Genomic DNA, 125974 nt, shown 5'->3' on the forward strand with positions numbered 1-125974 from the left:
CAGAGAGAAGTGGTCACGTAGTCTTTTTGCCATGTGCCCAACCTTTTTGTGCGTGTGTCTGCCCATTCTGGAGCGAATGTGAGTTGTCTAAGAGCCAAGCTACAAGTGACATCTTACACAGGTTGGACGCTTGTCAGCTTCCCTCAAGTTTTGAAGGGAAATGTAGGCGTCCTGTTTTTACAAATTGGCTCTCCATTACAGCTGCAAGACCAGGATGCCTACAGTTCCCATCAAAACTTGAGGGAAGCTGACAGGTGTCCAGCCTGTGTCAGGCATCACTTGTAGCTTGGCTCTCAGTTACAGGACTGCTTCACCACGTGCGGAATGCACCTAGATTCACTCAGCTTGTACATCCACCAAGAGCATTTGTGTGTGTGTATGTGTGTGTGTGTCCTTAGTTTATTGACCCCTTTGGAGTCCACTGAGAAAGATGTAGTGGAGATTGGATGGTGCATTTGATTAACTCCTTTCCAAAGCTTCAACTTCCCCTTTGCCTAACGGCATAAGCCTGCTTTGTCAGCATCCCCTCATTCAAAAAGAATAGCTGAACTTGCGGGCAAGGCCAGCATCTTCTGCTCTTTCCAGATTCTCAGCCGTGAGAGTTCAGGGTGTGTGCGCCAGGAAGTATTGGGGGGGTCCTTTGATTTGACGTTGCAAATAAGCATCTGCCTGCCTTTAACGATGTATGGTAAATGTATATAAGCAGACTAGCTTACCATTATAAGGTCAAGTGTAGCATTACGTTGGTGTAATCTTAGCAGCCGCTCTGTTCTCCTGATGTCTCCATAATAAAGTTGTCACGGACTTTCTCTGTTGTGGAGTATTTGTGTTCAGAAACGTCACCTTACATATAAATGTGTACATATGACATACAAAAAAAAAAGAGGTGACCACCCTCAAGTGTACAACCTGTTTCATCCACTCCAAAGCTCCAAACTCTCACAGTAGTAGAAAAGCCTCTAGGGAAAAGGCTTTGCTTTTGTATGTCAAAGTCCAGGGCCCCTTGAGCCATAGCATCAGTTTAGCTCCCCCCCTAAAGTGCATTAACTCTTGCACTGAATGAGGTCAGGACAGGAAGAGCATTCCCCCCCCCCACATACTTCTGAAAAGCCAGGCCACACGAAACACATTGCAGGAGGATAATGCAGAGGGGGTGCAATTTCAACCCAGTGACCTGCTTTCTCTTTGTGAAGCACAGCCAGAAAAAACAGAACAGTCACACATGACTGGAGGGGACAAGCTCTGCACTGCATTTGGGGAAGGTTCCACCATAACAAGATCTGTCTTAAAACGGCACTTTGATTTCTCCCTGGATTCAGTTTTAGAACAGTTTAAACATGGGCAAAATAATGGCTTTCTTCGCTACTTCCACGGAGTACATTAGAAGAGCCCAGCAGGACCAACTCAAAGCCCCCCCCCTCTGATCCAGCAATCCTCTCCGAGCTGCATTTAGCAAGATGCCTCCACGAAGCATGCAAACAGAGCGTGAAGGACAGCCCAGTCTCCTTGTTGGTACCCCCAACAAATGGCACAACAGAGGTACGCTGCTTCTGAACATGGAAGTTCCATTTAGTTATCAGGGCAGAGCTACCCACCTGTGTTGTCCAGAACTATTAATTTAAAACACAGGAGCAGCCTGGCCTGGCAAAGAGCGTCTATGCGCAACTTTGCAGGGAAGGGCCCATGTAAAACATGCGAGCAAAATGCTTGCAACAAGTTCTATATGCCATAGCTATTCTAACATTTGTATCTTGTATTATTTATAATGTGTAGCAGTTGAGAAGCTTCTCTTCAACTCAGAGCACTTTCAGTGCTTTGCCACTATAAGGCAGGCTTTTCCCCAGCCGAGAATGTCCCCCTTTTGGGAGCGCAAATGAGGGAGGGCCTGGCCCAGGACTTCAAGCTGGCCTGGTTTGCAGAGGCCTCCTCGCCTGCAGAGCTAATTCAGGAGTAGGGTGACTCATTTACAGTTACTCAGTACTTAAAAACTTGGCCTCAAGGCCAAAAACACATCCAGGGTATAGCTCATGACAGACAAGGTTCAGTGCAAACCTCCGTAACAGAAAGAGCATTGACAGTATTTTTTAAAAGCCTTAAAATTACGGATGTTGAGAAATTTCTTGAAATTTTGTCTCTGAAGATCAAAAAGAGTCCAGTAGCACCTTTAAGACAAACCAATTTTATTGTAGCATGAGCTTTCGAGAATCAAGTTCTCTTCGTCAGATGCCTGATACAGAGACTGTCTCTGAAGAAAATCCTTAAAACTACTGCATGTTTATACAACTGCAAAAATGCTCTCCGAGCGCTTAAAATGCGTCTTATCTTCATAGTCTTATAACAGTCCTGTGAGGTAGGACTGTGCGGTGCTGAAGAGCAGGCCTGAGGGGAATTGGTGCCTTAAGAATCTATCTGATTCATTCCTCTCCCACTTCCTCCTCATGGTTCCCCCATCCCTGTATTTATCTCCACAACCCGGTGAGGCTGGGTAACTGGCCCAAGGTCAGCCCATGAGCTCCAGGCCCTGAACAGTTCCTAGCTCCAGGTCCACCACACCACCTCAGCTTTTCAGGCTCTGAAGTGGTCTCTCTGCAATTCACAATTATGCCCTGGGACATATTTAGCACTCGCCCCTCTCTCAGAGAAGCCTGCATTTTGTGAGGTCTGCTTTGGGGGGGCGGGGGGAGGAGAATCCCTGAAACCTGGATCTGGATTTCCCAGATTTTTTTTTAGTGTACGCCCCTATTCACAAAGCCTGTGAAAGCAAATCCCAGGTTTTGGCAGTCTGGGAACCTCTGGTCTAGACCATAAAGGGGGAGGGGCAGAGGCGGCTGAGCCTGGGATCTGCCAGCTGGAGCGAGAGTGCAAACGTTGCCTTTGAATACTCTCGAGAAAAGCAGAAATGAGGAGGATGCTGATGCTCTAGGAACACTGATACATAAAGCAAAACATTTATTTTGGCAGGTTTAATTCTTTTATACAAAATATTTTACAATTTAAAAACATTTTCCCCAACAACAAAAAAATCATATACATATATTTGTAAGAGCCAATTACACAGAAGTGAGCGATCATATGCACAGAGAAACCCAATCCCCCCTTTTTTCCCATTTACAAGAACAAAATGGCGAAAGGATCATTAACTAAGGGGTGCTTTTGGCTCCCGCTCAATTAGTTTCACAGACCATGAGGGAGACTGCAGTGGGAACTGGGCAGGGCATGATCCCGGAAGTGGAGCACCTCCTCCTCTCCTTGGCCTATTGGCACGGAGAAGAAACAGTCGCTGACAACTGCTCCAGTTGGCGTGGTGGTGCAGCAGCTCCGAAGGCGTCCCGGTGAAAACGGCTTCTTTCCCAAGCCCAGGCCGCCCTTCTTCCCGTCTCAGGCCCTGCCCCGTGCTGAGCCTGCAATTTAAGGCTAATCACACTGGCCTTGGCATGAGGATTTCCAAGACCACGGTAATGCTTTGCAGTTGATGGAAGTGCTTCTGAGGTGTCCAAAGCACTCAAAACACAATTATCTACCTATCATAGTTTACTTCCATTGGCTGCTTTAAAAAATCAGCAAAAAAGAGCAAAATCAGAGACCAAAATACCAGCCAAAATGAGATGAAAGTGGGCCTGTCAAAAGGAGAGTTAAACAATGGAGCAGACGCAAACAGAAAGCTGTTGCTTTCCGAAGCCCCCATCCCTGTGTTTAAAGAAAAAAAACCCATATGCGTGTGTTTAAAGAGCCAATGACATGGAGGAAGACAATTGTATGCAAAGAGGAAAACAAATCCCATTTGACTTTACAAGAACAAAGTGGCTGAAGGATAATTAACCAGAAAAACACAGGCTTTACCTCCGCACAAATATAATAAACCAAATTTGTATGCATCTTTTATATAAGACATCTAATTGTAATGGAAGGATTATGAACAGAATGGGCAACCAGAGTTCAAATGTGGTAGGGCTGCCTGCTCCTCCGATGGAGGATCCCCCACTCCCACCCTCTGCCCCCCCCAACTACTCACTTGGCTGGTGGAGGGGAAAACAGGCCTCCCAGGCGTGCTGCTGAGCGTTTGGGGCCCAAATTGTCTCGGTGCAAAGCACAGGAGCATTCCTGGGGAGGCCTGCACGATGACATCACTCCTAGAAGTGATGTCATCATGCTTTGCCATGAGGCAATCAATGAGGTAAGTGCCAGGTCCCCCCAACTCCTGCCGGGAGGGTAAGGGGACCTGGCGACCCTAGACATGAGCTGCAGAAGAGGAATCTTTGAGGTGTGCTGGAAGTTTAAAGGAACTGGGAAAAGAGCTACCAGGGGAAAGCCTAAAACCAAACAAGCTCAGAGGACGGGCCTTGCTGCGGACCGCGGGGTCTGCCTCCCCCTGGATATGGAAGCCTTTGCCATCTATCTGCATCTGCCCTACCCACCTGCAGAGTGAGGGGACAAAATATCCCAACCAAGATACTTTCCTCCACAGCTCACACTAATGAAGACCACTACATGTCTGCATGCTTTACCGTCATCAAGTGTCATCCAGCATATTCCACATACAAATAACATCTTAAGAAGTAGGGGTGCTCAAACACCCACTAGGCTCAACCAAATGCTCCGCTTGGGCATTGTGAGGCGGCCCCTTGATGGGCTGACCAAGCAACCCTTCACACGGTAGAAGAGCGCCGAGCAGAACCATCAGCAGTCTCTCTCCCTCCCCAAGAGACCCATGATGCCTGTTTGTAGAAAAACACCCCTCCTTTCTCAAAAGGATTTGCTCCACGTGGCTTGGGGCCTTGCCATCGACAAGATGGTCTAGTAAGCATGTCCCCCATACAGCATCTCCCTGCATCAGGATTACTGCCTGTGACCCCCGGGGAGTGGTGCCACCCACTGCGCAGACCCATGGATGGCTTACCAGGCAACGGGAGGCACCGGGGGACCACCCGAGCCACTGCACAGCTGTGGAAGTGCTCAAGGCTGACAACAGCAGAGCAAGGAAGACCCAAACCTGGACAACTGGCCCCTCCAGCCACAAGACCCCCAGCAGAACCTGCTCATGACAAAGCATCCCTTCTGAACACAAGAGAAGCCACAACTGCACACACTGCCTGGCCAGAATTACATACGGTTTAGCCTGCAACAGACCAGTTTGGGGCACCTTTTAAGATGCTGCTATTTGTATGTGGGATATGCTAAACATGATGACTTTTCAAATTAATGGGTCTAATCCTTCCACAGCAACAGTGTATCTGGTATTATTCTTAAATAAAAAGGGGATATACATACATATTTTGGTTAAATATTTGCAGAGATGTTTCAATATCTGTGTTTGTGATATTGCTTCTTTGTTCTGGCCTTGATTCCTCTGTATTTTTTAATCTTTTTGTTTCTACTGAAGATTATTAAGACATAACCATTGCTCTGCATGTCAGCAGTGCTTTGGTTAACCCACACCCGGCCCTTTCCTCTCTTCCCTCCTCCAAATACATCCCTGTTCTCATGGGTAGACAAAGGAAGTTGATCCTTCCCCTTTACCATTATTGAGATTATGCTACACTGGTGCTTACTTTTATCACCATGTGTTGTACCTTTAAAGTTAGCAGCACTTTTGAAGGCAGAAGTCCAGAATTCCACATCATGATTCATCCCTTTGAAAAAGAACCCTTAAATAGTTTTAGCACACAGACCAAGATCGCTTCCCCAGTGCCTAGAGGATTTCCCCCCCATTTGGAGACCACTGCAAGCACAGAGCTACGGGAGCAGCTTTGCCTTCTGAAAGGTGTGTGCGGTGGCCATTGGTGTCAACAATGTGACCGCCATAAACCTTTCTGATGAGGGAATTTGCGTCCCCAGAAGAGTGCAAGCCCAGGGGAGGCCCACAAGGTCAGTTCATTGGCCTTGCTGGACATGACGCAGTGGGTCCATCACAAAACGAGAGGAAGCTGGCCTTGTGCTGAAACAGTAGCTCGGGGATGGGGATGGCTACCCGACTGATGTGTGTGTTTCTGGGGGGAGGAGGGGAGAGAAAGATCATTGCTAGTAAGGGCCCATCCTGCACTCACAGGGGAGCCCATCCCAGAGTCATTGCTGGAGGCCAAAAGCCTTCAGCAGAGTCGGGAGGTCTCGTGCGTCTGCCGCTGCATAGAGGTCACTCTGGCCCAGCATGGATAGGGCCATGCGGAGGGTGCTCCAGATATTGTCTGACATGGCGCCCTGCTGCCCTCGTGGCCCCCGGCTCTTCTGCTGCATATGCAAGGCTTCCAGGAAATGCTCTACAGCTTCTCTGTGGAGACAGAAAGTAAGATGATTGGTGGTAGGGTGGAGTCTAAGGCAGGGAGGGGGCAGACACACAGACTGCCACAAAGTTAGGCTCAGACAGGTGAAGGCAACAGTCACAAGGATTCCATCCTCACTCAGTATCATCTGTTGTGCTCCAGGCCTCTGCAACTCCAACACAAACACACCTGAAGCTCCAGAACTATTCTGGGATAATATGGTGGCAATGGAGGGAAGCCACAGAGGCTGGACAGGGAGTCCAGCGTGGCCCTTGCAGGTCTTCATGGGAGCACAGCCAATGGAAGATGCCCCTGAGCAGTATGGAGCTTTGGGAGGAAAGGAGGGACAGAGAGGGAATGTGTGAGCAGCAAGCTAGGCTCTTAGAAACACATACCCAACCCAGTCTGCCTGGCTCCCAGACACTTTTCAACTCATTTCTCAGGTCTGCATGTGTACAAGAGGCTCTTTACTTGACCCATGTCTTTCCCCCAAACTCTTCCCAAGTGGAACTCAACAGATAGTAAATGCAAGCATTTTCACAAACAGGCAACAGACCTAAGCCAGCTCCTATGATGCGTGGCAACTCCTCTTCTGACCACCAACATAAAAGCAAACATCATGCCTCTTTGTTAAGGGCCAAGCCGAAAACCAATATGAACAAAAGAAAACTCACAGTACTTCCACCCACAACACATACTTTGTGAGAAGGGGACCAAATGCTTGGAGAGGGCAGCCTAGCTTAATTCTTGACAACTAGGGGTGTGTACCCCAAAAAGATTCAGGTTTCCCACTTCTGGTTTACCGAAGTGGGGAAAAGATCAGGAAAAAACCATTTGGGCATTTAAACTGCTTCGGAAAGCTTCAGGTAGAGCTGCCGCAGCACTTTTCTTGCTGTTTGCAAAGTGCTGCAGCTGCTGCTGCTCTACCCAAAGCTTTCTGCGTTCTGAAGTGCTTCGGAAAGCTTTGCTTCAGTATTTCCGAATTGGTTCAGCAGTGCTGGGGCCAATTTGGAAATACTGAACTATTCCGAATTGGACACGATTTGGGCTAAAAACCCGAATCAGAAACCTGAAGCTCGCACCCCTCTTGCCAACTCTTCAGCCCCCTCACTCACCTGTGAGCTCCCAGGTTGATGCAGCTGATGCCCAGGTTGTAACGGGAACGGATGTAACCTGGCTGTAGCTCCAGGGCCTGCCTGTAAGCTGCAACGGCTTCTTCACTCCGGTTCCCATTGGCCAATGTAGCCCCCAGCTTGTTCCACAACAGGTGATCCTAGAAAGAGAGTCGAGGGCAGACGTCACAAGCGAGCTTGTTTCCTCCCCCACACGGACACACCACAGGGGCCGGAAGGCATGATTCTCTCCCGTACTGAGACGGCTAGTCTTTCAGCCACAGTGCTGCCTTCCCTGGCCAGCAGTGGCATACTTGGGTCTTGGTCGAAGGCCTCTCAAATCGGCTACCTTGTGCTTTCAAATGGAGATGACAAGGACTGAACCTGAGGCTTTCAGCATGCAAAGCAGATATTCTACTGCTCAGCCATGCGGGGGCCCCTCCCAACTGAACCACATAATCCTTCTAGACTTTTGATCCATTTCCTCTAGATTGATATATCCAATTTTCAATCCAATCAAACCTGAGGCTAATTAAACCTGGAGACTGGAGACATGAACAGACAAGACAGATCTTTCTATGAACCTGAAAAACATCCCAGGTCTGCAGAAAAATCTGAAATCTAAAAAAATTACATTGGGGGATTTAAAAATACCCAAATGAAAAAAAGGAAAGCCTGTAGCTTTAAGAACTATGCCCTCAGTGGCCATTGCTATGCAACAGCAACAGTTTTGCCAGCGTTCCTGCCTTTGTTTCTGTCAGTAAAAGGCAGGTGGAGGGGGCAGGCCCCCTTCGAGGGCTGTCTTGGCCTGTGAGGGAGAACTCACAGGGGCCAGCCCTGACACCAACCTCTGGCAACTGGATTCCACGCAACTTTCATGACTCACCCAGGACTGGCTGATTGCTCTATTCAACAGCAGCCACCCCACAAAAGCCATTATGGTGCAGTGCCAGACTAGGACCCGCCAATTCTGCCATGGAACCTGTGACCTTCGGCCAGACACACGTTCTTATCCTAATTGACTTCATGGGCAGGGATGGACTGGCCAGGAAGAGCACCAGGATGCCTCTCAGTTGCCTAATGGCCTGCCTACCCCCACATGGTCCAGGCCAACACTGTAACCAAAGGGGTGAGCCCAGCCCACCCGACTCCGGTGCAAGGGGCAGGACGCGGCATTTAGCCCATCCAGGGTGGAGAAGGCAGCACCCAGCCCACCTGAGCCCCGCGTGAGTTGAGATGAGGTGAGGCAGGTGGTAGCCAGCCTGTGCAAGGCAGGCAGCAGTTGGCTCGGCCTGCCTCAGGTGACGCAGGCAGCAGCAGGTGGGCAGACCGCCGCTCTCTTTCTATCCCCCCTGGGGCGATGGGGGCTCTCAGGCAAGGGGAAGGGGCCCCTTTCCAGGGCCTTTCACTGCAAGTCCGCCCTGCTCACAGGGATAAAATGGAGGAGAATCGTGCCAACTGTTTCAGGTCCCCATTGTGGGGAAAGGTGGGCGATAAACGCAGTAAATAATAAATATAGCTAAAGGTGGGGAAGCAGGTAAAAGGTAGGTCGGGGGGTAGGAGAGAAGGAAGCAAGGAAAGGTAAGGACATGTGGGTTGCCAGGAGAGAAAGAGGAAACGGTGTGAGGAAAAGGATACAGGAAAAATGTGGTGCCCCTTGCAAGTCCTGGCCGGCTCTCCCTGTGCAACTGGGCCACAGTTTTTCTGGTTAGAGTCTACCAGGGGGATGAAAGAAGGGAAAGCTGAAGACAGGATTGGGAAGAGACATAAAGGCAGACTGGCTGGGGGGGGGGGGGGAGGAGAGAAGACAGCAGGAAAAGGGGACAGGCTACGGGGGCTCTCGGGAAAGAGGGGACCAGTGGGGGGGACAGGTTTTTGCAGGTCCCCCACTTATTTTTTAGTACTGACGGGAACAGCATAATGCTGCCAACAGTATGAGCTATGAGCTAGAAAGTCTTCAATTCAAATCTCTGTTTTGAGCACAAACTGTAGCTTAAGGTGAAACGCTCTCTTAGGACTTCCCCTCCGCCACCACATCGGAATCACCATGCTGTCCTCCTTGTAGGACTGCTGTAAAAATGACTGAGCTTATATAAAGCTAGTAGCAAAGCCCACTGTGAGGAAAAATACAATAGGCTCTAAAAAGGGGAGGGTGGGCAGGTGGGCATTGCCTCCTCCTCCACGCCTGATCCCAGCCGGGAGAAAAGAGGTTAGACACTGCCACCTGCGCGGCTCCTGATCCCGGCCAGGTGAAGGGGGGCAGGCACTGCCTCCTGCTCTGCGCCTGATTCTGGAAGGTTGAAGGGGAAGCGGGCGTTGACGCCTGCTCTGCTTCTGATCCTGGCCTGGGCTTCTCGCCGTAGCGTGCTCTTGGAGGGATGGGCTGCCTCATCTGGGCTTCCCTCCACGGCAGCGCCCTCTGGAGGCACACCAGGGGAGGAAGTGAGTTGTCTGGCACACAGTTTGCCTTTTATATAGTAGGATTTACTCTCAGAAAGCACTACGTAAACGTAGGGTTAGGCTCTTGAGTCTAAGGCCCATGGAGCCGACCTTGTGTCTAGCCTGCAACTAGGGCTCATACTACCCTACGTCCCTCCATACAAATGTAACCTTGCTTGCCTGCTGCTTTAAATTTAAAAAATCCTCTGGTAGTTTAAGTGGAAAAAAAGAAGGGAGTTTTGAACACAGTCGTGAGAATAATAAAATATGCTGAGTAGTTCCAAAGTCAGGGAGAAGTGAGAAGTAAACTCTTTGTCATGTTATGTTATTTATGATCCACCTTTCTCACGGAGACTCAAGACGAAGTGAACATCAACATGATCAATGGCTAAGACATTCAAATAGACAATATAATACAGTATAGACTGCAGAAACTGAAAACAGATAATTTAATTATGGATACAATGCTGAAACAAACATAAGTGAACTGACATGATGTATTAACTGACATGGGAACTATTCAGTAGGAACATACTTAAAGAAACAGATAATATGCAGTAGCATAGGCTACACTCTCTATCCCTTTATTCAAAGCATCTCTCTGAACCATGTTCTTACAGCACAACTTATCTGTGTGAAAAGGCCCTCCTGAATAATTCAGTTTTGAACAGTTTGCGGGAAGCTGGCAGAGTGGGAACTTTCCAAACTTCTTCAGGCCGGCCATTCCACAAGGTGGGGGCCACCACGGAGAATGTGCGAGTGCACAGGCAGCTGCTGATTTTGCCCTTTTTCAGTGTGTATGAAGGTCTTTGTATGTGATAGCCAGCATCCTGAATTGAGCCCAGTAACTGCTGGTTACTGGCCAACAGAGTAACTGCAGAATGGAAATAATATGCATGCTCCATCTAGCTCCTGGCAATAATTGAGGTGCAGCTTCCGGCACCAACTGAAGTTTCCAAGTTGACTTTGAGGGGAGACCTATGTAGAGTGCATTGTAGTAGTCAAGCCTTGATGTCACCATACCATGAATCCAGGTGGCCAGGTCAGACACATCAAGGTAGGGTGCCATCTTCATGGATAGACAGTTTGTAGAAGGCATTATTTGCAACGGCTTTAACTTGCTTCTGTAGAAGCAGTGCTGGATCCAGTATAAACTTTTTTCTGGAGAAAGAGGTGGGGGAACTCTCACCAGGGGCAACTCCCGGCAGGAGGTGGCCCCCCCGTCACTACATGTGCATGTGTGCTGCCAGGACATCATTACGCATGATGCGGCCGCCCCTCCGGGAGAAAGAATGGGAAAGGAAGGGAATGAAAGAAAGTCATGGAAAGAATGAGAAAAGAAGGAAAAGAAAGAAGGAAAGACATGGAAGGAAGGAAGGAAGGAAGGAAGGAAGGAAGGAAGGAAGGAAGGAAGGAAGGAAGGAAGGAAGGAAGGAAGGAAGGAAGGAAGACATGGAAAGAGAAAGGAAGAGAGGAAGGAAGGAAGGCTTCAGCTGGGGGGGAATTCCCCTCCTCTCAGCTGAAGTTTAAAGCACGTTTGGGGCTTCCCCGTCCAGCTGAAAAGCAGGGATTAAAGAGCTCCTTTCCCACGGCTGGCCAAGCAGAAAGGAGCTCTTTTAACCCCCGCTTTTCAGCTGGTGAGGGAGACTTCCAGAGCGTTCCGGCACATTCCGGCAGAAAAAAAAGCCTGCTCTTAACAGAGTCTCCAAGGGTCAGCTGAGTCCCATCGAAAGTGGGGACATTTCATCCCAAGAGCTCTGCCTTCTCAAGAAGGCTCTCCTCAGTCTTGTCTAGGTTCAGTTTCAGTTTGTTTCCTTTCAGACAACCTGCCACAGCAACATCTCCACCCGCCCTGAACTTAGCCCCCTCGCCCCCAGGACTGATGCCAGTCCTGTGACAAGAATAGCCTTAAGCAGCCACCCCAACACTGCTCGGGAAAACCGGCCTCACGCCCCCAACTCACCTGCCAGCGTTGCAAAGGGAGCAGCTGACCACAGGGGGTGAGAATCAGGTGGCCAAACCGGGGGGGGGGGTCCCCAAGCCACAGTGACAGGCTGCACACAGGGCAGCCAGCAGGAGGGCTGGGCCTGTAGGGGCGTGGCCCAGCCCCCTTGCAGGAAACATCAGAGAGCTGAGCAAGCCCAGGAGCCTCCAGCGATGGAAACAGGTGGGGGAGAGGGTGGGCTTCTCCCAAGGGTGGGCATAGGGGGCTGGGGCTGAGGGATAAAAGGCGGGCTCCAAGGATGGATCCGGGAGGAGGGCAGAGGTGCTGCAGCCCCAGAGAGAGGGGGAAAGAAAAAGAGAAGCCGCCTTCCGGGGGGGGGGGGGAGACAGAGGCATGGAGCGACGAAGCCCCATTCTGCAAACCTCACTCTGAGGCTGGAGGAGCCGGATGATGGACAGTCCAGGGTCTGACCTGGAGGCCCTGAGGCACCGTAACAGCCAAGAGCCCCTAAAGCATCAGCAGAGGATTTGGCTAGAGAGACAGAGTCCTCTTACACGAGAACGGTCAAGTGTAGGGAGACGCAATACTAGCTGGGAAGGGTAGCTTAAAAAGACCATTTCCCCTCTCTATGGAGCCCGCATAGATCTCTCCTCAGAGGGTTTGTTAATTTCCTCTTTGCCTCCCCAAAGGCTCTGTCCATTTCACCTCCTCTTCCCAGAGGCAAAGAGGAAATTAAACTCCTGCCAACTGCCTTTCTTACTGCTCCATAGCCTGCCTTCCTTGGAACTCCTTCCAGAGAAAATCCTCCGTCTCCTCCACAAAAACGCTTGAGCCATCTAGCCTGCCTCTCGGACTTCACCCCGCTGTACAGAAACCTCTTCCTCCTAGGGTTGCCAACCCCATGTTGGGAAATTCCTGGAAATCTGGGAGTGAAGCCTGGGAAGGCATAGCTGGGGAGGGGGCTCACTGGGATGCAATGCCGCAGAGCCCACCCTCTGGAGCTGCCATTTTCTCCAGGTGAACTGGTATCTGTTGTCCAGAGATCAGTTGTAATGCTGGGAGCTCCCTAAGGCCCTTGTGGAGGTGGGCCATCCTGCTTCCCAGTACAGAGCACTGTTACCAGAACAGGACCCAACGTCGGGGGGGAAACCAGGGCATAAATAATCTAATAAATATTTTTAAGAGGCTTATTCCTACACAAACATTTTAATCCTGCTCTTCTTCTAAGGAGATCAGAACAATGTATGTAATTCTCCCCTAAGCATTTTATCCTCATAACAACTCTGAGAAGCTGAAAGTGTGTATTACTACTGCTGCTGCTGATGATGATTTGACATCTAGCCCACCCTCCCACAACCAGGCTCAGGGTACGTTACAGCAATATAGAGAGAGAGGATAAAAGCATTTAAAATACAATAAAATCAGAGTTATCAACAAGCACAGATTCCAGATCCCAAGATGGAAACCTACTTCATTCTTCCCTACCAACCATACACAGGAGAGAAAGGGGGGGGGGGTGTAAGTTGGCATCGTCATACTGTGACCACATGTGGGGGGATAGCTATATAGCCTCCCCACCCCCACCGGGAGACTGGTAGGGAGGCTTATTTGATGGATTTAGGACTGGCCTCAACCATATGCCTAGCGGAACATCTCTGTCTTGCAGGTCCACTGAAAAGATACAAGGTCTTGGCAGGCCGAGGTATCCTCCGACAGAGAGTTCCACCAGGTTGGGGCCAGGACCGAAAAAGCCCCGGCCCTGGTCAAAGCCAGCTGGGCCTCCCTGGGCCCAGGGACCGCCAGTAGGTGTTTACTTGCCTATCTGAGTACTATCTGGGGTACATATGGTGAGAGGCGGTCCCTCCTGAAACTGGCCCTCAGAGCAGAATGAGAATTTGAATGAGGGTCTCCCTAGCCTAGAACAGAAACCGCTACACCACACTGGCTTTCCAAGGGGAAAAAAGCCAGTACACCTCAGGGTAACGGGTTCTGCCCCAGCCCTTCCAGCTGACATTCTAGTTTTCCCTAAGGAGGGATTTGGGTGGCTGTTGCCAAAAGGAGCAAGCCCACTTGCCACTGAGATGGTAAAGGCCCCATCAGGCCCATCTGTGAGAACTAGGCCCTGCATCACAGACCCCGCCTCCTCCCTCTGCCCTCCCTCCTGGCCTGCGCCTTCCTTACGTTTGGGCGGGCACTCAGTGCAGCAGTGAAGCAATCCACAGCCTTCTCGTACTCGCCACTCAGGTTGAAGAGGACTCCCAGGCCGCACTGCACGTCCGGGTCCACGGTTGAGGGGTTGCTCTGCACAGCTGCCAAGAACAACTCCTTCACTTCAACAAAGAGTGAGCTAAAGGAGGGCGGGGAGCAAAGAAATGCCTGGAGTGGCACCATCATAGACAAGTCCGTATCTCCCCGCCCCCCCCCCACACTGCCCCTAGGTTGCCAACTCTGACCAGGGAAATTTCTGGAGATTAGGAGGGTGGTGCCTGGAGAGGGTGGACTTTAAGGGCGTGAAAAAGCTCAGCGAGGGTATGTCATCCTTAGACTTCCATTTCTCCTCGTCTCTATGGTATGCCAGAGAGTCCACCCTCTGAAGCTGTCACTTCCTCTAGGAGAACTGATCTCTGTAGTCTGGAGATCAGTTGAAATTCTAGGAGAAGTCCAGGCCCCATTCTGAGTTTGGCAACCCTCTGCCACTCCTTTGGCTTTCCCCAGACTTACTCGGTTAACAGGGAACCCAGGATACGTCTGGAGGGCCCAAGTCCCGGGCTAGGGCTGTCTCCTGCGGGCTCCTTCCCTACCAGATGAGCATAGGCCGGTTTGTGGTGCAGCCAGTCCCGCAGAGTTTCACAGGCCTGCTTCTGCAGTGATTCATTGGTGAAGCTGACTGCTAGAGCCATGAGCGCCGTGAGGTTCGTAGGGTTCAGCTCTAGACACCTGCCAGGCAAACACAGAAACCAGAGAAACATTTTGGCACACGAGCACCACAGCAATCCTTCCACAGCGGAGGACATCCTTATCCTTAGTCAGCCTGGAACGTTCACACTAGCAATGAGAAGCAGCGGCTCCCTCGTGCGGCCTGGGAAGGTCGGGTGTCCTCTCACGGGCATGGAATTTTCAATGACTATTTACTTAGCACCACCAGCATCCATGAAGCTTCCTAGATTAACATAAGCAATAACAACCCGTGCATACCCAGAAGTGCTTAGATTCTGGCAGTGTGGGGGAACAAAAAAAGGATGTGGGGGACAAAGAAGGAAGGGTATCAAAGGATGTATGTGAGCAAACCCCTTAGACCTCATCCTCATGTCCTCTAAAGCCTCCCTTGGGGTGGAAATTAGACTGGAAGTTCCACCAGCCAGGGATATACCCTTTTCATGTTACTCTATCAAATGCAGTGCATGTTGATGGCACTAGAACAAAATAAATATAGTTCTACTACTGTAGTGAACTGAGAGGGTTTAAAGACAATAAAAAGGGGGAAAACAACAACCCTGAAGACTAAGAGTAACCAAGGAGGTTGGAACAGAAAAAAATACTGTAGAAAATAAAAAAATATGCATTAAAAACACTGGCATAAAGTTTAATTAGAAATACATAAATTAGATTAAAATGTCATGTTTCTATGTATACATACTAAAACCTTGTATATAAGTTTTTTAAAAATCACTAATATATAGGCGTATTAGGATGACAACTTGCCATATTTACAGAACCAATAAAACCAAAAACCAGATGTGTTTTGGTCCAAAGGCCTTCCTCAGTGTTATAAAATTGTCATAGACAGCACCTGATCAATAAAATACATGAATTAAACATACATAACCTAGCACACAATTAATCTGGAATGGGGGGCGGGGGGGGGAGAGAAAATGGGGACAAAATGTGTAAAGGTTAATATCTGGAAAATAAGTAGAAAACTAGTATCAAATGAATTTATTTTAGTGAAATACTCATGCTGAGGTGAAACTAAAAATAACATGGAGTGAATTCTTCAGAATTCGGCCCCAGAACAGCATAAAATAAAGTCAGGGCATCATATTATATTAGGGGTTGTAATTCCTTTGTCCATAAATCTTAAAAAAGGACAAATACAGCCAAATTTATTGCAATTGAAAAAAATATTTTGAAAAAGAAATATGCCAAATAAAAATAAAAACAAGGAAATTTACCTTGTAGACCTTTACACACTTTGTCCCTCTTTCCCCCCCCCCCCTCGCCTCACATTCCGGATTCATTGTGTGCTTGGTCATGTATGTTTAATTCATGTATTTTATTGTATTGTCGAAGGCTTTCACGGCCGGAGAACGATGGTTGTTGTGGGTTTTCCGGGCTGTATTGCCGTGGTCTTGGCATTGTAGTTCCTGACGTTTCGCCAGCAGCTGTGGCTGGCATCTTCAGAGGTGTAGCACCAAAAGACAGAGATCTCTCAGTGTCACAGTGTGGAAAAGATCTTTTCCACACTGTGACACTGAGAGATCTCTGTCTTTTGGTGCTACACCTCTGAAGATGCCAGCCACAGCTGCTGGCGAAACGTCAGGAACTACAATGCCAAGACCACGGCAATACAGCCCGGAAAACCCACAACAACCATGTATTTTATTGATGGGGTTGTTGCCAAGTAGGCCCCCTCTCCTGCTTTAAGGCCTGCCATGGACTGTGTTAAAGTTTCCTGCGTTGCTGTTTTACTGCTGCACCAAAGATTGCCCTGCACATGTGTGTTCTGGTACATGTGTCAGTTTCCTGCCTGCGTGTTAACTACCTTGCTGCTGCAATAGACTGTGTAGTTCACTGACTCCATGCCTGGTTAACTGCACAAAGGACTCTTTTCCTGGGCAGCCCTGCCCTGACCTGTATCTGGATTTCCCAGTGTATGTTTGGACTTTATTACAAGTGTGCCCCGTGCCTGCATTGCCATCTGCCACGGACCGTGCCTGTTCCCTGCTTTGGACTGTGTTTTGTGTGCTGTTTCCCCTGCCTCCATGGAAGCCTGCCTCATATGGGCCCAAGCCGCTGCTAGCAGCCGGGCGCCTGCCGGGGAAACCTCCAGCGAGCCTGGCTAGGCGCTCCCTGGTCAGTTCCCGCCTGGAGTCTGCCGCGGGCCGGTCGCCGAGCTTGCCCTCGCTACCGGGCAGCCTGCTACCCAGCCCCAGCTATGCCCAGCCGGCATCCATGTTCTTAGGCAGCCAGAAGACCAAGAGGAAAAGACTGCTTTGGGAAGCCATTTCGGCGAAGCGGGCACACCACGTCCGCAGCGAGAGTACCTCGCCCCGCTCTGCATATCTTAGGAGCCGCCCCGGAGAAGGAACTAAGTGCCGACCATCCCAAGCACTTAGAGAATGCATCTCAAAGAAACCTCCGCATTCCAGAGCTGATGACATCAGGACAAGCCCTGTCCGCTGGAACATCCATTCAGCCCACTTGGATTTCCCCCTCCCTCTTTTGTCCCCTCTTCCTGAGGTGTCACTTATCGCAACCAGATTACCAAAGTGGCCCATCTAAGCTATTCAGTAACCCATTAGAACCTTTGTTTTAAACTGTGAGAACCACCAAGTACAGCATCAGCCACAGGGTACGTTTTGGGGTATTTAAGCTGGTCTCTCAGACCACTCGGTGCTCGTGCCATCCTATCCAGAACCCCTCGCTGTCCGTCTGTGGTCCCAGTGCTGGCATTGGGCCACCCCCCTCGCTGTTGTGTCTCTGCTTCGCCTCAGGATAAGTGAGTATTCCCCACCATCGTTGGGAACCAGCTAATGCGAACGTCTCTGTATTTCCTACTCTGTATTTCTTAGATCTTGTGTGTTCTTTGTTTGCTTGTGCAAGTTTAGGCTTACGCCACACTAAATACACGTGTTTGGAACTTATTTGTCGTCTGCCTCTTTTTCACTAGAGTGTCTGGAATCGGGACCTCCGTAGACATAGGTTAAGATCCGCGCTAATTTTAAGTTACAGACTGCTATAGCTAATTCCCCATTATAATAAAGAGCAGTTCTGGTAACAGGGTGCTATGACAGTCTTATACCACCTTTGGGCTGAAACATTTGTGGGGTTTGGTTTTATTGATTCTGTACATGTGGCAATGATTTGTACTATATACCTGTATATTAGCAATTTTATTTTATTTATATACATGATTTTAGTACGTATATGTAGTACCATACAATGTTTTTAATCTAATTTATGTATTTCTAATTAAACTTTAAACTGATGTTTTTAATTCAGCTTTTTCATTATTTTCTAGTTTTCCTGTTATTTCAGCCTCCTTGATTACCCCTGGGAGGGTTTAAGCCAAAAGCATAAAGGAAAGGAGGATTTGAAGGATTTTGACTTGTCTCAGGGGCCACACAGAGGCAGACCTCAGACTGTGTTTGTACAAAAGCGGGAACAAGTGCTGTTCGGAAGTCAAAGAGAGGCCCTAGATCAAGGCTGCCCCGCCCCGGCAGGCTACTCACCGTCTGAGAGCGCTGATCGCTGCAAGTTCTTGCTCGTTCTCCGCTTGCGTTGTTCCCAGGTACTGCCAGGCCTAATACAAAGATAATGGAGGCAGAGATAGGTGGATGGCACTAAATCTGCATAGAACTTGACAAACACAGTGGGCAGATTTTTGTAAACATTTTTACACACACATACACTATCCCTCATTTTAGCAATCTAAGGGAGGACGATGTATCACACCACTTCATTTGTACGTCTTTCCCACAGTGTGAAAGATCAGCTGCATGCCCTGGACAAACGAAGATGGAGAGGTCCATAAGTCTGCCTCCTAGAGAACACTTGGTAGGGTTGCCAGCCTCCAGGTGGTGGCTGGAGATCTCCCGGAATTACAATTGATCTCCAGGTGACAGAGATCAGTTCCCCTGGAGAAAATGGCTGCTTTGGAGGGTAGACTCTATGGCATTATACTATTCTGAGGCCTTTCTCCTCCACAAACCCCGCCCTCTCCAGGCTCCACCCCCCAAATCTTCAGGAATTTCCCAACCTGGACTTGGCAACCCTAGTTCTTGGTGATCTCAGATGGGAGGGGGCCTGACTGGAGGGCTTTATAGAGCCAGAATATGAAAAACAGACTATGCACTTGTAGAAGCTTCCAGAAGATGTACAGGGCAGCCAGATTCTGGATCTAAGGCTCGTTATTTGGAGCTTTTATAGGAACTGGCTCTTCATGATCAAACAGCTTGCAAAGAGAAAACCTAGCAGGGTTTCGGTTTGGAAAGGCCCCAGCTCTCTGCCAGCCATCCTTCACGTCGTACACAGTCAGAGCTGGAACCTTGCCCACAGCGCAACAAAGTGATCCACTAATCTATTTATCTAAATTATATGCCTTCCTTTTGCCTGAGCTTCTCAGAACTTAAGGCAGGTAACAGCAAACACTAAAATGCAGGCTAAAAACACCTGATGTCTCCACCAACAAGGGTTCCCCCTCTGCTCAGGCTCCCCCAGGATCTCTACAGAAAAACAGTTTTGCACCCTGCTTAAAGACCAGAGGCGTAGGAGCACCCTTAGCCTATTTCAGAGCAGAGGGCAGCCACTGAAAACGCCTGGGGCCTGGACTGTTCCTCCACACGCTGTAGTGGAATTGCGGAAGATATCTGTATTTCGAGGAGTTAGTGGTTCCACAGTTCTTCCATCTTGACTGAAGAGCCATTTTTGGCCTGCACGTGCCTTCTATTACATATGAGTCTGCCCTGCTAAACTATACTGGATGGAAGATGATGGTCTGACCAGCATCTGAAGGCAGAAGTGAATATGATTTGCTTACAAAGGCTCATGGATCCTTCTAGGTTCAAAAACACCCTGGGGGATTTTAGATCAAAATATCCAAGCTCTATTGAGGCTACGGCGGGAGCTTGGATTGTGAAGCTCCTTGAAGCTCGACTGCTCCTTGCCGACTCTCTGACTCTTGGGACAGAAACCAGCCCCGTAGTTTACCACAGAGCTGGGTGACCTAAAGAGAGCTGGAAGAAGCTTAGAAAGATGTTGGCAGAAAATGTGCACTGAAGCTGATAGAAGTGTCCTACAAAGAAGCCCTTTGGAAAATCTATGAAGTGGTAATGAGAGCAAGAAAGAGAAGTTATTTCTCGGCAACCATTACATCAGCTAGTTCACAACCATCCCAATTGTTCAAGATATCTCAACATTTTCTAAATGTTAAATCCAAACCTTTACAGTGTCAAGAACAGACCATCAGCTGTGAGGCCTTTGCAAAGTTTTTTTGCCAATCAAATAACATGAATACGCTCTGATCTGGAGGCCGACTATAACACAGACGAAGTGGAAAACAAGGTTGCATTTACCTGTAACTGTTGTTCATCGAGGGGTTGTCTGCAAAGGCACACATTAGGGGAAGGGGGCTATGCGTGTGCAGGCTAACGACAGTGAAGATTTCCAAAGCTTTCTAGAAGACTAGACGTGCCCCTTACTCCTTTGGGCATCTCCTCCCCCAAAACCATCACATGGTCAGAAGGAGGGGTGCTATTCCCTCAGTCCTCTCCCCATGATGCCCCCAGAAGCTCAGGTTCCAGAGAGTTCACAGCGGGGCAGGAGGGAGGGGTGCGTGCCTGCACAGGAGACCACTCGATGATCGACAGTTACAGGTATTTTCATCTTCGTGGCTTCTGTGCAGCCCCACATTGGGAGAGCAGCAAGCTCACTTATGAAGGAGGTGGGTGTGAAGCCCTCAAAGAGACCACGGAGGCCAACCTTCCCACCAGATGCTTAGCATCTCACTGACATTCACCCAGAGGTGCTTCTAAAGAAGCTGGGAGCTCTCTACAAATGTCCCTGCCGAAATACAAGCAGGAAGGCAACAAGGAAAAAAACAGCATTCCGGTGGGGAGAGACGTGCTAGGTAAAGAGCACTGAACAGTCTCAGGGGGAATACTAACTGAATAGTTCAATTAACGGGAGGACAGGCGACCACCCCCGAGAGAAGAGGTGGGGAAGACTCTGGGTCTGTTGAGCCCATAAAGCAACTCAGATGTGAAAAAGAATTGTAGGAAAACTGCGCAGTGGCCTGCGCCTCGGAACCAAGGACAGCCCGGGAGGAGGAGGGATTCCTCGAGTCAAGCAGGCACGTTTCCAGAGGCCTTGGGGAAAAGCCTCTCAGCCTCGGGTCCCAGGCCTCCCTTAAGTTAGAATCCCACACCGCCAACGGAGTGGAGGGGCCTGTTCAGGCTGGCAGGCAGCCAAAGCCTTTAGAAAAAAGCATCCCAGTCTCGGAACCCCAAGAGGTTGTTATTCAGGCTGCAACACAGCCAAATCCTTTAGGGGCGGGGGGGAAGCCTCTCAGCCTCCAACCCAAGAGAGCTGTTAAGCTACACCTCTAAGTGTTTCCCCTCCGAGCTGACAAAGCCAAGGAGGGAGGGGTCTTTATCCCAGCAGGCAAAGCCTCTGGGAAAGAGCTTTGGAACGCAGGGCTCTGTCAGGCCACATTTCCAGATTTCTTCCCTCAGAACTGAGAGGGCAGCTGCCTTTCACCAGGCTGGTAGGAAGCCACAGACCTGGAGAAGAGCTGTTGTGGGAGGCTCTGACAGGCCACACTTCTGGCCTGGGCCCTTGGTGCTCAAGGGGGCCAGGGAGCGGGCAGGTGCCTTTAATCACGCTGGCATTTTCCACCATCTTGGCCTCTCTTCAGCCATAATGACAAAGGGAAAGACAGAAATTTTCCTTCTTTAAATGTAGTTTTATTGTTCACTAAAATAGCTATTGAAGATTAAAGAGTCCAGGAGCACCTTCAAGACTAACCAACTTTTATTGCAGAATAAGCTTTCAAGAACCATAGTTCTCTTTGTCAGATGCATCTGATGAAGAGAGCTGTGGTTGTCGAAAGCTTATGCTATAATAAAGTTGGTTAGTCTTAAAGGTGCTACTGTTCTCTTTACTATTTTGCTACTACAGACTAACACGGCTAACTCCTCTGGATCTACTGAAGATTAAATAGCAGTAATTCTCCTCCACCTCAAGGATGAGGTGAGGGAAAAGCAGAGAACAGCAACAGAGATCCTCTCTCTACTGCAGCAAAAAGAGAACTGAGGGAATAACGCCCTTCCTCCTGGTCATGTAATGTTTTTGGCGGGAAAGCATCAAGGCGAGGAAAGGAGCTCCTAGTCTTCCAGAGAGTCCTGGAAATCTTCTCCGTGGCTGACCTGCACGTACGGAGTCCCAGTATGGGACTGCACAGAAGTCACAAAGATGAAGGAACACTTAATACATCGTCTAGTTCACATATGGACCACTTTGTACCAGTTATAGGGAAGGATCTGTGAAGGCCACAACTTGTGCACTAGATCATTGCCCATCTTGGCTGCTAAAATCAAATCAGGACCACATAAATGAGCCCCTGAGGTCTATCATAAATCAGTCATTAACTCAGGGCACCTTCCCTTGGCCACTCAAGCAGGTGGTTATCCATCACTTAATTTTTAAAAAATCTCCAGACAAAAATGACATGGCCAATTGCTGACCAGTCTTTAATCTGCCCTTTCTGGGCAAAGTGATTGAGAGAGCAGCAGCTGACCAACTCCAGGTCTTCTTAGAAAACTCTAGTGCTTTGGACCCGTTTCAGTCTGGATTCAGGCCAAACTACAGGGCAGAGATGGCTCTAGCTGCTTTAGCAGATGACCACCAACTAAATATAGACAAAGGCCATGCTTTGTTATTGCTCATCCTGGTTCTATGTGCAGCCTTTGATACAGCAGGCCATGCCATCTTGTTGAGACATTTGGAGGCAGAAGAGGGTATCAAAGGATGTGCCTTGTACTGCTTTACATTGTTTCTCATGGAACAGATGCAAAGGGTCACTGTCAGAGACCAGCTATCTCCAGGGTGGGAAATCTTGTGGGTTTCTGCAGGGTTCAATCTTACCCCCCCCCCATTTTATTCAATCGGTATATAAAACGTTTTGGAGAACTCATTTGTAGCTACAGAATTGGATGCCACCAATATATGGATGACACCCAACTCAGGATGCAGTAGAAATCTTGTGTCACTGCCTAACAGCTGCTGCAAAATAGCTGAAAGCAAACTAATTGAAACTGAACCAGACACAACAGAAGTGATGCTCATTGGGAAGGCAGAGATCTTGAAGGACACTATACTCCCGACTTTCGATGGAGTTCATCTAACTCTTGCAGATTCAGTTAAGAACCCTGGGGTTATACTGGATCCAGTGCTACTGCTAGACAAGCAAGTTAAGGCAGCTGTGAAATATGCTTTCTACAACCTCAGTCTAGCCTGAAAGATGGCCCCTTTTTCGACACAGCTGATCTTGCCCCCTGGATCTATACTGTAGTAACATAGAGGCTTGACTACTATAATGCACTTTATATAGGTCTCCCCTCTAACTCAGAGACTAACTTGTGCAGAATGTTGCTGCTCAGTTATTATTGGGAGCTAAGAGAAGAATGAATATTACTCCTATTCTGCAGTGACTCCACTTGCTACCTATCAGTTAACAAACTCAACTCAAGTTATTGGTTACCACATACAAAGTTTTTCAAGGCCTTGCTCTGGCGTATCTACAAGACTGCCTCTCTCCCTATGTTCTACCACAGGAGCTTTGCTCATCTGAACAGGGCCTTCTGCAGATGCCACCTTGCACACAGGTAAAATCAACAGCTGCCCGTACACGTGCATTCTCTCCGGTGGTCCCCACTTAATGGAATGGCCTACCTGAAAAGGCCAGGAAAACTCCCACTCTCCTAGCTTTCTCCAAATAATGCAAATCTGAATTATTCAAGATGGCTTTTTACTCAGACAGGAGGGCTGTATTGTAAGGAAGTGGTCTCAGAGAGATGCATCAGTAAAGAGACGGGGAACATAGACTGTATTACTATGTGCTACTATGTACTATCTGTTACTTGAGGTATGATCCTACTGGGTAGTTCTAAATTGCTTGTACTCTATTTCAGCACTTCCTTGGCCCTGTATTGGATTTCTGCTGGTTTTAAATCTTTGCAAATTTGCATTTATATATCCTATTTTTTTAAAATATCTTTGAATTTGACTGTACGGGCTCACATTGTGTAATCCGCCTTGAGTCTCTGTAAGAAAGGCAGACTTTAAATAAAGTAAATAAATAAATAAGAACAATCCTGCTAAAGGCAGCAGCCCTTCCAGCAAGCATCAACTCTGTCTTGGTGGTAGAGAGTGCCGTCAAGTCATAGCTGACTTATGGTGACCCTCGGTGGGGTTCTCATGGCAAGAGACTAACAAAGGTGGTTTGCCACTGCCTGCCTCTGCAACGCTGGTCTTTGTTGGAGGTCTCCCATCCGATTACTAACCAAGGCCGACCCTGCTTAGCTTCTGAGATCTGACGAGATCAGGCTCACCTGGGATAGCCAAGTCAGGGCCCAACTCTGTCTTACCTAGAATGAACTTCAGTTTGTTCTCTCTCAGCCACTTGACCACTGCATTCAGACTCCAGGAGAGAGACTGCAGCAGCTGATGGCTTATTTAGATTAACCCATAGCTGGCTGTCATCAGCGTATTGATGTCCATCTCCTCCAAACTCTGCCAACCTGACATATTCCTGCTCAATGGAAGACATAGGGGGGGGGGCAGAGGAAAAGCAGGGACCCGCCTCCCCTCCTTCACTCACCTCCATGTGGTCAGGATTCTGTTGCACAGCAGCCTCGAAGAACTGCACGGCATTGGGAAGGTCCCCTTGCTCCAGGCATTTCAGCCCTTCTTCAAAGGCACGCGGGTGGTCCCGAACAGGGTTGTCCTCCTCAAACTGATACCCCTACAAGGGAAGGCGAGCAACAGCTTGGGATTTTTCTAAACATACTAGTGGACACCACTATTGTCAGAAGAGACCCCCGAACAATAGCAGTTCCTATTTTTTTTCAAGGGCTAAAGGAAGGACATGGAACACTTATCAGTTTTATTTCTCTCTTCCCCTCAAGGAACTCAGGAAGGCAAACGTTGGTTGACTCATTTCTTCTCAGAAACTCAGAGCTCCCTGACAATGTGGGTTCTGACCAAGAAGGGCTGAACTTCATGAGGTTAAAGTGCCACTTTATTTCAGCTGCAGATTGATGAAACACACCCAAATACACTGGAAACCAAGCCTCAGAATACAGTATCAAATGCAGAGCGTTGTGTGAATGCAGTCCTTCGTCTGCAGCAACATTTGTATTATATCACACAATACAAGAGATAAAGCATCAGGAGCATTTCTACATTGGTTTCTGAATGTGTGGGTGTGTTTGATTATAAATATTGTACAACTGACCACCGAGGAAGGTCTGAGGGCCGAAACACGTATGGTCTGCCTTTGTGGTGGTCATTGGACCACCGTACATGGAGAACGTTTTAGCCATTCTTAGCGTATGCATGTAGCCTGCCATTCAGGCCTCGTGTTTTAAACTTGTTTTTAACCTATATTTTGTGCACATTCATAATAAATACTTTTTTGGAATATATTTTACATTTTAGGTTGTAACTTGACCCCTCTATCTTTCCCCCGCCAGAAGGGCTGATGCCAAAGCAAACTTCTCCACCCTTAAGGTATCATGGAGCAGTTTGTGGAGCAGATTCTTAGAGCGATTTATAAACAGTTAGGCTGAGAGAAGCTTGGCTAAGACTTCAAGGCTCAGGGGGATTTCAACACAATTTTCTTGAACCCAAACTCTACCCTCTATAGCAAGGGCCCCTCCCAAAGCAGTAGGCAGAAAAGAAGGGATGGAGGAATTCCCTTTGAACAGCATCATGTTGCTCCATGTCTATGGCAAGGCCTGCAAACTGGTGGTGGCGTGGAATCCAGGGCCGATTCCAGACGGCCCTCCGCATCCCGAAACGTCGCGCGTCGTTGTGCGGAAAACGTGAAATATCGCGTTTTCTCGTGCGAGAAAACGCGATATTTTGTGTTTTCCGCACGACGACGCGCGACATTTCGGCCGTCTGGAATTGGCCCAGGAGAGAATCTTTATTATCAGTAGAAGAAATGCAGAAAAACTTTGCGGGGAAACCTCAGAAGCCCAGGAGGAGCTCAGACCCCTCAAACACACAGGAAAACCCACTACCGTGATACTGAAAGTGTGGCACCCATCCCTTGAGCCACAGAGAATGTGGAGTACCAGAGGGCAGCATGCAGACCAGGAAAGGGAACTGACCAGAACTCAGCACCCCTTAGGGTCCTTGTGACCTGGATCACGCTAAGCACTTGGCTGAGCTTGGCACCAAGTGAGACACAAGGTTCTCCTTACTGCCAACCTTCTGGAGCCGCCAAACAGGAGAATGTACTCCCTTTTCTCTCCTTATGGCCTCCAATTGGCCTGGAAAAGGGAAGCAACCAGTCACTGATAATTGCAGAAAACCTGGTAACCTCTTTTACCTACTGGCACTTTCTTCTGCTCAGTGAAGGAAAGAAAAGTACGGGAGGCACAGGAAGCAAGAGCCACGAGAGGGGGGCTTCTTCCTCCCATTGCTTGGTGCTTCCATCTCCCTCCATTCTGCAATTCCTTCCAGGCACTCTCTTGTCATATTTTATTTACAGACCACCTGTAAGTTCTGGGTACCAAATAATTATTGTTTCCGAGAGGCAATTCCTCGCCTACTTGCTAGGCCTGCAAGATGCAAAAGGAAATGGCAGGAAAGAGGGAGGAAGAAGAGACCCTTTCGTCCCAGGCATGGCATTCATCCCCAGAGCACTGCTACCTTGTCGTAAGTGGAGCTGGAGAGATCCTCATAATCGGTCAGCCAAGGATGGGCTTCTGCATCCCGTTTGGCCATCTCCTCCCACTCAGCCTGCAGCTTGTCCCAGAAATCCACATCCGACTGAAAGAAAACAAAAAGGTGGCTCAAGAAAGGCCCTCCTAAAGACACACATCAGAAATCTCCCTGTGAGGAAGGAGGGAGGGGCAAACCGCTCTGGCCTCCACCCGAGAGAAGGGCCTCAAGCCACCCAGGTCCTTCAGCTCAGGGCCTCTGGGCTTCTGCTCAGCCATTCCTCCCCAGCCTCTCCCTTTCCATTCTTTCTGCATGCTGCTCTCTGCTTTAGGGCTCTGCTGCGATCAGGGCATCAGAGGATTCTTTGGGTGCCTGCCTCAGTTGTCCTGGTAGGGCAGGGAAAGAGACGGGACACCTTTCGCCACTTCTGCAACAGGGCTGTCATTTCCCCCGATTCCTGCCAGCTCTGCCCTATTCCACTTTTCTCTCCCATCACAGGGCCTGATCCTGCCTTGGAAGGTGAAGGATGTGCCCACTTGGGAAGGCTTTCATGGCCCAGCAGCCAGTTTGGTGTACTGGTTAAGAGCGCGGGACTGTAATCTGGAGAACCGAGTTTGATGCCCCACTCCTCCGCTTGAAGCCAGCTGGGTGACCTTGGGTCAGTCACAGCTTCTAGGAGCTCTCTCAGCCCACCCACCTCACAGGGTGATTATTGTTGCGGGGATAATAACATACTCTGTAAACCGCTCTGAGTGGGCATTAAGCTGTCCTGAAGGGCGGTATATAAATCTAATGTTATTATAATTATAATTATGATCACCTCCACAGCTGTCTTGGCTTGCTCAAACTCAGCATCCAGACCCGACATGTCCCCACCATGCGTGAACTGATCCACCCAGGCTTCAGAAGTGTTCTGCAAAGAAAACGTAACAGAAAGAGATCAGAAGGATGAATAATAGACTATGTTCTGAAAGCAAAAGGCACCTTCTGTGCTGACTGCAGGAAGGGCTATATCAGTGCTTAGTTCTCATGGCCCCTTCTTGCATGCCCAGGGTAAGACCTGTGGAAAATTGCCACCTTGGGAACAGGTAGCAATTTTCCACAGGCCAGTTTGGCTAGGGACCTTACGGTGTTTTGCCATCTTCTGGGCATGGAGCAGGGATCACTGGGGAGGAAGTATTCGTGAATTTCCTGCATTGTGCAGGGGGTTGGACTAGATGACCCTGGAGGTGCCTTCCAATCCTATGATTCTATGACTCTTGGTGAGCAAGGCGCAGATCAATCGGACAGACTGCTATTGGGAAGTTTGTGCCATGGCAGGGTCTGCTCTGCTCCTAGGTGCTGTTCTGCACATGTTCCTGGTTCTGGACCCCAGCATAGTGCCCCCCCTCCCCTCAACTTGGGACTGCCAAGCAACTGACTCATTGGCTCCACAAACCGAGCTGCAAGGGAGCAGCCCAGGGATCCTACCTGCTGCTGTATAAACTCAGCTGCCCACTGCTCTGCCTGATCCTGGTCTCTGGGGGAAATGGTCACTTGATTTGCCTCGATGGATACCCTCCCATCTCCAATCTGGCGAACAAACTTTAGGAACTGCATGGAGAAAGGAGAGACGGGGAGAGGCGTTCAGCAGATGTGATGCTCTCACTGCTCTCTGGACAAGCTGGGAGGCAAGACTAGGAAATGCCAACCAGGAGGAGAGACAGTCATTCAGCTGGGAGCAGGGTTGGGGGGGGTGCTTATTTTTTTTTTAAATTATATGGTCATCAGCAAGAGTTTGGGGAAGTCTGGTAGGCAAAAAAGGTCAGGGTGGAGGGAGTGGACTCCAAAATGACCTGCCAGTGAGTCTTCTCATCACAGATACCTTTCCCTGAGCCCCTCTAGGGTTGGCTGCTAAGTGTCAAGAGGGACAGAACTGGTCCAGAGGTCTCCAGTTTCTATTCCCTAGCATGATACCCATCCTTTCATGAAAGGGTTGGTTGGATCCAACCAGGTTTTCTACTTGTGTAAAAGATAGGAAGAGATCCCCTTGACCACCTGTGACAGGGATTATCGGACCAGCATGAATAAAAGCCATGTGGGGTCCGGCTAAAGTCAGGAAGAAAACTGGGCAAGACTAAGTGAAAAAGGTAGCTGGATTCAACCCGGCGTGTGTCTGCCCATCTCAGATTCACTGTTAGAAGCCAGAAGCTCACAAGTGGATGGGGGGCTTCCGATGTACAGATGGCCAGATTTCTATCACGCACTTTCATCCTCCGAGCACATGGTAGCAGTAAATTTATGAACACAGTGAGAGATAAGTGGGGTTGAGAGTGACTGGTTCGAAGCCAGGCCTTCCTGTTCCAAGCCCGCCACTTCTCTCCTGCACCCCCACTGTGTTTCTAACAATCTAGCACCCATATGGAAGTAAAAGTGGACCTTCAGTCGAAGTTCTCAGTACACGCTGGGCAGCTTTACTCGCCATCTGTCACCATCTGGTGTTCCTGGCATCCCTTACAGGATACCACTTTGTGTAACTGCATGACACTGTGAAGCCCTTACACTGTAAAGTTACCATATCATTCTTTTTCCTACACAAGAATGCCGTGTGCTCTTGTGGAAAAAGAAACATGTTACATCTTCGGGCAGGGGGGTGGGAGGGAAACCTTGAAAATGATGGTGACAGAAAAATGTGTGGTAAAATCAGCACCTAAAAATGGAGACAGCACAGGAGTGAATTTTCCCACATAAAGTGAGAAAAATAACATTTGTTTCCCCCACTCAGCACATCAGCTTAACAAATATGCCAACTTCCCTGTGAAAACGAGGGCAAGCGCTTCTCTCTGTGGCTTTTTTTTTTACCTCAGAGTTATTTAGTTTGGGGTCATCCACTTTTGCTAAGAAATCGTTGGCTGTTTTCTTAAGGTCATCTTCAGGCTGGTATTCCTCATACCTACAATCAGAAAGCACAAATTTGGTTCAGAAACAAGACGGAAAGATCCTATGTTTCTATTAAAGAAAAAAAACATTCTAAGGCTTTATTAGGAACAGCACAGTTGACTGGCCAAATACTTGCCCGACAGCAGCCTGTGGCAGACTTGTCAGCATAGCAAAGTATCTCCTACCGGATATTACAAGAGGGGGACAAAATGGTATCTAAAATGTATAAAATTTTGTTAAAGTGGTTTACTGAGGATGAAACAGTTAAAGGGCAAATGGTAAAGTGGGCTATAAATTGTAATAGAGACATCACAATGGATGCATGGGAGTACTTGTGGAAAAATACATTAAAAATATCAACATGTACTAATATAAAGGAGAATGTATATAAAATGATATATAGATGGTATTTAACACCTAAGAAATTAGCTTATGGGAATAGTCAAATGTCAGACAAATGTTGGAAATGTAAAAAACAAGAAGGTTCGTTTTATCATATGTGGTGGACTTGTGAACTGGCTAAACAATTCTGGGGGAATACTGTTGAGGTTATGTCAGAAATATTGCAGAAAAAAGTGAACAAAAACCCAGAGTTGTTGTTGCTAAGCATAAGTTTAGAAGAGTTTGCTATCCAAGATAGAACACTAATGTTTTACATGACAACGGTGGCAAGGATGGTATATGCACAATTATGGAAGACTCAAGAAATACCGACAATAGAAAATTGGATCCAAAAATTGTTGTATATGGCTGAGATGGACAAGCTGACAAAGAAAATGAGAGAACAAGAGTCTGAAGAATTCTTTATTAACTGGGGGAAATTTAAATTGTATTTGGAAAAGAAGTGGGATGTCAAAGGGAAATTATGTATTTTGGAGAATTTTTAAAGAGGGGGTAAAGTGATCTTTATGGAGGGAATATATATTTGTGAGTTTAAGATAAGAGAATGGTATTAAGAAATAACATTTTATTTTAAATAATATAACAATATATAGTAGATATAATTAGATAAGGGGTTGGAAAACTGTTGGAAGTCTACAAAGAAAAAGGGGGAGGAGTGGATGGGGGAAACTAGGATATGGGGGATAATAGATTATGTATGAACGTATTAACTCACCCAATAAAAATTTATTTAAAAAAAAAAGCAAAGTATCTCCTACCGGCCAGCATCTCACAACATATTTTTCTTAGGAGTTGCTGGGAATTTGCTTTTCACAGTTCTAATTTTATGTTTTAAAAGATAGGATCCACTTGGATTTTTAAAAATAAGAACTGTTCTGTAAGCTGCTGTATTTCTAACATTCTTATTCAGAGCCCCCTATCAATTTTTTCAGGCTCAAAGTACTTTTAAGCCCCCTGCCTAGCCCCAATGTGCTAGACGGTCGGCCTTTTCCTCGGCCTTCAGGCACAAAGGAAAACACAATTTTTTTCAACCAGGTTTTCCCCTTGATTGTTTACTCTGCCCCACATTTCCCACAAAGTCTTTGTTAAAAGGAGGGAGGGGTGTATGCCACAAAGTATCTATTACATACTTTACTGGATCCATACAGGAATACCAAATTCAAGTCCAGCAGCACCTTAAAGACAAACAAAATCTCTAGAGTGTAAGCTTTCAAAAGTCAAGCTGCCTTCATTAGATACCATGAAGGAAGCTTGACTCTCGAAAGCTTATACCCTCGTTTTTAAGGTGCCACTGGACTCGAATCTTGCTCTTCTACTGCAGACCAACATGACTACCCACCTGAAACGATCATATACAGGAATACGTGGACCGTACCTTCTCAACTAGAGATGATACACTGTACCCACAGTTTCTTGTTCAGTAATTAATGGGATGAGAGGAGAATCCTTGAAAGTACAACGCTGAGTCAGAAGCCTGAACATTTCTGTTGAATTGCGCATGAACAAATCCAACTGAGAACTCAAGAATAACTAAACATAGCTCTGGCCAAACACTGCCTTTGGCTTTAGAAAAGATTATGCTCCAGCACGCGCATATACAAGTGCCCCACATGCTTTGGCCTCTGATGACCTGAAGCAGGGCTTATTTTCTGGGGAAAGAGGTGGTGGAACTCAGTGGGTTGCTCGCGGAGAAAATGGTCACATGGCTGGTGGCCCCGCCCCCTAATCTCCAGACAGAGGGGAGCTGAGATTGCCCTCTGTGCCGCCGATCTCAACTCCCCTCTGTCTGGAGATCAGGGGGCGGGGCCACCGGCCATGTGACCATTTTCAAGAGGTTCCGGAACTCCGTTCCCCCACGTTCCCCCTGAAAAAAAGCCCTGACCTAAAGTATCACCTTCCACAAAAAGAACAGGAAGAACGAGCCACACCGAATTCAAGCTGCAAGGCAAGTCTCTGGGATGGGTACGGCTACTCCAGGCCAGAAGCATTAAGGGGACCCATTCTCTTCACTGCTCCCCTTCTAAGGGCCTTTCCCTCCAATCATTTTAAGTTAGACTGGTGAATCTGGCCAGGGTAAGAGACGGAATGGCTAGATAGGAGCTTGTGAGAAGAAAGAGGCCCCCCACAACACCAGAAGCCACGGGCACAGCCAGGACCATCCAGAACATCCCAAAAGCAGGAATAATCAAGCAATTAATTTCATTATATCCTTCCTTCTGGGATTTATGCATTCCAGATACGCTTTGCTTGATAATATTCGCCTTTTGGATGTTCTGGATGGTGCTGGCTGTGCCCTAAAAACGAACCTAAAAAAATTACAATTACATATAGACTAATAAAACAACCAAAAATAAAAACAACTAATCAACATACGAAAACAATCATAATACAGAAATAAAAACAACAAAAATAATCCAGACTAAAAGGTTTCCGATTTTTCTCCAAAAAAAATCATATCATGTCAAACCTACACTTTCTCTAAGTAATGATTAACAGCTTTCCTTTTTCTATTGTCAAAATCCCTTAATCCAGAAATCATTAAATCGTTGTTATCTATTTCATATAAATAGTCTATGAAGGGTTTTCATTCATCAACAAACAAACGTATTGACTTTTTTCTGATCAGTGAAGTAAGAAGTCTCAGCCACCTCCATCATCTTTGTCAGCCGTTTCTCTATTGTGGGTAGAGTTGAATTCTTCCCATTCTGAGCCTATAATAGTCTCGCTGCTGTAATCATAGACAGAGAGTGCCACAGACTTCTGGATAGGAACTTGTGTCAAGCACTTGGGACGCTCATGACTACACCACACTTCGGTCACCCCCTGACCCAATACAGTCTCCACCAAAGTGCTTCCTGGTGCCTACCTGGTCTTGGGGAAGAAATCCAAAGAGTCGTGAATGGAACAGAAACAAACAGGCAGCTCTGGGTGGCTCCCTGCCAGTTGCCTTGCCTTGCAAGGTACCAAGTACATCCCAGGCAGGTGAACCAGAGCTGCATGCGCACAGCTTGCCCACAGACACAGCCTCTCTCATTTCCCCGGGCTTGGCAACCTCTCCCTGTGCCCATGTGCTAACAAACCCCCCCCACCCTTCAGAAACTGAAACCTAATAGCACATCTTCTCCAAAAAAGACACCCTGTGGCAGTTACTTTCTGGCGGTACCTTCCCCCTCTCTCAGATGCCATGTTATCTGCAGAGGCTGAACAAGATTAGGGACCCCAGGTCCAACTGTTTCTTTCACAAGGAGGGCAAAGGTAACTAACCTCTAGAACAAGCTACAGAAGACTATCAGAAATTCTGAAGAAGAAATTTAAGCTAGGCAGTGGCCTTCAGCCCCTGCAAGCCGTGGACCCACCCTAAGTCCCAGCCTGGTAGCACCTTCTTGATGCTTTCCCCCCTTCTCTCCCTCATTCTCTTCCCATCTCCCTAACAGACAGTCTGGAACTCAAGAGTAAAAGGGTGTTCTGGAAGATTAGCCCTAAGTGAAAGAGAGCACCATGATCTCTCACTGCCTTATTATACAGGAACTTTCTCCTGCTGAAAGTCTCTTCAACTTTTAAACACGTACAAATTTAAGGACTGTTGGCATACTGTAATCCCATGATTCTGGCTGCTAAAGGCCTCCACGTTTTTCACTCTCTTTCTTAAAGACTGATCTACCAGTTCTAGACGGTGCGGGCAGAAGAGAGAGAAGAGCGTTGCTGTAGAGTCCGAAGGGGATCTCGTCCCATTAAAATCTCACCACATCATTGTGAGAAGAAGCCCAAAAACTTACCATTTATCAGCCAGTGTTTGGTCTTCTGATTCTCCCAGCCACAGCTTCTCTTCTGACTGCTCCAAATATTCCTCTGCCCACTTGGCAGGAGACACTGATAAGGGATCTTTGCAGAAACAAAGAATAATTGAAATGGGTGCAGGGGAACCTGCGCATTGCGGAACATCCCAAACCACCATCATCCATCACGGAGAAACCCCTGATTGCGATAGTTCGAAACTGAAACTATGAGAGCAATGCTAGGCTATTGCCATTTTTGAATACTGTTTTTCCTGACCTCGACAAAACAGAGCCTGGACCCAGTCAAAGTCCATTGGGTTTTAAAGTCCCATTTAAAATGGAACAAGTTAGTGGTTAAGTCAACAAGAAGGTTATTTCAGTATGCCATATTTCCCAACAAGCGGCAGTTGAAACGGGGGAGAGCAAATGCAAAATCCAACACAGAGCAGTACAGCTCCAAGCAGACTGGTTCAGCCCTCCAGCTGTGATACCTACGCCCCGTTTGGGTTCTCCCGTTTTCAGTTGGATAAGAAACCACAGAAATGAAAGCTGTAGTAAAGCAAAGAGGATCAGAAGGACCTGGAACACAAGGCCAGAGATCATGTAGGAACGTAACACCAGGCCATTGCTAAGGAAATGTCACATTGGCTATCGGGCCTCTGAGAGGACTGCCATCAAGAACAAAGAAGGCAACTGTTCACTGCAAACCAGCCACTGAGGAAGAACAAGAAGCAACTGGTTTAAATTGCATTTGCAGATTGAGGTGGGCTACTGAGGCAGTAGGGGCAAACCTCCTCATACCACCAACGATGCACCCACAAGGATCTGGCTTTTTCTCCCATCAGTTCGATCCCATTTACAGCGCGCCTTTCTCCCCAATGAGGACTGAAAGTGACTTGCATCATTCCCCTCTCCTCCACTTTATCGTCACAACAACCTTGTAAGGTAGACTGGCCCAAGGGCACCCAGCAAGCTTCCATGGCAGAGTGGGGACTCGAGCCCAAGCCTCCGAGACTCTAGTCCGACATTCTCACCACTCTGGCTCTTCCTGCAATTACTTCCCCAAATTCAAAGAGTACCTTGAAAAGGAAGGGGGGGGATAGCTCTGTTCACACATTTTAAGGCACACGGAAGTGAAATCCTAAGCAATACCCTTCCAAGTCCGGTGAAGTCAACGCCCTTAGACTGCAGGGGGCAGTTTTACTCTACTTAGGGACGACCCTGTAACAGCTTCAGGGTGGACAATACACGATGCCAGTCTCACCTGTAACCTCTGCAATGAATTCCTGGGACCAGTCAGCTTCGCTATAATCTGCTGCAACGTCAACTGTACTGTCAGCAGCATCAAGGAACTCCTGTGCCCAGTTCTCAGACAGGGCCAGAGCAGCGACTCCCGGAGCTGAGGAGCAGGAGGCAAGGCGGCAGAGCAGGTGTTAGGACACAAGTGCCCGAGGACCCACCCAAACGAGAAAGCCATCCTATAGGAGAACCGGCTTCCTTAACCTTTCTTACCAAACCCATTAAGCTGCCCCACCCCTGCTGAAGGACACACATATCTCCGCAAGAAACAAACAACAGACTACTAGATTAAGCACTCTGTCCTACCGCTCCTGATGGAAGTTTTATCGCCCTTGCACCCTGTTCATACAAAGATCTCACCTCTTTGAGGGGCCTGCCGAAAGCTGGACTGCTCAATTTCCTGCATCTCTGCCAACAGATCGTCCATCTTGAACGTCTGTGGGGCACGGGACAACAAAGGGCCATTCTGCTCTTGGAGGAACTCTGCCACAAGCTACAAGAAAAGTATTTATTGTTATTTTTAAGCATCTACGACCTGCCCATTCTCCAAGCTCAAGAAGGGTTAAAATATACACTGTAAGTCTAAGGCATATAACAATCCATGTCAGAACAATATACGATAACCAATTTGTTGATCCAGACAAGAGAAATCTTCACCTCAGTAAGCAGAATACCACTCCACAGCCTCCAGCATGCCTGGGAAAAAGCCCCTCAACAAAGAACCAGGGCACGCACCACCCCAAACAGCAGCAATGATGGCACCTCTGGACCTTTCTCAGGGAGGCCGTCCTAAACATTCAGAGCCACCACAAATAATGCCAACAACTGAGCCAAGGGGAAGGGCATCTCTCAAAATGATGTCAGAAGATGGTGCAGAGGCAACTGGAGTGGATCGGGGTTCATATATGTAGATGATCTTTACAGGGAAGAACGAGCACCCTGAACTGAGCCTCAAGGCATGTGGATCAGGCTTCTTCAGAACACGTACAATATTTTCGTAACAGGTTGCCCTAGTCAAAACCCATGCCACTGTCTTTTACACAAACTGAAGCTTCTATGTTTTCTTCAAGGGCACATTACAACAATCCAGTCTAAAGGATAGGTAGACTGGTGTAGCCGTAGGAGAGCAGAGTGCAGAAGGAAGGACAGCTTCTCAAGAAGATGTAATTGAAAGAAGGCATTCCCAGCAACAGCACCAACCAGCTTCGTCCTCAAGCACCTGCCAATCCAGGCTAGGCAAATCCATCCCACATGGGACATAAGCCTTTCCAAACAGAATCGTTTCCATCTTGTCTGGGTTCAACGTCAGCTTGTTGCAGACACTCTTTGTTCCGAGCATGCAAATAACTTCCAGAAGCTTAGCTGAAGATACAGATATATACGTAAGAAACTGGTTGTCTTCAGTGTATGGATGAAACTTGCCAGTTGCACAGTTGTGGATTACCTCAGTCAACCTGACGAATACCGAAGAGCACCGAATCCTGTTGAATTCTATGGGTCAAATCCTAGACAACGAACCAACTGTTATCCCTGACACAAACTATTTGCATCAAAACTATCAGAGTGAAATTCTCTCTTTCGCCTTCACGCGATGTTCTTCAAAGTTCTGGAGCAACTGGTTGGACAAGGGGTGAAACAGGATACTGGAGTAGATGGACCCCCAGCCTGATCCACCAGAGCACCCCCCACACTCTCAGAATCTACTGTATCAAAAACTTCAGGAAGTGCAGGGAGGATTCCAAGGGATACCTTTCCCTTACCTACCTCTAAGCAAAATAGTAAAGAGTCCAGGAGCACCTTTAAGACTAACCAACTATATTGTAGCAGAAGCTTTCGAGAGCCACAGCTCTCTTCATCAGATGCATCGAGAGCTGTGGCTCTCGAAAGCTTATGCTACAATAAAGATGGTTAGTCTTAAAGGTGCTACTGGACTCTTTACTATTTTGCAACTACAGACTAACACGTCTAACTCTTCTGGATCTACATGTAAGCAGAAATCATCCACCAAAGCAGCTGAGGCACCTCAATCACCAAGCCAGGTTTTAAGGTCTCCATGGTAAATCTGCCGTTCAGGTATACCTGGATGTGCTCTGCCTCCCCTCACTCAATTAATTCATCACTTTTTTCATCAACCAAGATCCAGTTAGCAAGAACCCTATTCAAAGGGACTGATCCAAGACTATCCAAACAAATGTGAAAGTTAATGCTTTGGACTTCTGGAATAGGTCACAGGATCCACTTTCAACTTGTCATCCAGCTGGGTGAAAGGGACTTTATCAGCAAAAAAATCTACCAACATCTTCACAGCCCCCCCCCCTACCACAGGGATGACCTTAGATGCTAATAGATCATTAAACACCTTCAGTAATGTAAGGGCAGGGCACAGAGTGGGAACATGCGTGCATGCATATGAAGTGGCCGTGGGAGGAGCCAAAACAGAACGGATGAAAGAAGGCAAACACAGCAACCGAAAGTAGAAAATCTTACTTCATCTTCTGAGGCTCTTCCAAGTGGTTTAGACACCTACAGAAGAGAAAGCCCTGTTAGCCAACGGTAGGACATTTTGACATGCACTTTCTGTTCCCTGTGCCACTTCATCCTGTCTAAAATTGGTTCTTGCATATCTCCTATAGCTTCCTATCCTGCCAAAGTTGCACAGCATCAACATCAAAAGCCACAAATCATACAACCTTCTTTCTTGCCTAATGTGCAACACTGTTCCCCCACATACACAGCCAGATTTTGGGGGGGGGGGGGGGAATCAGGGAACGGCATGCAGAAGGTCCCAGATTTAATCCCTGGCATTACTAGTTAAAAAGATCAGGGTAGCAGGTGATGTGGGGAAAACACACTTGCAAGGGGGCAAATATTCTCATACTGAAAGACTGGCACAATATAGCGAATATAACACCTATACTGCACCAGCTGCATTGGTTGCCAGTTGAGTACCAGATCACGTTCAAGGTTTTGGTATTAACCTATAAAGCCCTATGCAGACTGGGACCAGCGTATCTGCAGGACCGCCTCTCCCCATATGTGCCCCAGAGGACACTCCGATTGAGAGAGAAACACCTATTGGTGGTCCCTGGCCCCAGGGAGGCCCGCCTGGCCTCAACCAGAGCCAGGGCGTTTTTGGTCCTGGCTCCAGTCTGGTGGAATCTACCGAGACCAAGGCCCGGCAGGATTTGCTATCATTTCGCCAGGCCTGTAAGACAGAGATGCTCCACCAGGCATATGACTGAGGTCGAGCTTGGCCTCCACAGACTGAAAAATGAAGAGGAATTTAAGATCTGAGCCTTCCCTATTACAGGCTGTCCACCCCCTTGCTCTGCTGAGTTGAATTGCTGTTTTATTGATTGCCGCCATCTGGTCACTATATTGTATATTAGTGTATATTTATGATTGAATGTTTTAAAATTTTGATTGTTTTTATATTGTATAAATTAAAATTTTAATGTGTTTTTAACTTGTAATCTGCCCTGAGCCCTTCATGGGGAGGGTGGAATAGAAATGCAAAGTAAATAAATAAATTAAATAAATTAAATTTTTACTAGAGATGCACAAACATACTTTACTTTCAACCTGGCAACTTCAGAAAAACCCCATACAAAAAGTACCCATTACCTAAATGGGTGAATCGCTAACTTTGTCAGACTAGGAGAGGAGGAGGAGGGAGACCCTTGGGGGAGAACCACAACTGCTTCCCCTCTCCCCCAAGCATGACTGCACATCCCCTTGATTATCTTAGCCAGGGAAGATCCAGTACTGCTCACCCCTGCTAAGTGGGCCTGATAGGGCAGAAGCACCGTCAATCAAATGGGCAGTTTCTCTTCCAAGCAGCACCAGTCCCTGAAGATTGCACCACAGAAGCATAGGGAGGCAGTCTTTTCCATTTTGCCCCAGGAAACCACCTCCGGCTCAGAAGCTCCATGCAGAACTCTTGGCCTCGGCCAAACCACCCACCTTCCACAGTAGGGAAGCAGAGGGCAGCCCCACCCCACTCAAAACAAAAGCATGCCCCATAGGCCCCCGGCTGCTATATCCTCCTTTTCCGTGTGGGAAGGGCCCCACCAGACTGGGACAGGCACACGTGACTCCAGCACACCTGCAGGCTTACGGTGAGGTATTTCAGCTCTTAAACCAAAGCCCCAGAAATATAAAAATAGACACACTGCTCAACGTTGTCCAGTAATCCCTCATAATACTTAGGGGAGGGGAAGAGCATCTGCTTGACATGGAGAAGGTCCCCATTTCAATCCCAGGCACCTCCTATTAAAACAGCATCGGGGAGCAGGCGACGTGAAAGGCCTTCACCTGAGCCCCTGCAGAGCTGCTGCCAGTTACAGCAGACAGGATGGAACTTAACGGACCAAAGAGCGGATTCAGTATGAAGTAGCTTTATGTGTCTTATATCATCATACTGTCCTAATATTACTGCTGAAGAAGGGAGGCAAACAGAAACCCCCCTCTGCTATTATCATCACCTAGCACAGTGGCCCCCAACATGGTGCCCGGGGGCACCATGGCACCCCTCGACACTTTTCTTGGAACTTGCTTAGAAAGTTGGTGGGCGCTTCTGATCAACTGCTGGAGATCAGATCAAAACAAAATTATCTCAGCATCAGCTGCCACCACAGGGGTGGTGCTTCCCGATGTATTTTTTAAATCACTCCTCTTCTCCCCTGCACTTGCGCTTCCTCTGTCTGTGTGGCCACTTTGGTGTTGGCTCCACATCCTACGGCAACCATTTTGTGACTTTGCCCACCACCCTGTGTCAGAATTCCAAAGGTGCCCGCAGGCTCAAAATGGTTGGGTACCCCAACCTAGTATAATTTAACAAGTTCTTACCAGACCTCAAAAGCAGTCAAGACTTTCCCCGCCTTGTTCCACTTACCCCCTCAGGTGCTGGAGCAGCGGGAGGCCAAGCCAAGGGACTTCGCAGCCTCTCCTGTTGCAGGCCTTTGTCCTGTGTGAAGTGGCTGGCGAGCTTCATCAGGGGGTTGGCGCCCCCACACTCGGCTTCCACCAGCTCCCTCATGGCCATCGTGAGCGGCAGGAGAAGACTGCACTGGACCCCTCCTCACCCTGTGCAGAGAAGAGGCCAGCACAGCAGAGTCAGAATGGGAGGGCTGCTCCTTCTCCCAGCCAGCCCACAACTTTTCTGCTTTTTTACCCACTGGGTAAGGCAAGCTAGTCCAACAAGTTTCTGCTCCAACAACAGGGCAGATTTCCAAAAGGCGATAGGGGAACCCACAGGCAGATGAGGGAGGTGCAAAATGGCGCCTGCTTCCACAGTTGCAAGGCACTCTTCCACTGATAATTACTGAATTAATCCAGAATAACCGCACCTCGGCACTGCACATCCAGTCGCTTAGGCTAGTAGCTGATTTCTTAAGAAAGGTGGGAGAAAAACCTTTTCTATCTCTTCCTTGCTCTAAGGGGCCCAGGACACACGACTTGGGTCTCCGTTCTTCTAGCCTATCTTCACAACAACCCTGTCAGATAGACTAGGCTGATAAAAAAAAGTCAGCCTGGGCCAGCAACCGGAGCACGGCCAGGAACAGCCAAGTTCAAGTCCCTTTTTCCCATGAGACTTGTTGGGCGATCCATGCATCTGACGAAGAGAACTGTGGTTCTCGAAAGCATATGCTACAATAAAGTTAATTAGTCTTAAAGGTACTAATGGACTCTTTACTATTTTGCTACTACAGACTAACATGGCTAACTTCTCTGGGTGATCTTGGGCCATGCTTTCTCTTATAACCTAGCCTACCTCAACGGGTTGTTGTGAGGAGAAAAGAGTCCATGTATGCTGACCTAAACTCCAGGGAGAAAGAGTGGCATAAAACATCCCCAGTAAATAGAACATCCCCAGGGCACTCAGCAAGCTTCAGGCAGGCAGGGTTGGAGGGTCTCCCCCATCATTCCTCCCTAGTGGAGCTCCTGCCTTCCAGCTCAGAAGAGCCCATCCACCCAGGGGGATCACTCGACCCGCTACATGCTTAAGAACAGACTTTAAAATGAAACATGAGAATGCAGCAAACGCGAGTCTTCAGTAGGGCTGCAAGCTCTGGCTTGGAAATTCCAGAAGATTTGGAGGGCGAAGCCAGAGGAGGGCAGGGTTCGGAGAGGAGGGTCTTCTGCTCGGCATAATGCCAGAGTCCAGCCTTCGAGGAAGACATATTCCCCAGGGAAACTGACCTCTATGGCCTGGAGATCAGTTGCAATTCCTGGAGATCTCCAGCCATCACCTGGAGGCTGGCAAGCCGACTAATGGGTGAAGAGCGGCCTCTGCTCCCTTCCCAGCTCCCTTCCCAGAGTGCATTATGGGGCAAAAGGCAAGCGTGATCTGCGAGGCAGCTGTTACTCCCCCACCCCACCCCCGTCCCGGGCTGGAGCAAAGGGCAATTCTGCACACGCTAGGGTTGCCAGGTCCAGGTAGGGAAATTCCTGGAGATTCTGGGGTGGAGTTTGGAAAGGGTGGGGTTGGGGAGGGGAGGGGCCTCTGCAGGGTATAATGCTATAGAGTCCACCCTTAAAACTGCCATTTTCTTCAGGGGAACTAATCTCTGTGGTCTGGAGAGCCATTGTAATTCCTGGAGCTCTCCAGCTACCTCCTGGAGGCTGGCAACCCTAGCACAGGCTCAGAGTGCTCCTGGCTCGCATCCCAGCGGCGCTGCAAAGCCAGTCCCGGGCCGGGGCGGCGGGGCACAGCCCAGAGCCCGTCCAGCCCTCGCGCCCCCGCCCCTAACGCGCACGGGGAGGCAGGAGGGCAGCCCCCGCCTCGGGGCCCCGTCGCTCGCCTCCCCTCGGCCTCCTGCGCGCCGCCCGCGCCCCACTCACCAGCCTCGCCGGGCCTGGCCTTCCCCGCCCGAGGCGCGCCTTTCCCCGACCGGCAGCTCAGCGGACTGCGGGGGGCGGGGGGGGGGCGCTGCAATGGCGGCAGCCGAGCCGGGGCGGCGGGAAAGCTCCGCCCGCCAGGATCGCGCAGCAGCGGGGCGGAGCCAGCCTGGGAGGCCGGGCGGCGGGCGGAGCGGAGCCCGCGGGACGGCGCCGTTGGGGCGCGCCAGGCGAGGCGGGGGCTGCTCGACTCGAGGGCGGCGCTGGGGGGCTGGAGCGCGCCTGGTCCGGGCGCTGCGTCCCTCCCGGGGCGCTTTGCCCGCGGGGCGCAAGACGCGGGGCGCCGTCTTTGGGGGCATGGCAACAGGGGAGCCTTATTCGCTCAAGAGAGGAAAGCTGCAACGTTGCCTGCAACAGAAGAACGGCTGGAGAAGATGATGATGGAAGGTGCCGAGGTGGCCTGACTTACGTCCTGGATTAGCAAAACAGTAAAGAGCCCAGTAGCACCTTTATGACTAACCAACTTTATTGTAGCATAAGCTCTCGAGAACCACCGCTCTCTTCGTCAGATGCATCGGAACCACAGCCCTCTTCCTCAGATGCCTGGTCAGATGCATCTGATGAAAAGAGTTGTGGTTCTCGAAAGCTGACGATGCATCTGAGGAAGAGAGCTGTGGCTCTCGAAAACTTATGCTACAATAAACTTGGTTAGTCTTAAAGGTGCTACTGGATTCTTGACTATTTTGCTACTACAAACTAACACGGCTAACTCTCTGGATCTAAGTACTTGATTAGGGAAAGCTCTTTCAAATTTCAGAATTAATTTCCATAAAAATCAGCATAGTTGTACTAAAAGAAAAAAATGCTTTCATATATACAGTTTTATGTGGGTCATGGGTGCAGTTCACAGATCTTGTGCACAAAAAATATCCCTCGGAGAGATTATTCATTGGTTCTATTCAAAGTTTTATCATTTTGTAAACTCTTGACATTGAATTCTAAAGCTTATCAGTAATTAAAACAATCTTGTGCAATAATGAAAACTTTTGCTGATTCTTATTTTGACAGCACCCACTGAATACAATATTTCTAATCATACCATAACTGGTTGGTGTAAGTCTGATTCATGTGATTTGGTACATTTTCTCCAAGAATCGTTCTTTGCAGAGACAATCAGAATATAGAATTGAATCAGCCTTCATACCACCTTTGGATTCGTAGGTTAAAGATGTCTGCTTTCTGAAGGAATAATAAAATAGTTGTCTGCCTGTCTCCTGAAATCTTACTATATAAAATGCAATCTGTATTAACGATGACTCACCTTTTATCCAGGCGCAGGCGCACTGAGAGGCCTGCAAGTGCGCCTGTGCCAGGCTTTTGAATGGCCGCCATGGGAAGGCCTGGCGCACTGGCCTAGAGGAGGCTGCCACCACCATGGGAAGGCCCAGCACACTGCCCCAGCTCGGAGGAGGCTGCTACCATGGGCAGCCCAGCCCGGAAGAGGCCATGTTTGAAAGTATGAGCACCGCTGGGGCAGCACAACAGCCCCTGGAGAGCTCCTGCACTCTATAACAGGCCAATTTTGGCCCCAAACAGGCCAAAATCAGTCAGCTGCATGGCCCCATATGGGCTTCTCCAGAGGGTCGCATAGCCTTGGGAGGGCCGTGCCGCCCACACAGCAACGCAGCATGGCCCTCATAAGGCCCTGCTAGATTCTATTGCACTGTTAAACACAATGGACCTCTTGCGCTCCACATATTCTGAGTTTCTCAGCATCTTACAGAGACAAAATTAGTCTTTTAAAGCACTGATGCAAATATTTAAGCTGCTCCTTATTTTAAATTCAGCATTTTTTTCTTTTTCAGAAAATGAAACCAATCCCAAATATATTTACAATGCTGCATTTTATCCAGTACCTGCCTCCAAAAAAAGACAACAAAATTTGGGTTTAACTGCCTTATTTAAGTGGTTTCATATATATATGCTTGTAGAACAAGTGCAACCAAAGAAAAAGACAATAATATTGACTGTGTGGTGAGTTACTGAACAATCCAAACTATCAAAAGCTGACGTTGACACTTCATGAGGCTTCCAACATTTTGAGAGACTAACGCATTTGTAATTACAATATAATGCTATCCCCCGCCCCACCCCCCAAACCCCACCATTCATGCCCGTGAATGTTTATCCAACTAATTCCAAATGTCACATTGGAACATCGGCAAAGCATTTTGGAGTTTATGGAGAGTCTATAAAATAAATCTCTATTTTAAAACCTCATACTTAAGCTAACTCTTTTCAGGAAAGAAATGTTTTCCAATATAAGTAAGTACAGAATATATATACAGGGGTGAGTTAGAAAGCAGATGTTATAAAAGGGTCATTCATATCAAAACCTGGCAGCCACAGAGATTATCTATTACTACAAGGTTCAGCTCTCTGCATTCGCAACAAATATTTATGGTGACTTTACAAAAGTGTAGCAAAAGCTAAGAGACTGCACAAAGAAAGAAAGAAACAGGTCAACAACATTTTTCAGTCCTGGACAATTTCTCCAAAAGCATTCTTTCATATTCAGTAGTTGTATTAAAGTTCAACAGCTGATAAAATGGTTTCTATCTACATTTATCTTGACAGCCGAAACTATAAACTATATAACTCATTAAAAATTCCTATTAATTAACAGCCTCCAGGGGAAGGGGGGAAAGGCAACATTAAATTCAATAATAAACAATTCATGGACTAATTGTGTTGATTTATCACATCCATACATTATTAAATTATTAAAAACAGAAGAACTGATTGAAGAGTTAAGCTTATAGTAAACAAGCAAAATGGCAAGTCACAAATGTGGAAGTGAATAGCAGAGTCATACAATTTTTGAAATTCAATATCTTTTGTGAAATTGCCAAAGTTCCCAAAATCATTACACATTGCCAGTTTCTTGGGCTTGCTTGTCAATTGAAAAGCTCTTCATATTGGACAATCAAACTTTTTCAAAACCAAAAATATTTAAAAGTAAAACTCTTATCACTAAACTGTTCAATATGCTGACTGCAAATAACTGAACTTTAGGCAACATGTGGAAGTCAAGGTGGAAGACAGTTTGTACAATAATACATGAAAATTTCAAGGTTAGTTTCATCCTCTGGAGCACTTGATGCGTCTTTTAGCAGCTTGCGGTGTGTGCCTCCAAACATTTACTGCATCAGAAATGTAGGTTTCATCTGGTCACTTCTCTGGATCAGGATTAATGCACATACTAACTGATGGCTGCAGTTCTTCTCAATACTGATCAGACGAAATGGGCGGATAGTCACATTGTTCTGTCGTTTTACATAAAGAGAACAAGCTCATTTTGTTACTGTAGAACGGACTTTGCAATGCAGCCATATCGTACAACACACATCCTAGACTCCAGATGTCAGACTTGAAGTCGTATCCATTTTCATGGATTCAGTTTGAAGATACGTACTAAGGTGTTCACACTAACGAATGTGCAGCTGTAGTTTTGGAGTGAAAAAATCTTCCTATTCCAAGATCTCAAAGATTTACTATTCCTGTAGATGTAATAAACACATTTGAAGGCTTGGTGTCTTGATGCATGACATACCATTTATGCACATGCTCTAAGGCACTGCACAGCTGAACAAACTACTACCAAACAGTGGCGAAATGTGCAGGGGGCAAGAGGGGAGGTCACCCCTGGTGCAGAATTTAGAGGGGCGCAAGGACACACACACACCCTGCGCTGCCACAGTGAGCTCAGCCCACGCTCAGCCAGCTTGGCGTCCAGTGAGCCAGCCACCCAGCCGCATGTGGGCAGCACGACTGCCCTCCCGAAGGGCACAACACAGTCGCCCACGCCACTGCAGCCAGCTCGGCGCCCAGTGAGCTGGCAGCGTGTGGGTGGCTTCTGTGGAGGGGGGCAGCTGCGTCTTGCATGATGATGTCACTGGAAGTGCTGTCATTGCATAGGCCCGGGAGTGCACATGCGAGAGAGATGTCCCTGCCCCGGGCCCACTGCAGCCACGCTACTCCGCTGCTATCAAACAGTCCTTTCAGAAATCAGTCGCTTCTGTTTCATAAAACGCATGATCGTTCTAGAAAGGTCTCCAGCATCTGCTAATTCCAGCACTATTTTTTTAATTTTTTAAAAAAGGTAAAGGTGCAAGCACCGAGTCATTACTGACCCGTGGGGGGACGTCGCATCACGATGTTTCCTTGGCAGGCTTTTTTTTGTTACAGGGTGGTTTGCCATTGCCTTCCCCAGTCATCTACACTTTACCCCCAGGAAACTGGGTACTCATTTTACCAACCTTGGAAGGTGGAAGGCTGAGTCAACCTTGAGCCAGCTACCTGAACCTGGCTTCCACCAGGATCGAACTCAGGTTATGAGCAGAGCTTGGGCTGCAATACTGCACTTACCACTCAATAAACAAGGAATAGCATGTAATAGGGCATACTATTATGTAATAGGGCATCCAATTTTTTTATTTTTACTGAATCTGAGAAAAAAAATAGAATTTCTGAAATCCCGATTTATTCTCTAATTCGGTCCAGGTATTTCCAAAAAAAACCGGCAACTGTTTTCTGAGGGGAAATTACTCTGAGATATATCCGGTGTGCTGCAGGGGTCATTTTTCAACCAAACATCACCAAATTTGGAGGGAACCTACTCCTGACTGTCCTCTAATGATTGTGCACATTTCATGAAGATTGGACCCCCAGGATCCAATTTTATGGGTTCCGAAAGGAGGTGTTTCCGTCAACTCTCCATTATTCCCTCAGGGGAAAATATTTAGGGGATATCTGGTGAACGGGAATGGCATTTTCAAGCCAATTCCACCAAATTTTCAGAAGGCCTACTCCTACTCCTAAGTGTCCTCTAGTGACCCCCAAGTTTCAGGAAGACTGGACCTGGGGACCAATTCTATGAGCCCTTGAACAAGGTGCCACCAGGCACTCAATTGTTTCCTTTGGGGAAAAAGTCAAAGCTGACTCCCATTGCAGAAACGCACTGGGGCAAGGCTGCCATGGCCAGGGCACACTCCTAAATGCAAGCTGAGCTCACCCCAGAGAAAGCCCAACAGAACAAAACTGAAGCACATGAATGGAATCCCCCCCACCCCAGAACCAAAGTGTGGGAAGGGGCCAACACTGCATTGTTATGCAAACAGCAGGTCTCTTTGGGAGTAGGAGGGAATTAGCAACAAGGAGAAGCTTGTAAGTAAGAGAGGATAACTGGGATCTTTTGCACCTGTGTATACAAGGATCCCTTCCTCTAGAGAACCCTTTCAATAAGCATGCTAATGTTCAATCAAAAAGGGTTTTTTTATTCAAAATACTACAGATCGGTTGCACACAAAACACAGCACACACACAGAACTAACTAGAAAAAACAGGGAGGAAACTTGGGGAGAGTTGCAGAGTTAGGCTTATAGTTACCAGGTCCAGAAGACAGAGGATGTCCGAGGGAAAGCAGCTTCAGTGACCAGCACTTCATGGCAAGGAGAGGGAGAAGGGCGCGGGCATGCCATCTGGGGGCGTGTGGAAGGTCCAGAGCGCACACACACTGAGCACACTGAGAGTCTCTGCCCTAAAAGAATGCCTTTAATGGTTCCTCCCAGGGCAGGACAAAGGATTGGGAAACTGTCTCTGGGGTGAGACAATAAGGCAGGCAAACTGCCTCCAAGGTGGGACAATGAACTAGGAAGGTTTGATTAGGTCTCCCTGAGAGGAACTATAGATGTAAAGAGTCCAGCAGCACCTTTAAGACTAACCAACTTTACTGTAGCATAAGCTTTTGAGAAGCACAGTTCTCCGTTCTCCGGCCGTGAAAGCCTTCGACAATACATCAAGCACAGTTCTCTTCGTCAGATGCATGGAATGAACAGAGACTATGAATGGTTATCTCATTATCATAAGTAATTGCCTTTCAGGCATTCTATTCAGATTCATCTATGGAGGGGAGGAGTCACACCCAGCCTGGATTATGCACTCCACCATACACACACACACACACACACACACAACCAATCACGTCCATTCCAATCACGTCCATTCCATTCCATTTTGCGAAACACAGTTCTCTTCGTCAGATGCATGGAGGGTATGAAGACTCTTTACATGCATCTGACAGAGAACTGTGTTTTGCAAAATGGAATGGAATGGACGTGATTGGTTCTGTTGGGCTTTCTCTGGGATGAGTTCAGCTTGCGTTTGGGAGTATGCCTAGCCATGGAAGCCTTGCCTTAGTGTGTGTCCGGCGACGCTGGCCTTTTGTCCACCCTCACCACCAGCCCTGCAGCAGCAGGCACCCCCTTTAGGTCCTGCAGCACAGCCTCTGGCAGCGCCTCAGTTGCAGGGGCCCCTCCAGGCTTCTCTCACCCTTAGGCCAGTCGCAGCCGACGCCCAGGCACCACTCTGGGGAACAGCCTGCAGCCACTCAGCAGACTCACCTGTCTCCTGCAGTTGCCCAGGTGGCTCCACTTCATCCAGGCCCACAGGAGATTGTGCCATCAGCACAAGTCAGGCAGGCGCAGGCCCCAAGATGCCAAGGGAGCCACTGGGAAGGTTCAGAAGCAGCAGGGGCCAGCCAGGCAGAGAGCAGACCAAGTGCCCCACCCTAGGTGGGGATGGAGTGGGTGGGGCCAGGAGACTGCAGAGTCTACCCAGCCCTCCTATCAGATAGGTCGGGAACAGGGCCAGTCAGGGAGACGGGGTGACGATTGGGGCCAGAGCCAGGGAGGTGGGGCCAGGGGAGGCCTTTAAATTCAGGTTCCTGTGAAGGCCAAGGAGCGTTTTGCAGGGAGAGACAGCTGGAGCACGCTGCTACTCCCAGGGCAGGAGAAGGGACCAGGTGGTGCAGCCCCCTTCCCAGCCCATCTGAGGCCAGAGGACACCTGCCTGGAGAGCTGGTAGGATGGCAGGCTGTCAGGAGAGGGCGCCAGTGAGGGAGGATCCTCACAGTGTGTTTCTGCAATGGCACTCAGCTTTGACTTTTCCCCATAAGAAATAATGGAGTGGCTGGGGGCACTTTGTTCAGGGGCTCATAGAATTGGCCCCCGGACTCAGATTGTCCTGAAACTTGTGGGGTCTTTAGAGGACAGTTGGGACTAGGTCCCCTGAAAATTCAGTGGTTCCCATGAAAAATGTCACCCCTGGCCCCGGATAGCCTTCAGATATTTCCCCCCATTTGGGAATGGTGAGTAGATGGGGTCACCTTCTTTGGGGGCTGCTAAAATTGGCTATCTGGGTTCCGTCTTCATAAAACTTGCAGTAGCACAATCCCTCCAAGTTTGGTAAAGTTTGATTGAAAAAGGACCTCTCCAGCCCACTGGATATCACACAGATATCCCCATTGTTGTCTAGGGGGAAATCATTCTGAGGTATCCAGTATGCTGGAGGAGTCATTTTTCAACTCGATTTCACCAATCGTGGAGGGAACCTACTCCCCACCGTCCTCTAATTATCCTCCAGGTTTCAAAAAGATTGGACTTCGGGAGAGAATTTTATTGGCCCCTAAATATGATGACTGCGTGTACTCTCCATTATTCCCTGCAGGTATCATATCTGGGGAATATCCAGCAGTCTGAGGGTTGCATTTTCCCCCAAACTCCATAAAATTTTCAGAGCAACTAATCTGGACTGTCCACTAATGACCCCCCCACATTTCATGAAGTTTCATGGAGAGTGGGTAGGGTGCCCCCACCCACTTTCCATTATTCCCTATAGGGGAAATACCTGTCGGGTATCAGGTGGTCAGGGGGTGGCATTTTTTTAATGCAAACTCCAGCAAATTTTTAGGGGACCTAATACTGAATGTCCTCTAAAGACTCCCCAAAATTTCAATTAAATTGGACCTCTGGGGCCAATTCTACGAACCCCTGAACAAGGTGCCGCCAGCCACTCCATTGTTTCCGAGGGGTGAAAAGTCAAACTGACTCCCATTGCAGAAACATACTGGAGCAAGGCTGCCATGGCCACGATCCAAATGCAAGCTGAGAAAGCCCAACCGATCCACACTAAAGTTCAGAAATGAAATCCCCGCACAACCAAACTGAAGGAAGGGGGAAAACATCTCATTAGAGAATCACATCCATTCTTCCCACACCAAACTGCTGCAACTTAGCCCAACAGAACCAGCGTCGTTCACAGCAGCCAGTGGAGAAACAATGGCTGGATTTTACTGGTTTTTTTTTCTGAAAATTCGGTAAAAATTTGGGATACCCAGTTTTTTATTCGGAATACATTGATGGTCATTGGACCATCAATGATTCAAATGGTGGTTATGAGTTTTATAACTATGATTAGTATTAAAATTAGTTCTTTTTACTTAGTATTACTATTACCTACCATTAGTTGATATTAATAGTTGATATTAATTAGTTGATATCAACAGTTGATATTAATTAGTTGATATTAATAGGTAATGATATTATCTAGCATTAGTTGATATTAATATGTATGCATGCTGGATTACTGATAAGCACCATTTCAAGAAGTTTCTCTAATGGACCTAATTTACTAGAATGATTAAGTGGGATTCACCTATTCCATAAAATATGTTTTTCAAATCCTGTTGGTATGAGCAATTTAAAAATTTGAAACTTTAGTCAATAATTTTTGAACTTATAATTTATTTTTAATTTTTATAAAATACTCACATAACCATTAGTCCAAACATTTCTTGTCCCTTTTCTGTTTAGTGCCTTGGTTGGTTATGCTGTTGTCTAAGCAGTACACTAAATGGCTTGTATTGCAGGCATCTGAAGATTGAGGAAGGCCTCACACATTTGAAGCCTGGAGGAGTCCCAGGTGGCTCCGAGGGAGGGAGGGAGGGAGGGAGGGGGCCAAGGGCTGCCTGTGCCAGTGCCCCTCACGGCCTCGCCTCTGCTCTGGCCAGCAAATGGCTCTGATGGGGTGAGGCAAGGCTTGGAGTCCCAGGAGGCCCCAACTGATGGGCTTCGGGATGGGTCCCTCTCAAAGTGGGAGATCACTACAGCCTTTCCCGTTGGGGTGGCCCAAGCCCAGGGTGGGGCTAAGGGGCTGGGGAGGAACCATGAAATTAAAGAGGGGTCTGAACCCAGGATAGGGAGGAGGAATGGAAAGGCTGCCGCCACCAAGACAACGGACTGGCCAGCTCCTCAGGGGGTAGTTCGGGGCTCAGATGTCGGAACAGTCCTGCCCTCCAGATCCTGATGCCCGTGGGGACCCCATTCACGGAGGGATGCTGGGATGGCGGATGGACGACAGGAGGACCCTGCCCAGCCAGAGGCACTGCAGGCTTTTTCAGTCCTTTTTTCTGCTGCCACAAATACAAAGCAGCCAGAAGATTGATCTCCTAGCTATTACTTTCAGAGGCACTGTAGGAACAACAAAGGAATGCTGATTACTTCAGAGTATGTATCCACCCCCCCCCCCCCGCTTTTAATTTCCCTGGAAGCTGCCTCAATAAGGCACCCAGTCAGAGACTGGCAAACAACCTCAGCAATTATTTGAGACTCTACAGAATAGGACCTCAGAGACACAGGTTCAAATCCACAGTCAGCGATGAAGCTTACAGAATGACTAAGCAGGAGTCATTCTCTCTATGCCTACCCCTACCTCACAGGGTTATTGTAAGGAATACGAAGGATATGGGTGAGGACCATATATTGTGCATTGAGCTCCTTGGAAGGAGGGCAGGATAAAAACAGTAAAAGAGAAGCACAGGAAAAGGAAGATGGAGAGATGGCAGAGACCACAATTTTCACCAAGGGAGGCTGTGCAATGGAGTGACACGTGCCTCTCGGATGCTTCCATTACTTGAACTACAACTGATCTCTTCCTCCTCTTCTGTATTTGACCAGTCTCTGTATCATGCATCTGACGAAGAGAACTTGATTCTCGAAAGCTTATGCTACAATAAAATTAGTTAGTCTTAAAGGAGCTACTGGACTCTTTTTGATTTTGCTACCACAGACTACCACGGCAAACTCCTCTGCATCTTCCTCCTCTTCTCTTTCTTCCTTGTCCTCCTCAAGGTAAAATGGTTCCAGTGACTCAAGGGTGGCTGTGGGTAACCATAAGAAGAAAGTAACTCTGTAGGAAAACAACTAAGTTCTTCGGGCACTGTGTTGAGGTGTGAAGGAAGATGCAAAAGAAAAGACATGCATCTATGCATCAATGTTCACTGTGGAATGTGGGGGGGCATGTACCCATGAGACTGCCACAATTTTCACCAAGGGAGGCTGCGGAATGAAGTGACACATGCTTTGCGGATGTTTCCATTACCTGCACTACTCTTCTTCCATCTCTCTTTCCTCCTTGTCCTCCTCAAGGTGAAACTCTCTCGATGACTCCAGGGTGGCTATGGGTTACCGTAAGAGAAAGTAACTCTGTAGGGAAACCATTCAGTTTCCCTACAGAGGAAACTGAATGGTTTCCCTACCATTATGTTGAGGTTTGAGGTTCCCTTCCATTATGTTGAGGTTTGAAGGAAGATGCAAAAGAAAAGAGATGCATCTATGCTTCTATCTTCACTGTGGAAAGTGTTGGGGGCATGCACCCATGAGACTGCCACAATTGATACTGATACTGTCCTCGATACTGATTGTACCATGGAATACGGACATCATTTAGCAACACACTAATAATACGATCTCCAGAATTCTCTTGGATGTGCAGCTGAGATACAGGATCACTCTGATGCCCATGATAAAGTTCCTTTCCGAAATGAGCTAATTTCACTGGCATCTTATCGGGCTGGGGGCTTTTCATGCCCCTGAACTCTATGATGGTCCTTCCTGTGGGAAGAAAAAATTAATATTAATGTCCGAGGCAGGGCCCTCAGCCCCCTTCTGCCGCCCCCACCCCTGCTGCTTGGGCCAGCGGCCCCAGGGACCACGCTGCGCTCACTGGCTGGCCAGACATCCCTCAGGAGCCGGAGCAGCGAGGAGGCATGATGGTGGAGTGGCAGGCTAGCGGAGGAACCTGTGGGACAGCTGAGCGGCGTGCTGCCGCCGCCACCGCCGGGCCCAAGCAAGCACGTGGGGAAGAGCCCAGTGGTGCGGCGCAGCAGTGGAAGGCCGGGGGAAGTGGCCCGAGCCACGAGCCCAGCCCCAGGGAGGGCAAGCCCCGGGCCACATCCCAGCCAAGCATGGCAGATGCTGGGAAGTGACCGAGCAAGGCCCACGCCGGGTGGTGGGCGGGACCAGAAGCCCCGGGGGGAAGCTGGGCCAGGGAACCTCCCCCCTGTCCTTTGGATTGGTGGGAGGCACCAGGGAGGGCACCTCAGTCTGACAGGCGGGTGGAGACTTAGCCGCCCAGGGGAGCCACTGGCCGAATGGGGGAAGAGGGCGGGCCAGAGGAGGAAAGGGCAAGAGCAAGCCCGCTGGGAAGGGCAGGGGTGAGAACCAATCGGGAGGGGGAAGTCAGGGGGAAACAACCTGGGGAAGGGGAAGTCAGGGGGGAATGGTGGAGGACACGGGAGGCAGGACAGGGAGGCACTATAAAGGGGGAGAGTCCCGGTGAAGCCGGGGAGGAGGAGTTGGACTTGAGTGGAGAGGGAGACAAAGACCGAGGCTCATAGTCCAGCTGGCAGGAGATGGACCCAGGTGGTGCAACCACCGTCCCTGCCACAGTCTGAGGCGGAGGGAACTCTCCCCCTTTGGCGCCAAGGAGGACGGTGGAGGGCAAGGAAGCAGCGGCGGGTGGGGTCTCACAATTAATATCAACCTGAAATCAGGATACCACCATACTTACCTCTTTTATCTCCTTCTACGTCATCAATTGCTGCCTTAGAAAGTGTGGGGCCTGGATATCCCCAACCCCCTTGTAGTTAGCCAGCCATGACTCATGCAGTGTTTCCAATATTATAGGCACCCAGGCAGCTGCTTTGACAGTAGAGCCACCCTGACAGAGAGATTCCTGGTTTGGCATCCTTAATGTCCAAGAGGTAATAATCTATTACATCTAATAAGCATTTATTTTATTGTATGTTATTTTGAGTTACTTTGCTTATTTTATAGCCTGCTTTTCTTGCTAAGACTCAGGGTGGATTACACAGTGTAAGACAATGCAATCAAATTGCACCCGGCCATGAGTGAACATGGCAGACACCAGAGGCTAGAGCTCTAACTCCCTCAGCCCCTGTATCGATCAACTGATACCCTTAGATGTCGAAAAATAACCTAAAAGAGATGAAGAAAGCAGGGGGAAACAAAAGTAAACCCTCTCCGACAAAAACAGGATATCTTCAAGCTTATTTTCAGTCAGCAAACAGAGAAATGGGCAAAACAACGGAAGAAGCTGACAGGAACAAAATGGAGTTCTTTGAGGAACTGCAGCCAGTAAATGACTCTCTTCTAATGCGAGAAGAATTTCAATGGTCTATGAGTGCTCTGAGGCACAATATAGATAATATAGAAGGATCTTTGACAAGATTAATACTGTCATGAAGACCCTGATGGACAGAATTGAATAAATTAATACTAATCTGCAAAGCGTATCTAAAGTCGCTGAGGGGGCTATCTTAGCCTGACACTTCAAGATGAAGTCAAACTATTACAAGAGGCAGAGTATAAAACAGAAGAATGTGCGGCAGTTCTGGAAAACTAAAGTAAAAAAATTAATTTAAAATTTTGTGGGATGCCAGAGTGCTCTGAAGAAACCACTGAGCTTGCCTGCTTTATGTCAAACTGGCTGGCACAATTTATGTCTCTAGAAGAGGGGATAGCCCCAATAATCAAAGCGGCTTACAGACAAGGCAAGTTAAATAATCCTCGCAGAACAGGACCCAGAGACATCATCATAACTCTAGATGATATGTGGGTCAAGAAGAACATCCTAAACTTAGCAAGAACCAGAGGATCTCTAAACTATAAAGGATCTGCTATTCAAGTTTACCCAGATCTCTCTTCTGCAGCAATACAGAAGAAAAAAGAACTCAAAGTTATTACGTCAACTTTGCAAGCTGTGAACATCCATTACAAGTGGGTGACACCGCTCAAACTTCAAGTCTTTCATAAAGGAAAACCTCATTATGTGGTGGATGAAGATAGTGGCTACGCTCTCCTCAGAATCATGCAGCTAGCAGATCCAAATTGTATGGACAAACGATCCTCTAAAAGAATGCTTGCACTTCAATCTACTCCACCAAAGGATTCCAAGCTGGTCATCCATGCAGCCTCATGAACTTAATATCTGAAGAATGATTCTCATACATGAAACAGTTTGCATTTTTCTGGCATTTCAGTTTTAACTATGTTTATTTTAGGGTTATTAAATCTATGTATAAATAGGGTATGTCTCAAAGGTATCCCTTAAGGAAGTGGGTGTGTATGTTTGATGTTAAGAATAAGTTAAAGAACACACACTGCTGATACAATAATTTATTATATAGTGGGATGTTTACAAGTAAAAGGGGGGATATCACAGGGGGGAAGGGTGGAGCCTTAGAAAAGTTGTGCCCCAAAAAGTTTTCTCAGCACCCAGCTAAGGGGAGAAAAACCGGCAAACCTTGCTCGATCATTTGTTTTGGTCAAGCATCCGGTAAGCTTCCTCTGTGTAACTTGTCCAATTATAAGTTATTACTAGTTAACATTCCCTTTAAACCTAGCACTTTACTATCTTACTGAATATTGGGTAAGCGGACAACACAGACAGAAAAGAAACACTGGACAATATTTTTTCTCACTTAAACAAGTCAGTAGATGGGAAAGGGAGAGGGGCGGGTCTGAGAGTGGGTGAGTTTTATTAACAATTAATTTATCTTGATCCATTCTGGGAATTAGTGATTGACTTTTTAATTCGTTTTTGGGGTAACAGGGAATATTTGGGGAAGGGGGTGAGCGAAAAAGGGTAATAGGGAACGACTCGTAATACAGAGACTGGGTTCCTATCAATTAGGAAGGGAAGGAGCGGGGGGAAAGAGTTAGTACAACGTGGATAGTTATACTCTGATTTGTTTTTTAAAAGAGGGGAACGAGGGGGGAGTTCTAGTTTCACAGTTAATAGGGTTTTTAGGAGAGATTTTGTGGGAGGGGGAAGTTGGGGAAATATAAATTGTTCTTGATATTCAACTAATTCCAGCGTTTATAATTAGATGTTCCTTGTTTTCTTACTGTTTAAAATTGTTAACTCATATGCACTTTGGTAATTAGATCTAAGGATTAATAGAAAGTGGGATTTTATAACCAAATTACTAGTTTCTTCAGTTCTTAAGTACAGTGGAGAAGAGGAGAAAGCTTTGGGAATTAAACTGTACAGTACTAACTCTCTTCTCTGTTATAAATTTTGGTTATATTGCAGTTAATTGAACATTATGATAATCAGAAAGAGCTAAGTTTTATAATAAGAGAAATCTAATTGTTATCTTTCTGTATACATTAACTGCATATTCTAAATTTCCTTAATTGCATATTATTTTAACGGAAAGGAGGTGAGAATCTGGGTGAGATAAAAGTCATGAGGAGGTGAGTACAGATACACAACTGTCATATCAAAATTGTCATAGCAACACCGAAATCAACACAAATCAGGTGTTTAACATCAAATTTTATTGAAAGGTGCTCAAAAACAGGTAATCAGCTTTTATCTTTTAAACCTACTTTAAGGAAAGCTCACAATCAGAACCTTAATTGTATCTTCATTTATCAGGGCAAGGCACTCATTAATAACTACTATTGGACTAGAAATACTAGACATTGATATTTTAAACAGACTTTAAAAATGCCTGCAATGGTTAAGATGATCTCTGTTAATGTCAGAGGTCTCAATAATAAAATAAAGCTAAAAAGAATCTCATCACACCTTGTGGAAATGAAACTAGAAATAGTCTTTTTACAAGAGACCCATACTAATTGACGCAGGGAGAATTTTTGAAGACAAAGTATTTCTCCCAACAATATTCAGCCCCCAGTTCCTCAAAGGCCAGGGGAGTAGCAATTTTAATGTCAAATGATGCTCACTTTATTTTGAAAGTGATAAAAAAAGATCCTAAAGTTCATTACCTATTTGTGAAAGGCTCCCTGGATAATCATCCAGTTACCTTAGCCACAATCTATGCACCAAATGACAAACAGATTCCTTTTTTGGAGGAAACACTAAACACTCCGATCAGGGGACAAACAGCTGTTGGTGATCCCTGGCCCCAAGGAGGCCTGCCTAGCCTTGACTAGAGCCAGGGCCTTTTCAGTCCTGGCTCCCACCTGGTAGAACGCTCTGTCTGCTGAAATCAGGGCCCAGCAGGACCTACTATCTTTTCGCCGGGCCTGCAAGACAGAGTTGATCCGCCAGGCATATGGCTGAGGCTGGGCCTCTTCTGGCCTGGAAAAAAGGGGTGTATAAATCTTAACCCTCCCTGTGAAGGCTGTCCACCATCCTGTTTTAAATGAGTTGTTTTTAATGAACATGAATTTTTAATTGTATTTTAATATGTTGTTATCCGCCCTGAGCCCACTTGCGGGGAGGGCGGAATACAAATTTGAAATAAATAAAAATAATAAATAAATCCTGCAAAACTTCACAGAAGGGGATCTTATTCTAGCAGGTGGTTTAAACTGTTTCTGACCTACAAATGGACAAATCTCATTTTACAAAAAAATCTTTGGAACGTAAATCAACAATTACTGCGCTTCCTCCCCTTTTGGAAAAATACCATTTATGTGATATATGGAGGATTCATAACAAAGGGGTTAAGGATTACACTTTCTTCTCGGCAAAATATAACACTTATGCCAGAATAGATTGTCTCCTCACATCTCCTTCACTAACTGACAAAATTACAAAAATAGGAATTGGACAGAAACTTTGGACAGATCATGCTTGCATTGAATGCTGTATAGCATTCGCCGGCCTACCAAAAAAAGACCACACCTGGTCATTTATAGAGGTGGGCACGAACAGCAATACGAACCAAAAACAAGCCACAAACAACCCAATCTGCTGTTCGCGAACAAGCTGTTCGTGAGGCCCCATTCTAAACAAACAGGTGGTCGTTGCAAGCCTTGTTCGTTGCTGTTCATCAAGCCAGACAGTCTGGCACCTGCAATCAATTCCCTTGGCAACTTAGGCAGGGATTGTCTGAACTCTGTCTGAACTCCTGCTGTTGCCCTGGAAGCCCCAATCTAAGCCCAATTTAGCTTGATAGGCAGGTCTTCCTTTCAAATGTGTAGCTCCAAATATGTTACAAGGGAGCAATCAAAAATCTATAATACAATAAAACACCTGACCCTGATGGATTCCCTGCAGAGTTCTATAAGTCTTTTTCTAATAACTTAGCTGGACCACTGACTGTGATCTCTAATAATATATTAGAGAAAGGCATACTACCCCAATCCTGGAAGAAAGCGATAATAGTGACTATACCAAAAGCGAATAAAGATCCCTCAGCCCCAGCCTCATACAGACCAAGAGCATTGATTAATCAATACGCCAAAATATTCTCTTCAATTATAGTACAAAGATTTAAAAACGTTATTCCAAACTATATAAATATAGACCTAACTGGCTTTATTGCAAAGAGAAATATGACTGACAACATCAGACGTTACCCTAAATGTGATAAATTATAGCAGACACCAACCAGGCCCCTCTATACTGCTTTCAATTGATATAGAAAAGGCCTTCGATTCTCTAGAAATTCCATATTAACAAGCTTTGCTAAAAAAAATGGGATTTGGAGTACGATTCCTTAGGTTGATATCAAGTATTCATGAAGCTCCAATAGTAAAAGTGCGAGCAAATGGCTTACTGTCAAATTCTTTCCCCATAACTCGAGGAACAAGACAAGGCTGCCCCTTGTCCCCTTTGCTTTTCAAATTTAATTATGCTAAATTAACTACTGACATTGCAAACCAGCTGAAAAAATTGGCATAAACAAACTTTAACTTGGTTGGACAGAATAGACCTAATAAAGAGTTTTGTGTTTCCGAGATTCTTATTTCTTTTTCATTCCCTTCCAATAGAGGTGTCTGATTCACAACTAAACAAACGGCAAACAATGTTAGATAATTTCCTCTGGTCTTACAAAAGACATAGAGTCAATTTCAAAATAATACGTAATTCCTCCAGAAGGGAGGTTTAAACATACCAGATCTAAAATTATACCATCATGCAGCTAAACTGGTTAATGTAGTTCATATGCTAAACAAGACTGCTACAGAGGGTTGGATAAACATATAAGAAAGTTATATTAGCCCTAAAACCCTAAATGAAGTATTTTGGAATCACCCTTCCATCTGTCTCATTCAGGTTCAGCAAAATGAATTTCTGCATACATTCCTAAAGACTTGGGACAGGTGGAGAAAGAAGTTGGCTCCAGATTTCTCTCCAATGCCGGCGTTTACTAATCAACCATAGTTTCCAACCTCACTGGAAACAAGTAGGCATGTTAACGCTGATATATCACTCACAAAGGTACTCTTAGGGGAAAAGCTGATCTAGAACGATCTTTAGATGCAAAGAGACCTTGGTTCTACTATCTCCAGTTACAGCATTTAATAAGAGGCCCAAATGTTCAAAAAGCAACAAAGAGACCCAAAACAGACTTTAAAAAACATACTTAATATAAACGAAGTTGCCATGAAAGGTTTGCTCTCAATTATCTACAAAATTCTGCTTAAAGAAGATGCAGTTAAGGTTCTTAAATATCAAAAGACCTGGCAGAATATGTGTTCCATAGAGCTGACAGAAGAACATTGGACTCACATCTGGAAATCATTTTCAAGGAAGGCCTTCCCTATCCGATTGCAAGATTCAAAATTTTGACAAACTAGTACCTCACTCCCCAAAAATTACACTATACAGACAAATCCAGATCTCCTTTATGCTGGAAGAATTGTAGAAATCCTGGCACACATGCTCACTGTTGGTGGGCTTGCCCAAAAGTTAAAAAGTTCAGGGAGGAAATTATAAAAAAAAATTCATGAAATAAATAACTGGGTGTTCCTTGCCAAATACACCAGAATCATTGCTACTAAATGTCTGGGAGAACAGCCCTCATTTGTCATCACAGAGAGAACTCATCATAACTAATCTAATAGGCAGTAAAAATGGTCATTGCAGGTAAATGGAAAGATGATTGTTCTCCCACTATTCAAACATGGCACAAAAAACTATGGGGTTTTTTTACATATGAGAAAATCTCACAAGGTCTGAAACCATCAGATACAGAGGACTCCTATGCCAAATTCACACAAAATTGGTTTCCACTGTTGACTTACCTCAGCAAACATGACATCTTACCACCTTCCTATGTCCCTCAGGCTCTCACCTCCTTCTAAAATATGTTGGGATCTTACATATGACTGGTAAGTTAAACTCTCCTGATCTTTTTGTAATGTATTTTATCTCCAATGTTAGTTTCTTCTAGCACATTGCTATGTTCAATTATTATATTGCACTGATACTCTTGTAATTTGAATTATCTATTGCAATCTCTGTATTATTAATTTTTTTAAGAACATCAATAAAAGAATTTGGAAAAAGCAAAAAAAAAATTGCACCAGGTAAAGGTATTCAAGAAATAATGCAATAGAGCCAGGTTGACAAAATTAGAAACAATGCAAAAAAAAAAGAGGGAGAATTACAAAGTAGAAAACAATGAACTAAAAGCAATATCATGAAGCATGAGATAGACACTATGCCCATAGATCAAAAATTCAGCTCAACAGAGCTAGGGGATAGATTCTCTCCCCAGGAACCATGAAGCTCATCAAATAACATGGAGATTCCTCTTCCTTAGTCTTAACTTGTCCTCCTCTACTTTCTAGTTGGATACACTTCCTCCAAGACAGCATGCATCCATTATTTTATCCTCACAACAACTCCGTGAAGTAGGCTTGACTGAGTGTGAATAGCCTAGTGGTTTTCATGGTACTGTGAGGATTTGAACCCGGGTCTCCCACAATACCACACAGGTTTCTTCCTCTATTTCACAAATGAAATGTAGAACTCCTGCGAGAATTTGTAGTACCACGATTTTCACATCAGGGATCAGCGCCAGAACTTTTTGCTTGTTAGTTTGTTATTCTGTTTTGTTATTCTCTGTGTAGTTGTCTTTTTGTTAGTTTATATATATAAAACTAATATATATATAATTATATAAAATTCTTAATAATAAAAAGGGATCAGTGCCAGAGTTCTTCTCTGCCTCTTGCATGCTGCATGTTTTTACATTACAACAGCCTATTTAGCCTAGGCTTCCAAAGTGTGTATGGCTGCAGCGAGAGTAGTACATGCTACAAAATGGAAAGCAGAATTTTGTCCAGATATGGTTGAATGGATGAACATATTATATGAATGGTTAAATCAACTTCTTATACGCATAAAAGATCAAGAATTTTTTTTAAATGGAAAGCTTTTTTTGATTATGTAGCTGGAAATTAAGGAAAATTAAGAATAAGTATATAATGCTGAACATAAAATATTCAATATAAACTGTTGAATGTACAGTAGTAAGTATGGGAATGAGAGAAGTATTATGTAGTTAAGTACTTAGTTATATGATTTGTTTTGGTTCCAGGAAAGCCTGATTTTGTCAGATTTCAGAAGCTAAGCAGGGTTGGCCTTGATTAGTAGTTGGATGGGAGAACTCCAGCGAAGACCAGGGTCGCAGGGGCAGGCAACGGCAAACCTCCCTTAACAGCAAACCTTCCGTAATCTCTTGCCGTGAAAACCCCACCCACTGGGGATCGCCATAAGTAGCTATGACTTGAGGACAGGATTTCATTCCACATATTGTCTACTGTTTATTGTTATTTTCTTTTTAAAAATAAAATACATAGAAATTCAAAATAAAAGTCCAGTAGCACCTTGAAGACGAACCAACTTTATCCTAGCAGCATAAGCTTTCGAGACAAAAGCTTAAGCTACAATAAAGCTGGCAGGTCTTCAAGGTGCTGCGTAACTGGACTAGGGTTGCCAGCCTCCAGGTAGTGGCTGGAGATCTCCTGGAATTACAACTGGTCTCCAGGCCACAGAAATCAGTTCACCTGGAGAAAATGGCTACTTTTGGGGTGGACTCTATGGAATTATGCCATGCCAAGGTCCTTTCCCTCCCCAAACCCCACTTTCTCCAGGTTTCACTCCCCAGATCTCCAGGCATTTCCCAACTTGGAGCTAGCAACCCTAAACTGGACTCTTTACTGTTTTGCAACAACAAACACCGCTACCTCCTCTGGATGTATAAAATAAAGTGTGTGCGGTGTCAGTAAATTGCCCATCTCTGTTTTAAAAGATGCAGAGGAGTTAGCTGCGTTAGTCTGTAGTAGCAAAATCAAAGAGTCCAGTAGCACCTTTAAGACTAACCAACTTTATTGTAGCATAAGCTTTCGAGAATCACAGTTCTCTTCGTCAGATGCATGGAGGGCAAGAAGAAACTGGTTAGATATATAGGTGGAGAGGGGAGGGCCCAGTAGATGCAAACAGCTCCTTCTGATATGGAGATCAGTTTGCTTCTGTTAAGGAAGTCGGTTACTTCTGATAACCATGGTTATCTCATTACTGTGATTCTCGAAAGCTTATGCTACAATAAAGTTGGTTAGTCTTAAAGGTGCTACTGGACTCTTTTTGATTCTGTTTTAAAAGAAACACTTGTTTTAAAACCTGCAAGAAGGGATCTGGTTGCAATTGTAGAGAATAGCTACCATGTCCAAGCATAAGCTTTGGAGCTCTCCAGAACTGTTGGGGCTTTTTGCCGCCCCCTCTCAGGACACGTCCCGGTCCTCCTGCCTGGAGGAAAGCCTCCCCCCGCCCCGCGCGGTATATTTTGTTCTGCGCGCCGTTTCAACGAGGGAGCTTATTCAAATGTAGCGCCTTGCTTCCTCCCCTCTTTAGGGCCTACGCCAATGCCTGCCTCGAGGCTAGGCCGCGCTGCCACAGGCGAGGCGGGGTTTCCTAGGCAACGCGCGCCAGCTGGGCCGCGGCGTTGAGGCCTGGCTCCTGCCTCAGTTCTCTCCGGGCTCTTTTCTCGACATGTCCCTGCTGAGAGGCACTCGGTTCCCGGCGGCGGCGGCTGGGAGGAAGCCGTCCAAGGCCCGAAGGAAAAAGCCGCCGGTCAAGCAGGAGTGGGACGTAAGTCCGAGCGTGTGAATGAGCCATCTCGACCCGGATTAATCCGGAATAAGACCCCCTTCCCTTAATTCTGGACACGAGTCAACCAACCCACCCCCCAGTGCAGACGTACGAGCGCCGCTTTGCACGTGAACAAGTAAAAATTGCTGTGGGGCTGTTAATGGGCATCTTCTCTGTGGAGGCAAAGCACTGTAGAGGCCTTTATACTGGTTGGTCTGTGGGGCGGTAGATTTTCAGCGCAATTCTATGCAGAGTTACTCCAGTCTAAGGCTATTGAAGACAATGGTCTTAGACGGCAGTAACTTTGCGTAGGATAGCACTGTTTATTTGCGTTGTGGAATAACATACTAAAGGGTTCACCGAGATTCTCCCCTCGGTACTCTGCTCCTAAGAACCCTGTGAGGTAGGTGAAGCTGAGAGACTGGGACTGGCCCAGGGGCCTTGAAAGAATGGGGACTCGAACCTGGGGGTCTCTGTCTAGTTCTGACAGTTGAGCCATTATTTTTTATTATTTCTTTAAAGTGTATATATGTATATGTAAAGTATATATTATTTCTTTAAAGTATATATATGTATATGTATAAAGTATATATTATATGTATATGTATATGTATATGTATAAAGTATATATTATTTCTTTAAAGTATATATACATATATGTATATGTATAAAGTATATAAAGTGTGTGTTGTGTGTGTGTGTATATCACATTGATAACCTCTTTTTTAAAAAAGATAAAATTCCTATATGCTAATTTACATTCAGAGTTTCAAAGAATTACTACAATTTAAACAGTAGAAAAGGGCAAGAGTCCAGTAGCATCAATAAGACTAGAAAAATTTGTAATAGGGTGTGAGCTTTCATGAGTCACAGTTCACTTCTTCAGATACCAAGCATCTGAAGAAGTGAGCTGTGATTTATGAAAGCTCATGTCCTACCACAAATTTTGTTAGTCTTATCGGTGCTACTGGACTCTTGCTCTTTGCTGCTGGTACAGATAGACTAACCAGTTTGAGCTATAATTTAAACAGAAATACAACTCCCGCTAAAGCCATCTATTTCTTTTATCCTGGCTCTGTTTGTAGGTGGGGAACTTTCAAAGGCCTCTCCTGCTCTCCTTTCTTCCAGCTCATCCTCTTTAATTCACCCTGGATTAACCTAGTTTACTTGAGCAGCCCTATCTTCCAGCTGCAGGGAGATCTCTGTAGCTGCTTAGGAACTGAACCTTCTGTCAACCTGCTGGTTTTACTGGACATAAGCAGAAACCAGAGGTTGTAGAGGACAGGCCTCAAAAAAGAAGGTCCTATTTGGATGTGTCGTGCAAAATGGTGATAATTGGTCACTTCTTTAGATGAAACGAGGACCCAGAATTAACATTTCTTCGTCTATATGGTGCCTGGTTGGTAATCTAGAGTGCTCTTTCCAAAGGCCACAGATGTGAGAGGACTTGGTCTGTGAATGGTCTGGGAGTTCTTGAGGGCTGTAAATCAAAACTTGTGCCTTTGCAGCCTGACCCAGTGCATGGTTACTTGGAACACAGCCCCGTGGAGTTTAGTGAAAGTGATTTCCAAGTAAATGTACAACCTTCCAGCCTGATCCTAAGGCATCCAGTAGAATCCTAAGGCATCCAGGACATGAAAACCCTACCACGTACCCTAGAGCACATACCACCCATCGCCAATTACATAATAATATCTGAAACAGAACAGCAAAGGAATGAGAAGGGGGTAAGAAGTTAGTACTGCATAATTTAAAAGCACTTGATCAAAGAGTAGTATGTAAATCTTATAACTAAATGATGTTTGCTTGGGAAGTAACCCTGCTTTGCTCGCTGTTAGAAGTGACTTTCTAGACAGCATTTATGACCCTCATTTGCTCTCTAATCCTTTTGAAATGCAATGTCGTGTTGGGAGCTGACACTCATATGAATGCTGAGAAAATATTATTCGTTGGTTGTTCTTGGGCTTCCCTTTCAACTCTTACGTGTGATATATTTTGTGACAGGGCACTGTTCACGATCTCACTGTGCACCGTGCAACTCCTGAGGAACTGGTAAGCTTGTAATTCTTTGTTAATGTGCTAGCTAGACTGGTGCAGTTTGGCTTGTGGTTAGTGGCCTACTCATGAGATGTGGCCAACAGCTGTTTCATTTATTTAAATGCACATCCGCCCAGTCCTTTGTAACGAACCTTCTCCATACCTGCTGGTCATCTCTCTGTAACCTTTTTTCTCTCCTACCCTCACTCCAAATGTTAGTTGCTAATGGTCTCAGCTGGGGAACGAACTGTTGGAAGCAGGGACAAAGGATATAATAATCTTGTCCACATGCCCCTTTCTCTATTAACATGAACGGCTTTCTGCCTGGTCCTAATTTTGTGGTAGTTCCTTCCCAAGGGTGGTTATTCTATTTGTGAAGAGTCCAGTAGCTGCTTTAAGACTAACCAACTTTACTGTAGCATAAGCTTTCGAGAATCGCAGTTCTCTTTGTCAGATTGTTGCACCAATATAGATAAAAGCACATGACAATAATCAATACTGAGCAATACTAGGCCAAGCACTTGTATTCTAGATGGACGTTCAGACTTTGCATGAATCGTCTCTGTGTTAGGTAATTCTAACAGGTGTGCTTTAATCTTTTGACAGTTAATTAAAATAGTGGACTCTATTGAGATTAATGAATTCAAGCGCGATCCTCGTGATCGCTGGAGCTTCTCATGCTCCGCAGAACGAGCCGGGCCACCCCACAAGACCCTTTCTGGCTCACAGACACAGCAAAGGACGTCCACTGACGTTACACAACTGCGGTTCCGAACTCCCGACCTCAAGCGATCCGCCGGCCTCAGCCTCCCGTGTTCAGGCTGGGATTACAGGCGCGCCAGAGATTCAACCAATAGTGATCTCTCAACTTAACTTTTTCTGACACTTCTCAGAGATTTATAGTTTTGTTTTGCAAGTTTGAGTATAACGTAATTTTTTTACTAATTGGAAGGTTGTACAATAGAAACTGGATATTCAGTGAAGCATCAGACCAATTATAGTTTGTTTGTGCTATCATGTGAATAGACCTTAAATATTTGCATATGATGATGTATAAAATTGCAAACTCAGATAGAATGGCAGAGCTCTGATGGAAGAAATCTTTTGAGAGAATTTAGGTGAGAACTTACGCATTTCATAGAAACTTTGATTATGTTAAACTTGGAATTTATTAAGAAATGTTAGCAAACATTTCTTATTGCCTTTCTGTGTTCTGTTTTTATAGGATTTATATCAATAACCATTTATATTTTGATGACTTGCTTCATTAAAAAACTAGGGTGTATTTTCAATAAAGTGAAATAAACTCTAGGCAGGTGTCTGTGTGTTTGATAAAGAGTTGCAAAGCAAAATTGAACCCTATATAAATAAATGTACTGATAAACAGGTGGTTCAAAGAACTTATCTGTTTGACAGGTCTGAGAACTAATTGCTGAAAGCTTTCCAAGTGAAAAGATACATCTTTCTTTTGGCTAGCAGAAGTTTAGTTTCAGACACAGGCAAAAGCTCGTTACAAGATGAGAACCTAAAGGTGCTACTGGACTCTTTTCTATTTTGCTACTACAGACTAACATGGCTAACTCCTCTGGATCTATTCCATTTGTGTTGGACTTGGAACAGTGTCAGGGCAAGCTCAAGCAAGGGACTCTTGGTCCGCTGCAGACCTGTATCCATGCGTTCCATGCACTTGGCACGTTTACTGTGATGATAACATTGACTGTCAGATACGCCTCCAGCATATCTGTCATGTGTTATGGATTTCTTGCTGCAGTGTGTAGTGTACCTCTGAGAACATGCAGAGGGAAACCTGTTTTGCTGAATGGTTGCTAGCTGCTTGTCTTGCAGGTGTTTTGGTTACAATTTCCTGGCAGGCCTGAGAATGTGGCCTTGAAGTTTCAGCAGAGGCTGCACCAAACTCCTAAGAGACTGAGCAGAGCTCATCCTTTCCCTCCTCCCCTCTTCTCAGGCTCAGCCGGCCAGAATCCTAACGGACTTTCTTTCCCACTGGGGGGTGGGGACTTTGACCTATAATTAACCTTGCTTTGCTACCTTGAGTCACTTCAGCCAATGCTCCTGTCATAGCATCTTGATACTGGTATTCTTCTTTAATAAAACCAACTTTAACTCATTCACTCCTGTGATGCAGTGAAGTGTTTTGGGAAGTACCTGGAAAGACCTGACACTGTCATAGTCTAAAGGTTAGGTTTTAATGATGTTTGTGGCTCTGTTCAGAAATGAAGCAGTGCTCAGCAGAACTTCTAGTTGGCCATCACATCTCATTCATTCTTGCTCTTCTCCTCTCTCCTAATTAAATAACTTATTCTAAGCGCAATAGTTCTGGAAAATGTTGCCCTACTCTTTCCTAAGAGCCCAGGGAAGCACTCTGAGGGATTCCCTTAAATGTTATATTTTCATTTTAGGAGCATTCAATTTGAAAGCATCAGGAAGTCAACAAGAATCAGTAATCTAATTGTGTATTTTTCCACAGTATAAGTTAACCTTGTATTGCAAAATTATCCATTGCAGGTGCGGGTGGCACTTCATCTGCCCTACTTTATTTGGAGTCATGCTGTGATGATGGGAATGGCTGTTGTGTCTGTTTCTTAGCTGGTGCCTCGGTTTGAAATGCCGCTGAAATAATGTCTCTATTGGCCATCTTGGTTCTAGTTCCTACAATCCCATCAGTCAGTGTAGGATGCCACCTAGCTGTATTGTGCACTCTGTAGCAGTAGTTCCCAACATTTTTGGTATGGTGACCCAAAAGTCCAAATTTTCTTCATATGATGACCCATCCAGGGATGGTCCAAGAGATTGAGAAGGCCGAGGTGTCTGAGTTGAGGAGGTACAGGAAGATAGCAGATGGCGACAAAGAGGTGGGTAGTAAGTGGCTCAGTGCAGCACATCTTCCATAGCAGGTAGAGAGGAGTGAAGCGCTGAAGAGGGCTGGGCAAGAAGTTGAGTTGCCAAGACAGAGCCTGTCATTGCACACACTACTTCCTCTCCTCTGACTTTTCCATGCGCTGAACAGCCCCCACCCATTCTCTTGCCTTTTCTCCCCTTTTTCCAGCTACTATCATAAAGTTACTAGTTGCTGGACAAGTTTTTTCCCCTCATTAATTTTGCAAAGGGCTGGGCGAGAATGTGAGAAGCTAGAAAGGAAGGTGAGGAGAGAAAAACAAGGGTGCAAAGGGCAGGAGCTGCCATTAGGGACGGCTGGCCTGCAACCCATTTGCAAAGGCTTTGTGACCCATTTTTAGGTCCTGACCACAGGCTGGGAAATACTGGTCTAAGGCGTTGCTATAAAAATGTCCCTTGGCTCAAAAGTTTGAGGAGAACCTCCTTTACCCCTCCAGGTGCGACGGCATGAGATGCACAAGTCAAAGAACAAAGCTCAGGTACGTTTGGAATTGCAAGAGAAAGCATTAAAGAGTACATGGAAGAAGCAGAGACCAAGAGTTCCCGAGTCTTTGGAAAAAAAGAAATTGGCATTGATGAGAGAGGTAAGACATTGTTCGGGAAGATCCCCGTGGTTTTCATTGTTAGCAGCTCTTTGCAACTTCTTTCAAAATTCACAATATATTTTCTAAGCACCCTGATCTTGATGGTCTGTCTCAGCTCTTAGGAGACCAGTAGTGCTGTTCACTCCACAGATCACAGAAAGCCACATTCAAATTCCTGTCAACTGAAACTGATACATGGCTACCATATGCACTGTGTACTACCCTAGAAACACAGTCAGTTATACATAACTATAATATAACCCTTAGAATTACCAGAGTACTTTTGAGCTTGTACGGTTGTCTTTACCCACTGTTATTGAACCTTAGCCAGCCTTTGTACATCTGGACTGGCTTGCAGGCCAGCCATTGGACACAAAGCAATATGCAAGTGTTTTGAGTCCTCCAAAATCTGATAAGCGGGATGTTGAAGAATAAGTGCTTCTCTGTATTAAAAATTCCTTTCAAGTTCTACTCTGCAGGAGAAGAGGTAGTGCGAAGCTCTCTCCCTGTTAAGTTTTCTACTTGCAGGGAGCTTTGTTTTATGACCTCGAGTTCCATACTGGTATGCCTCCTTCCACCACGTCATTCAGTTGCAAGTATTAACCCAGTCTCAATACACAACTCCTGGAATGGAGAGTGCCTTCAAGTCATAGCTGACTTATGGCGACCCATGTCACCATAAGAGGTGGCTTGACATTGCCTGCCCCTGACACAGAACCCCTACATCTTTGATATTGTCATCATGGACAAGTTGTGGTGGTGTGTTTTTTTAAAAATAAAAGTTTTATCTTGGGCCTGAAATAAGGATAAAATTATCCCACTTTCTAAAACAGTTACTCACTTTCCTGGCACACAGAGCAGGTGTCATAGGGAACAGTGCTCAGAAGAGCCATAGGTGGCATGTCAAAAGAGCCACATACGTGGTTCCTAAGCATCTGAGTACCACTGTAGTAGATTGGCCACTCCCACGGTCCTCAAGCCACTGGTGATGGGGGAGTGTTGATCTGCATAGTAGCCTGCATGATTCTTTCCCCTGCCTACCTGTTGTCAGAATTTTGTTAGTGGGTCGGAACCAGGCCTTTTTGGCCCATGTTAGAAATAAAGAACCAGCTAGAGTTTGGAAAAAGAAATCTTCCAAAGGCGCGCGCGCGCTCTCTCTCGCTCTCGCTCTCTCGCGCTCTCTCTCGCTCTCTCTCTCTCTCTGTGTGCAAAATAAAGTTGCGTTTCCTGAGGTTTCACCCTCTGTGTCAGATAAGGCTATAAAAGTTGTTAATAGTTGGAGACCTTTGAAGGGTCATCTGGCCATTGCATGTAAATCACTAAGAGGACACCAGGACAAACAGCAAACAGCTTATCTTCAGGAAGAACGGGATAACCGATAGCTAGTGGTGTGTGAACATTCCTTTTGCAAATTACAAATGCATATCAAAGGTGCAGTCTATCACAGAGGTAAAAGATGTGTAGACTTGTGTTTACACGAAAGACCCTCAGCGGAGCTGTCTTTCAAGAACAAAGACAATGTAATTGATTAGGATGTTAACAAGCCTTTGATACCTCCCTATAAAGGAGGGACGAACCAGATACTCGGGACCCTTCTCTTGTTAGAGGGTAGGGACCTCAATGGTCCCTGCTCTCTGCAATGGAGGGGTCTCAAGGATCCTTGATTGGGGGAAAAAGATATCTTAATTGTTTTGTATTATTGTTATGTCTAACTAATGATTTTGTACTCTGTATCTATCTCTGTAGTGTTCTAGTGTTCAGCAGAGGTGAGGCCCTGAACTGGTGCCTTGTTTCTCTGCTTGTATTCTCCTTTGCCTTTTGAAATAAAAACTTCCAGTCTTGCTTAAGACCTTTTTGCAGCTGGCACATTATTCTTAACAGAGACATCAGTTTAGTACTAGGGAAAGATCAATTGAGGTTGCACTCTTTACATGCCTACGGTAAGAGGCAAACCCAAGCAACTGGTGGACTAGTCCCCAGTTGCAGGGCAACAATTTCCACAACACTACCCTATTCCTCTTCTTGTGGGCTGGTGCACAAGGGGCCCTGAGAAGCTGTTGTCTGTTCTGTGTCATGGAGACACATGGTCTTGAGAAGCAGGTGGGTGCCTTGCTACTGGCTTGCATAGGCCTTTCTTGAAGGGAAACGTCATGCCCTTCTTCTAGAGAACTTTTGTCTGTATGAAGGCTGCTAGAAAAGAGGGAATGGAAATGCAGGCAAGGGGCCTTCGCTACTGCTTGCGAGAAGATCACTGTTCCTGTTCTCCAGTCCTGCTGCTGATGTTGGAAAAAGAGTAATTTGGAAAGAGCGCTTTATGGCTTTAACAACACGAGGAGATAGGTGACGTGGGTTCAATTGTGCTTGTGCAGATTTAGCTTAAATTTTAGAGGGCCAATTAAAGTGTGCACTTTTATTGTTTTGCTTTGAGATGCATGGTCTGTGTTTATGAGGACAGAAGATCACTTTTGAAAAACCAGGCAATGATCTCCCAGACAACTTTGTACTCTGGAGAGGGTTCTCTGTCGAAAGGTGATTGGCAGAAACACAGTCATATGTCAGAAGAAGTAATTTCAATTAAGGCTTGAGGGACACACAAGACAGTCTTGGATACGTGTTTACGTATTTATTAAACCAGTGATGCGGTTGCTTTTGAACACTGGCTGGTCTGACTAGAATATAGCCTTTTATGGATGCTGTTGCTGACTGCTTATATTGACGTTCTTATGCATGATAGCAGTGTTTGAGTAATGGGGAAGGAAAGAAATAAGCTTGAAAGCAGAACATAAGACTTTGTTTTCCTGTGATCTGTCCCTTTAGATTCTCTCTGATCAGTACCATCTGCAGGATGTCCTGGAGAGATCTGATCGAGCCATGGCTGTGGTGAAGGATCTGTTTGGAGATGCCCCTCGCAGGCATTTAGGTGATGTTTATTAAGTGAAATGGGGCTTGGCATTAATACAATTACATTTTTTGTTGCAAATAAACCTGTCATGTTGCACACTGGAAATGCTGGTTGCGTGTTGCCTGATGTGATAGGACAGAGGCAGGCCTTCCGAGTGGTTTTGGGACTCAGCTATGGCCACCTGCACAGCGTCTTTAGCAGCATATAAGCCAAGGTTCTTCCTAAAGCTCATTGGATTCTCTCTTCAGTGTGGAGCAGTTGGCCTGTTTAGCTCATCAGTGAGTTATACACTCTCTTTTCGTCATGAGTTGCAGTCTCTGGAAGAACGTTTCTCCCTCTGTTTGCAGATGTTTTCCCTACAGCAACATAACTGTGTCTCTTGCCTGTGCTTAAGTAGGGACTAGAAACTCGGAGCCAGTCTTTGTTCTTGTACATTCCAGTGTACACCCCCCTCCACCAACTGGCCAGGTACCCAGTCAGTGAAACATGAAAAAATATGCTGTCTTGCACCTTCTTACCTGTGCCTCTTCCCCTGCCCCAATACCTTCGTGCCCTTCTTGCTGTCACATTTATTTCCTCTCCCATGTCCCTTCCCTGCCTTGGCACATGTACTGTATGTGGCAAGGCTTCACCACCAAAAGAATCACAGAATACATGCATACTTATTTATTAAAATGTTTATATCCCATCTTTCCTTGTGGTTCAGCGTCACTTTCCACCACAGTTAAAGCATTAAAATCAACAGAATAAAGTCTCATCTACCCCTGTCGCTGCAAGATCTGTATACATGTATCTGATGAAGTGGGCTTTGCCCTGTAATACATATGCTATTCTTTAGGTGCCACAAGACTCTGCTGTTCCTCTGGAATGTGACGCAGTAGTTCTGTGTGCATCTAAGGGCATTAAGGCTTCCCTGAGAGTGGTGTGTTCTTCTGCATGTCACAGCATTTCTGTGTGCATCTAAGGACGTTAAGGCTTCCCTGAGAGTGGTGTGTTCTTCTGCATGTCACAGCATTTTTGTGTGCATCTAATGACGTTAAGGCTTCCCTGAGAGTGGTGTGTTCTTCTGCATGTCACAGCATTTCTGTGTGCATCTAAGGACGTTAAGGCTTCCCTGAGAGTGGTGTGTTCTTCTGCATGTCACAGCATTTCTGTGTGCATCTAAGGGCATTAAGGCTTCCCTGAGAGTGGTGTGTTCTTCTGCATGTCACAGCATTTCTGTGTGCATCTAAGGACGTTAAGGCTTCCCTGAGAGTGTTGTGTTCTTCTGCATGTCACAGCATTTCTGTGTGCATCTAAGGGCGTCAAGGCTTTCTCTGAGAGTGGTGTGTTCTTCTGCATGTCTGATCCAATGTAATGAGCATAACCTTAATCCTTGCCCTCTAGAGGGGCTCCATGTAAGTCCTCGGTCTGGTAAATGCTCTATTTTATGGCCTGCTGGTCTTCCTTTACCATCTCCCAGGCTTCCCAAATGTGACAGTGGCTCCTGACTGTGATGTGGAATCTACTCAAGGACCCATTATGCAAAAATGTGATGTCCCCACACAGCTTTCCATTCTTAGCGAGTCTGTCATGGATCCCCAGGTAATGTGATTTCTGTGTGAACAGTCCAATATGTGTCTAATGATGTGATCCTGTGCAGTTATTCCAGTCTAAGCCCCTGAAATCAGCAGGCGTAGATTGGATTAACACTCCACTTCCAGTGCAAAAAGTCAGCCGAGAGCTGCATCCCTCCATGCAGTCAGGGAATGGGGGAAGTGAGGAGCGTGCTCTTGATTGTCATACTGTGGCAGCTGATGAGTGGGTTGTGGAAAGGCAATACTTTTGCTAGTTGTGAGAAAAGGTATATACAGAGAAAATCTCATATATTCTGTCGTGAAAATTTCCCAGATCTGTAAATGCAGCTGTGATTCCTAGGAATGCGCTGGCGTCCTTCAGAAACGTAATATAGGAACCTCTAAAAGCTGGCTTCCCTGAAGTAAATTACAATTGGTTCCCACATGTTTCAAAAGAACTCCATGATAATTTAAGCTTTTATTGATACTTTCTTTTAAATTATACATTTGTGTCAGTTGACATTACTTGATTGAATTCATACTTTTCTACCTGTCTCTCTATTTATAAGCCCCTTTCTCCCAGCAAAGTGGACGGTATCCCTCCAGGGTGCAAAGATTACACAACATTTACACAGTGGTAACTTAACACAAACCAACTAAAACCAGTCCACATAATACAGAAATACAAACCAAACATAACACAGGTTGTGTATTTAAGTACAATACATTCAAGGATCATTTCAAGACTTTGTCAATAGATTATGTGTAAACTGTGGGTTGTGTCTACTATCTTTATCAAAGGTTGGAGATCCCAGTTAATGCAACCCTAGCTTTATTCAAGCTGAATCCCTCAAAAGCGATATTTAGACATTTACAGTGCAATCCTATGGTGAGTTACTCTAGTCTAAACCCATTGGAGTCAATGGAGTTAGACTGGAGTAACTCTCCATAGGATTGCACTGTTAGTGTGCTCTAGCACTGGGCTGGGTTTTCTCTTTTCAGTTTCCTGGTAGGTAAGATTTGTCATTCTACCTTCTGCTGCTGACATAAACTTCCATGAGTACAAGATAGCTCTGCTGCTGTAAGCACAGCTGAAAGGGGAGGAAAGGGTATTTGAGGGAGGCTTAAATCATTTTTATATTGTAAAATATATATATTTAAAAGAAGTCTAGGCCCCTCATATCTGCAGAACCATCTCTCTCCCTAAGTTCTACCGCAGCAGCTTTGCTCATCTGAACAGGGACTTCTGCCACTCTGTAACAAACGCCTGTCTATGCGCTTTCTCAGTGGTAGACCCCACCTTGTGGAACAGTCTGCTTGAGGAGGTCAGGAAAGCTTCTGCTCTCCTGGCTTTCAGCAAACTATGCAAGACTGAATTATTCAAGAGGGGTTTCAACCCAGATTATAGGGCTATGCCATAAGAAATGGCGCAAAAAGATACCTTGGTAAAGGACAGGGACTGTACGCTAGACTATTGGGTACTATCTGCTGATGTGGATGCACATTTACGGGGTTGTTTAACGTTGCTAAAGATGTCATGTTAATCACTTGCGCTTTAATTCAGAAAGGTTTCAGCTGTGTGTTTTGGGTTTATGCTACTTTTCAATTTTGCAGCTACTTGTACAACCCTATTGTATTCTGTTTTTCTGAATGCCCCAACTGCTGGTCATATTGTATTTTAGCTGTGAATGTCCTAGTTATTGAATATCCTAGTTATCGATTATATTGTATTCACTTGCAGTATGTAATTCATCTTGGATCTCAGTGAGATAATGTAAATAACAACAGTTGAAACTGCTCTCCTGCGGTATGGTATTTGAGATGTTATGTCTGTTTTCTGGCAGGCTCTCAATGAAGTAGGAGAAAGTTCTTCAGACTTCCCACTAGAAGGTGAGAACGTCCAGGAAGTATCGTTCAACTCCAGATCCAGTACTGATATAAACAGGTCTGTGTGTTTTTCTGCATCCTTTATCTCTTTTATAAATACTTTGTCAGCAGTTGCTTAATACATAATCTGTTAATTCGGCTCTTCTGTTGTTTCCTTGAATGCCTGGGAATTATTTCCTGTAAATCCCCATGATGCGACTACAGTAAAATTGTTCTCTTCCTAAGTTGTGCTGTGCAGGGCATCTGTGGGAGAGTGCGCTCTTCCTTATGAACTTCCCTGCAGGTTGCGCTCACATGAGAGATCCAGCTTCCTTGACGGTCAAATCTGGATGTGTGTGGGCTTCGCACCAAGGATCTCTCTTGGGAGATCCCCTTCAGATTTAAATCCCCTTCAGATTAACTGTTAAGAAAATTGGATGACCAACAAGAACAGCCGTCGCTACTAGTGCTTCTTGTTGGGAGGCCCAAAGAAAGCTCCTTTTGGGTTAATGAAGAGCTCTAGGAAATGAAGTGGCCAGGAGGACAGCCAAAGGACTGCAGGAGGAAGACTGCTAGAGACAGTTGCTGTCATGGTGGAACCCGTGCCATAATGGTAACAGCAACAGAGATTTTTTTTCCATCTGTCACCATTTTATTGGTGTGGTTTTGGCCATTGGCCTTCTTGTGAGTGGTGGCGCCATTACAGCTTAGTCTGTCATAGACTAAAGTAGTTTTGGGGAATTGTCACGGGCAGCATGCAACACAGTTTTCAGAAAAAAGTCACTTGGATCTCTTCCCTCTTGGACTCTAATTCAGGCTGGTCAAGTGGAGATCTTCAGTTGGCTGCCTAGAGAAACGGTTTGGAAGCTGCAACCAGTGCCAGGTTCCTTTGATAGATCTCTTGACTGGTGTATAACACAGGGTATTTGTAATGCTTAGCCCAGCTGCATTGGCTTCCTTTCATTCCAAGCCAAATTCAAGATGTTGTATGTACTCTGACAGATTTCCAACAGCTGCTACATACTTCAGGGAGCCTCTTCACCCATATTTTGCTCTCCAGCATGTGAGATCTTGGGGAAGTCTTTGTGTTGCCTCACTTGTTCAAATCTGCAAGGCTCTTTTAGCATATATTGTTTGGTGAGGGGCCACGGCTCAGTGATAAAGCCTGGCACACAGAAGGTCCCAGACTCAGTCCCCGGCACCTCCATTTAGAAGGATCCAGGTAGCAGGCGTTTTGAAAAATCTCCCCCCCCCCCCGAGACCCTGGAGAGCCACTGCCAGTCTGAGTAGACAGTCCTGACCTTAATATACCAGCGGTCTGGTTCAGTATGAGGTGGCTTCAGGTGTTATTTTGTACTTTTTTGTGGCTGCTTTTGCTGCTTATTTTGTAGTCTTACAGATTGTTGCTTTTATTGTTTGGGCCATTTTATTGCTTAGTAGTGCATGTTAAGCTGCAAGTTATAACTTTGCATCTAGTTTTTAGTGCTGCTCTGAGCTTTTTGAAATTTTGGGTGACTTTTGGCAGAGCAGTTATCCATTAACTTCAACTTGTTGTAATACAGATTTGTTGCCTGATTATATTTTTGCGTATAGGTATGAATTTGGGGAACTGAAAAGTGTTTGGAATGAATATCCATGCTTGACAGCAAATCTTCCTAAATTCACTTTGCATCTTTATACTTTTAAATAGGGTGCTTTGCCTTCCGAAAGAGAAGATCTCTGTGGGTGTTTGCCAAGAAAAGGCTATTAAGCTACAAGCAAACACCGCCTCATCACAGGATGCAAGCATGCTTGCGACTCCAGAAGCAGGTCTTCCATCACTGGACTGTGCAGGTCCACTTGAGTTTCATTAATTCTCACCGCACCCCCAAACACTATGCAGTGGTTAGTGGATCTAGGGGAAAGGATGGGTTTTGAGAGTATGGCTAAACTAAGCAAAACACACACACACGCTCATGACATGCTGGAGTGCCTTAGCTTTCTAACTGAAATCTCTTGCATCTTTTTTATCTCATTTAGCCCTTAATGCCACCAATGTAGTGAAGAGAGTCCATTCAAGACTGGAGAACGAAGAGCAGATTGCTGATATCACATACATTGTGCAGCAAGTCCTGAATGCCAACCTAAAGAAGCAAAAGCAGATTTCAGCAAAAGGTAGTGTACTTTTAAAATGGTTCTCTTCCCTCTCAGCTAATCTAAAAGTTTCTCTGCCTTCTCCCAGGTCTTTCTCAAGCATGGCTAAGGCCTAATTGAGTTGGTAAGCCAGTATTTGAACTTTATCATACTGGGCTACCAGTTGGAGTTCACAAGTTGAAATTGCTACCAGGCAGAAACGTGACCTCTCAGGAAGAAGGGTTAGACTTCTTGATCTACATGACATTCTTGTTGAAAAGTTGGTAAAATGTAGTTTGGATCCTACTACTGTTAGATGGATTTGTAACTGGTTGACTGATTGCACTCAAAGAGTCCTTGTAAATAGTTTTTCATCCTCTTGGAGAGGAGTGACCCCGGGCCTTGTGTTGTTCAACATCTTTATAAATGACTTGGATGAAGGAATAGAAGGGATACTCATCAGATTTGCAGATGATACTAAATTGGGAGGGGTTGCAAATATAGTAGAAGACAGAATCAAGATTCAAGGTGATCTCAACAGGCTGGAAAACTCGGCTAAAACTTAACAAAATGAATTTAAAAAGAGGTATACGTAAAGTTCTGTGTTTAGGTAGAAAAAAATTAAAGGCATATTTATAGGATGGGGTAGACTTTTCTTGGCAGTAGTACATGTGAAAAGGATCTAGGGGTCTTAGTGGATCATACACTGAACGTGAGTCAGCAGCGTGATGCAAAGTGATGGTCTCACTTTACTCTGTCCTGGTTAGACCCCCACTTGGAGTCCTGTGTTCAGTTTTGGGCACCACAGTTTAAGAAGGATGTTGACAAGCTGGAATGTGAAAAAGGAGGGGCAACAAAGATAGTTGAAGAATCTGGGTATGTTTAACCTGGAGAGGAGGTGACATGATAGTCCTCTTCAAGTATTTGAAGGGCTATCACACATAGGATGGAGAGGAGTTGTTTTCTATTGTCCCAGAGGGTTGGACTAGTACCAGTGGGTTAAAATTAAATCAAAAAGAGTTTTTGGCTAAACATTAGGAAGAACGTCCTGACAGTTTAGATCAGTTCCTCAGTGGAACAGGCTTCCTTGAGATGTGGTGGACCCACCTTTGGAGGTTTTCAAGCAGAAGCTAGATGGCCATCTGTCAGCAGAGCTGATTCTATGACTTAGTATGAAAATTGGCCAGGGATCCTGGAGGGTTTTTGCCTTCCTCCACACATGGAGCATCTGTCACTGGGCAGTAGCGCGGAGGTAGCTGTGAATTTCCTGCATTATGCAGGGGGCTGGACTAGATGACTCTTGGGAACCCTTCCAGCTCTATGTTTCTGTGTTTCTTTCTGACATGCTTATTTTCTAAGCAGAGGTGCTTCCCCCCCTCCCCCTCTGGTGGCTAGATGTTCCTCAAAGAAGTCATTATCCGACCTGCTGTTTTTGAGCAAGATTGTCAAGTGGAAGGTTGTGTGTTGACTCCAGGAATGCCTAGGTGAGGCTGATTCCTCATCTCGTAGCCTGTCCTGGTGGCACACATTCAGCCAAGGCATAGTGCTGGTGGTGGCAACGGATTTGTTTTTGCAGAATGGCTTCTTCAAGGTCAGCCTGTTTGCATCATAGGAACTTGGCTTCAGCAGTGACACTCTCAAAGGTCCACAGCTAAACTCACGCTGGTGCTGGTTGTGGTTAGAACTTACTCGTTCTGGCAGTGGCACTGATGGTCCTAGTTGCTAAGTTTAGATTTTTGCAGGAATAATCTTCTTAATGTTCTTAACAATCTTGATGTCTTATAGTTCAGAAGTAATAGAAGAAAAAGCACTCCTGTAATAGTTCAGACATAGACAATTCTGTTCGGTATTTTGACACCATTGAATTAATATTTTTAATTGGTTTAGTGCATTAGTAGTAAGCCACCTGGAACAAGTTTCTGGAGAAGTGGGATGCACATTTTCCAGATACTGTAAATAAATAAAGTGCTGACTTGTACCCTGCTAATGAGAATAAAAATGCTTCCTCCTGCCAGTGAAAAAAACTCAAACTGTGCTGATGCCAACCAGACAGAAGAGGAGTCACTTGAGCGCTGCTGCAGCTGCCTTTAGCCCTCCAAGCGGCCGTGTGTCCAACCTTGATATTTTGAACCAAATGATACATGATGTGGAGCAGCAAATGGAGGAATATGAGCTGTGGACAGGACAAGAAGTCCAGCAAGCACCCAATGGTCATCATGGGCTCTCTGGATTTACTTACTCGTTGGTGAATGCGCTGAGTCGAGTGATGCATTATTTGAAAGAGGTGGGGAAACAGTGTGAAATATTGGTAGTGTGTAGCTACCATAAGAATGTATTCAAGCAGCCTCAATTTAGCTTTGACAATCATGCCTGAGTGCTGAATTTATTTTGGGGTGTCTTCTATTGGGACAAGCATTTAATTTGGAGGATTTAAAATATAAGTTTCAGAAGGTTAATGATTAGAGATATAGGCTTGTCTTTTTAGATACTCTAAAATTCCAGTTCAAAATTCCAGTTTGCAGTGTGTTATTTTTCTAACCTTGGATGGTCGGGGCCAGCAGTATACTTTAGATGAATGCCTCCATCCTCCCACGCATTTATTGCTAGTCTCTGGATGATACCTTACTCTGTGTGCCATCATTCAGAAACACACAATCAACGGAATTGGTCTTCTTTTTTTAAATATTGCAAGTGGCGACTTAATTAACCCTTTCATTATGGATGGAAACTTAACAGAAGTTCTTTGGTTACTTACTGTTTGTGTCAATTCCACTCCTTTCTGTTCCATGCCATAATGTTTGTGTAGAATTTTTAGCTACTGTGCCCAAATTTCCTTTCCTCATCTGAATTTTGAATCCGTTGGGTTGCATATTCTTGTGAGCAGTGGCTGTATCAACAGATGGCCATTCCAGTTATTAGTAGAGGTGTGCGCTTCGGGTTTCTGATTTGGGGAAAATGCCCGAATCGGACCCGATCTGTAAAGAAAACCAAAGCAGCTTGTCGCTTCGGGGTTCGAGTTATTCCCGAAGCGGGAAACCCAAATTTTTCCCCGGTGTACACTCCTAGTTATGAGTTGATTTTCTTATGGAGTTAACCGACTATATTTGTTGTTAGAGCAGGATCATGTTTACCTTCCTCTTCCCCCTTAATAAGGCTGAAAGGCAAGACAGTCTTCTGCCCCACAGCTATGTGGGTCTCAGTCTTATTCTCTGAAAATGTGTGCCTAGGTTCTGTTTTGTTAAAGTTCCTGAAGAAGAAAGAAGCATGCCATGATCTTTGCTTCCGTTAGCGATTTGCCTGATTTTTCAGGGATGCTCGCCAGAGTTCATTGATCTGGAGATCACAGACTGAGACAATTCTTTTAATAAATGTTTACAGTTAAAAACAAAGGTAATGCACAGTTTCACACACTGTAAGAACACCCTGCTGAATAGCATGAGGGCAGAAATACGCAAAGAGTCTTGACTTCTGCCATGTTTCTGTTTAAAACTGTTAATTAAAATGATGTAATCTGAGTAACACATTGAAGATTGCTGCTGAATATATAACAGGTATCTAAATGCTTCCTTTTTATGGGTTGGATGCCATCTGCATTCTGCCAGTGGAGGCCAGTTGTCCCCCAGCAGTTCCCTGTGATCAACATAAAGCTGATCTGAGAGGTCACGGTACTTGTGTAGCTGCAAGGCCTGGGGTGGGTCTAGAGGCTGCAGTCAGGAGGAGAATTAGATGAGATCCTCTTCCTTCCTTTTCCGCCAGCCGGATGCCTGCTGCATACAATCCAGTATTCTCTTTTACTCTGTATGTATTGTGATATTTCGAGGCCCTGTGTCAGTCCTAGGGTGGCAGTCCCTGGCAGTTAGATCCCCAAGTCCCTCACAGCAAGCAGGCAGGTGCATTGGTTGAAGAAACTTAATTCAGTGATCTGTTCAGTTCAGGTGTGCACTAATAGGTAGAAGTTGGCAGAAGTAGTTAGTCAAACAATAGGACTAATGATATAGGGGGACGTTCTCCCACCCCCTTTGCATTAAGGTGCGAAAACCTAAAAGTTACATGGGAACAAAGCAGTTTAGTCTAGACAAAGTACAGAGTGGAATCATTCCCTCCTGTGAAAAGATACATTTCAGTACACAGCTGCAGCTTTGGCTCAAGGCCACTCTGAAGAGAAAGTGCATATTTCTTAGAGATAAAGAGGCCACTTGCTCCTCTGGAAATTAGTATTTAGCAGTTGAGACACCCTCAGGTGACTTATATAAAATGCATAAGATACAGCATTGAACTTTGGTATTATATCAGTATGAGTTTAAGATGTAGTGTAAGATGCACAACACAAGGATGGCATGGATGCTTATATCACTCTCAGCATAAAATGTATAATACAACAATGGCATGGATGCTTGCAGAACACAGTAATGGCATATAACACAACAATGGCATGGATGCTGGCAGACATGACATACTACCCTCCTCAAGAGTGCCGTCTTCACAATGGGTTAGGCCTGTCAGGGTAGAGTCTATGGAATTTAGAAATGAGTCTTGGGACATTCATATGCGAGCTTTCTACCCAGTCCCTGTGGGATTCAGCAAAATATTTCCAGCGTACAAGGCAATACAGCTTGTTCTGTTTTATTTTAGAGTCCAAAGTATCTTCTATTTCATGGTGTACTTGTCCATCCACTAAAATGGGGCGAGGAGTCCCCCATTCTGGGTGCTACTTGTCAGGTGGGGGCAGACATGACACCCTGGCCATAGCTTCAGAAACATGGGAAGGAAAACTACCACCTCTGTCTTTGAAAGCTGGCCTCAAATGAAACTCTGATTTATGTTTCATGATACAATCTTGCTGAGAGTCACCTTCTGTTATCCATACACTCAGAGCGAGGCGAGGCTGCGTCAAGAAGCATTGAACAGGCAGCAGCTCGAAGGAGAAGTGAGTGAACAGCGAGCACTCATTGATGCTCTAACGGCTGAAATCCTCCTTGTGAGAGAAGAGAATCTTGCTTTGCAGGTACTGCATATAGTTAAGCTTGCATCCTGAAATCCATGCTACCCTGTAAGGTAGGCTAGGCTGAGAATGGCTGCCACACAATACAGTCCTTCTTTACCTGCCCCTCTGGTGTTAGAAAGGGATTGTGCTGACGTCTGCACATCTGACAGTCCACTCAGATCCGCAAGTTCCAACTCCAGAATTCCCAAGACCTCATCCATGGAGTAGGAAAGCATTTGTTCGTTTATTTTGGTTTTCTGGAGGTACCGTACAGTCCACAAAGTCTATCCAATACACCTACATAGTAGCGTGGCAGAGAAAAAATGTATTGGACTGCTGTTTAGGTTTTTTAAGAAATCACTGCTTTTCTAAGATGTGTGAAAATAATAAATATGTCAGGCTGTGGATGACAGGATATGGCAGACAGATTCCTGTACCATTGCAACAAGAAGTCCAGGCACTTGGTTAAATGGTTTTTATTCAGAAATCCAATCATTTCCATATATCTGTCCATAGGATTACTCAGAAGCAAGGTAAGCATCTAAGCAGTAAGAGCAAGATTGACAGGAATAGTGATATGTGGAAAAATCCTTCCTCTTAACACACACGTTTGCTCCTTCCCCCCTCCCAACAATAAACAGGACTTTTGGCGCCAACTTGGTGTGAGGACGCCTCACATATTTGTACTATCAAGTTTAGTCACTGAGAAAGCAAGACATAGCAACGAACGGGAGAGAGTAGCATACAAGGTCATGAGCGCTGAAAGTTTCTGCAGTCCGTTAGATAAGCACCTGCAATAAGCCTGTGAAAGAAACAGTTATGGCATTGGCCATATAGCATGAGGGTACAGCATGAAACATTAATTCATGGCATTATCAATATGACATCAAGGAACATTGATTCAGAACAACAGGTCAGTGATAGCCATGGCATGGATGGGGCTCAGACATGACAAAGTAATTGGAGTTCATCCTGCTCATATGCCTTTTATAATCTAACAAATTCTGTCTTTCTTTTCTTTCTAGACTAAGCTTCAGCAGTACATGTTTGTAACGGATGAACAGTTGACTTCACTCACTCGTGCACTTAAAGGGCTCCCAACTTCAGAATCTAACAGAATGAGAAGCCCAGGAGAAACTGGAGGGCTTTCAGTCCGGAGCCCAGAGGCTGTTCAGGGTAGGCGTCTGTTTCACTGATCATGAAAAATGTTGAGAATCAGCCTAATTTAGCAGTTCTAAAATTTCCAGACTGCTAGCAGCAGCTGACTTACTTGTTTCTGGGAATGCTTGGGTCTTAAAGCTGTCGGTCATAGGATATGGGGGGGGGCACACGATGCAGCATCCTTGCTATAGCAAAACAAGTGTGGGGGAGCTTGGGTTGGGCATTGTCCCTGATCTTCTGCTGTGCTTAATGTCAGTGATGAGGAATCTCTCTTTGCCTATTGAGGAAGGAACAGGCACAGACATGGCAGATTTTGGCTGTCAACAAAGATCAGCCAAAATGTATGAATCCGTCAGAAGCAATTGGCTGGGTGTAATGGAATTGGGAATGGGGACAGCTTGTGAAAGGGATTTCTCACCTTTCCACTACAGTCCTCTAAATCATCATTTCCCCCCGCCCCACACACTATTCTTGAGGTTGTGGACTCCCTTATACAAAACAATAAGCAGCTCGGGGGGTGCTTAGAAAGTTAGCACCACTGCCTCTTCCCAGCCGTAGATCTATAAGAGCTGACCCAGTTATTTAAATGGCATTTGGAATTCAGTGTGTTCATGATTATAACACATTGTTTTATCCTTGTCTTTTTCCAGGAAAACCTTTTTTAAATTATGTTGGACTAACAACAGATATCTTCAGTGGTGAAAGGATGTCTGAACATTCACAAAGAGACCTTCCCAGTAAAGGCCCAGTGTTACCAAGTCCTCCAAACAGTGCAGGAGTTGGCCAGAATTTATCAGCTCCTGTCATTCAGCCGGTGGTCTTGTTAACTCCGCCACAGCAGAAGAACAGTCAGGCGCCACTTCCTTTTCAGGATGGTAAGAAAGTTGCTTGGATGGCATGATGACTCCTGGCTCTTCACGAACCTTCATCAGCCTGACTCTCTGGGAGGAAACAAATATATAAATTCTCTAGTCTAAATAAATATATTTTGGGAAAGCCCTCCTATGTTGCTGTTCTAACATCCTGTGTAGTCCTCAAGTCAGTTGGGTGGCTGTAATTGGAAGATTGTGGTTGTTTCCCATTTTGATGCACAGTGCAGGTTTTTTGGCCTAACTAGTCATGCTACTTAACCAGCAAGCAAGCGTCTGTGATGGTGTTTGTAGCAGGTTGGCACTACTTTACTTTTTTAATATATCAAACAAAATACCTACAATGCTTAGAGCAATAAAAGAAACTTCTATTTATTTCAACAACTGATAGCATTCTAAATTAGCAGCCTCTAAAATTTAAGACAAACATCAAGTTACATAGCCTACAAATCCAAGCAGCTTATATGCAAAGCAAGAGAGTAAAAAGGAAAACAAAAATAATTCTTCCTTTTATAAACAAACAAGGAGAGTTTAGTACCAGTTGTCATCTGAGGGTCGTGCCCGAGACTAAAGAAAGACGACAAAACCCTAGAAGGGCTGTTAGAGCTGGATGTTGGAGCCAAGTGTCGGAGTCCTGACTGGCTGTATCCAGGCAGGTACACAACTGCCTCTTTTGCAGTTCCCCTTCAGAGCAGGATTGGGGAGAATGCCGACAGTTGCTGTCACTGGGGTCGAGCTGCAATGACTTGGCTTCTTGCGGGCCATTGCCAAGACCATCACTTTTTAAAATCTTTGTATATATCTCAGAACCCCAAAGAGGATGAGGAGTTAAGGGTTTTTTTTTCAGTGTTAGATATACCAAAATTATCTGAAAGTGATAGAAACTTTTTTTTTTTTATAAACTTTTTTATTTTTCAATATCTAACATACAACTACTACATACATACATACCCTACAAAACAGTGACTACAAAAGACTACAATAACACAAGGGATGGGAAAAAAGAGAGGAAAAAAAAAAGGGAGGGAGGGGTGGAAAAAAGGGGAAGGTGCCCTACAAACACTAAACACTACATTTCTGTTTTTCCTTCATACTGCCATTATTCAAAAGTTAAAGCTTTATATTATATTGATGGAGTGGTTGACCTTACTAAATGCAAATTACAATTTAATTTCAAGTTAAATTTTTCTTCCCCTCCTGGGTCCCGGACGCAGTTCTCTCTGAGCAACTGCAGCCGCAGTGCTCGTTTCCTCCCCCTCCCCCTCAGACTTCTCCTTTTCGTCTTGTTTGGTGCACTGGAATTCTGGGTTCCTGTCCTCAAAATCCCTTAGTTGATCTTCTGATAATATCTTAAAGGCTTGATCTTTATGGCTGAACCAGATTCCTTCCGGGAATAACCATTTGTAATTTATTCCCCGTTCTCTCAGAAGAGCTGCGAACTTTTTATACTTAAAACGTCTCTTCCGAACTAGAAATGGGGCGTCTTTCAATATCTTAATTTTGTTGCCCAAGAAGTCCAAATCCGCATTGTATGAATTGTATAGGATAGTGTCCCGGATCCTCTTAGATGAAAAATTGATGATGATCTCGCGCGGCAACTGACGCTTCATTGCATATTTTGAAGTAGCCCGACGGGCTTCCAAAATGGCGCTTTTTACTTCTTCTTTAGTTGCCCTCGCGGGTGTCGCCAATAGTTCCGAGACAAGACCCCATAAATCCTCGTTTTCCTCCTCTTTCACATTCTGGAGGCGCAAAATTGTCTGTGTTCGTTCCACTTGTAGCCCGATCAACTGATTCTCCACCAGTTTAAGCTCTTCATTCGTAGCCTTCACGAGTGACGCACTTTCCCGAGCAGACTTCTCTGCCCCCCCCCGCTGCTTCCTTGATGGTTTTCACTTCGCTCTCAATTAAGCCCACCCTTTGATCTGTTTCATTCAGCTTGTCAACAAAGGGTTTTATAGCTTCACCAACCGCCCTCCGTATTATTTCCTCCAGCGATTCTCCCTTTAAGGCAGCCGAAACTGACTTGCCAAGGGCAGGACTTTGTTTTTTTGTTGCCATTTGGGGGGGGGGGGCGCCAACCAAATTTTGGAACTCAGCAAAGGGGAAGAGTGAGCCTTCTTAGCTTCAGATCTCACCTCTCCTTCACGTGCGCTTGTAATAACAGAAGGAATTCGCTTGCTTGTAGGCTCTCGCCTAGTTCTGCTCTTTGCCGTTTCTCATGGCCTGGCAGCACTCGAGGCGCCGCGCACGTCCGCCGGCCTCCGTAGGGACAAACGGGCAATTAACCCCCTGCATTGATTCCGGGGGGCTCTTCCCGCAGTGTCCCGGACCCAGCCTCCCTCACTGGGAGTTTTGGGGGCTAATCTTCGCAGATCAGCCGCCCGGACAGGGTGCTCGGCCGCTTCCTCTCGAGCCAGCGAGAGGAGCGTCCGACATGGCTGAGAAAACGAAAACGAATCTCTGAAAGTGATAGAAACTTAATGGACTCCCCCAATAAATGTAACTGAGATTAATGTAGCTGTTAAGAACTCGAAGAAGAGAAAAGCTCCTGTATTAGATGGCTTGAATACAGAATTTGATGGCGCTTTTGCACCAATAATTGCTCAGCCTCTATTAAATGTTATTAACACTATTTTCAAGGAAAAGTTCCTGCAATGCAAAAAGTTCCAGCCTCTGCCCCCCACCCCCCACCCGGCTGGCAGGGGGAAAGGCGCAGGGAATGGGCCCGGGAGCCCTGCAGCACGCTCCTGCTCCACTTCCGTGTCACTCCAGGAATGGCATCATTCTCCACGTGCCGAGGAAGTTCAAGGCCCCTGCGTGGGGCTGTTTGAAACAAAAAAATTGGCCCTCCAGTCTAGGGCCCCCGAGCGACAAGGAAGTGTTAAGGAGTGCAGGCTTGTGAGGTGAGTACTCCAGAGGTGCACCACCACCCCCAGTCTCCCAGTTTGAGCTCCAGGGGACCTGGCAGTCCTATTCAGATCATTGTATCATAGAATGAAAATCTTTTTCTATGCTTCTACTATACAGTTTTGTTAGTACTATACTTGGTAATCTGTTATACAAATATTAATTTTAAAAATTAAAGATGACTAGATTTAAGTGCTTCCTGCCTCTCTTGTCTTTCCCACAGAATCCACTGGGAGACAGTCAGCCCAAGAAGACAGGTCTTCTGTCCCAGGCAAAGCACCAATAATGCTGCAGGATGGTGCTCTCTTCCCCCAGAGAGGCAGATTTCCCATTGCAACTGGAGCCCCACAGAGCTTTCTACAGCCTGATGGCCAGCCAGTCAAAAGCGCCTTCTCTGCAGTGGCAAGACCAGGTTTGGGTGGCTTTGCAGAGAGACTAAATCCTGGCCCACCCAGGATGTGTGTGCAGGATGAAGACCTCCAGGGGCAGATAGCTGAGCTCACATTCCAGAACTCTGTGATCAGAGCTCAGCTGAGCAAATTCCAGCAGTCTCATCAAGAGGCAGGGGATAGATTGGAGCAGCCAAGCCCAACACAGAACACCTCAGGCAAGGAAGAGCAGGTAAGGATGTACATGCATGGTGGTGCATCTGACTGCATACATTCCTCTACAAACTCAGCCAGTTTGGTGTAGTGGTTAAGAGTGGCAGGACTCTAATCTGGAGAACTGAGTTTGATTCACCACCCCCACTTCCCTTCTTGAAGCCAGCTGGGTGACCTTGGGACAGTCGCAGCTCTCTCAGCCCCACCTACCTCAAAGGGTGATTGTTGTGAGGATAATAACACACTTTGTAAACTGCTGTGAGTCGGGGTAAAGTTGTCCTGAAGGGTGATATATAAATCGAATGTGGTTGTTGTTATAAAAACAAGTGCTTGGGGTTGTATTTCTTGCCTTTGCTGTGTTTGTGCCTTTTTGTATGTCCTTTTTGTGCCTTTGTGCCTTTTGTATGTATGTCCTTTTTGTAAGAGAAATTATCCTTTGCCAATTAGTCAGGGACATGCTCATTTCCCTTTTCTTTCATGTGGAGCCAAAGAATTGACCCTCTGGCTCAAATTAAACAGTTAAACTGACCCCTAATGCAGACACACATACAGTGAAATCTAAAGCAGAATTGTATTGTCGAAGGCTTTCACGGCCGGAGAACGATGGTTGTTGGGGGTTTTCCGGGCTGTATTGCCGTGGTCTTGGCATTGTAGTTCCTGACGTTTCGCCAGCAGCTGTGGCTGGCATCTTCAGAGGTGTAGCACCAAAAAACAGAGATCTCTCAGTGTCACAGTGTGGAAAAGATGTAGGTCATTTGTATCTACTCAGGAGGGGTGGGGTTGAGCTGAGTCATTCTGTAAGAGTTTCCCAGGGTGTGGAATGCTAATGGCGGGAGGCTTCATTGTATCCTGAGGAGGTTCTTTTGCATATGGATTGGTGCTTGATGTGCTAATCTTCTCTGCAGGGCTATTGTCGGGTGTGGAGTGTTTTGTTGGCCTGGTGTTTTTCAGAACTGGAGCCCATGCTCTGTTCATTCTTAAGGTTTCTTCTTTCCTGTTGAAGTTTTGCTTATGCTTGTGGCAAATTTGCTTATGCTTCAGGCAAATGGCTACTCCAGAAATGAAATCCGAAGAGCAATCAAACCCAGGATGAATCAAACAACCAAGGAAAAACAGTCACCTACAGGAAAAGTGTTTTTGCCATATATCAAAGGAATTACTGATCAGATGGGAAAGCTTATGAAAAAGCATAACCTTCAAGCAGTATTCAGACCCACCCGAAAAATACAACAGATGCTACGATCAGCAAAAGACAGCAGAGACCCCCTCACCTCTGCAGGAGTATACCGTATACCCTGCAGCTGTGGACAAGTTTACATCGGGACCACAAAGCGTAGCATCCAGACAAGAATAAAAGAACATGAAAGACACTGCAGACTTGGACAGCCTGAAAAATCAGCAGTGGCTGAACATAGCCTAACTCAAACAGGGCACAGTATCTTATTCCAGGGCACCAAAATACTGGACAACACTTCCAACTACTTTGTCAGACTGCACAGGGAAGCCATTGAAATTCACAAGCATAAGCAAAACTTCAACAGGAAAGAAGAAACCTTAAGAATGAACAGAGCATGGGCTCCAGTTCTGAAAAACACCAGGCCAACAAAACACTCCACACCCGACAATAGCCCTGCAGAGAAGATTAGCACATCAAGCACCAATCCATATGCAAAAGAACCTCCTCAGGATACAATGAAGCCTCCCGCCATTAGCATTCCACACCCTGGGAAACTCTTACAGAATGACTCAGCTCAACCCCACCCCTCCTGAGTAGATACAAATGACCTACATCTTTTCCACACTGTGACACTGAGAGATCTCTGTCTTTTGGTGCTACACCTCTGAAGATGCCAGCCACAGCTGCTGGCGAAACGTCAGGAACTACAATGCCAAGACCACGGCAATACAGCCCGGAAAACCCCCAACAACCATCTAAAGCAGAATTACTCCAGTCTAAGCCCGTTGAAATCAGTGGGCTTAGACGGGAGTAACTCTACTTCAGATTTCACTGTTAATGTTCTCTCTGGGTTCCCCTTAATATCCTATCTTCTAGGACCTCTTCCCAGTCCGTGGCCTGTTTCACAAAGCTTGCCTGTCTGTGGGGTCACTGTGGGGTTCTGCTCGCAGGCAGATGGACCACTTTTCCTGTACAGGAAATGTTTTGTCACTGTATATACTCTTGAGTTGTTGGAATGCTTGTGAATATTCCATCATATTTGCATATCCAGTCAATGCTGGATGCGCAAGGACAGCAGAATATTGAGCGCAACATGTAAAGGCAGAGTAGGGCCCTTAAAGATTCACTCGTGCTTCAAAAAAAAATGAAATGCTTCCTTTTTCTCTTGGGCTTCCTCTCCCCACCCCCAAATTCAGATGGCTGCTTCATCCATTCTTTCACATGGAAATCCTGCGTTATTAATACTGACATGTAACCAATACTTAATTGTATATACCACTGAACCTCATTAATTATTGCATCCTAAACCTAAATCTGCCAAATTTCACAAAGAAAAGCAGAATATAAGTGAAGCAAATAAATACAAACCTGCAGAGAGAGAGACAACTGGGAATTAAAAAAAGAAGAACAAGTGTTACTGCGTGGAGCCCAAGTTGTACATGAGCATGAAATGTCCCTACTGTGCAGTGTCTGTACTGCTCACATGGTGTGGATGTTGGCTGCAGCTCTAACAATTTCCTTGTTCAGATGATGAGGGAATTTGTAAGAGCCTTAACTCTCCTTTTAGGCTGGAGGCTTTTGGATTTTATCATTTCTTTCCCTTCCAAAACATGAAATTACTACAGTACATGAGCTCCCTCATCAAAAAAGAATCCAGTGGCAGCTTAAAGACCACCAAGATTGATTTGGGTGTAAGCTTTCCTGAGTTAGAGCTCACTTCATCAGATGACCTAGCTATGTGGGGGGAATCAACGCTGTTTGTATGTATGTATGTATTTTATTGTAATGGTCATTAGACCAACTATAAATCAATGCTGTTATTTTTTTCTTATTGTTTGTAGAAACAGCCCACCTGTGTGATATTAAAGATAAAATGGCCCCTTTCTTTAAAGGCAACATTTGAGGGCCAGACAATTTTTTCCCATTTTTTAAAGCACGCAATGGATTAATTTTGAAGTGTTATTTTAATTTATTGCGTAATTATGCAATAAATACTACTACTGTGGCATTACACAACAAACTGGACCCCCCCATTCTAAAAATAAACTCGTTGGCCAGTCTCCCCCCTTCCCCCTTATTCTTTCTTTCCCCTCAGGAGCTCCTTCTCCAAATCACTCTCTCTGCTACAGAGAACCAGGCTACCCTCTTCACACGGGGCTTAAGAGTGGCCATTATTTTTATTTGTGGAAGCCGTTTTGCAGAGAAGGCACGCTGTGCCAAATAAGGTTCTCTGAACTTGCTCTTACTTCACCGAATAATTACAATTTTTGACTGAATGTAAGCTGGCCAAAGGAGGCCTTAAAGGCATGGGCAAAAAAAAGTGGAGCAAATTTTCCACAGTGTTTTTCCCCCCCCCAGGTTTGGCTACATTGCCTACCTCTTCAAGCAGATTGACTGATGGAGTAAATCATCTAGATTGTGGGATGAATAAGTAATGGAGGGCTTGGGGGGGGCACATTTCATTTCTCCCTGTATCCCATTTTCAACACTATTTCTGCTTTCCCTCCCCTTTTCCCCTGCTTCTCCAACCCACCAACCTATATTTAGCTGCATGTTTTTCTGATACTATTTTTGTATTACTGGCTATTGCCTCTCAGCTTTGTATCATCTGTTGAATTTAATGAGTATTCTTACAACTCGCTGCCCACATCACTAATCAAAGAATTCAGTAAGCTGCTCTCAAACTTGTGGAGTGCACTTTAGCCAAATCTTTCCCCTCCCCACTTCAACCAGCAACTAATTCCATCTTGCCGTCTGAACTTATTACCTGTTTTTCCATTTTGGGGATAATTCCGTATTGCTTTATTGAATGTTTTGTGGACCGTGAGAGATAATTTAGTGCTACATTCCATCTGCCAGCTAAAGCAAGTAAGTGCAGACTGACCGATTTAAAACATGTCTCCCATCATACTCTTGAATGCTCACTTAGGAAACCAACCAAGCTGTCAGCAGCTTGAAAGAGCCACCAAAGAGCCTGGACGAGCGAATAGCAGAGCTGAACCACCAAAGCGCCGAAGCACGCAGCAGGCTGCTGCAGCTGATCAGTCAGCAGAAACTAGCCATGTCTGTCTCTCCACCCATTTCACCGATTCCTTCGCCTCCTGTTAACTTGAGCAGTACGTACCCAATACTGAAAGAAGTGCATCTCACTATTACCAGTTGACAACCTAATGACATTTTGTTGATGATGGCTGTCTTCACGCAGCAGTTGTTCAGCTTGTAAAGATTCTGCAATATTTAGAATTTTCAAAACATTTTGCGATGTCTTTTCGTCACCCCCACACTTAGATGCCCCTTGTTTGCTTGTTTTTAAGAAACTGGAAGGAGAAAAATCGAGGTGTCTGTTCCGGTGGCAGAAACTCTGGACAGTTCCAAAGAAGATTCTCCTTCTGCCACCAGTGGCACCAACACAAGAAGGTAAAGGCCAGTCGCGTAGGACATTTAATTCATAGCCTTCATTTACAAGTTTTGTATGATTGTAACTCTTTAGGCTGTTTGAAAAGAAGGTGGCCACCCCAAGATGGCAGGCAGATTTTTTTCATTTGAAAGTCCTGAATAAGTCAAAGATTCCCATGCTTGTTTGCCTCCTAGTAATATGAGCTGCTTACTAATTTTGCCAATAATATAGCAAAAACTTACATATATTAACAGCTTTATTGAGGCAGGCTGAAAATGGGTGGGGTGGGGAGCTGTTCGTAGGCCTTTTAATTAGATGATGACTTTTTATTTTTAATTTCGAGCCAGTGTGGTATAGTGATTAGCAGGACATTTTTTTCTGGGAAAAGAGGTGGTGGAACTCAGTGGTGGAACTCAGGACCGCGCAATGACGTCACTTTAGGCCAGCTGGAACAAGGGGGGAGTTTTTAAAAGTTTAAATCGCCCTAGGCAAAAATGGTCACATGGCTGGTGGCCCCACCCCCTGATCTCCAGACAGAGGGGAGTCTGCGCGGAGGGCAATCTAAACTCCCCTCTGTCTGGAGATCAGGGGGTGGGGCCACCAGCCATGTGACCATTTTCAAGAGGTGCTGGAACTCCGTTCCACCGCGTTCCAGCTGGAAAAAAGCCCTGGTGATTAGAATGCTGATCCAGGATTGGGAGACCCTGGTTCTAGTTCCCACTTGGCATGAAGTTCAGTGGACGACCTTGGGACAGTCATTCTCAGCCTAGCCTACTTCACAGAGTCGTTGTGGAGAGACAATAAAGGTGAGGAGAGCAGCGCTATATGCTACTCAGAGCTGCTTGGAGGAAGGGCAGGATAACTAAACAGTTTTTAAAAGTTACATCACATTATTCTTTTATATATTCTTAAACACTAAAGACAGCTAATAACAATATAGAAATTTTAAAAATAAATCAAATCTAGCCCAAACAGTCATCAGCAGAATATGACCAATAAGAGCCAGTGTCATGTATGTTTGTATGCCTGCCTGCAGTACCTGCCATGAGTATGTTATGGGCAACCTATTCATCCTCTGACCCTATGAAGAGTTCTGAGTACTTTTCAATGCCTGTCATTTGGAAGTTCAGTGTGTTATCTCTCCTTTGAAGTTAAACACTTTCACTTCTGCAGCCAATGGCCTTGAGGCCAGATGCAGCTAGGCTGAATGGTGTCTTCTATGAGAAGAGGGATGATTTCCATCCCAACTTGCTATTGTTGCCTATCGTAGTCTAAACTCTGATACTTTTTGTCTCTGGCGTTCGCCCCAGAATTTCAACGGGCTTCTAACCTGGGGATGGGACCTTTCTCTATATCTAACCATGCTGTCCCTTAACACATCACTTCTGCCAATTTCACTTTCTGAGAACCTTGAACCTGATGGATCTCTAATAAAGTTTACTTCAACCAAATCACCTGTGTGATTGATGTGGAGAACTTGGGGATTTACTTGCCAAGGACTGACAGCCAGTTTGGTGTAGTGGTTAAGAGTGTGGGATTCTAATCTGGAGAACTAGGATTGATTCCCCAGTCCTCCACTTGAAGCCAGCTGGGTGACCTTGGGTCAGTCACAGCTTCTAGGAGCTCTCGTAGCCCCACCCACCTCACAGGGTGTTTATTGTGGGGATAATAATAACATACTTTGTAAACCGCTCTTTGTAAACCATTGTCCTGAAGGGCGGTATATAAATCAAATGTTGTTGTTATAATAAAATACCAGGCATAAAAACTGCATCATGAAATCAGCTCAGCCTAAAACCCCAAAAGTTAAAGTCTGAAACCATCAAAGGCCTTCCAGAATGAAAACAATCAAGGAGGCGAGGAGAAGTTCCCAAAATTTCTCAGGCTGGGTGCCATTGCTGAGAGTCCCTGCTTTGGAGTCCCTGCCAATCTCACTTCAGTCATCAAAGACACAGCTGAGCAACAGGAGAGACCTCAACTCATGAGAAGGTTCCTGCAAGTGGAGGTGGTCCTTCTAGTACCTGGATCCCAAGTCATGTAGGACTTCAGACCTCAACATTAGCACCCTTGCATTGGGCCCCGAAGTAGGTCCGCAATGAGTCCAGCTAATAATAATTATGTAGTTCTGTGGTGGTTGCATGGAAGCTGCCAATTAAGGCCAGGATTCTAGTAAGAATGGCTGGACTTTGATTTAGTGTTGTGAGTGGCTGCAGATTCTGGCCAAGCTTAACATGTGCTGGCTAAGCTGATCAACAACACCTGCAAACAGTCTCTCAGTTCCCCAGTGATTTGATCTTGGAAGACTGTCTCAGAGAGCCTCTGTCTGTCCTCCCTGGATGTTCTCACAGCTGTAATGCTAATAAACAGCTTGGTCCTGATTGGCTCTTTGAGTGTCAGGTGATGCACTTAGTTCTAGAAAAGAGGGCTTCTCAGCTTACCCCAAGAAACTCCGTCACTATTTTCTCCACCTCGGCATGTCCCCATGCCAGACCATCTAAGCATTCTACCAGATGGGTAAGATGAACAACAAATGGATGTCAATCAGGGACGCTTTAAGGTAGCACGTTCTTAAGTTTTTAGATAGGTGAATTTTTAGATAGCAACAGTAAGGTTTTCTTGTTTTATGTCAGTTGCCTTTTATGCTTTGTGACACTCCTTAATGCTAATAAATATAATTTTACTTAAGCTGAGCCTGAAATTCATGACTTGGGCTTGGGTTCTCCCCAGAATGGACCCAGATATTGGAATGCTGAAGGTAAAGCTTTCAAGCTCACAAAGCGAAAGGGCAGCGGGTCCTGCCAAGCCTGACTGTTGGAGTGGCTATTATCAGCACCCAGAGTAGGAGGTTTGGGGTGGCTATCCCTGCAGTGGTTTTCAGAGGCAGGTCCCTGTCTAGAGGAGCTTATGATTTTAAAAAGTAATGTGAAATCTTGTCAGATTCTTTCTGGAAGGCTATGATCTGTGGCCAGATCTTCTTCATCTTTCCGGTGATAGGTGCCTGCAAAAATAATAAATTGTGATACATTATAAAGCACCTCAGACTCACCATGAGACAGATGAGGGAGTGCGATCTGGTCACGGTGATCCATGTTGTTATTGCACCCAGGTTGGATTACTGTAGTGCTCTCTACTTGGGGTTGCCTTTCAGAACTGTCTAGAAACCTCAATTAGTCCAGAATGCTGCAGCCAGGTCATTGATGGGTGGCTTGGATACAGGCATTGCGGGGGCAGGGGGGGGCTGCATACAGGTATATCATCCCTGTGCTGAAAGATCTTCATTGGCTGCCTATCTGTTTCTGGTCACAACTCAGAGCTCTGGTTCTTATTAAAGTTCTACACTGTCTTGGACAGCCTTCCCTCATGTTGTCCAACATGCCAAGTTAAGACCCAAGTTAAGTCATGCTCCTTGTTTCCTCCACCAGCAGAGATGAGGTGGGTGGAGAGCAGAGACGGGTCTTTCTCAGTGGTGGCACCTTGCCTGTGGAATGCTTTCCCTCCCCTTGGGACTTGCCTGACGCCTCTTTAGAAACCAGCTCAAAACAGCTGAAAAACCGGGCTTTTAACTAATTTTTTTTCTCTTTTAGCTGTTTTGTGCTGTTTGGTTATCACTTTCATTCTGTACTTACTCCATTGGTTTCCCCTCAGTTTCCGGGCACAATTCAAGGCCATGACTATCACATCCAAAGCCCTTCATGGCTTAGTATCCTCTGTGAAACTGCCTCTCGCCCTGGGTTCCTGCAAGGCAGCTTTGCTTGTCTAGACGGGGCCTTCTGCAGCTATCACCCTGCAGCTGGGCTAAATCAACAACTGTCTGTACATGCGCTTTCTCTGTGGTAGCCCCTCCCTTGTGGTCCGGAAAGCCCCTCCCAGCGGTCCGGAAAGCTCCCGTTCTCCTGGTTTCCCGCAAATTAGGCAAGAGGGCTTTCTACTCAGATTCTAGAACTGTGTCATAAGTAATAGCTCAAAGAGATACTTTAGTAAGGGATAAGGACTATAGACTAGGCTATTCTGTACTGTGCGCTGATGTAGTTCCTACTGGGTAATGCAACATTGCTAAAGATGTCTTGTTAATTACTTTGCTTTAAATTCAGAAAGGTTTCATTTGTGTGTTCAGCTTTTTGCTAGTTTTTCAAATTTTGCAGGTGCCACACCCTATTGTATCTATTTTCATTGCATGTCATAACTGTTGATCATGTAGTATTTTGCTTTATGAATGTCCTAGCTATTGATTATATTGTATTCACTTGCAGTATATAATCTGCCTTGAATCTCAGTGAGAAAGGCAGACTATAAATAAACAACAATAATAATAATTTACCTGGCAATAACAGAGGCTGAATCATGGGTAATCAGCGTGCAAAGCAAGTGTTCTCTCACTCTGCTGTGGGTCCTTTAAGTTCCTGTAACTAAGGTTGAGTCTGCATGCTGTTACTGTGTTACTCTTGTATATCTGGCCCTGTGGTTCTAAGGCTAGCTGTCTATATCTTTGGATCAGGTTACAATTGGCCTGGCCCACCTTCTCTCCTCCAACTGTTGAATAGAAAGGGGATTTGCAAGAAAAGATCAAATTCTTCCTTTCTTTCCTTCCTACCATATGTGGCTACAGATGTTCAGGTGCATCCAGCCAGAGGAGTTTACCACAAAGTGCTACACTAGGAAACGCACCATTGATAGCTGAGACTCACAGGCGACAGGTAAGTTGTCTATGAAGAAAGGTGTTTCCTCCTGCAGCAGATGTTTCTTCATCCGGTTGCACATACAGGAGAAGAACAAAACTGGAGCTGTTCTCTGTTGGTGGAGTCCTGGTGCTTTGTGGTGTGTTCACACTGCAGGCACTCTCTCTGTCATCAGGGTCAGCAAGCTACTGACCGGAACCAGAAAGTGTTGTCCAAAGAGCTTGGAAAAAATGGGCAGGGAACCCTACTGCAGTTTTCTCGAGGCGTATCCACCCTGGCTACAATCAGAAATAAGTAGAAGTTTGTTTGCAATGGGCGTAAACCTGGCTTGTCTCGTTTGCTCCCTCCTCCTTAGTGGGGTAGAGAATCTCGGTTGCTAGAAAAGACATAAGCCTCAGTTTAAATGCCTGCATCCAGACACTGCAACAAATTGGAGCCAGTTCACAGATCCTGGCCTTTAAATCCAGCATGCTGTACAAGCAATAGCAGGCATAAGCAAGGGAGTGCGTGAGTTCAACAGCTAGGTTTGTGTCTGTTGTGAGTAAACTCCTGTTTGTTTGTGACATCTGAATTAAGTCCATGTGTAAATGGAATGGAAAAAAATCAATATATACAATAGTCATATGTAGACGCCCACAGGTGCGTTTCTTTCCTACATGGTTGTGTTTTGTCTGTAGAGTTTATATCCAGGAAGAAAGGAAGCTTTGACTCAAAAGGTTATATCGTGAAAATCTTACTTGTCTCTAAGGTGCCACTGGCCTCAAATCCTGCTGGTCTACTGCAGACCAACACGGCTACTTACCTGAATATATCCAGGGAGTAACCTTGTCCCACGGATTCTTTTTTCCTGTTCCATCAGGTTTTGAAATGCCTCTCGTGACTAAGTGTCTGCCTCCTCGCCTTCCCTGTCCTGCTTTTGAGTCCCTGGAAGGAGAATGCATCCCTCTTTCCTTTTTGCTTTTGTCCTTGTAACAGCCATGAAGGGACAAGCCAGTGGTGCTCACCTCTTAAGAGAGAGGACTGAGGTTGGTAAAAACCAAAGGGGAAAAAAAGAGATGCAAAGGCAAAGCCAAGACACAGTACTTGTGAAAGGCAGAATAATAACCATTCATATGTGGAATATGTAATATCAGATAACACCATGGAATAATAAAGGTAATTTACATCAGAGTAAAACTACCAAAGAGTATTCACAAGAAATGTAATCATACACAAAAAGGACAAGTGGTACAGATAAATGATCTTTCTACACTTGAGCAGTTATAAGAACTGGTACAGACATATACAACTTTTAAGGCACAGTATAATGACCTTTCACAAGCATTCGATCTTGGCTTTGCCTTTTCTTGAGACTGAGATGGTGACTTCTACGCCTTCAGTGAATCCAGTTCTTCAAGGCTCCCTCACAATAACTGGTCCATTTGGTACAATCAGCAGCACTGGCAAGGTGATTTACTTGATTGTTGAAAAGCCTGAGTTGGACAATAAGAAGCAGTCTCTGATCCTGCCATCTTTCTTTTCATCCCCATAGGCAGAACAGCAGAGAGAAGAAGGCTGGTTTGCCTTATCAATGCACACTGGGTAGCACCATGCCCAATCGGATGAATTTCGGCATTCAATTGGTTTTTATGGTATTCCTGTACCCTTCTCTAACCCTTTGGGCTAGAATGTGGAAAATGTCTATTAGTCAATGCCACCCGTGTGCCAGGGTCCCTCCACATCTCTGTTATGAGCTTCACAGTTGGAGTTTGTGTCCATATCTCCATTGAACAGGGACTGAAGTCTTGGATGTTTTTGCCCCAATTCACTATTTGCTATTGACAGCATTGGGATCTACTAAGAAGTGTAGCAGGATGAGCACAGCTCCCCACTGCAAGCTTGTCCCGTTGAAGTTGACCCAACTGGTGTTAATGGCACTGCTCACAGAGACGGCTTGCCATGTGCCATCTTCTCTGATCTGTTGTACTTGCAGGCAGCAACCACCCATGTAGGTGGCAGATTTTTTTAAACTTTGGCCTTGATACCAAAGTGATACCTCTTTTGAGCTGTATACCAAAGAGAACAGCTTCTAGAAAAGTTCCCCATTGTTCTTGGAGGCTCATCTCAGTCATATCCAGAGGAACACAAAATGGTGACATTTACAGTTGAAACTGTGTGCAGTTAATGGGCTGGATCCAGTGGAGGATTTCCAGGGAAGGGGGATTTTTGCCTGTTTCTCCCATCTCACTGCAGACTTCCAACTCGCTCTCTTCTCTTCCTGGGTGTTTCCTGTCCCCCCGGAACAGCATTGGGGGGGGGGTGCATTTTGGGCCTCAGTAGAAGGGAAACAAAGTAGTTGTACTGCACAGGCAGAAATCCGTCAGTTGACATTTCCAGTGGATCAAAGCCAGTAGTTTTACATGATTTTAATGGTAGTGTCACTGGAAAGCAAGCTGATTTTAGGGGGACGGGGCTGATGCTGGGACAACAGTGGGATTGTGGAAGTGACCTTCTTCCACTCCGGGCAGAGCCTTGGAATGGAAGGTGTGACTTTTTTCTGGGTCTGGTTCAGCAGTACTTCATCATACCTACCGCAGTCTTTTGATTTGCCCTGTTTTAAAGGACTGGCTACTTTGGGGGATGTTCTGCTGCCCATTCACCTTGGAACTTCAGGCACACCAAATATATCTCGAGTGGGAGAGCTGGCCTCCGTTTTCCAGACTGGCCTCGCCTTCCATCTTCAGAGCCTGTCTCTGCATGAGATTTCCCCTTTTAATTTTGGCCCACGTTTCCCATTAAGATGGAGTCAGGAAACCTCCAGTTCCTTCATCCTGTTCCCTCAAGTTAATGGAAGCGTGTTCTGTATTGTACATAAGAACATTCTAATTTGTGGGAGCAGCGTATGAACTGGAAGGTCAGGGTATAAACTTGCCAGGCAGATAGAGGGATACGTTGGCATTATTCCAGCCTCCTTTCAGCATCTGGGCAAAGATCGAGCAAAGTAGGTGGCCAGAACAGAATGCACTTGCTGCGCGCTTTTCCAAGGAGAGAATCTTCTACTAGAAGGCAGGATGGCTTTAGTACGGCATCTCTTCGTTTAAATGGCATTGAGGCAGTATGAAACTGATTTGTCCTTTATTACAATATTGTTGGGGTTGTATCTTTTGATAGTAATACAAATAAACTATAAATGAGCAGCCCAGTTTGCTCTGATGTAACAGTGTGTATCTGATTTTATTCTTTTACCATCTTGTTACAAATTGGGGAGCAAATGTTTAGTTTCAGACGTATGGGTCGCCTAAAGGCACTAGGAACATCTGCAAGTATAGAACGGCCAGTCCCTTGGGAGACATCAGTAACTATGAAGCTGAGCTGATTCTGCACAGGTTTAGTTGAGGTGGATGCAACCTGACCTTTCCCCTTCCCAACATTTGTGTTTAAAACTATAAGAGCCACTAATATAGCTTCAGCCCACATCTGAGCTGCTTGTGTTGGTGGAAGGAAATCATCTTTGGCCAGTTTCCTGTGTCAAAATCATTGAGAGCCAGTTTGGTGTAGTGGTTAAGAGCAGTGGGATTCTAATCTGGAGAGCCAGGTTTGATTCCCCACTCCTCCGCTTGAAGCCAGCTGGGTGACCTTGGGTCAGTCACAGCTCTCTCAGCCCCACCCATCTCACAGGGTGATTGTTGTTATGGGGATAATAATAATAATACCCACTAGAGAGGCGTTCCCAAAGAAACAAATCAATAGCACCACATATACAGTTCCCGGGAATTACATCCACTTGAACATGAACAATATAGTATTAGTACAATTAAACTCTCACAATTATGATTTCTTCAATACAAAAATATCAATTTATCAATGTGTTGTATGAATGTAGTCAAAAAACAATTCAAGATCTTTAATACATGTACAATATAATAAACATAGACCGTACGGCCTTAATTTCATCTCTCAGTGTAAAAGGCTCAAAATCTTTGAAGTGGTAACAACCAACTCATTTTATTTAAATATAGTCCAAAATACTGGAGATGCTGCACGAATCCTAGAAAACTATTATCCAGAAAGAAAGTGAGAAAACACTGCTGGGCAACGCCGTCCCTCTCCCTTATCTCATTCGCGGGGAGCGAAGAGCAGGTGAGTATGATTGCGTAGTCCCGTTTATGTATCATTTTCTCTTCTTATATCTTTCGGGTGGAGTAAAGAAGATGGAGAGGGCCCGCAAGCCCCCCCCCCTACAAGCGGCCAGAAATATTAATCAGCTTGTTTCACAGATATCCACTTCCTCAGGGGCCAATACATAGTCCATCAAAGCAATAAACTCTCAAGCCAGTCAAGCTAAGAAATCTCACGTGCTTATAATTTTGCGCACTCCAAACGGTCATAATGGTCCTCTGCCCTGCTGATTAATATTGCCAGCTGCTTGTAGGGCGAGGGGGGGTCCCTTGGGGGTCCCTCTCCATCTTCTTTACTACACCTGAAAGATAGAAGAAGGAGAAAATTATACATACAGGATACAAAACAATACACAGGACTACGCAATCATACTCACCTGCTCTTTGCTCCCCACGAATGAGATAAGGGAGAGGGACGGAGTTGGTTGTTACCACTTCAAAGACTTTGAGCCTTTTACACTGAGAGACGAAATTAAGGTCATATGGTCTATGTTTATTATATTGTAGATGTATTAAAGATCTTGAATTGTTTTTTGACTGTATTCATACAATGCATTGATAAATTGATATTTTTGTATTGGAGAAATTATAATTGTGAGAGTTTAATTGTACCAATACTATAGAGATTGTTCATGTTCAAGTGGATGTAATTCCCAGGAACTGTATATGTGGTGGGGATAATAATGACATACTTCGTAAACTGCTCTGAGTGGGCATTAAGTTGTCCTGAAGGGTGGTATATAAATCTAATGCTATTATTATGTAGACAGAGATTTTCCAGAAGGACTTGGGCCCCACCTGCGTCAGTTAATCCAGTCTTTAGCAGCTTCCCATCCAGTGGCTTGGGGCATATTTGCCATGTCAAAACAGTTGTATGAACAGTTGAATTATGATGAGTCAATTTGTTGGGGCAACCTTGATTGACCCATCATAATTCAACTAGGTATGGGTGACAGCCTATCTCTCTTTGAACTTTCAGAATGGAAGTTGTAGGTGTGGTGTGAATTGTGCTTACTTCCAGGGAAGAGATGGTGGCAGCTCTGCACCAGTGTTACTCTTATGAATTCACAAGTAAATGCAGAATGTAAAAGACAAAACGCCATGGCCTGAACATTCCCTAAGCACACAAATGTGGATGAAAAGAATCTGCGGCATGGGCAGAAGTGGCCTGCTTGGCTTTATCTTGACAGCCTTTATTGGTCTGAGGCTCAAGGACTTTTTTGTTTGCGAGGAGGGATACTTAGAATGCAGATTTGGACATCATTGCAAACATTTCCTTTCAGGTGTCTCTGCCCTATCTCATGTTTGCATTAAATCAGTCTGTTCTCCCCCACTATGGAGTTTTTTTCTGCAGTCCTTGTTATCTATGCTAATCCCCCCCCCTTCTGCTACATCCGTATATTGTGCAAAGCTGAAGAAGTCAAATGACCGAAGAGGCGGCGTCTTGCCTTTGTGGATCCCAGCTGTTGAATTTCTAATAGTGGTTGTACATGTTGTGATATTTTCTCTCTGGGGGAAAAAGAAGAAAGTGCAATCTTGGAACACAGTCTGCAAAAACATGCGCCCGCCTAGGTTTTTTTCCTAGTGTACCTTGCTTGTTGCCCTGACCTGGATATCCCTGAGTCTGATCTCATCAGATCTCAGAAGCTAAGCAGGTTCAGCCTTGGTTAGTAATTTGGACGGGAGACCTCCAACAAAGACCCGGGCTGCAGAGGCAGGCAATGGCACACCACTTCTGTTAGTCTCTTGCCATGAAAACTCCACTAGGGGTTGCCATAAGTCAGCTATGACTTGAGGGCACTCTCCTCCACCACCTTGCTTGTCAATAACTAGTTAACTAACACAAGCAAGGGACCTGCAAGATGTGGGGAGGCATCCCAGCTCCCCACTGCTCAGCCAGCCTCCATGTACCTGGCTCACGCGGCAGGGAGGAGGGTGGGTGGCTCCTGCTTCTCCCCCACCAGCCCACTGCAACACTTCCTTAGCATTAGTTATAAGGTACACACGCACAAAGCTGACTTACTGAGTCAAACCACTGATTTATCTAGGTCATCATTGCCTACTACTGGCAGTGGCTCTCCAGGGTCTGGGGTGGAATCCTTTCCCACCACCTGCTCCCTGAGCCTTTCATCTGGAGATGCCGCGTAGAACTGGATACCTTCTATGAGCAAAGCAGGTGTTCTGCCAGTGAGCCAAAGGCCCCAGTGGCGAAAAGAATATGAAACCTAAAGAACATCATCTGAACCTTTTGAAATGTATCCCAAGATAAACTTTGGAGCTCACGGATTACTCACTGAAATTATCCAGCCCTTTTACAGTTCTTAAATGGAAGAGGAAGGAAGGGGGTGGGGGTGGAAATGTGAACTACTGAACAGTATCTACTGTTTAGGAAAGAAAGTGGCTAATGATAAGATCGGGCAGGGAAGAAGTGCTGTATAAAGGAAACCCAAAGCTGCTGATTTTAGCAATTAATAAACCTAATGGCAGCCAAGGCAGTTAGGGAGTGCACATCTCTTGGTGCTGCCCTGTGGCTTAATTTGTGGCCTTAAGAGGTAGTGTGAGAAAGAAATATATCCTTCATTCCTCAAAAGAAGGTGGGGTGCATACGTGTGCACTTCACCCCAGTCTTCTCATCAAGCCCTAACAGACCTGCCAAAAAAAAAGCACTCACTTGGAACTTTGTGGATGGATCTCACGGGCCTGTTCAGCACATCTTCCTCTTCAATATGGCAAGTATAAATTTCGTGGAGTAAGACTGGGTAGTGCAAGATGGACACGACCCGGTGGGACCCGTCTTGCCTCTCTTCCAAGATGTCATTAATGGCGTAGCTGGAGATGTCCTCTTCTCGGCGGTTGCGCCAGGTGACCTTTGGCATGTGGTACCAGCCTGCGGAGATGCACTTGGCCACCAGGGTGTTGTTGACTGTGCTGAACTGCACCTGTGGCTCTTCAGCATCTTAAACAGGATGGGGGGGAAAGCAATTAGGGATTACTTAATGACAGCTTGGAAGTAATTGCTCCAGGGCGCTGAGGGGAGGAGCAGAGCTTCTTAGAAGGTGCATGCTACAATAATTTCACCTTTTTTCTGAATATTGATAATAGTACAGAAAGTTTCCATCTGCTGGATCTACCATGCTCCAAAACTTGGTTCTACATGGTGGTGTGAAAACATGCCCCCAATACAGCAGCAGGAATGGGTGAGGGCAGGATCCACACACAGAACCATTCTTGCTCTATGTTCAGGTCTTGTTGAATTTTAACTCTTTATCTTCTTGGGTGTTTGCCACTCCTCCCAATTTGGTATCATCAGCAAATTTAATGAGTAGCCCATTTACCTCTTCATCCAGATCACTGATAAAAATATTGAAAAGTGCCGGGCCCAAAACCGAGCCCTGTGGCACCCCACTGGACACCTCCCTCTGATGAAATGCTATTGACCACCACTCTTTGGGTGCGGTCCTCTAACCAGTTCCCTATCCACTGAACTGTCCTATAGTCCAGTACGCAGTCTTCCAGTTTGCCCATTAGAATGTCATGGGGGACCTTACTGAAATCCAGGTAAATCACTCTGGGGCCCCTCCATGGCCTGAAACCCCCTTTTCCATATCTCAGCCCAGCCAGGCTGTAATGGTACAGTGCTGCTAGGCTGGGAAACCAAAAGTAGCCTTTAAAAGGGTACTTTGGGGGGAAATGCTGTGCAGCAGGCTGCCCTGAGAGCCAGTTTGGTGTAGTGGTTAAGAGTGGCAGGACTCTAATCTGGAGAGGCAGGTTTGATTCCCCACTCCTCTGCTTGAAGCCAGCTGGGTGACCTTGGGTCAGTCACGGCTCTTTCAGAGCTCTCTCGGCCCCACCCACCTCACAGGGTGATTGTCATGAGGATGATGATAACACACCTTGAAAACTGCTCTGAATGGGCATTAAGTTGTCCAGAAGGGCAGTATATAAATTGGATTTTGTTGTTATTTGGAAAACAGGGCTTAGCTCCACCCGTGCAGTCTGCAAGTGGAGGCTCTGCCCCCCCCATTGAACCAAATCAAAGAGGATTTTTTTAAAAAAAATCCTGTTTAAAGGGGGACGGTCACGAGTTATGTTTGGACTGAGTACAACCCCTACGTGCAAGTTCTCTTTAAACGCAGGGGCATCTTGTTCTCCATACGGAGGAAAGTTCCAGTGTGGACGTAGTCAATGGTGCCGACAGACTAGGATCTCCCCCCCCCCCGCCAAAAAACCCCTTTCTGGCAAAGGATATTCCTGGGATTGGGGGACCCATGCAGGCCAACAGCCACCTGAACTGGGCAGGGGCAGTGGGAATGGAACGCAATGGCCTTGTCTGCTTGTTGCGCGTGTCGATGTACTCTCACGACAGAAGGAGTGGTTTTGCCCCTCCCTGCAGCAGCCATGTGGGTCTCGGCCCTGGGAATGATCTTTCCTTCCTAGTGAAGGTCCTTGAGAACATTACTGTTGTTGCTCCTGTTAAGGGAAGCTAGGCAGTTAGTGACTGTGGACAGGGCCTTCTCCGTGGTGGTGCTCGGCCTCTGGAATATCATCTTGCCTGCCGCCTCCTCGGGCAAGGGAACATTTGATTACCTCATGAGCTATTGGAGAGAACACGTTTGAGTACACTGCAACAGCTTCTGCAATGTGCCCGACGAGGAGCTGGCAGGGTTGCCAGTTTCCAGGCAGGGCCTGGAGATCTTCCAGAGTTGCACCTGAACTCGACCACCGAGATCAATTGCCCTTAAGAAAGTGGCTGCTTTGGAGAATGGACTCTATCTCAGTGTACCCTGCTGAGCTCCCTCCCCTGCCCCGGCTCCACCCCCAAATCTCCAGGAATTTCTGGATCCAGAGCTGACCACCTCAGCTCTGTGCTCTAATATGCAAATGGAAAGGGTAGAGGTAAACATGTCCTGATTTCCATCTTTGCAATGTCAGAAGAGTGTGCAAATGTTCCCACCTTCCACAATGAGCTTCATCTTCCTCTGCCCGGCGCCCCTGGAATTAGAGGCCTTGCAGATGTAGAAGGCCTCGTCTGAAAACTGTATCTGCTCCAATTGGAGGGCCAGGCTGCCCTCGGGAATCTCGTCCTCGTCCACCCAGATTCTCCCCTCGTACAGAGAATTCCGCTCCTCCAATTGCTCCTTGTTCTCTGCAAAGCTGTATATTAGCTTTGGGTAAAACTGGTAGAAATCTTGGAGCGCTACAAAAAATTTGTAAAAATCTTTATCCTCCACTTCGTGTTCTTCCTTGATATCTTCCCTTTCCCATGTGAAGGTCAAGCCGTCGGTGCCATCCACAAAGGAGAAAGAGCAAGGGAGGGTGATGTTGTCGAAGGGACGGGCCCGTAATTCAGTCATTGGGTCTAGGAAATGGAACAGCCAGCTGAAAGTTCAGTCACTTGAATCAAGAAGCCCCAAGTTCAAATCTCTCTTCCAGCCTGACTCCATTAGACATCCTAAAGCAAACTTCTTCCTCGCTTAGCCTTATCTTTGTCCCGCAAGCAAGCCAGCCTGCCTGCCTGCCATGACTGTGAATGCATGTCTACTGGGGGGGGGGATGGGCTTTCTTCCTGTAGTGTAGCTTCCTTCACCAGGCCTGTGCTTTGCTAAGAGACCTTATCAGTGCAGCTGTGTGGGAACCAGGCATGGGAACTTCGGCTGGGCATCTCTTGCAGGACTTTCGCTGCCTTCAACTGACTTGTTGGGACTGGGGGGAAGGGACTGGGGGGTATAACCACTTGGGGAAGACTAATTCTGCATTCTGGGCAATCTCTGGGTAACAGAGCACTTCTAGGGAGATTATCTGAATAAAGACGTTTAAATCATGCAACCGTGTTGGATGAAGTGGAGAGTCTGAGAGAATCCCCTAGGCAGGCCTGACAATCTTCCCACCGACCCGTGAGCGTAAAAATACTGACATATCATTCAAGACTCTTTAAACAATCACAATTCAACGTACGTGAAGAGGTTTAACACTTAAAAAGCACCTTATGAAAGCTAAATATTGAGCATGGACCTGTTACTAAACGTGGGCTTTCCAAGCTGCTACTCAACCTCCTGTTAACAGTTCCCTTTCCCACTGACACTGAAGCCCTAAAGCATACTGTGTGTTTTTTAAAATATGGGGCCATGTGGGAACCTCACCTCGACAGTGCAGTAAGGAGCCGTGGCATTCCAGCTGTATGGAAACCAAAGCCCTGAGGAGGTTGGGTAATTTTCTCTCAGAAGGCTGAGCTTTTAAGCCATCCGCACAATTCCCACCTACAGGAGCTCTGAAGTGATTATAACTGTTTCTAGAGTTGTATCCCCTCAGTGAGTATGGGGGTCCTTTTGACCTATGCCAGGAATTGTGGAATTGCTGTGGACAAAAGCCAGACAGAACCAGGGCAGAATGACCCTTTACCTTCCAGAAAATTTATGGTGCTGGATGAAAGGTGTCTTGCAAAGGGGAGGGAAATTGGAAGGGGTTGAACTGAAAGCCAGGTAGGATCCAGCCCCTGTTTTTTTTCCTTTAAAGTGTTACTAAAATCTGTCTTAATAGATCCCTCTTTTCCAGTATCACCAAGTATGTGTAGAAACATCAGAATAAAAGAGGAGTCCAGATGCACCTAGGCTTATTCCATTGGGAGCCTTTGTGAGCCAGAGATCACTCCATCAGTTGCACTGAGAATTCAGCTGTTGGACAGATGCATCCCCCCCCCGCCCACACACCTTTCTGTTGTTTACAGCTTTGAGTATTAAATGTGTCGCCTAACGGTTGAACACTTCGTGCCTTTGTTGCAACAAGTTCTGATTCCTGAAAATGTATGCTGATGAAACACATAAATGCGGTCAGTCTGAAACTGATCAATCCAGCTACCGATTTGGAGTTGCCGTATAAATGCATATCCACCCCGATACGGGGTTCTAACAAGACCAAAGCGTTGTACAAATCCTTTACAAAACGAAAATGCTAACGTTATTGCACTCCAATATCACTGAATCAAACAAACACATTATTTCAAATTACCTCACCGTTGATTTGCCCTGATTTGAATGGTCCAGGCTAGAACAACCTTGTCAGATTTCAGAAGCTAAGCAGGGTCTACCCTGAAGACCACCAAAGAAGTCCAGGGTTTCCACACAGAAGCAGGGATTGGCAAACCTACTCTGTTCATCTCTTGTCTTGAAAAACCTTACAATGTCACCATAAGTCAGCTGCGACTTGAGAGCATCTTACACGCGCCTGCACACACCTCCATTGATCTGAAGAAAAGATCCATTTCTTAGCTACTTACCACTATTGGCATGGTATATGAGCAACGTGATCAGCAAGGTATAGGAAAGGACTGGGAAGGAAAACATCCTGATGCCAAGTGAGAATTCCTGCCCGGGCTCCAGGATCCCACGCCAGCGACTGCCACTTTCTCCAGACCCAGACTGTGCCGTGCCTAACTCCAAACAACTGCACTGGGGAGCCTCTTGCAAGAGAGTGCACCTAATTCCAGGAGGAGAAATAATGAGCTACCCAACAGCAGTGCAGAGCTCAGGTGTGTCGCCTGTTGATTTCAGCTTGCTCTTTCTTTGGTCTAGCAGGAGAGAAGGTGTGAACCAACCTGGAAACAGAACTCTGCTGCAGTCTTTCCAGCTTCTGCCTTGGCAGAGAGCTGTGGTTGTCTGGTACTGTGCAAACAGGCAGTGGGGCTACGGCTACATCCACATGACGAGGACTCACCACTTTGCTCCATTGTTATTGCAAACACACAGGCATTCACATTAGCAATCGAACATCCACACACGAGTTTTCTGCACGCTTCTCTTCCTCAGCTGTCATTTTCCCTGCCACTGCAGAGGCCCTTTTAAAAAAATGGTACAAATATTGATTTTTAAGTGGTAAGCTGCAGTACAGCAGCCCAAGCTCTGCTCACAACCTGAGTTCGATCCTGGCGGAAGCTGGGTTCAAATAGCCGGCTCAAGGTTGACTCAGCCTTCCATCCTTCCGAGGTTGAAGGCAATGGCAAACCACCCCGTAACAAAAGTCTGCTAAGAAAACGTCGTGATGCAACGTTCCCCCCATGGGTCAGTAATGACTCGTTGCTTGCACAGGGGACTACCTTTACCTTTAAGTCATCAAAAAGCCCTCTGGTAGTACAGTGGCTGTGTGAAGGGCTGACTAAAGAAAAACGGCCCCAGTGTGGGCAGGAACATCACAAACACAAACTTTCCCATCCAGGCAGATGCTGATTGCTTGGACTCTGACCTCTCAGAAAAGATTGTAATGGGTGATTCGGTTTCGTTTTCGCGGCCATGTCGGACGCTCCTCTTCGCAGGTCCGAGAGGAAACGTTCGAGCAGCCTGACGGGGCGGCTGATCTGCAAAGATTAGCCCCCAGGACTCCCAGGGAGGGAGTCAGGGTCCGGGACGCTGCGGGAAGAGCCCTCTGGCAAATCGAGGCAGGGGGTAAATTGCCCGTTTGTCCCCATGGAGGCCGGCAGACATGCGCGGCACCTTGCGTGCTGCCGGGCCACGGAAAACGGCAAAAAACAGGACTAGGCGGAAGCCTGTAAGTAAGCGAATCCCTTCTGTTATTACAAGTGTATGCGGAGTGGTGGGATCTGAAGTTAAGAAGACTCAGATTTCTTCCCCCTCGCTGAGTTTCAGAAGGTTGGCGGTCCCCCCCCTACAATGGCAGCGAAAAAACAGAGTCCCGCTTTGGGCAAGTCAATTTCGGCTGCCCTGCAGGGGAAAGCGGAGTCGCTCGAGGAATTGGTGAAAAGATCGGTCATTGAAGCCATAAAACCCTTTGTTGACAAGCTGAATGAAACAGATCAAAGGGTGGGCTTAATTGATAGCAATGTGAAAGCCATTAAGGAAGCAGTGGGGGGGCAGAGAAGTCTGCTTGGGAAAATGCGTCACTCATGAGAGCAACGAACAAGGAGCTAAAGCTGGTGGAAAACCAGCTGATCAGGCTGCAAGTGGAACGAACACAGACTGTTTTGCGTCTCCAGAATGTTAAAGAGGAGGAAAACGAGGATCTAAGGGAGCTTGCCTCGGAATTATTGGCGTCACCCGCGAGGGCAACTAAGGAAGAGGTAAAAAGCGCCATTTTGGAAGTCCGTTGGGCTTCTTCAAAATATGCAATGAAGCGGCAGCTGCCTCGCGAGATTTTTATTGAGTTTTCATCCAGGAAGGTCCGAGACACTATCCTATTTAACTCATATAATGCGGACTTGGACTTTCTGGGAAATAAAGTCAAGATACTGAAGGACGTTCCATTTCTAGTTCGGAAAAGAAGATTTAAGTACAAAAAGCTCGCAGCTCTCCTGAGGGAACGAGGGATAAAGTATAAATGGCTATTTCCGGAAGGAATTTGGTTTAATTATAAAGATCAAGCCTACAAGATAAACTCAGAGGATCAGCTAAGGGATTTTGTGGACAAAAATCAAGAATTCGGGCAAGATACCATGCAAAATGAAGAAGACTCGAAGCCTGAAGGGAGGGGGGAGGCAGTGAGCGCAGTGGCTGTAGCTGCTCAGAGAGAACTGCGTCCGAGGCCCGGGGGGGGGAAGAAAATTTAATATGGGTTGTATTTTGTATTTTGCAAGGTCAACCACTCCATCATTACTTTATGAAGGCTTAAATTTTTAACCATGGCAGTATGAAGGGAAAACATTGTAGTGTAGTGTTTATTGTTTGTATGTAACCCCCCCTTTTTTTCCAGCCCTCCTTCCCCTTTTCTTTCTTCTTTCCCTTTTCCCCTTTCCTAGTACTTTTGTAGTTTTTTTTGTAGATTTCTGTTTTAGATATTAAAAATTAAAAAAATTTCAAGAAAAGAAAAAAGATTGTAATGAAGCAGGTTTGAGAAAAAGTGTACCAAGGATGGGGAAACAAAGGAAGCAAGTGGGGAGAGGATGTCAGGTGAGTGATGTTCCCCAAACAGAGCCCAGTTTGGAAGCCAAAGCAAAGAAAAACATCTGTGTGGAAACTACCTATGATTAAGTTCACTCTATGAGTCTCTCTTCAGGAGACATCTTACATGGGGATGCTCAAGTGTAGGGAGACGCGAGGTTAGCCAGGAAGCGTAGTTTAAAAAGACAGAGCCAAAGGCTCTGTCAATTTCACCTCTCTACAGTCCAGAACTAAAACAGCGCGGATCTAGCCAGCTATACCAAGGTCCATTTTCAGAAATCCCCATGACAAAGAGGCAGACTACAGATGTTCAATCAGTAACGTGTATTTTCTAATAGTGTGGCGTATGCCTGAAATTACACACACATCCAAGATTACATACAAGATCTAAGAAACGCAGAGTATGAAAATTAGAGACCTGAGCAGGAACCCCACGATGACAAGGGCATACTCACAAGCAGTAGGCATGTCAGAGGTGACATGATCCAGCGTCCGCACTGGAATCACGGAGAGACAGCAAGGAAGTGGGATGGGGCTGGCGCGCGTGCGCGCACCCTCAGGTTTGAGGGGCTAGCTTATATACTTTCAAAGCACCCAGGGGCTGGCGCCCCTGTCAGTGGTTCTCACGACTTAAATCAAAGGGTTTGAGCCCATCGGGACAGCCTTGATTGGACCATGTTTGAAGTCTGATTAATTTATAAATGACACCTTTGGGGAGAGGGGATGGGGAGGAGGAAGGGGAACCGGGCCGTTTGCTCGTTCCCAGCGCCCATCCTGGTGCCTTCAAGTCCGGAGTGCAAAGGTTGCTTTGATGTGAGCTTGTTTTTTTTTTTGAAAGAATTTTTATTGGGTTAGGATCAAATGTTTACACATTACAGTCAATATTCCCATTTCCCAATTTCTAACCCCCTCCCTTTCCCCCCCCCATTTTGTTGACTTCCAACAGTTTTCCAACCCTTTATCCCTTTTCCCTTACTCTTTATATATTCCTCTATCTAACAAATATATATTCTCCCTTTATTCTAAGCAATACTTCTTTAACTATTTTTAATACTCTGTACCCTGACTATGAGTCCCTTTTTCCATAATGGATAAACAATTTATCCCATTTTTCATTATTTCACCTTCAAATATTTCTATATATCATAAACTATGTAAACCATACATTCATATAAATCAGCCAGTTTAACTTATACTCTATATGTTATTCATTCTATCTTCTTCTTTCTATTTTAGTTATATTTGTTTACATTAGTATTTCTATTCCCCTTCAATCATAAGTCTATATATGATATCAATCAATTTGACTCATATACAACTTCAAATAAACATATTCAGTTTGGTACATTGTACGGAATCAAAAAGAAAATATTATTAGTTAATCAATCCTTATAGTTAACCCTTATGATTAATTATTTTCTATCAATATTCTATTTGTTATTCTATATATATCAATCTAATATCATAACTGCTTAGAAATTCTCTTTTACCTCTTCTCCTCCCCGGTAAAGTCACCCCCCTCTACATTTTATTGTACTTCAGTAGTTCTCAAACTGCCACAGTTCTCCTCCCACCTCCCATTTCTTCTCCAAATATTGTTTCAGCTTCTCCCAGTCTGTGTTAAACTGTCCTGAGTCCAGGTTTCTCAATTTTCTTGTCATTTTGTCCATTTCTGCCATATACAGCAATTTGTGGATCCAATCTTCAATGGTTGGCACTTCTTGTATTTTCCATTTTTGCGCATACAAAAGTCTAGCTGCTGCCGTCATGTAAAATATCAACGTCCTATGATGGGCTGGAATTCCCTCCATTCCCAAGTTTAGTAGCAGGAGTTCTGGGTTCTTATTAATTTGAAATTGTAAAATCTCACTCATTTCTCTTATTATTTCCCCCCAGTACTGCCTAGCTACCTCACACGTCCACCACATATGGTAGAGGGAGCCCTCATGCCCTTTGATGTGCGCTTGTTGATTGCCCTGGCTGACTGATGATCAATCTCCATTCTGGATAGGTGTTAAGAAATGCGGAGGAGAGTGGGATTCTCTTGCAGCGTACGTGATCCGCTCGTTCCTTCGCAATGGCGTCCCAAAGCAGGCTGTTCCCCTCGGCTTCTTGGCTGTTGGCTAGGACTTACCAGCAGATTGTCTGGCAGTGAGGACAATCAGCCCACGGGAGGCTCCCGGCAGGAGCTGGCCAGGGAGCGCCTGGCCACCCTCGCAGAAGGTTTCCCCTGGCTGGCATCTGGCTGCTGGCAGCGTAGCTGGAGCCCAGAGTGAGACAAGCTCTCATGGCAGGCAAGGGAGCAGCGTTTAAGACACAGTCCATGGTTGGCAACAGGGCAGCATCACACAGGAGAGTCCAGATATAAGCTTGAGCAGGGCAGTGTCACGTAAGAGTTCTGAGAGCAATTGTCCAGGAACTGTCAGTCTGTTGCAGCATCAGATATGAAACTGACACGTGTATTAGAGGCACACAGGCACGGCAGTCTTTTAGTGTAGAACTCAGACCCAGTTCGTGGCTGGCCTCTGGAGGGAGGGGGGGGCTGCTCGGTGACAATTCCCCCCCTCGGGGACCACCCGACCCAGGAGGGTCGGTCCCCGAACAGGTCTTCACCGTTGAGCAAGAGTGGCACCTCTGGTGGTCGAGCATCCAGGGGGTGGGAGAGGGAAGGGGGAGGAAGGGGAGGTGTCATTTGCAAATTTGGTATGGAGAACCACACAGCCAGATTACAAAATTTAGATCAGCCAATGGGCTGCACATCTCTGTGTCCAGCTCAGGAAAACTACCTATATATGTATGTATAAATACATGTATATATAGATACATATACACACATATATCCAAAATGCATCCGCTAATACAAGCCGGAATACACAATTTCATAGTATGCAAGATAACTCATATGCACATACTTAAGGGCAGAGATATTTCACAGAATGATCAGCGGTTATAAAAACACAAGGCAATTCATTCAGGTAAAAGTGGGAAGCAGATCATACATGGTTTGAAACAATTCATATCTCATTTCCGGGTGAGGGGTACATAGCAACTCATAAGCCCAGACACAGGTGTAAAGCAATTCATGAATGCATAGTAATTCATGGGTACAGAGCAATTCATAAAAGAGCAATTCATAAACACAAAACAATTCATTCATAGACCTATCCACTCATAGAGGGTGGAAGTAATTATACAAGGCTAGACGTCGCATCACAATTCATGAACAGACATCATTCCCATGTTGCCAGACTCAGAGGTGGCTTACAGTGGTACAGATGCATACATAAGAACCATGGTTATTTCATATATGGCCAAAATCAAAAGCAAAGCAGAGACATGGGTACTGGTGGTATGGCCATAGGCTAAGCTGAGGGCATTTTATAACGAAATAAAATATGCATAGACTCAAAACATAATGTGGTTCATAGTACAAACAACCACAAGGATAATGACAATAATACCTTAAAAGCACTATAGTTGAGGAAAACAGATTTGAGAGAACAATTCATAAGGCATACAACTTGGGGAACTAAATTCATAGGACTACACTTCCTAGAAGGCAAGTCATTGGAATAAGTCCATAGGGACCGGGGGAGGAAAAAGATCACAGATGGCGCAGTCCACAGCACAGCTATGAGACTGGGTTGCATATATACAAGAGACAAGCAAACTTAGTCCATGTGTCTGTGCACTCCCCTAGACATCTGCGTTGAACTGCAGCGCTGGAGCGTGGGCTGGTAGACAAGACGTCAGGCACACAGTTTCTAGTCCTCATGGAGGTGGAGCCACAGGTGGCTGTCTGGAGGCAGATCGTGGGTCGAGAGGTAGAGAGGAACGCTCCCCCCCTAGTCCACAAGAGGGCCTTAGAGTGGTGTCCGGCAGGCAAAGTGTCCATGGGACCGGTTCAGTCCATACACATAAATGTACACACAACTATCCTGGTTCATAACAACAAGGGCAATAAAACAAGCAAGGGATGGACGGAGAGCACCAAGACCTGGAAGACCAACATAACAACAATTGGGTGCATGGTCAGATTGGATATTCCCATAGCGGTGGGGCTCCAGCAGAGGAGGGCTAAACCGTAATATTCAGTATTACATTAATAATTAAAGGTAGTAACCAATAAGCAGTAATCAATTATAGCGGGTCAATAAGCAATGAGCGACCAGTAGGAATCAGCAGGCATAGTATACACCATCAGTAGGCCATAGTCACATGCAATCAATAATAACGGGTAGATGCAAGCATACAGTATTCACAGAGGCACAGTTTACAGTATAGCTGTCAAACGGGGTTACGCATATATATACAGAAACAAGCTCATTCAGCCTATGAATACGTGAAACAAGAACACACTTCCACTCCGCTGTCACTTCGCAGTGCAGGGTCGGTGGGGATCAAGGAGGAGTTCTAGGCACACAGCTTCTGGTCAATTGGCTGGGTCTCCGCTTGGTGGAGCTTGGAGGTGGATGGAGTCATCTCCATTCCCTGTGGTCTGAGCATGCAGTAGCTAGGCTGGTAGGGGTGAGGTGCCCTAATAGAAGAGACCTCGCTCCCTAGTGCCCAAGGGGGCTATACATCAGAGCGGCTTAAGGTAGGAGCTGCTGGGTGGGCAGACAGCCTCTTTGAGCATCATCACACGCATCTTACATTCATATAAACCATGCGTTATACATATAGTACTAGTAAGCCATAACAATATGTATACACATACAGGGTGAAATGCAGTGAGGTAACACAGGCATTAAGGCAGCATAATCAATGCGAGAGTCCAATGGAAATCCAATAGTGTCAGTGAAAAGCAAACAATCAGAATGAAAGGCAGTGCTCCACAAAAACATACAAGCATAGAATAAATGAGGGCATTATGTCAAAATAGCACATATAAAAAGCAACTGATAAAAATAAAGCATATCAAAATTAATTCAACCAGTATAGTGGCTTCCCCTGCCTGAGAGTTGACAGGTGAGAGGCATAGCAATGAAGGTGACAGAGAAATACACAAAGATTTCTAGGCAACCCTTAAAGCAATGTAACAGCAAAGCATTGACCATGAACATGGATGCAAACAGTTAAAGCGAAGAAAATGCAACAATATGATGCACAAAGACCAAAAGCACTAAGTGAATGGGATACTATGAATTAACCCTAGGCATTAAAGGCATTGGAATCAGATATGGTTGGTGAAGGGCAAGGAATCCAATCAAATGGCAGTGCCCTATGTAAATATACAAGCATCATCATAACTAGTGAGTCAGAATAGAACAAATGAAAAGGTAAATAACACCAATTCAATAATGTAAGGGAAAACCAAAGATAAAATTAGCTTAACACTTCATGAACTTACTGCAAAAAGCAGGTCAAAATTAAGAAGGCAAATAACAATTCAATAATGTAAGGAAAAACCAAAGATAAAAATTAGCTTAACACCCAATGAACTTAATGCAAAAAGCAGATCAAAATTAATTTGAACAGTAAGCATAGATCGATGAGCTCAGTTCAGGAATACATTCAATCAAATAAGTAACCGAATGAGGGGCAAAAGAAATGCAACTAGGTACACAAGGTAGGAAGGAAAGTGTTTACACACACACCCCTTATATCAGAAAGGGCATTGGACAGAATAAGCACTGCAGCTGCAGTCCAGAGATGAGCTGGGCGACAGCTTTGAGATCAGGAGACAGCGATGATGGCTTGTATCTCCCTGGTACAAGAAACAAAGTGTGCAGACTACAGCCATGGTGCCTGCATTTGAGGTTAAGTGGGCGGCAATGGTGGAGCTTGGCAAGCCAAGCTGAAGTAGGAAAGCGCTGTTGAGCTTAGAAAGACTAGGGCATTGTGCCGTTGTATTCTGGTTATATGAATTAGGCAATGTCCCCAAAAAGCATTGAGGAGGCCGTCAAAAACAAAAATGGAATGACACACATGTTCTTTAGCGAAAAGAGAAAGAAAAAAATGAGGGGTCCCCTTGGAAGGGAGGGCTGCCCCTCCATGGAGCTGGCGCTGGCCTTTGAATCAAATCAGCCAGAAAAACGGAGGCAGCCTCTGGCCAGCGAAGGATCCAGATCTGTGCAAACTCAAAATTCCTCCCTGGGCTGGAGTCTCAAATTCTGCTCCTTTGGCTGCTCTGTAGGTAGGTTTCCAAAAGGGGTTGCTGGAGGGTCTCATGTCTGCCTCCTCAAAAATTACAAGAACACTAACAGCATTTGGAAAAGGAAAACATAGCAAAAAAAAAGGGAAAGGGGGAGGGGGAGGGGAAGAACTTCTTGCTGCTGAGGAGGTCAGCATCAAGATAAATTGTACAGTAGTAAAGAGGACACTGGCTGCCGGGTGTTTCAAAGCGTTAATTCTCTATATCTTTATTCCAAGCAGTTCTCAAAAATATCTCTAAACCTCTTTGCACATACCAAAACCTTCATAAGCATTCTTTCCCATGGCTAGCTCCATTTTAGTGGGGCTAAGCACATGATCCTACCTCTACACATTACTTCCTATGAGACCAACTGAAATATACAGCATGCCTTCATCTTTCCTTCTGCCTTAATAATTATTCTTTACACACACCATCTAGCTCGTACTTAACATCCAATATTAACATTTCACCCAACAATCTAGTCCATTTATTAGACATATAACAAAAGGGGATACATATATATATATATAGATATGCCAGTAATGAGTTGGCTTAAGCAAAGAAAAGAATGGGGTGGGTGCAGCTGTCAGCTATTCAAAGGCACCACCCTTCCTGCAAGGTAGGCTATTGGTTAATTCAACCGGGCATGTGGCAGTTTATTAAAGAAAGATCCGTCCTACGGGAAAAATTTTGTCTTGCAGCATGTAATCAACAATAATGTAATAATAATGTAATAATTTTGGGTGTATGCCATTACCAAGATTATCTGGGCTTCTGAAAACAATTGATTGGGTTGTGGGAGAGGCTATTTCTCCCCCCCTTGTTTTCAGAAGGCCAGTGACTTCCATAAAGTGGGGTACAACAAAGTGCCTCTGAAAGCAGAGGTTCATAAACATATTGAGAGAGAGAGAGAGAGAGAGAGAGAAAACCTTACAATTAAAAAAAAGGATGGGGTTGTGGGGACCCTAATTTACATTCCATCCTGGAGACGTTCTACTACTCTTGGGTCCTTTCTATTCCAAGTTCTAAGAGGAAACCAATGAACACTTTTATTTAGGCTGATCTCAGCCTGGGGGCATTACTACATTCATGACTGCTCCTGGCACTGGAGGTTCCACCTTTTCACTAAACTTTGGGCTTAAGTATTTTAAAATGGGGAAACAGATGCACAAATGTTTCTGAATCAGTCCAAGTACTATTAAACCACAGATGCACCACACAATCTTTTCTTCAGAGTTGCTGGTTCGGGAAAGCTGAGACCAAGCTAGCTGACCTCAGTGATTTTTAACGCCGTTGTGGGTCTTTTAAGGGGGCTGCATTTGCGCTCCCATTTGACTGGTTTGCAGGGCCCAGTCACGGTGGGTTCTGCATAGCTTGGCTGGGGGCGTTCTATGGGAGCCAAGACAATTGCTTGGGGAATGGCTTTTTTTTTTAAAGCTCTGCACATGCTCAGAGGCTGGGCCAAATTTCTAGTTCCGTGGTACGGAAGCACAGTCTCTTCTGCTGCTCTCAGCATTAGACTAGAGGGGCTTCAAAAGTCCTATCCTATCCTCTGGAGTATTATTACACATAGTACTATACACCAGGAGTTTTATTACACATCATGCCAGTGGGTGTTTTTCTCTTCAAACTGGCCATTTACAAGGCTTTCTATTTCTTGAGGAAGTTTCTAAGTTTTCTGTCAGTTCCTTCTTCCCTTATTAAGAATTTCTATCTCTTCTCCTTTCAGGTTTGGGTAAATTTAGCTTCCTGGACCATGGAGACCCAGGTCGGGTGGTTGAGACAAAGAGGCGCAGAGAGGGTTAACACAGGCCTCCCGCTTTAAGGTGGGACAGCAGATTTTGACTCTCTTAAGGAGGTCCGAGGATGACAGATTATGCCTCTCTTAAGGAGGTCTTGAGGAGGACAGAAGTGAGCCATGTCTCCTAAGTTCTGCCCATAAAAATCTCTTAGGGTCTTCATACTCTGTTCTACTTTTGCTGAGGTTCTGGCTCTCTTTTGGCAGTATTTGGCCAAGGCATCAAGAGGCAAGCAGGTCAAGAGGGAGCGTCTCGGCAAGTCACTGGAATGAGTAGAGGCGATCAACTCTCTAAGCAAACCAAGTTGACTCCCCAGAGCTCTCATCCTAACACAACAAGCCTGATGGTTGGCCTTAATCTGAGCAGCCAGAAATTCAGCTACCTGTCTTCCCTTAATTGTCATTTTTGGGAAGATACTATATCATGGATGGCCTTTGCGGTGGCACGGGCCATTTCTAGTTTGGAGGCTAGATTTCCTTTCTCCAAAACTAAATAACTTTTCTCTAACTTAAACTATCATTCTTTTTACTCAATATCCACAACACTTTTATCCTATCTCAGGTGTCATTTTAACGTTCCAAATCAGAGTTTTACCAGAAAAATCAGTCCTAGACAACACAATAAATAAGCCTTTTGCCTGCATCCACTAGGTCTGAGTTCCCTTGCTGGGGGACCTAGCGAAAGAGGGGGCCAGGATGAATTCTTAGCAGAAGGACTGTTTCACCTATCCGCAATCAAATTCAACCTACAAATGCACACACTATCACACCGAGCAACTTCCCCGGCCCCTGAACTGGTCAGAAGTCGAGAGTGGAGGGAGTAAATTGGACCATAACTCAAGTATGGTGCATGTCTCGCACACAGAACCCAGCCACATCTGCTCCTGCTGTCTCCCCGGTACCAAGGGTTAACACCAGGTTACAAACTGTCCTGGGCTGTCTGCCAGACCACCAGATACAATCCTCCTGAAGATGCTCAGGGTCCCTTGAGAAGCAAGGGGCCCTTCTTACACACAATCTGCACACCCACACACAAACAGGGGGAACAGATTGCAGCTGCTATCCCTGCCGGGTGGCAAGAAGTCACTTCCTACCATTCCTTATGCACACAAATACAAGCTTCCTTACACAAAATTCTTTCTTTCTGTCTTTTACCTTTTGCACTAGATATTATAAAATCTAGGGTGTCTGAGTTTCTTCAAGGAATTCTACAATCCATTAGATGTTCAGCTCTAGAGGGGAAACTGTTTTCTTTCCAAGCTCAGCAGCGGAGTGGGGGGGGGGGGGTGTCTGCTGGCTGGCGAGGGATGCTTACTTTGAGGGCTGATCTGGGGAGGTTAGCATTTCTCCCGGCTTGGAAGAGCCTGTCTTCCTCATCCGAATTGGGTTTCTCCTTTCCACAAAAATCCTGGAAAGCATCTCTAGCTATTTGGACAGGATTCCCAAGGGTGTTTTCCTTTCTTTACCACCCACTTCTCCAAGTGGGGTACTCTGGTGTTAGTATGGTACATTTTTATTATTATTATTTTATTTTTATTTTTATTTTGCACACTGATCTTGGGGGGGGGGAAGATCAGCAATGCCCAGGGGGGGGGGGCGTTCCCTTAAGCCAGTCCTCTCTAGGGGCTTTTCAGGAAGTTCTTTCCTTCTAAGTCCTCAAGGATTCTTAAAGGGGCACATACAGGATTACACCGTCCTCTCCAGGGACTTATTTTTTTCGGAGCTCTTCTCCTCTTGGTCCTCAAGGACTTTTTAAAAGGGTTCCAAAGGGGTGAGGGTTTCCTTACTTTCAACTCCTATTCTCGTTTGGACTCGGTTACAAGCCACGAGACCAGGAAAAAGGCGCTCCCGGGCTCTCTAAACCCAAGAACTCAAAAGATCCCCAGGCCTCCTGCCCAGAGACAGACTGTTAAAGCTGTCTCCAAGCCAAGACCAAAAGACCAAAGCGCGCACGGGGTGGCTGCTTGCCGCAAACAAAAGGGCTCAAGGACTGCCTCTGCGAGTCCCCAAGCAAAAAGCGCCCAGGAGTAAAACTTTCTTTACTCCCAAGCAAGAAGTGCCCGAGAGTCTTACTTAAAACTCAAGCACAGTGCTTCAGGAACCTAGCTGTAGATTCCCAAAGCAAGTTAAACAAATGAACTATCAACCTCTTCACGTTTCCTCCGGAGCGGAGGTTGAAGTCTAAGTGCTGGGGGGAAGTGGGATTTTGGACGGGCTGAGGAGGGAAGGGGGACGGGAGAGAGTTTTATATGTGTTGCTTATGAAAACTGGAGCCTACTTCTGTAATCCCACCCACATAGACGCGTTTAGGCGGCCCGGAAAGTGGCCAGGGAACTTCACCAGCACAGATTTTCTCGCCCACAGATACACCGGTTATAGCGGCTGGAGGGCCTCGCGATGCACAAAATAAGGCAATCTGTCCGTAACTGGCTGAAGGAGGAAAAGGGGACAAGCCAACCCTACGCATATAGATGCTCGCTAGAGCCAAACGCATTCACACATTTAATTCCCTAAGCTAGGTTGCTCTCTTTGCACGGAGTTCCGAAAAGTTTTCCTCTACGTCAGTTTGCCGAAAACAAATGTGTCGACTCATCTGGATTCAGACAAACCGGGCTGCCCGCGCATTCTCCACCATTAATCTGTTACTGGAACTGCTCTGTTAATAGGATGGGGAGTTAGCTTAGCAGTCCAGAACTAAAACAGCGCGGATCTAGCCAGCTATACCAAGGTCCATTTTCAGAAATCCCCGTGACAAAGAGGCAGACTACAGATGTTCAATCAGTAACGTGTATTTTCTAATAGTGTGGCGTATGCCTGAAATTACACACACATCCAAGATTACATACAAGATCTAAGAAACACAGAGTATGAAAATTAGAGACCTGAGCAGGAACCCCACGATGACAAGGGCATACTCACAAGCAGTAGGCATGTCAGAGGTGACATGATCCAGCGCCCGCACTGGAATCACGGAGAGACAGCAAGGAAGTGGGATGGGGCTGGCGCGCGCACACCCTCAGGTTTGAGGGGCTAGCTTATATACTTTCAAAGCACCCAGGGGCTGGCGCCCCTGTCAGTGGTTCTCACGACTTAAATCAAAGGGTTTGAGCCCATCGGGACAGCCTTGATTGGACCATGTTTGAAGTCTGATTAATTTATAAATGACACCTTTGGGGAGAGGGGATGGGGAGGAGGAAGGGGAACCGGGCCGTTTGCTCGTTCCCAGCGCCCATCCTGGTGCCTTCAAGTCCGGAGTGCAAAGGTTGCTTTGATGTGCGCTTGTTGATTGCCCTGGCTGACTGATGATCAATCTCCATTCTGGATAGGTGTTAAGAAATGCGGAGGAGAGTGGGATTCTCTTGCAGCGTACGTGATCCGCTCGTTCCTTCGCAATGGCTTCCCAAAGCAGGCTGTTCCCCTCGGCTTCTTGGCTGTTGGCTAGGACTTACCAGCAGATTGTCTGGCAGTGAGGACAATCAGCCCACGGGAGGCTCCCGGCAGGAGCTGGCCAGGGAGCGCCTGGCCACCATCGCAGAAGGTTTCCCCTGGCTGGCATCTGGCTGCTGGCAGCGTAGCTGGAGCCCAGAGTGAGACAAGCTCTCATGGCAGGCAAGGGAGCAGCGTTTAAGACACAGTCCATGGTTGGCAACAGGGCAGCATCACACAGGAGAGTCCAGATATAAGCTTGAGCAGGGCAGTGTCACGTAAGAGTTCTGAGAGCAATTGTCCAGGAACTGTCAGTCTGTTGCAGCATCAGATATGAAACTGACACGTGTATTAGAGGCACACAGGCACGGCAGTCTTTTAGTGTAGAACTCAGACCCAGTTCGTGGCTGGCCTCTGGAGGGAGGGGGGGCTGCTCGGTGACACTACATAAGGGTAGCTTAAAAAGACAGAGCCAGTGGCAATCACTCCTCAGGGGGTTTGTTAATTTCATTTTTGCATCTGGAAGGGGAGGTGAAATTGACAGCCTTCTGGAAGGTGAAGATGAAATTAACAAACCCTCTGAGGAGCAATCTCTGCCTGCTCTGTCTTTTAAAACTATGCTTCCCAGCTAACATTGTGCCTCCCTACACTTGAGCATCCCCATGTAAGAAATCTCCTGTAGAGAGAGACTGTACTAAAGAGTCAGGAAAGTAACTCCGGTGCAGATAACAAAGTCAGAGGGCTGCAGAAGCCAATGTTCAGTTAAGCACAGCTTGGAGTTAAGGATTTTGGAACGGTGGACCCAAGGCTAAGCTTCACGGTAGTAAAGCATACGTCACAGATTCAATCCCCAGCATCAGATAAACAGGCCTGAGGGAACGGAATTTGCTGGAACCCCCTGGGGAGTTGCTTTGCACAACCACTTGCCACAAGTGCCGTTGTGTGATTTCTATTCTGGAAGAAACAGAAAACCGGCCATGCGTGCAGAACAACACCCCCCCCACAATACATTTGGAGGGCTGCCTCTAGTCATACACCTCAAAGGCAATGATAAACAAAGAACTATCCAAATATTATATTTTAGTAATTCAGAACTGCTATAATAATTTGCATATGCCTTTATTAGATTCACTCTCTACCTGTTTAATGTCTTTGAGCAGAAAATTGCCCCCCCTGCAGTTTCTGTGTCTCCCTTCCCCCTCCCCAAGTGGGAATAATTGGCTCTTGTTTGTCTCCCTTCTCTAAACACCTGCCCAGTGCCTTCCTAAGTTCTGATGATGTGGCTGACGCAAAAATATCCTCGGCTTTCTCTCTCAGTGCTGCCAAACAAATCACTGTAGCAGGGATTATGTCCTTACTGGGTGTATCCCACGGTGTTTTGATAAATTGAAAAAAAGTATAACAGATGAAAGCCTGTTTCCCTTCTCAGAAACCCCTACTGAGCTTTGTGTCTCAAAGGTATGGATGCCCTCCCAAGCAAGGTTTATGTAAGGTAGTTTCTAGATTACCTTTCCATCTTAAGGTGCTCAAGATGTTGTACAGTAAAATCAGTCACAGCTACATTAAACCCAGAAAACCACAGGAAATTGCCTAGTGGGTAAGATAAAAATACTCAGCAAATGCTGACTGGATCCACCTGGGCCTTGCTGACATGGGTGAGTCACGCTCCGCTCAGCCAAGAATTCCCATGATTTCTGTTTTTAGTTGACTTCCAACAGTTTTCCAACCCTTAGTCTATCTTATTACTTAATTACTTAGTATCTCATATATTCTATTAAACACACTTAATACTCTTTTCTCTAAGCTTGTTAAATCTCTACTAAGAATATCTCTGTAATAGAAGTTTCCCTTTAAATACCTCATTTAAACCATATATTCTACATAAGATAATGCTAGCATAATAATATATATTAGCAATCAAGATATTAAAAATATAACATTGTATCCGTTTACTTTCCGTTTACTTTAACTCTTTACTTTCCACAATCATCCTGATTCTGATATTAGCTTAGACTCTAATATTCTATTACACACCCATCTTTTACTATTTCTTATTCTAAGCATACTTTAAGTCTATAAGGTAACTGTTATACTCAAATATCCATTATATACTCTTTACTTAAGCTATATATTGTAAATAATATCTAACTAGCTTAATCTTATATATCCATAGTAAAACATCTATTATTTCATACTCTATAATTTTTAATTTTATCATAACCCCAATGGTAGCTTAGATTTTAATAATTAACTTCCCCCTTTCCCGGTAAAGTCACTTCTCTCTTCTTCTATTACATTTCAGTAATTCTCGAACTGCCACAGTTCCCCTTTCACGTCCCATTTTTTTTTCTAGATATTGTTTCAATTTCTCCCAATCTGCATTAAATTGTCCTGGATCAAGATCTTTAAGTTTTCTTGTCATTTTGTCCATCTCAGCCATGTACAGCAATTTGTAAATCCAATCTTCTGTAGTTGGTATTTCTTGTACTTTCCATTTCTGCGCATATAAAAGTCTTGCTGCTGTAATCATGTAAAATAACAATGTTCTATACTGCATTGGAACATCTTCCATTCCCAAGTTCAGTAGCAGCAATTCTGGGTTTTTATTTATTTGGGTTTGCAAAACCTCATTAATTACTTCAATTATATCTCCCCAGTATTGCTTCGCTACCTCACAAGTCCACCACATGTGGTATAATGATCCTTCATGTTTTTTACATTTCCAGCATTTATTTGACATATTAATATTTCCTAGCGCAATTTTCTTTGGTGTCAAGTACCAATGATAAATCATTTTGTAGACATTCTCTTTAATACTTGTACATGTCGTAATCTTCAAAGTCATTTTCCACAGGTATTCCCACGCCTCCATTGTTATTTCTTTGTGAAAATTTATAGCCCACTTCACCATCTGGACTTTTACTGTCTCATCCTCTGTAAACCATTTTAAAAGTACTTTATAAATCCTTGAAATTTCCTTTTTACCTTCTTGAAAAATTACATCTTCTAATTCTGAGTTCTCCATTCTTATTCCTCCTTTCAAACAATCCGAATTATAAAGATCTCTGATCTGTCTATATTGAAACCATCCATAACATGGAGACAACTCCTCCTCTGTTTTTATTCTCAATTTTGAAAATTCTACTCGTGTTATCTCCTTGTAAGTTAAACACTGCTGCTCATTATCGACAGTTCTCGGATCTATTACTTCATACAGAACCACCCAGGAAGGAATTCCGTCTTGTAGGTAATTTTTATACTTCTTCCAAATTGTGAAGAGGCTTCTCCGAATATAGTGGTGTAAAAACATAGAGTCTGCTTTTACTTTATCATACCACAAATATGCATGCCATCCAAATATTTTTTTATATCCCTCCAAAGCCAGTAATTTGCGATTCTTCAGCGTCATCCATTCTTTTATCCATGCCAAACATATTGCTTCATGATATAGTCTTAGATTGGGCAGCTGCATTCCACCTCTCTCTTTGGCGTCCTGTAATACTTTCATTTTCACATGGGGTTTCTTGCCTGCCCACACAAAGTCCGATATTTTCCTTTGCCATTTTTCAAATTGTTTGGAGTCTCGGATAATTGGAATTGTTTGTAACAAGAACATCACTCTTGGCAATACATTCATCTTTACTGCTGCAGTTCTTCCCAACCATGACAAATTTAACCTATTCCATTTTATCAAGTCTCGCTCTATTTGTATCCACAATTTCTCATAATTATTCTTGAATAGATCTATATTTTTCACAGTCAGTTCAATACCCAAATATTTTACCTTATTTGTTACTTCGCAGTCCATTATTTCCATTAGTTCTTGTTGTTTCTGTTTAGACATATTCTTACATAGTATCTTTGACTTCCTCTTATTTACAAAAAATCCAGCCAAGTCTCCAAATTCCTTTATTTTCTCCATTACCTTCGGCATATTCTCAATTGGATCATCCACAATTAACATTATATCATCCGCAAACGCTCTGACCTTGTAGGAAAACTCTTTTATTTTTATTCCTTGGATTGCATCGTCTTCCCGTATTTGAATCATCAGTATTTCCAAAACCAAAATGAACAACAATGGTGACAAAGGACAACCCTGTCT

General features: G+C 45.6%; 2 protein-coding genes and 1 pseudogene across 6 annotated transcripts; 1 reads left to right on the top strand and 2 right to left on the bottom strand.

Moving 5' to 3' along the window:
* Positions 1-2924: 2924 nt before the first annotated feature.
* On the bottom strand, positions 2925-41763 carry PEX5 (peroxisomal biogenesis factor 5). Of its 5 annotated transcripts, none has more exons than XM_055002315.1 (16): positions 41663-41763; positions 39714-39904; positions 37307-37342; positions 35180-35312; positions 34785-34919; positions 33521-33626; positions 29265-29355; positions 27894-28016; positions 27244-27336; positions 26412-26531; positions 24352-24495; positions 18206-18276; positions 14475-14690; positions 13935-14100; positions 7373-7530; positions 2925-6265 (listed from the first exon to the last, which is right to left on the bottom strand). In XM_055002315.1, the coding sequence occupies exons 2-16, from the start codon at positions 39861-39863 to the stop codon at positions 6064-6066; spliced, it is 1944 nt and encodes a 647-aa protein (XP_054858290.1). In that variant the 5' UTR covers positions 39864-39904; positions 41663-41763; the 3' UTR covers positions 2925-6063. The 5 variants fall into 5 exon arrangements, 4 of the variants coding, with proteins under 4 accessions (XP_054858290.1, XP_054858291.1, XP_054858292.1 ...); XM_055002316.1 differs by lacking the exon at positions 41663-41763 and adding an exon at positions 41021-41107; XR_008598488.1 differs by having other exon boundaries at positions 6133-6265; positions 13935-14062.
* Positions 41764-44800: 3037 nt separating this feature from the next.
* On the bottom strand, positions 44801-47165 carry LOC129345700 (serine/threonine-protein kinase Nek7-like; annotated as a pseudogene).
* Positions 47166-62578: 15413 nt separating this feature from the next.
* Positions 62579-99665, top strand: SPICE1 (spindle and centriole associated protein 1). Its single transcript, XM_055002165.1, has 17 exons — positions 62579-62719; positions 64724-64771; positions 68110-68256; positions 71074-71176; positions 72621-72742; positions 74559-74659; positions 76271-76413; positions 76600-76734; positions 78708-78976; positions 81566-81697; positions 82702-82852; positions 83488-83712; positions 86840-87237; positions 91325-91511; positions 91710-91812; positions 96399-96486; positions 98000-99665. Exons 1-17 carry the CDS (start codon positions 62621-62623, stop codon positions 98051-98053), a joined length of 2505 nt encoding a protein of 834 aa, XP_054858140.1. The 5' UTR covers positions 62579-62620; the 3' UTR covers positions 98054-99665.
* Positions 99666-125974: the final 26309 nt, after the last annotated feature.

This window comes from Eublepharis macularius, chromosome 18, assembly GCF_028583425.1.
Source record: "Eublepharis macularius isolate TG4126 chromosome 18, MPM_Emac_v1.0, whole genome shotgun sequence".
Classification (NCBI taxonomy): Eukaryota; Metazoa; Chordata; class Lepidosauria; order Squamata; family Eublepharidae; genus Eublepharis; species Eublepharis macularius.

Coding starts and splice junctions, on each gene's coding strand:
- PEX5 (XM_055002315.1), bottom strand. CDS start 39,863: ATGGCCATGAGGGAGCTGGTGGAAGCCGAGTGTGGGGGCGCCAACCCC. Junction 35,313..37,306: donor GAAGAGCCTCAGAAGATGAA/GTAAGATTTTCT, acceptor CTTTTCTTGTAG/CTTGTGGCAGAGTTCCTCCA. Junction 33,627..34,784: donor ATTCATTGCAGAGGTTACAG/GTGAGACTGGCA, acceptor GTTTCTGCAAAG/ATCCCTTATCAGTGTCTCCT.
- SPICE1 (XM_055002165.1), top strand. CDS start 62,621: ATGTCCCTGCTGAGAGGCACTCGGTTCCCGGCGGCGGCGGCTGGGAGG. Junction 71,177..72,620: donor TGCCCCTCGCAGGCATTTAG/GTGATGTTTATT, acceptor ACCATCTCCCAG/GCTTCCCAAATGTGACAGTG. Junction 91,813..96,398: donor AGTGGCACCAACACAAGAAG/GTAAAGGCCAGT, acceptor ATGTGGCTACAG/ATGTTCAGGTGCATCCAGCC.